General features: G+C 39.9%; 1 protein-coding gene, 1 long non-coding RNA gene and 1 pseudogene across 2 annotated transcripts; 1 reads left to right on the top strand and 2 right to left on the bottom strand.

Moving 5' to 3' along the window:
* Positions 1-51,991: 51,991 nt before the first annotated feature.
* LOC131515432 (striatin-4-like) lies at positions 51,992-54,531 on the bottom strand (annotated as a pseudogene).
* Positions 54,532-84,060: 29,529 nt separating this feature from the next.
* SH3BGRL2 (SH3 domain binding glutamate rich protein like 2) lies at positions 84,061-141,967 on the bottom strand. Its single transcript, XM_058734537.1, has 4 exons — positions 141,835-141,967; positions 106,808-106,993; positions 90,003-90,083; positions 84,061-87,048 (listed from the first exon to the last, which is right to left on the bottom strand). Exons 1-4 carry the CDS (start codon positions 141,877-141,879, stop codon positions 87,037-87,039), a joined length of 324 nt encoding a protein of 107 aa, XP_058590520.1. The 5' UTR covers positions 141,880-141,967; the 3' UTR covers positions 84,061-87,036.
* On the top strand, positions 114,156-132,886 carry LOC131514476 (uncharacterized). Its single transcript, XR_009263086.1, has 5 exons — positions 114,156-114,496; positions 120,127-120,196; positions 125,209-125,322; positions 129,996-130,284; positions 131,937-132,886. It is a non-coding gene; the product is annotated as an uncharacterized LOC131514476 (long non-coding RNA).
* Positions 141,968-144,179: the final 2,212 nt, after the last annotated feature.

Raw genomic sequence — 144,179 nt, 5'->3', positions numbered from 1 at the left:
AACACACCTCTACCTCTTTCTTCTTTCTCAGTGGCTTGTAAGGAAATGCTATCTTCTGGAATTCAAAACATTCCCTGAACCCAGTTTTTAAGGACACGGTTGTCCCCAGGCAATATTTTAAAATAAGGTAGGCTTTCTCCTCCTGTCTCTATTGCTCATTTATTTCCTTTGATCCAGTTCCCAAACCTGACTCTCTACCTGGGGACAGGGGTCTCTCTCTCTAACCAAGGCTACCCTCACCTCACTGATGCACGTAGGGAAGGAACCTACTAGCTCAGGGAGAAGCTTCTAGTTATTGCATGATACATACTGAACTCAGAGTCACAAAACTGGCTTTAGATCTTACTATGGGAGCAGAGAGAAGTCCCTTAAGTGCTCAATTCAGTGTTCTCAGGCCAGAGTAGTGCTAACCAAAGATTATTTTCTCTGGTCCACCTTTATGACATTGGTAAGTAGAAAAATGAGACACAGTGTATGAAAGCCCCTTATAAACTGAAAAGTATCATAAAAATATTAAAGATTAACACTGTGAGGAGGTATAAAATACACATATGCTACTAAAGTTTGCATATTCATTTAGAACATGTTTGTAACTTAAAACCAGTTTCTCAACCTCAGCCATACTGACATTTTAGGCTGGGGAATTATTCATCATGAAGGTTGTGCTGCACATTGTAGTGTGTTTAGCAACATCTCTGGCCTCTTCTCACTAGATGTCAGTAGCACCTCTCCCCCAACCTATCCCAAGTTGTGACAACAAAAATGTTTCCATCCATTACCAAATATCCCTTGGGGGATGGGGAGGAAAGGATGGCAAATCTTCCCAGGTTGACAATCACTACCGCAAAATTCAAGAGGCCTCCTTTGGAAAGGTAATTTATTTCCAGCAAATTATCCTGAAGTAATCAGAAATGTGCATAAACTGTTGGGGTTCTTCTTTCCCCTTCAGCATTATTTACAACATATAAAAACTGAAAATTGCCGTAATGTCCAACAGTAAAGAATTCGTTAAAAATACTTATGGCACAGCCATATGATGGAGTACTTTGGGAAATTACATGGCAAAGGCACATTCACTCTCAGAATGTTCAGCACTGATGGCCTACATTTCCAGCCTCCCTGACAGGTAGGTGGAGGCCAGGTGGCCAAGAAGGCCATGGATAACGGAGCAGGGGGAAGTGTGTGAGATCTAGGCCAAGGCAGTTAAAAGTCAGTCTTCCTCCTCCGTCTTTCTCTTCTCCTTTGACAGTAAACATGGAAGCCATGTGCTGAAGTGACAGGGCCACAGAAAAGAAGCATCCTGGGTCCCTGAGCCACTGGTTGGAGGACAACGGTCCTGGAGAGTCACCCAGCCTACAGCAGCATTTTCCTTTATCAAGAAAGAAAAGTTTGAGCCACTAAGATGCCAGAGTTCGTTTGTCAGTCTTGAATAAACTCTCTCCAAAAGTACAAACAAATATTTGTTTATAAAAGACTGGAAAGATAGAAAGCAAAATGTAAACAGTGGCTACATTTCAGTGGTGGACTTACCAGTGATATATTCATTCATTTCAACAAAGTTTACTAAAACCTGTGCAACAGCCCTGTGAGAGGTGCTGGAGTTCAGTGACAAACATGGAATTGTCTTTAGTTGAGCAAGCTCACAGTCCTGCCATGTGTTAGAAGGAAGTGCAGCTAAGACAGTCTTTGTACTAAGGGTGAAAAAATTAACTTAACTTAAATTAACTTAAATTAACTTAAATTAAATTAAATTAAATTAAATTAAATTAAATAAGGTTCTAAACAACTAAAGGAGAAAATTCTACATCCAAAACCTGAAGGGATAGAAATGACTGGACACAACTTTTGTGTACCTTGAACAGAGCATATTTTGTACAATTTTGTTGGTACAAACGGAGATTAAAAATACAGAGCTCCAGGGGCGCCTGGGTGGCGCAGTCGGTTAAGCGTCCGACTTCAGCCGGGTCACGATCTCGCGGTCCGTGAGTTTGAGCCCCGCGTCAGGCTCTGGGCTGATGGCTCGGAGCCTGGAGCCTGTTTCCGATTCTGTGTCTCCCTCTCTCTCTGCCCCTCCCCCGTTCATGCTCTGTCTCTCTCTGTCCCAAAAATAAATAAAAAATGTTGAAAAAAAAAAAAAATTTTAAAAAAGAAAAAAAAAAAAATACAGAGCTCCAGGATGTTCCGTCATGGTTGAACAAACCCAGTTGTGAACATGGTTTTGTTGAAGGAGATTTCATTAGATTGCATAAAAGTGCCACCCCTGTTTAGGACGAGATGTTTGTAATCTTTCTGCTCTATTTGCTACATGAACATTCATTATTTTAGATCAAAGAAAACAGAGGAAACCACTCACACTCCCCCAGTGTCTCTCTCATTAAATTTAATTATTTTCCCAGTTCAGTCCTCTTTGTTCACAATTGTGTCCAGTGAGAGAAACAGGTCTTAGGAAACCCAATTATGTCTGAGGCAGTTTCAGAATCAGATAAAAGGGTTGGGGGCTGGAGCTTAAGAAAGGCCTGGTAGGAAATAACTCACATTTCTAACGACTTGCCATATTAAGAATTCTCCTCCTTGGGATTAGTTCTGAAAGCACTTTCCCTTAAATATAGGCATTTTCCAGTTTTAATTTCTAAAACTGAAAGGAATGTATTTCATTCAAAAAGGAATGGAACAGTTTTCTGTATTGCTTTATAGCACATGAATTTAATTACAACATCAGGCAATAAAGGAATCAAAATGCATTCTGCAAACTATTTTGGTAATATTGTGCAGCTATGGGTGTCACTTGTTTTACTTAATGAACCTGTAACATACATATAAACGATTCCTTCAAACAGAGGGAATTGATTCCCAGTTCACTGGGGAATGAATATACTGGTTATTGTCAATGCATAAACCATGCCCAATTAAATGTTTCAGTAGAAATAATCTCGTCGAAATGAAGACTTGACACCACAGCTTAATGTAATTTCTTTTACTTCTCATTTGTTAATGGAAAATAAGAGCTTTGTGCTCCAAAGATACAAATGATGTGTTTTAAATTTCAAAGGAGTGTTAAAAAGTGAAAAATTACTGCTATCTCTCTTTCACAGACAAGAAAGTGTCAACATCACACAAAAATCTGAGGAGTCCGAGGAAGGATCTGGAGTATGGCAGTCCATGTCTCCAACTATGGCCTTCCATGGTTGTTAGCAACATGCGTCATGGTGCCATTCATCTATACCTGGAAAACAGTGACAACCTCCCTCCCCAAGGATGTGGGGTGGGGCAGCCACGGCTGTGAGGAAGGCTCTGGAAGAGGTTTGTGCAGAACCTTTCCCAGAGAAAGGAAGAATGATCTGGGTCTGATTCTTGGAGTTTCCTGCTATGTTCAGATGTCTGGGCAGGGCCTCAGGATAGTGGGGGCTGACAGGGAGGGGGGATTGTCTAGTGTGCTGAGAGCATGAGCAGGACTGAATCGCGAATGGTTGAGTCCCCCCGAAATTCATATGTTGAAACCTAATCCCCAATGCAATAGTGTTAGTAGAAGGGACTTTGGAAGGTGATTAGGTCATGAGGGTGAAGCTCTCATGAATGGGATTAGGAAAAGAGACCCCAGAGAGTTCCCCTGCTCTGTTCTACCAAGTGAGGACACAAGGTGAAGCTATTGTCTCTGAACTAACGAGCAAGTTCTGATCTGACACCAAATCTGCTAGCACCTTGATCTTGGACTTCACACGCTCCAGAACTTCAAGAAATACATGTGTGTTGTTTAAGTCACCCAGTCTATGGTATATTTGTTATGGAAGCCCAAATGGACTAAGACAGAGTCTAAATGTACAGTAGGACAGTTAGCAAGCAAAGTTGGTTTCATTACTTATTATAAGTATTGGCTCATTTTTGCTATAAAATACTATATCTTCACTGGAGAAAATGTAAATCATTTGAATTAAGCAGACTAAAGAAAAAATTCTAAAGTGTATTCCTATCATTTCAAAGAAATAATAACTGTCAAATGTTAGAGTCTGTCTTTCCAGATTTTTTTCCTGTGTATATATTTAACATTTTATAAAAAGTCTGCATTTTAAAGGTTATTTCCAATTTGATTTTTAAACTCAGTAATAGTTCAACAACTTCTTTCCATGTTACTATGCATGCATCTACATAACTTTTAACTGCTGCATGCTATTCTGTCATGTAGCTATAACATAACTTATTTAAACAGTTGTTCCCATTTTATTCTATTAAATGCTATTCAATAAAAAACGTTCTTGCATTCATATCTTTGTGCACTCATTTGATTATTTCCTTAAGATAAATCTGAGAATTAGAACTGATGTGCCAACAAAATGGCATATTTTTTTAATGCTTTTGATGCATACTGCTAAATTGTGTCCTGGGGTGAGCAGTCTCTAAAATGGACCCAGTAATCCTCACTTCTGTTTTTATGCCCTCAAATGTGTAAGCTTGATTGTGTGCTAGACTGATGTCCCCGATCAACAATCAGAGAGGACTGGAGACCTGTTTCCAGCAGGGAGTGAATTTTTCCCTGATTGAGCCTTGAAATCTGTGCCCCAACTCAACCCCTTAACTGTAGTCTTTGGAGAGATCCTGAGCTAGAAGACCCAATTAAGCTGCACCCAGATTCCTAACTCACAGAACTGGTGAGATAACAGATGTTTATTGCTTTAACCCATTAAATTTTGGGCAGCTAAAATATATCCCCCCACCACTCTAAAGATTATTCTAATTGGGAGTACACTAGTTTCCAGTAGAATTCCCCCAATGTGCATCCAAAATGTCTCCAGGCATCACTAAATGTCCCCTGTTAGGAAAATTATCCCCAGTTAAGAACCGTGGCTGTGTACACAAAGCAACTGGCTGAAGACATGTATATACAAAGCATATTCTAGGCATTCTTTTTTTTTAAGTTTATTTATTTATTTTGAGAGAGAGAGAGAGAGAGAGAGAGAGAGAATTCAAAGCAGGCTCCATGCTGTCAGCACAGAGCCCAACGTAGGGCTCCAACTCATGAACCATGAGATCATGACCTGAGCAGAAACCAAGAGTCAGACACTTAACTGACTGAGCCACCCAGGTGTCCCTCTAAGCATTCTTAAAAAAATAAATAAATAAAAATTTAAAAAGGAAGGAACAAAGGAAGGGAAGGGAGGGAGGAAGGAAAGAAGGAAGGAAGGGAAGAAGGAAGAAGGGAAGTAGGAAGAAAAAAAAGAAAGAAAGAAAGAAAGAAAGAGAAAGAGAAAGAGAGAAAGAAAGAAAGAAAGAAAGAAAGAAAGAAAGAAAGAAAGAAAGAAAGAAGAAAGGAAGGAAGGAAGGAAGGAAGGGAGGGACACCTGGGTAGCTAATTTGGTTAACCGTCTGACTTCAGCTTCAGCTCAGGTCATGATCTCACAGTTCATGAGTTCAAATTGGGCTCTGTGCTGACAGCTCAGAATCCTGGAGCCTGCTTTGGATTCTGTGTCTCCCTCTCTCTCTGCCCCTCCGCTGCTCACACTCTGTCTCTCAAAAATAAACAAACATTAAAAAAATTTTTTTAATAAAAGAAAGAAAGAAAGAAAGAGAGAGAGAGAGAGAGAAAAGGAAGGGAGGAAGGGGGGAAAGCAGAAAGGAAGGAAGAAAGAAAGACCAACCTAGGCCAATCTCTCAAGGCATTCATATTTCAAACAAGACACTGCAAAGGCATAAAAATACACAAAATGCTTGATATTATGGAATTGCATTTCACATTAGAAAGAAAACTAAGATCAGCTTTCAACTCTTCTTTATTCAAAAGAAAGATAAATCTTAAATTAATATCTTTCACATGAACCCAAGTTGGGAGACCAAGATCATTTCTAGATTCTATTGACTTTGTAAATTGGTAAAAAAATGCAGGACAAGAAGTGGGGGAGCAGGTGTCCAGTGGTAGTAATTCCACTAACAGTGACTTTGAGAAAATAATGTAAACATTTTGACCTGCTATGTCATCTGAAATATCATTAGTCTTCCAGGACCACCATTCATGGAAGCATTTTCAAGTGTATAAGGTACTATCCAAATGGTAGGACATGTGTAACTATAGTATACACTCAGGATTATTTTTTTAAGGCAATGACAGTTTTATTTACTTATTTTTATCTTTTTATTAGCTCGGCATATATATTTGGAAGGCTCTAATTTTATTCAAGAGCATACAGAAAAGCAAGGCACTTTTAAAAATGGTTATAGGAGTCAGAGAGAAAGGCTTGTGAGACAGAACAGCTTGGTGGGATGGGCTGTTGTGATTCTAGTGCACAATTGAATTGTGCCACCAATTGCATTTATTTTGACTCAGAACCGGTGGTCCACAGACACTGAGAGGCCTTTGGCAATACTTGGAGGAAAATAGAGTTGAATTTTCTGATGACTCTCTGATGAACAGGGCTGGCTTCATGGGTGTGCGACAGCCTGGCTCTGAAGGGCCCTTTGCTTGGTGTAATGCTCGGTGACCACCGTCTTGAAACTCACACTTTTGTAACAGGAGTCCTTGCGTTTTCATTTTGCACTGGGCCCTGCAAATGGTGTAGCCAGTCTGATGATGAAGGATGTTTTCTCAAGAATAGTTACAAACCAAAAGAATATCCTTCACTTCACTTGAAATTGTCCCTCACTCTGTTGCCCAGTGGTAAGCATTCCTATCTCTGAAGTTCTTACCTGAACACTGCTAGTAATAAATATAGGTACACCTTCTGGGCATTTGGCATGTATCAGGCACTAGGTACTTTCTCCCCATTATATATGTTCATATTTACAGCATCTCAATAAGAGTTCTATTATCATGTCCATTTTACAGATGTGGGAATAGTTAAGAAATGTGCCCAGGGTCACATGATCTATTACGTGGGGGAAGCCAGCATTCAATTGCCTGCCATCTGCTTCCATAGCCTCTGCTCCTGTCCATACTATGCTGTCTCCACTAACAGCTCTGCGGAGACCTAAATGTGTAAAATGCATATTTCAGACACCATGTTGTCTAGCATTTAAATATGGCAAGTGCAGGACAACTTCGTGGGCCAAAGATATTGGTCATTCTTGACTCCTTTTTTTCTCCTTCTCATACCTCACACTCAGTTTATCAACATCTATGAGTTCTAGGTTTTAAATTCCAGAGTTTGGTGTCTCACGGCCTTCCCCAGTATCCAGTACCTGGTCCAAGCCATTGCCATTCCTTTCCCGGATAACGTGTGTTTCTGTGGAATATCAGAGCACATTTAAAATGCGAATGACATCACATTGCCCCTATGTCCAGTGGGCTCCCATCTGCCGCAGAACATAATCCTTCCTGTGTGTGGCCTAAGTACTGTGGTTTCGTCTCCCACCACTGTCTTCCTTGCTTATTCTGCTCCAGCCTCACTGGACTCTAAGTTGTTCCTCAGAACCAAACAAAACTACCAAAACTTTCCTGACCCAGGTCTCCACATGGCACACTCCATTGCTTACTTCTCGCATGTCTCTGCGCAGATGTCCCCTCACCACAAAGGTCTTCTCTGACAACTTGTCTAGAATATAATCCTTCCCCTGTGACACTGTGTGTCCTTACCTTGCCCTATTTTTCTCCTTAGCACATACATTTATAAGTGAGCGAAAGATGTTCTCTGTGTGTTAGCCTCTACGTTGTCTACACAGTATCTTCACTGCAGGCTGAGTCCCATTAGCTCAAAAACCTGCATGAACCAAACTCAAATTTGTATATATCCAATTATTGAAAAAATAGCTCAGTCATGCAGATTTCCATTCATTTAGAGCATGCTTGCTTTGTATACCCCTTAAAACTGTACCTAAAATTTGTTGCTCATCGATAAGATGGGGACTGTAGTTAGAAGGTCCTTCAGAGCTCTCTGACCCAGAGACTTTTCGCCATGCTGCTGACCGATATCACCCAGCCACATAAACCCCCTTTCAAACTCCTGTTCCCTCCGCCCCGCCCACCTCCCAACCCCCACTCCATCCCTGGAGCTTCCTTTGCCCTCCTTTCCATCTGGGTACTACTCCCCTCACCACAAATCTCTGGATGGTCTCACACTGTGAGGAACCTCCTTCTCATGCAAACCCGTCTAAGTGCCACCCAATAGAGCTTGTTGTATGTTACTGCCTTGCTCACAGCCATCTTTTTCCTTGATCAGCCCCCAGATTCCTCTAATTCAACCCCTACAGCCTACTACCTTTATGTATTTTCTATCTTCTTTTAATAGAACATAAGTCTCAAAAAGCAGGACCTTTGTTTTGTTCAGTGATGTGTTCCCCCCACCCCATCTGCAACATGTCTCCACATTACTAGCAGTCATTTAATACATATTTGTTGAAGTAGCAAATGAATGCATGAGTCATCACTGTTCTGCATTTCCCTTCCACCCAGCCACATTCTTTTATACTCATGTATCATCAGCCTCCAAAGATCAACTTTTTTCACAAAATAGCAGAGGACGTGCCAGCATATTTAGTGGTGAAAGATAAGGGAATAGCAATAGGGAAACCATTCCCAGGTAAAGAAAACTAGACCCAGGCCTCCCTATACACAGTTCTGGATTGAGATTTCTCTACTCCACCTTGCCCCTCCCAGCAATACTTCCTTCGTTAGAGTCAGGAGTTGGCAAAAGAGAAATGGAAGTTGCTAGCTCACAAAGCCTCTGCTACACTTCTCTGTGACTTCAACACCCCCACACAGCCTCTCACCAAGATTGACATAAATATAGACAGGCATCATCCTTTTAGGAGAGAACAAAATAATCCACCTATTATAAGAGAAATGGATAGATTGGTGGTGAATTTAAGGTCCCTACCATTTGTGAGTATAATTTTATTTATTCTATAATATTTGTCGTCAGGCATTCATGCATTCCCAACTGCTTTAGGGAGCATGCTAAATTCTATTGTGCATTTGTTGGTAAAGCTTGAGAGAAATTTCCTGTACTATTCAATATAATCTGAAACTCCTTTCAGAAGAATGCAGTGGTAGTTGTGATTTGCTTCGGCATGCACCGTGTGTCAGCCCACATCAGGCCATTTTTAGAAATTCACTCCCAAGGGCACACTCTTTTGTTTTTTTTAAGTTTATTTATTTATTTTGAAAGAGAGAGAGAGAGAGCAGGGGAGGGTCAGAGAGAGAGGGAGAGAGAAAGAATCCCAAGTAGACTCTGTGCTGTCAGCTCAGAGCCCAATGTGGGGCTCGAACTCACAAACAGTGAGATCATGACCTGCGTGGAAACCAAGAGTCCCAGATGTTTAACTGACTAAACCACCCAGGTGCCCCCAAGGGCACACTCTTGACTTTGTCGTCACTTTGAACTATTCCACTAATGGCATCTCAAATTCTAACCCAGGTACCTATTGCATATCCACTGAATCCTCTCCCCTTTCCCACTCTGACAACTTCTACTAAGCTTCCTTTCCCTCTTGTCAAGACCTCCTGGTTCCTTCTGCCCTCCTTGTGTACTTGGAACACAGGATCACTCCCTATCATCAGTTCCTTGACTCACACATCAATTTCCTTCAATTTCTTCCCACATTACCCCTCTTCACCCCTGCACTATACTACCCTGCCCAACCATCTCATCGTTTCTCTCTTTTCTTACTGAAGCATCCCATATTCTCTAGAAGTGACAGTAACATGCCAGGCAGTTAACTGGCTGCTCTCTCTGCTGGACTGCTTGCCACCCATGCTCCAGCACCACCCCCAACCCGCACCCCATCCCAAGCAGCAATATGGCAAACTCCATCACCTCCTTCAGGTCTGTGAAAACAATGAGGACTTCCTGAACATCTGATTTTGAATTTTAAGTCATAACTCCCTCACCACCTCCCCAACATCTGATGTCCCTTACCTTGAACTATTATTTTCATAACACACATCACCTTTCCTTTCCACTTATTAATGAATTATGTTCACTCTTTATTTTTAGTACCCCTCCCCAACTAAGAATATTTCCCAAGGACAGAGAGTATTTTCTACTTTGTTCACTGATATATCCCCACCTCTTGAAACAGTATCACAATAGATGTTCAATAAGTAGTTCTTATGTATGTAAATGAGTGAACAAATTGGTTTCCAAGATCACATGGGCCCTTGTGCAAGACTCAGCCAACTGGCCTCTCCCTCTGCAGTTTTCCTTTTCTGCAAATGTGCCTCATTCTTACTATTCTCCTCCTCATTTTTGGACACGACATCTATGTCCATTTCATAATGAAAATATGGAGGGAAACTGGTCCCAGGTCTCCTCAATTCCCTTTCTTTTGCCCACCTAACTTCCTTATCTCTTTTCTCAGAAGGAGAGCTATGTGTCCTTCCTTCTTTCAAAGTTTGACCCTTCTATCCAGACTATCTTCTGCCCTCCAAATTTTTTAGGGAAGGGCTTGCTCAGTCAACGTTCTGACAAACTGGAGTTTGCACCCTGAAAAAACACCTTCCTTCTGTGAGAAGAACTAAAAAAAAGGGGGGGGGGGTTGGGGGAGGATTTCCTGTACTCTGGGGTTAGGAAGTAAAGCTCTAAATAAGAAGGGGGCAGCGCTATGGGGCTCGGAGTTTATGCGACTGAGATAGGCTCCCTGAACCCCGCTAGGATTGGGAAGTGCTCCTGGGGGCAAGTACAAGCCTGGAGGTTTCATAGTAGGATTGCTGAGAGCAGGCTGCTCAACCACAATGGCGCAAGTGTCAGAGAGAGACTCCCTGAATGCAGCGAGTCAGGAGAGCCTCCAGAGAAAGGAAGAAGCAGGACCCAGATCTTCAGACATCCTTTCTTCCTACGGTGGCAGCTGCACAAGAGTGGGGGCAGAGGTGGAACCTACCAGCAGCCTCCCAGGAGTGTGCTGCTCCTACCCACCCCGACCTCCGCCCCACCCCCCAAGGTCAGGGATAGCGTTGGCCGCCGGAGAATCAGTGCCACCTTGTGGCCACAACAGCAACAGCCACAGAGCCCAGGATGGCCCTGCAGACTGCTGGCTGCTCCTTTGTTCCCTTTGCTTCCTGCCACTGTACCCAGGCTTGGTAACCCCAAGTTTGAGTAACCCCTGGAGAGTTTAGTTTGATCACTGAAGGTGGAGGAGGAGAGGGGAGAACCTCGAAAGGAAGAAAGGCAGTAGCCAAATGGAGACTTCAGCCATTTTGAATATTGAAGGAGCAGTGACATTTTGTACCAGTCGCTCTGGTAACAAATGGAATAATTTATGGTTCCATCTTTCTCTCAATCTGCAGTTTCTCCTTTCCACCAATTCCTCCCATCTCGCCTACCAGGAACATAAGCCAATTCCCTCCACTCTAAAAAAAGAGGGAAAAAAGCAGACTCAGATGGCTACCACTTAAAACTGTCTGGTCTTCTTTTAAAAAAAAAAAAAAATATATATATATATATATATATATATATGGTAAAATATACATAACATAAAATTTACTATCTAACCATGTTTAAGTAGAGTTCCATGGCATTAAGTACGTTCACACTGTTGTGCAACCATCACCACCATCCAGCTCCAAAACTTTTTATCCTCCCAAACTGAAACTCAGTACCCGTTAGACACTAACTCCCCAGTCCTTCCTCCTCCCAGGCCCTGGCAACCTCCATTCTACATTCTGTCTCTATGAACTTGACTACTCTAGGTACCTCGTGTGAATGGAATCATGCAGTTTTTTCTTTTATGACTGGATTATTTCACTTAGCATATTGTCTTCAGGATTGATTCATGTGTAGCATGTTTTTAAATTTCATCCCTTTTTAAGGCTGAACAAAACCTCCGTTTTATGTAGATACCACATTTGATTATCCATTGCTGGACATTTGGACTGTTTCTACCTTTTGATTATTATGAAAAATGCTGCTATGAACATGGGTGTACAAATATCTGTTCAAGGCACCAAGGTCAATTCTTTAAGGTATATACTCAAAAATGGAAATCATAGAGTTAGAAACATGATAAATCTATGTTTAATTTTTTAGGGACCTGTCATACTCTTTTCTGCAGTGGCTGCGCTATTTAGCATTCCCACCAGGAGCTCACAAGGGCTTCCATTTGTCCACATCCATGTCAACACTTGATATTTTCTTTTCTTTTTTTTTTTTTCAATAATAGCCACCCTACAAGTATGAAGTGGTACTGCCCTCTTTTATACTTTAAAGCTGAAACTTCAAAATGCAATCTACATGAATTATCTACACCCCCTCCTTGCCATTCACTTACTGTAGTCTGGACTCTGCCCTTACTACTGTGCCCCATCCTCCTGTCCCTAAAACCATCTCGCACTTGGATAACATCAGTCTCTGGTTTCTTTTCAGTTCTCTCTTACCTGACCTCTACTGATTTGGCAGTTTTGATCACTCTCTCCATTAAAATTCTTCCCTTGGCTCCTGCAATACCTAATACAGTACCATTTTTCAGTTTATTCTTCACTCCCACCCCTGTAAACTTCTTTCTCTAGATTCCCTTACTCATTAGCTTTGGCTTCACTATCCAACTACCCTTCCAAACTAGAAACTGCCATCCATATTCAATTGCTCATCAAGACGACTGGCTTCTATCCACAAAATGCTTTTGAAATCAGAACGTTTCTCCCTATTTGCAAAGTAAGTGGGCTCATCCAAATTGCCTTGAGTCCATCTTGATTGCGCTCAAACCTCTCGAATCATCTCCACGTGTCCAATCTTATTTCACTGTGTTTATCTACCTGCTGCAAGAGGTATCTATATAGAAGAATCCCACAATTTCATTACTTAAAAATCCTTCTTCAATTCCTTCCTGGCAGAAGGTGGCAAGGCACCCACAGCTATTGACAATCTGGCTCTTTCTCACCTCATTTCTAGTTACTCCACTCCCTGCAGCCCACATCTCAGCTGTACCAACCTACCATGTTCCCCCCAGCTTGCCATGGTTACTGTGACTCTGCCCCTTTGCTCCTGTTCATCACTATGTCTAGAATATTTATCTTCCCTTCTCCATCTCATGAGCTCTTATTCACCAATATTGCCTAATCTTCGAAGGTTTCCTGGGGTGTCTGAGAGTTATTAAAAGTTTCCCCTGTGGTAGCCAAAATTATCCTTGATACAGAAATGGATTAATTAATTTAACAAGCTTATGAGTGATACTATATGTTAAGCATGTTCTAGGTCCTGCCATTAGGAGACAGGTGAAGCATTTGTCCTCAACTGGCTTGCACTATAATAGGGGTGGAGGGACAGCTAGAAAATAAACAAATAAACACAGAGTGCAACAGACGCTGGGAAGTGCTATGGAGGAAAAAGAAAAAGCAGGGTGCCAGTGTGGGAATGTTGCTATTTTATAGAGGGAGAGAGGCTCCCTGATAAGGCTGAAGGAGAAGCAGGAACAACGCACACAGATTCTGGGGCCAGAGTGTTCCAGGCAGAGGGAACAGCAAAAGCCAAGGTCTGTGTGGCACAAGGATGCTTGTCATGCTCATCAGGGCCAGGGTGGCTGGAGTAGAGCTTTTGAAGGTAGAAAGGTAAAGCTGAGGTCAAGGAAGGAAGTGATGCACAGAGAAGTGCCCAAGGTCACTTATAACAAAGAGCTGAAAGTCAACCTCAAGTTGGCCTGATTCCAAAGCTTATACGCTGCATGACATGGTGGCCATTTGGCCTTTGATCATTCAAATATTGAAACAACTATTGGATGCTAGCTGCATGGCAGGTTGTATTTTAAATGTTGAAGACACACTGATGAAAAAAATAGATAGTGCTTTCTTTCAAGAAGCCTAGCATAGGAAGGCAGATATACATACACATTCATGTGGCATAGTTTTAGTTACAAAGGCCACACTGTGTCCAGTGGACCCATAGAGGTAAATTCTACCTAGTATGTTCAGGAAATGTTTCCTGGAGGGGTCAGTACGTAGGCTGATCTTGAACAAGATTCAGGGAACTTCTTGAAATAGTTGTCACACTGTCAATGTGGTCATTCCTTGAGGCCTATGTATTCATTTCCAGGGCTGCCTTAACAGCATACCATAAACTGGGTGGCTTCCACCAATTGGTGATTTAAAATTTATCATCTTACAGTTCTGGAGGTTAGAAGTCTGAAATCAAGAAGAGCCAAGCTCAGTCTTCAGGCTCTCGGGGAGGTTCCTTTCTTGACTTCTGGTGGTTGCTGGCAATCCTCAGCATTCCTTGGCTTATAGGTGCATTATTTCAATATCTACCACGGTCTTCACTTGGCCTTCTGCCCTGTTTGTGTCTGTGTCTGTAGATCATTCTCTCTTTGTAAAGACACAAGCCTCTGGATTTAGGGCCCACCCTACTCCATTATGACTTCATATTAACTGATTATATCTGCAAAGATCCCCTATCTTCAAATAATATCACATTCACAGATTCCAGTAGTTAGGATTTTAATGTAGATTTTAGAGGGACAACACAATTCAACTGATAACAGCCTGTATGGTTTGGTGTTTTTTACAGTAACGAGTATGCATTACTTTTATAATCTTAAAACATATTTCCATTAAAAAGAACATGAGAGATCTTTTTTTAACCTATTGGATTAGTGAAGATTAAAAAGAATGTTAATACCAACTAATGATAAGCTAGGATAAAATAAGAACTCTCATACACTGAGGAGAGAATAAAGATTGCTTTGATCATTGTGAAGGACAGTGTGGAAACAAATTTAAAAATTTTTAATTTTAAATGAGCACATATCTGCCCTTCAACCAGAAATGTCACTTCTGAAAATTTAAATTAATTAAATAAACAAATGTTCAAGAGAATGTGTACAAGTCTATCTACTACAGTGGAGTTTTATGAAGCAAGTGAAAAATTGGAACCTACTTAAAATGGTTATTTTTTTAATTTTATTTTTTATTTTTTTTAAATTTACATCCAAATTAGTTATCATATAGTGAAACAATGATTTCAGGAGTAGATTCCTGAATGCCCCTTACCCATTTAGCCCATCCCCTCTCCCACAACCCCTCCAGTAACCCTCAGTTTGTTCTCCATACTTATGAGTCCCTTATGTTTTGTCCCCCTCCCTGTTTTTATATTATTTTTGTTTCCTTCCATTATGTTCATCTGTTTTGTCTCTTAACGTCCTCATATGAGTGAAGTCATATGATTTTTGTCTTTCTCTGACTAATTTCACTTAGCATAATACCCTCCAGTTCCATCCATGTAGTTGAAATGGCAAGATTTCATTCTTTTTGATTGCTGAGTGATACTCCATTGTATATATATACCACATCTTCTTTATTCATTCATCCATCGATGGACATTTGGGCTCTTTCCATACTTGGGCTATTGTTGATAGTGCTGCTATAAACATGGGGGTGCACTTGTCCCTTCGAAACAGCACACCTGTATCCCTTGGATAAATGCCTAGTAGTGCAATTGCTGGGTCGTATGGTAGTTCTATTTTTAGTTTTTTGAGAAACCTCCATACTGTTTTCCAGAGTGGCTGCACCAGCTTGCATTCCCACCAACAATGCAAAAGAGATCCTCTTTCTCTGCATCCTCGCCAACATCTGTTGTTGCCTGGGTTTTTAATGTTAGCCATTCTGACAAGTGTCAGGTGTATCTCGTGGTTTTGATTTGTATTTCCCTGATGATGAGTGATGTTGAGCATTTCTTCATGTGTCGGTTGGCCATCTGGATGTCTTCCTTGGAGAAGTGTCTATTCATGTCTTTTGCCCATTTCTTCACTGGATTATTTGTTTTTTGGGTTTTGAGTTTGATAAGTTCTTTATAGATTTTGGATACTAACCCTTGATCTGATATGTCATTTGCAAATATCTTCTCCCATTCTGTCGGTTGCCTTTTAGTTTTGCTGATTGTTTCCTTCGCTGTGCAGAAGCTTTTTATTTTGATGAGGTCCCAGTAGTTCATTTTTGCTTTTGTTTCCCTTGCCTCCAGAGACTGTTAAGAAGTTGCTGCAGTCAAGATCAAAGAGGTTTTTGCCTGCTTTCTCCTCGAGGATTTTGATGGCTTCCTGTCTTACAGTGAGGTCTTTCATCCATTTTGAGTTTATTTTTGTGTATGGTGTAAGAAAGTGGTCCAGGTTCATTCTTCTGCATGTCGCTGTCCAGTTTTCCCAGCACCACTTGCTGAAGAGACTGTCTTTATTCCATTGGATATTCTTTCCTGCTTTGTCAAAGATTAGTTGGCCATTCGTTTGTGGGTCCATTTTTGGGTTCTCTATTCTGTTCCATTGATCTAAGCGTCTGTTCTTGTGCCAGTACCATACTGTCTTGATGATTACAGCTTTGTAGTATAGCTTGAAGTCTGGGATTGTGATGCCTCCTGCTTTGGTTTTCTTTTTCAAGATTGGTTTGGCTATTCGGGGTCTTTTCTGGTTCCATACAAATTTTAGGATTATTTGTTCTAGCTCTGTGAAGAATGCTGGTGTGACTTTGAAGGGATTGCATTGAATATGTAGATTGCTTTGGGTAGTATCGACATTTTAACAATATTTGCTCCTCCTACACAGGAACATGGAATCTTTTTCGATTTTTTTGTGTCTTCTTCAATTTCTTTCATAAGCTTTCTATAGTTTTCAGTGTATAGATTTTTCACCTCTTTGGTTAGATTTATTCCTAGGTATTTTATGGTTTTTGGTGCAACTGAAAATGGGATCGATTCCTTGATTTCTCTTTCTGTCGCTTCATTGTTGGTGTATAGGAATGCAACCGATTTCTGTATGTTGATTTTATATCCTGCAACTTTGCTGAATTCATGAACCAATTCTAGCAGTTTTTTGGTGGAATCTTTTGGGTTTTCCATATAGAGTATCATGTCATCTGCGAAGAGTGAAAGTTTGACATCCTCCTGTCCGATTTGGATGCCTTGTATTTCTTTGTGTTGTCTGATTGCAGAGGCTAAGGCTTCCAATACTATGTTGAATAACAGTGGCAAGAATGGACATCCCTGTCTTGTTCCTGACCTTAGTGGGAAAGCTCTCAGTTTTTCCTCATTGAGGATGATATTAGCATTGGGTCGTTCATATATGGCTTTTATGATCTCGAGGTATATTCCTTCTATCCCTACTTTCTTGAGGGTTTTTATCAAGAAAGGATGCTGTATTCTGTCAAATGTTTTCTCTGCATCTATTGAGAGGATCATATGGTTCTTGTCCTTTCTTTTATTGATGTGATGAATCACATTAATTGTGTTGTGGATATTGAACCAGCCCTTCATCCCAGGTATAAATCCGACTTGGTTGTGGCAAATAATTTTTTTAATATATTGTTGGATCCAGTTGGCTAATATTTTGTTGAGGAATTTTGCATCCATGTTCATCAGGGAAATTGGTCTATAGTTCTCCTTTTTAGTGTGGTCTCTGTCTGGTTTTGGAATCAAGGTAATGCTGGCTTCATAGAAAGAGTTTGGAAGTTTGCCTTTCATTTTTATTTTTTGGAACAGTTTCAAGAGAATAGGTGTTAACTCTTCCTTAAATGTTTGGTAGAATTCTCCTGGAAAACCATCTGGCCCTGGACTCTTGTTTTTTGGCAGAATTTTGATTACTAATTTGATTTTCTTACTGGTTATGGGTCTGTTCAAATTTTCTATTTCTTCCTGTTTCAGTTTTGGTAGTGTATATGTTTCTAGGAATTTGTCCATTTCCTCCAGATTACCCATTTTATCAGCAGATAATTGCTTATAATATTCTCTTATTATTGTTTTTATTTCTGTTGTGTTGGTTGTGATCTCTCCTCTTTCATTCTTGATTTTATTTATTTGGGTCTTTTCCTTTTTCTTCTTGATCAAACTGGCTAGTGGTTTATCAATTTTGTTAATTCTTTCAAAGAACCAGCTTCTGGTTTCATTGATCTGTTCTACTGTTTTTGTTTGTTTGTTTTTTGTTATTTTTGGTTTCTATAGCATTAATTTCTGCTCTAATCTTTATTATTTCCTGCCTTCTGCTGGTTTTGGGTTTTATTTGCTGTTCTTTTTCCAGTTCCTTAAGGCGTAAGGTTAGGTTGTGTATCTGAGATCTTTCTTCCTTCTTTAGGAAGGCCTGGATTCCTATATACTTTCCTCTTATGACCGCCTTTGCTGTGTCCCAGAGGTGTTGGGTTGTGGTGTTATCATTTTCATTTGACTTCCATATACTTTTTAATTTTCTCTGTAACTGCCTGGTTAGCCCATTCATTCTTTAGTAGGATGGTCTTCAGTCTCCAAGTATTTGTTACCTTTCCAAATTTTTTCTTGTGGTTGATTTCGAGTTTCATAGTGTTGTGGTCTGAAAATATGCACGGTATGATCTTGATCTTTTTGTACTTACTTAGGGCTGATTTGTGTCCCAGTACATGGTCTATTCTGGAGAATGTTCCATGTGCACTGGAGAAGAATGTGTATTGGTCTGCTTTAGGATGAAATGTTCTGAATATATCTGTTAAGTCCATCTGGTCCAGTGTGTCCTTCAAAGCCATTGATTGTTTTGTTTCCTTGTTGATTTTTTGATTAGATGATCTGTCCATTGTTGTGAGAGTGGTGTTGAAGTCTCCTACTATTATGGTATTTCTATCGATGAGTTTATGTTTGTGATTAATTGATTGATATATTTGGATTCTCCCACATTTGGTGCATAAATGTTTACAATTGTTAGGTCTTGGTGGATAGACCCCTTGATTATGATATAATGTCCTAGATTGTCTGATGTAAGTATGGCTACTCTGGCTTTCTTCTGTTGACCATTAGCATGATAGATGGTTCTCCATCCCCTTATTTTCAATCTGAAGGTGTCTTTAGGTCTAAAGTGGGTCTCTTCTAAACAGCATATAGATGGATCTTGTTTTCCTATCCATTCTGTTACCCTATGTCTTTTGATTGGAGCATTGAGTCCATTGACGTTTGGAGTGAGTACTAAAAGATATGAATTTATTGCCATTATGATGCTTGTAGAGTTGGAGTTTCTGGTGGTGTTCTCCGGTCTTTTCTAATCTTTGTTGCTTTTGGTATTTATATATATATATATATATTTTTTTTTCCCATCTTTCTCCCCTCAGAAAGTCCCCCTTGAAATTTCTCAGCAGGGCTGGTTTAGTGGTCACAAACTCCTTTAATTTTTGTTTGTCTGGGAAACTTTTTTACTTCTCCTTCTATTTTGAATGACAGCCTTGCTGGATAGAGAATTCTTGGCTACATATTTTTCTTTTTTTTTTTTTAACATTTATTTATTTTTGAGACAGGGAGAGACAGAGCATAAACGGGGGAGGGTCAGAGAGAGGGAGACACAGAATCTGAAACAGGCTCCAGGCTCCGAGCTGTCAGCACAGAGCCCGATGCAGGGCTCAAACTCACGGACCATGAGATCATGACCTGAGCCAAAGTAGGACACCCAACTGACTGAGCCACTCAGGCACCCTGGCTGCATATTTTTCTGATTTAGCACACTTGAATGTATCCTTTCTGGTCTGCCAAGTTTCTGCAGATAGTTTCTGCAAACCTGATCTGTCTTCTCTTATAGGTTAGGGACTTTTTTCCCTTGCTGCTTTCATGATTCTCTCCTTGCCTGAGTATTTTGTGAATTTGACTATGATATGCCTTGTTGATGGTCGGTTTTTGTTGAATCTACTGGGGGTCCTCTGTGCTTCCTGGATTTTGATGTCTGTGTCTTTCCCCAGGTTAGGAAAGTTTTCCACTACGATTTGCTCACATAACCCTTCTACCCCTATTTCTGTCTCTTCCTCTTCTGGGACCCCTATGATTTTGATGTTGTTCCTTTTTAATGAGTCACTGATTTCTCTAATTCTTAAATCATACTCTTTTGCCTTAATCTTCCTCTTTTTTTATGCTTCATTATTCTCTATAAGTTTGTCCTCTATATTGCTGATTCTCTGTTCTGCCTCATCCATTCTTGCCGCTGCTGCAAGGATGGACGCCGCTGCATCCGTCCATGATTGCAGTTCAGTTATAGCATTTTTTATTTCATTCTGGCTATTTTTTTACTGCTTTTATCTCTGTAGAAAGGACTCCAACCTATTTTCGACTCCAGCTAGTATTCTTATTATCGTGATTCAAAATTGTGGTTCAGACATCTTGGTTGTATCTGTGTTGGTTAAATCCCTGGCTGTCCTTTCTTTGTGCTCTTCCTTTTGGGGTGAATTCCTTCATTTTGTCATTTTGAAGGGAAAAAAGGAATTAATTAGGTAGAAAAATTGAAATAAAAAATTAAAATTAAAACAATATTAAAATAAAAAATTAAAAACACAAATTGAATAGATGATGCTAGATCTTAGGTGTGTTTTCGTCTGGGTGTTGAAAGTGGTTTGACAGATTAGAGAAAAAATAGGGGGGGAGGAAGAAAAAAAAAGAAAGAAAATCGTTTGAGAATTTGAAAAATATGAATACACTGAAGTAGACTAAAGTGAGATGATGGGGGTAAAATAGAATTTGAAAAAATACACACAAAAGTAAAGAATATAGTAGAAAAAATTAAAGAAAAATATTTTTAATAAAGATTAGAAATAAATATGAATTTTTCTTTTTCTGTATTTAAGAAAAAAGAAAAGAAACAAAAAAGATTTAAAAAGATAAAAAAGAAAAAGAGAGAAAAAAGAAATCGTTTGAAAATTTGAAAAAGTGAATACACTGTAGTAGACTAAAATAAAATGATGGAAGTAAAATAGATTTTGAAAAAGTTTCCAAAAAGCAAAAAATATAGTAATAAAAATTAAATAAAAATATTTTTAATAGAAATTGAAAGTAAAAATGAAGTTTTTCTCTTTCTGCATTCAAGAAAAAGAAAAGAAACAAAACAGAGAAAAAAGGAAAAAGAAAGAAAAAAAGGAAATTGAAAATTTGAAAAGGTAAATACACTGAAGTAGACTAAAATAAAATGATGGAAGTAAAATAGAATTTGAAAAAATTACACAAAAGTAAAAAATATAGTAATAAAAATTAAAGAAAATATTTTTAAGAAAAATTGAAAATAAAAATGAATTTTTTCCCTTTCTGTATTCAAGAAAAAGAATTGTAAAAGAGAAAAAGAAAAAAGAAAGAAAGAAAATTGAATAGATGAACCTGCTAACAGATTGAAGTAGGGCTGAAATTGCTTCGTTTTCCCCTAGAAGTCAGTCTATGTAGTTCTTTATAGTCCATAAACTAAGCAGGTGGTGAGACTTGTGTTCTTGAAGAGCAAGGTTGGCCCAGCTGGGTGGGGCTCAGTGTAACGGCTCCGTTCTCCACTAGATGGCACCGCAAGCCTACTGGGGTGGATTGTTGCAGCGCTTGTAGGTGCGTATGCGCATGCGTGGGAACGGTAAAAAATGGTGCCACCTACCCAGTCTGTTCTCCCAGATCAGCAATCGCGCACCTATCCTCTGTCTTCACTCTCATTCACTCCCCGCTTTGTCACTCTCCGTGACCAGGCCCCAGGCAGTACCTCTCTCCTGAGTTTTGTCTTAGATGCGGCTGTTTTCTCTGGCCCCTTACTTCTGAAGGACTGCGGCTTTGACCATTCTGCCCCCTTGCGGGAGGGTCTCGCTGAGCAATGGCCGAATGCTGGCTGCACCCAGGAATGCCTGCTGGACCCTGCTACTGCCGGTGCCCCAAGACTGTGGCCAGGTGCCAGCCCGCCCCAGAAAAAGTTCGTGAGATAGTGTAGCAGCAGCGTTTCAGGGACCATGGAAAATCACAACACACATCTGGCACCAGGCTTCACCCTCAAGGACCTTGCCCCAGCACCAGCGAATGTGGCCGCCTTCCGGGGTCTGCTGGGACCAGGTGGCTTCAACAGTCTCTACCAAAGCCCCTCCAGCAGTGAAACCGCTTTTTCCCGTGTGGCCCGAGAACGTCCCGGACCCCAATCTGTTCCTGGGGATTCACCTTTCCCACCAGAGCACTGCCAGGTATGGAGCTGCGGAGTTGCAGCCTTTGCACTTAATGGAACTTAAACTCTCTCCTTTCTCCTTTCTCCCTTTTTAGTTTAGTCCCTGCAGCTGTTTCCAATTTTCCACTTTCTCTCCAGCTGCTTTTGGGGAGAGGTGCTTTTCCTGTATTCTCCCCTCCTCCCCAGATTCCATCCTCTCTCTGCCCACAAAAGCGGTTCCCTACCTTTTGCGGCTTCTTGCTCCTCAAGTTCAGTTGTCCGCGCCACGTACCTGCTGAATTCTGTGGTTCAGGTTGTGCAGATTGTTGTGTTAATCCTCCAGTTTTCTAGGTGTGTAGGATGGTTTAGTGTTGGTCTGGCTGTATTTCATGGATGCAAGACACACAACAACCTTCCATGCTGTTCTGCCATCTTGGCTCCTCCCCTACACCTTAAAATGGTTATTTTTTGAAACAGGTTATCAAACAGCATTTTGTTAAGAGAGGGAATACATGGCATGAGTGTGTTTACAGAGAAAATGGTATAGAAGGATATCGATTAGAATATAAATACTCACAGGTGTGCAGTAACTAGAGGTTAAAAGTGGGGTGAGAGGAGTGAGGGTCCAGATTACCTGATCCTTACCTGAAGTCATTCTGTGACTCACTTTCCCTGCCCCCTCCCATGCAGGTCCTGCTCCGGAAGGCTGGTCCCTGTCCCTCTCCCAGGGCAGTCTACTCACCTGCCATGGCTTTGCTGCAAAGCTAGGATGGGAGAATTTGCTCACCCGGTTCTAGGTTTGTTTCTGGGTGGTGGGTTTAGGTGATCTTTATTTCTTTATTACACTTCTCTGTACATTTTGAATTTTTTTGCAACAACTTTTTTTGCTATTTTTGTAATAGGAAAAGCATGATGGTCTTTGGAAAAAAGAGATGGGTAGGTGTTGACCAGGCAGATGGCTGGGGACAGGTGGGGGAGGGCACTCCGGGCAAAGGGATTGGCAGAAGCACAGATGGACTGGAGGAACAGGGAGAGTAGGTTGACATTTTAAGTAAAGTGCAATTTGATCCAGGAGATTAGAGTCTAGGGGATTACAGTGGGGAAAGAGGGATGGGGTAACCAGGTAGAGGTAAGACCTGGGAGGCTTTGTTTGCCATGCAGAGTCTCCCTTTTACCTAGGCCATAGGGAAGAAGGATTTTAAACAGGAGAGAGAACTGATCAGATATTGCTTTAGGAATAAGTCTCAGGTGTATGGGTTGGCACAAGGAGATAGGGAGGGAGAGGAATGTGAGAATGGGGGGAAGTGGGGAGGCTACTGTAGTGGACCAGGCTGTGAGCGGGCTGGAGGCAGGGAGAAGTAAATGCATAAAAGAGGTAGTAAGAGGGGAAATCAACAGAATCAGGCAAATGCTAGTCTGGTGAGGACGGGGGAGAGGAGGAGGTGGGGTTTGAGTGACTGAGTGGATGGTGTCAATCACTGAAGTAGAGAGTAGAGGAGGGGAGGGAGTAGATTAGGGGAGAAAGTCTCCAAGTTCACTTGGGATGTGTTGGGTTCTGGGTTCCTGGGAGCCATCCAAGAGAAGCAGTTAGGTAATCATCCATGCAGGTGGGGAGTTCATGAGGGAGCTCCAGGCTGAAGACACACAGGAGGCGTACAGGACATACAGGAGTGGCTGAGGCCATGGGAATTGACGGGTTGTCTGCGTGCAATGAGGAAAGACCTCAGGGCAAAATCCCAAAGTATCAGTTAGAGTTCTTCAGCTGTAAGGAATAGAAAACCCAATCTAATAAATGTAAGTAATAGAAAACAAAAGAGCTCATTGGACGCATGCTGAGTAGGTCATGGAACAAATAACTGAATAAGTAGCCCTCCAGGAGGACAAGAAAGAAGGGCATTTTTGGGTCCCAGGGTAGAATCTGAGGCCTGCTGGCTTTGTTAGGTCGGGCTGCTATACAGGAATATCAGAGACTGGTGGCTGAAATAAGAAACCTTTATTTCTCACAGTTCTGAAGGCTGAGAAGTCCAGGATCAGGGTTCTAGTGAGAGCTCTCTCCCTGCTTGCTCACACAGAGGAGAGAAAAAGAGGAAATAAGCGCTCTCCCTCTCTTGTATCAGGGAGATGTCTCTTCTTCTAAAAGTGCTCACCCACAGGGCAGCCTGGAACTCCCCTGCACAGGCTGAAACTGCCGTCCATATGCAGGGTTTCTTCTTGTTGCAGGGGAGCCTCAGCCCAGAGTTTAAGGCTTTTCAATGGACTGAATCAGGCCCATTCAGATGCTGTAGGATTATCTCTCTTCTTTAGAGTCAACTGATTGTAGCTTTAATCACATACAGAATACCTTCATTATAACACCTAGATGAGTGTTTGGTTGAATAACGGGCCGTAGCCTAACCAATTTACTGCATCAAAAAGATCATCACACGCATGCTCTAAATATTTAATATTTAATATTTAAAAATGTTTATTTTCGAGAGAAAGAGAGCATGAGCAGGGGAGGGGAAGGGAGAGAGGGAGAGACACAGAATCCAAAGCAGGCTGTGAGCTGTCAGCATAGAGCTCTGACACAGGCCTTGAACCCACGAACTGTGAGATCATGACCCGAGCTGAGGTCAGGTGCTCAGCCAACTGAGCCACCCAGGTGCCCCACGTGTTTTGAATATTTAACATACTCTAAATATTGTTCTAAATATTTTAGCTAGAAAGTTCTTTTGAAGTTCTATGGTGACCCCACTTTTGCAGATGAGAGAATTAAAACCGTGAAGGAATTAACAGCTTGCCTAAGATTTTGCACTAGTAAAAGGTGGAACTGAAGTTGGACCCAGGTAATCAGACTGTACAACCAACCAGGTGAACCCCTTGCCCTGTTCCCTCCTTGGAACAGAAGAGAATTTAAGGCCTTGAGAGCAGAGACCAGCTGTACTCTCACTGTTGTATGCTTAGCGCCTCGCCTGGAAAATAATAGGGACCTAACTGTTGGATTAACTAGTTAAGGTATAAGATTTAAAATAGCCTGTGTATACTCAAGAGAATGTCAATAAAATCTATTTAATGCGTTCCTCAAACTGCAAACTCCTAAGACCAATTTTCTTAATTTCTATTTAAGTGTTCTTTGGTTATCTAAAGAAATTAAGCGGTTATTTAGCTCAGAGCTGAAGATTTTAAGTAAAATACTTCAAGCGAGATTTTTTTCTAAATTGCTCCTTTAATTTTCTACAATGTGCTTTTATCCCTTTATGCATGATATGAAGCCAAACTCTATATTTAATTAAAATTCAACACCTTTATGAGAATACAGGAGGTATTTTCTTCATGACTTCTTTCTTTGGAAACTAAATAGAACATGTTTAAATTTACTTAGTAACAAAAATTAAATTTCTGTGTTCAATATTTAACTATTTTACTGACATTAGATCCAAACATAATTAAATTGCAAAACAGAATCTGTGTAGCCCATAAGATTTTTTTTTGATCAAGAAAAGTTAAAAAAAAAAAACTACAATATTTCAAAATTTTGGGTAATCCAAGTAGAAAAACACTTCACAAAAGAAGAAATGGAGCATGTAAATTATATTGTATTCGTGAGGCTTCTCGTAAAAATTAACAATAGCTGATGTTCTGTGATAATGTGAATCTGAAAGAAATGAAGCGGATTTGAGAGAATCCAAAACTTTAGCACTTTCAAACCAGAAAGGGACCTTAAGTCTATTTGGTCCTGTCTAGGGCATTTGGCACATAAGACATAGAGACCCAGGAAGGTAAATTAAGTACATTCCCCAGAGGCATGGAGCGAGAGCTATTTGAGGAGTATCAATGTATACCTTCCAGTCCTGCCCTGCGAGCCCTCTGGTCCACCTAGGATGGCTCCTTTGGGAGACAATGTTGTAGGCAGGAGTCCACAACTTCCCCACCAACCAGCCATTGGCTCTTAACTCATCTGTAGCTACTCTTTCCTCCCTCCTTCAGATTCCTGGGCCTACCCCAGCCTTACAGAGACTCCCACACCTCCTCACTGTAGGACTCAGCTTACCTGTTTATGTTTTAGCTCTGTTTTCTCCCTTGGCATTTAGGGTTCCTAGATGCTTTGGATGTGAATTCTCTGCTTCCTCCTCTGAACTTATGGACAGAATCAGACCTTATAGGGCATGGGGAATTAGAAGTTCAAACACAGTGCTGTAGCTCATATTTGAGATTAAACTCGGTGAGGAAATCTATTTGTGAGCTAATGCCCGAGGTAGTTTCCAAAGGGAATGGCTATATTTTCAGTGTCTTGTGCTTTATAGTTATCACAGAAACCCAGATTTAAATGGGCCTTTCAGTTTGTCTACACCTTGTGACACATGATTTATAGCATACAGGTTGAGGGGTCAGTTGGTAGTTGTTTGAACAAACCCAGTGTCCAGGAACATCAACCGATTCACCTTCAGAAAATTCTGGCTCTTAGCAACTTAACCTTGAGCTAAAAACCTGTCCCTCTGAGGGACAGATGATGTTGAATTTTACCTGAGGCCTGTGCCCCTAGAAATCAGTTCCCTTCTCCCCTTTGCAACAATTCTTAGGAATAACCTCTGCTTTCTAAGTCTGGATTTGCTTTTACTTGAGAGAGTGACTCTAATCACCTCAGCCTATCCCTACCTCTCAGTGGGGGTCATATGGCCTCCAAGGAGAGGAAGAGTAGTTCTTAGGGAGAGACAGCAAAAGAAGTCTTGTTCTTTTATGTATCAAGCACAGAAATACATAGAGTACATAAACACATGCATCGTGTATATGTGGTACAAAGATTTCATGGTGAGGGTGAAACAGTTAGTATAAAAATCTTTAAAAAGGCAGTTATGAGAAAAGGGGAGGTGGTTATGAAAAAAAGTTTGAAAAACACTGATCTTCTCTGACTCTTCCACATGAGAACCCTTCAAATGTTTTGGGACAGCTATCCTATTCTCATAGAGGGAGGCTGGGAAAGTGTATACTGGGTCAGTCTGCTTGGTCAGTTCCACTTTTATCCATACTGATTTCTCTCTATTGGCTTTGAGTGTTTCATTCTTTCAAGAACTTACATTTGTTGGAATCCTGCATTGCTTAATGATTAGTTCTATCAACAATAACTATATATGTCCTTTAAGTCTTGCATATTTGAAAACACAGACTGTGACATAGAAAATATCTAAAAAAGAAAGCAAGAAAGAATGTTTTTCAATGAAACTACTAAACGAACGTGGAACTCCACTCTCTTAAGTAAGGACTATGCATTTCTTGTTGCTGTTCTAATTTATAGGCTATGAACCAACCTTATATGTTGTATATGTGAAGGCTAACTCTTTTTTTTTTTTTTTTTTTTGGTCAAAATGGCACCCAAAGATTTGGAGACAAAGTCAGTGCCTTCTTGGTTCAGAATGTAAAATTTCTTTTCTTAAATATCTTGACTTCAAAGGTGATCAATTCCTATTCTATCCCAGCGCTGCTAGACTTGCTACCTACTGATCCAAATCATTTGAAGGTGGAAAAACAAGTCTCTTCTGTAGCCACTCAGTGAAGAATCCTCCATCTCCTCATCCTTGGCCACAGCATTTAATCTCCATCCGACACGATAATATGTGTTGGGATGCATTATTCTCTGAGAGAACAGACGCTGAGCTTTTCTCTATTCATAAACACCATCACACCACCACTGAATTATCTCTATTTTCTTGACTTCCTCTACATTCCCCGGGAAGGGACTTATTATTTGTTAATGTTTGGCACAATTCAATACATATGGTGCTTTTGATGATAAGAAACAGGACAGAGTTATAATTTACCTCAAGATGGAATGTAATTAAAATTACTACATCATTTTTTTACATGTCTAATCTATGCCATGTGGGGTTTTGAAACAGTCGATAATTCCAAGAAAATCTGAGATAGAAGTCTGAATTACTACAGCATTCATTTTCAGGGCTGCCAGAAATTATAATTTCAGGTCTTGGGTCCATGGGTGCAACACATTTATGAATAGAGAAACTTATTTAAGGTCCATCAGTCTACTTCCCAAAACATGATCCCGTATCTCTCTTTGGACTGGTCCTGTCTACATGTCACTGCAGAGAAAAGCAAACCTCTCTGCGTGCAAACCTCTGAGGAGAGAAATGCCTTCCAGGGATTCCTATGCTTTACCTCAAGGGGCGCTGAGGAGCCAGTCATCCAGGTAGCCTACCAAGAGGGAACCAGAAGACGTGGTTGAAGGCTGACGTACCTCACGTAAAATTTGCCAAGTAATTCTGCAAATAGCCAGAAATGTATGGCGCTCTTAAAGCAAAACCCTGACAACTTAATTTTTCCAGAATGAAGTGCTTTTCTCATGGTTTTTTTTTGTTTTTTTGTTTTTTTGGTTTTTTTTGCACAGAGCCCATGCACATGAAGGCTTAATACCTTTCTGGCATTTTAACAGACTTCCAAACATTTATCTATTTAAACGTCTATATCCTTTAAAGTAGCAAAAGAAAGAGTCACTAATTAGGTACGCTGAAGGAAAATTCAATTCATTACAAATTATCTAGTTGCTGTATGCGCCATTCCGGCTATGGAGAATCAATCCTTCTCAGGGAACTAATGAGCCCTGGCTTCTGCATTAAATTGGTGCCTGTCATTTAAAATTATACACGGATGTATACATACCTGCATGCAGAGTGAGTTATCTACATGCAAATAGCACATAGATCCAGTTTTTCTAAAAAGCAGTTCTTCGCTGCAGGCTTTAAAATTTGTCTTCTTGTACTTTTAAAAATATTTTATCAGAGCCTGAATTTAAAGCTATTTTTTCGATAGCTTAGTGACAGTAGCATGCAAATCCTTGAAGTGACGTGTGATGCAAAAATAACACGACTTTCACATAATTGAATCATATCTGTGTTTTTGATCCCAAGCTTACATCTACCTCCAAATAGCAAGAGAACGCCACCCCACCCCTCCACCGAAGAGTATTAACGTGTTCTATTCTTTTTCCATTTTCCTTCATCAGCGCTGACACACAGCTTCCATCACGACTATTAGGGCCACTGAGCACAGCCACATGACAGAATTTGTAGACTCCCAATGACTCAGACGAAAACAAAAGCATAAATTTAAAAAGTAGACTGCAATTTCTTTGGTCGGGACGGGAAGGCTGGGTCCCTTCATGGGAAAATTGGAACAATTCGGCACGCTGACGTTAAGATCAGAGTCCCCCAAATCGAGATTGAAACCTCTCAGAAATGGATGTTTTTGTTTATTTGTTTGTCGGTTGGTTTCCATTCCCCTCTGCTTAAAAATGCATACAACTCCCACTCCTCACCATATTTTTAAAACAATTTTAAAATGCCTATAAATGGGGGTGGGGGGGAAATGCTGGTCAGTGCTTCTTCCTCCAGGGAGGGAGCTAGCTAGCTATCATCTATCTATAGAGAGAGAAATCTGTGCAGTTGAATATCAATCATGTGCTTCCTTTATGGGCATTGCCACATGATTGGCCACATGATTGGATACAATGTGTATCCATCCAGATGTCCAGGCAAATATTTATTCCAATAATTTACAATATCTTTGAAATGTGAAAGCCTAAAAGTGAGAGTGAATAGAAATATTTAATGTAATACCTCTAAAGAGAAAGCCTGGGTGGGGGTAGGGGGTAGAAATTAGAACAAAAATGTATAGGGCAATTTTAGGAACAACCTGAATTCTCAAAGATCTATATTCAGCTGACTCAGACTTCACAGTCTTCACTGTTATCATTTAAAAATATCCTTTGAGGGGCGCCTGGGTGGCGCAGTCGGTTAAGCATCCGACTTCAGCCAGGTCACGATCTCGCGGTCTGTGAGTTCGAGCCCCGCGTCGGGCTCTGGGCTGATGGCTCGGAGCCTGGAGCCTGTTTCCGATTCTGTGTCTCCCTCTCTCTCTCTGCCCCTCCCCCGTTCATGCTCTGTCTCTCTCTGCCCCAAAAATAAATAAAAAACGTTGAAAAAAAATTAAAAAAAAAAATATCCTTTGATAGTGGAGTGACAGGTTGGTGTCAATATACTAAACACTTCTGAAATATTTGGGTCTGCATTACACAAAATTTTGTAGGAGTTAAGTTTACCTTTGGGGGCCCTGGTTTCTTCTTTTGGGGGCTTTTTCTCTGTAGGTCTATAATGTCTTCTGTTTTCAAGTTTATTTATTAATAAATCTTAGAAAAGGAGCTGATAAATTCCATCACAGTAAGGTGTAAACAACTGGAGATTTACCCCAACACTAAAAAAAAATAATAATAATAATAATTCTGATAGTGGAATTTTAACCAAAATCATAACAACCAGAATTTAAATTTAAAAATATTAAAGACTGACAGTTTTGCCCCAAAGTATAAGTAATGTACATGAATGAAATACCTTGGCTAAATTCTGTAATGATAAATGAATGTCATCTAAAATTCATATTAGCTAGGACTGGTCATTTAAAATTCATATCAAAATTCCATAGTGAGCCAAAGCCATTTTAGAAAATTATCTCTATCCTCAGTCAGATACATGTGGTAACATATAAACATATGTTTAGATTCATTACAGCAGTATTTGTAACAGCAAAAAAAAAAAAAAAAAAACCTGCTAACAACATAAATGTCCATCCATAGAAAAATGGTAAAATGATCAAAATATAAAGAAATACCATGCAGAGCACCTGGGTGGTTCAGTTGGTTAAATGTCCAACTTTGGCTCAGGTCATGATCTCACGGTTTGTGGGTTTGAGCCCTGTGTCAGGCTCTGTGCTGAAAGCTCAAAACCTGGAGCCTGCTTCAGATTCTGTGTCTCCCTCTCTCTCTCTCTTTTCCCCTCCCCCACTTGTGCACGTGCTCTCTCTCTCTCTCTCTCTCAAAAATAAATAAATATTAAAAAAAGAAAGAAATGCCATGAAACCATTTTTTTGTGATTTAAAAAATTGAGGTAAAATATATATAACATAAATTTCCCATTTTAATCATTCTTTTTTTTTTTTTTTTTTTTTTTTTTTTTTGATAGAGACAGAGAGACAGAGACAGAGCACAAGTCAGGGAGGGGCAGAGAGAGAGGGAGACACAGAACCCAAAGCAGTCCCCAGTTCTATCAGCATAGAACCCACCACAGGGCTCCAATCCACAAATTGCAAGATCATGACCTGAGCGGAAGTCAGATGCTTAACCAACTGAGCCACCCAGGCACTCCCTACTTTAATCATTCTTAAGTATATGGTCCAATGATATGCATACACTTAAAACTCAGGTTGATTTATATATGCTAAAATGATTAAAACTCTCCAAGATATATGGTTAAATGGGGGGGGGGGGGGGAAGTACAGTACAGAGCAGAATGTATAGAATGAATCTACTTTGCTTTAAAATCTTTTTTGAAATGTATTTAAAAATAAGTAATGGCACCTGGGTGGCTCAGTTAAATGTCTGACTCTTGATTTTGGCTCAGGTTATGATCTCACGGTTCATAGGATCAAGTCCCCATTAGACTCTGAGCAGTGTGGAGCTTGCTTGGGCTTCTCTCTCATTCTCCCTCTCTCTCTACCCCACCTGTGCTTGTGTGCTTTCTCTCTCAAAACAAATAAACATTAAAAAAATAAGTAATGTACAAAGAATAAATTTCACCCATGAACATATCCCTGAAACTGGTAATTCATAACATTGGTCATATTTCCTTCAATGTGTCTGTACGTAAAAAAATTCCAAATTCCCTTTGTCTTTCATCCTTTATCCCTTGAACCTTATTCATCTCTTGGGAATTACATGAATTTAGTGTGTATCTGATTAATTTATTTTTATACTTTTTCATGCATACATAGGTAACATGAATTCAGTATTATTATTTTTTGTGACCTTTTAAATTTGCCTAAATGTTATGACCTCTTCAACTTGCTTTCTTATTCCTCTATCACTCTGAAGATTGTTCTCTTCACTCAACATCACTTTTGAGTATGAATTCCCCCTGTTTCTCTTGTTGAAAGGGTACATGCCTATGCTTGTTTTTGCAAGATAGCTTCCTAGAGATACACATGAGACAAAGAAAGGAACACTGGGAATCAATGGAGGGAAGTAGGATTTTTACTTTTCATTTTATATCCTTTCAAAAGTGTTTGAAATTTTACTAAAGTTGTTATTTTGTAATGAATAAATAGTTTAGAGATGTAAAATTTATCCTGTTCATGTGGCAAGGGATACGAACATACCATGGCAGCTTGTGTGGGTTAAACGATTTTTCCCGTTTGACACACTATATTGCCCAGGTGAAATGGGACTGTACTGATGTCATGCATTATGATGAACTTTTATAAAAGTTACAGGTTTTAGGGGATAGGAGGCTGAGAGGTTACACAGAAGAAGTCGTGTAGCTCAGGGGCGCCTGGGTGGCGCAGTCGGTTAAGCGTCCGACTTCAGCCAGGTCACGATCTCGCGGTCCGTGAGTTCGAGCCCCGCGTCAGGCTCTGGGCCGATGGCTCGGAGCCTGGAGCCTGTGTCCGATTCTGTGTCTCCCTCTCTCTCTGCCCCTCCCCCGTTCATGCTCTGTCTCTCTCTGTCCCAAAAAAAAAAAAAAAAACGTTGAAAAAAAAATTAAAAAAAAAAAAAAAGAAGTCGTGTAGCTCAATGGGTTTAGGAAAAGTGAAGGAAATATGCCATCTGGAAAAGCACTGAATAGGAACAGAGAAGATGACCTTAAGGACCACCAACACAATGGAATGAGAAGTCAGAGGAAACACATTGGAATCGAAATAAAGAAATCAGATTTCAAGTCCTGGTTCTTTCACTAACAACCACATGTTTTAACAATTCACTCAAGACTCATTGTAATAATTTCCCTCCATAAAATGAGAACACACAGATTTCTCATTCATTCATTCATTCAGTAAACACTGATAGAACTTCTAGTAGGTGCCAGGCACTGCTAGAAATTTCACTACTAGAAATACAAAGGTAAACAAGATGGAATTCTTAGCCTCACAAAAAAGGCTGCCTGATATTTTAAGAGTCTAGCCACTGAAGGCTAGAAATAGGCAGAGTGACAACCTACAGAGGCTGTCAGTTCTGGGTATTTCCCTGGACAGACTCACAGGTGCTAAGTCAGAGACTAGATGACCTATAAGAGAATAGTTACCCCAATGGCCTTAGCGGGAGCCCTAATGCCAAAACAGAAAAGGTCCCCATTTTTCTTGGGACTTGGGGAACTTGACTTCAGCTGAGGATAAGTACGATGAGTCAGAAGAATCACAATCTGGACTATACAGGGCATCTGGAAGAAGAATATAACCATGAGTGAGTAGAAGAGGATATTGGCTTCTTTTAACTGGGATCAAGTTGAAAGAAGATGTGAAACTTACTCTACCTCTTAATGGTTTATACCTTGAACTTTTTTAAGTTTATCAACTTTAAAGTGGTTGACTACCTAAATGTCACAATGGATCATATGGGAGATCGTGGAACTTTTGGGGACAAAATCTCCCTTTTCATATGCCAATACGGTCACTGTAGCAATACCATCAGCCATGCTGAGGTTTCTGTGTGCTGGGGCTGAGGAGTATTCCAGGAGGTTGTCCTAAAGCTTCTCAGGGAGAGATCTATCCACCAGAAGTAAAGCCAAAGTTGTGGATGATCAGAAAAGCACTGACTGACCTAGAATAAGATTTTGAGGGATACCATATTAGGAAAGTAAATGAGTATCTCATAAAGTAAGGATAATAATACCTACTTCAAAGGATCACTGTGAAGAGGAATAAATGTTAAGACATGAAAATATGATGTAAACTATAAAGGACTTTACAAGCACGAGACAATCATCATTATTTTATTTGCAGATCTAGAAGATATAGATAATATATTTCCTAGAAATTGTGTCATTCCCTAAACTTATGAAAAGGTGCCAAAAGCTCAATTGGCCCAATCTATCTTTTAAGTCTTATCCTGTAGACAGTCACCTTGTCTCTTATTTGTGAGAGGAGTCTCATTCCTAAAGAGCGTATTTTGTGATCTAGTTTTACAGAGGTCTGGCCATTAGGGAAATATGATCCTTGACAGAATCCAGGAGGGGAACTCAGATGGGCATTTCAATTGAGAAATACATACACACCCACGCCTTAAAAGCCCTTATGGGATATAGCTTATGCCAAATGAGGAATGACAAACTCTGCCTTCCTTGGATCCTCCTCTATCATTCCTAATTGGAGCAAATACATTGTCATAAGTATCTAAAAAATAATTTTCAAAGTCTTCCAAACTAATAATGGGTGTGATAAAATTTGCCTAACATCTCTTTTAGAATAGCCTTACAATCTTTGCCACAAAAGATACGGTGCTCAACAGCTACACATTTAGAGAGAAATAAGCCCAAAGATAAAACACTTTTGAAATAGCATAGTTCTTTTTTTTTTCCCTGTAAACACGTACAAGAAAAACAACTTCTTAGCCCAATACAATCAATAGCCTCAAAAGATTTTCCAGTGTTCCAATGATGGAATACTTTATGCATACATAACTCAAATTTAACAATTTCTAGCCATTATTCAAATGAGAAACTTGAGTATGTTAACAATATAGGAGATGTTCACATGAAAAGAACTCATTTAGACTTTATAATTATCCAGTTCACAAGAAAATTATGGGGCACTCCTCTGGGAAATACAGAGCAGAACAAATAAGAAGAAAAAGAAACAGAATATAACAGAAATTTGGAAAACAAAAAGGGGAAATCATGTTATTTGAAGAAGGATGAATTGCCATGATTCATGCAATAGCTTTTGGCTACTTTTTGAGAGATTTTTGTGCCTGTTGGACCCATGCACATATCTTTGGAAATAGCTCCCGAACTAAATGGTTCTCCACTGGGATTCTTGAAACCTTAGGTGATGTGGGGATAAACTCAAAGCTTGAAAGTTAATGTCAAAGGGAGCAGAACAAATCTCTGAAAGAGAGTCATGGGCCATGTCCTAGAAACAAAAGACAGAACAGGAACCCAGTCAGGAAAACATTCTCTAGGTTCACACCAAGCAGTGGCAAAGGGACAGAATTGTGTCAGCACAACAGAATATAATTGTTATTAAATGGCCCAGTGAGGAATCTTATCCAAGTACAAAAAATTTTTTCCCAAAAACTTCTACTAATTCAGCTCTATTGACATCTGGCTTGCATATACTTTTCCCAGTAGGTAATAGACTCCCTCAAAGACATCTTAGACTGATTCCATAACTTGTCAAGCATTCTTGGTTATTAAGACAGGGTCATTTTCTTTGTTAAAAGTTAATCCTTCCCCACTTAAAATTTCAATCTTCTGTTCAATTTAAAAGTCTCTTTCCACCCCTCCCCCTTCTCACCCCCATTACCTAGCATAGACCAGCTTGAGGCTCCATAGGCTTAGATGGGAGGGCATGGGAAAGCTGTTCCATCCTTATGATGTTACATGAGCTAGTTGGTTTCCTTTTTTTGCTACAAGGGGCAGCCCTTTGTCCATGGTAGTGAGGTTGCTCTTCCTATTCTTTTGCTAATATAGTTGCATTATCTAGACTTATTCCAAACAACTTCCCTAGACACCATAACCCAACTCTGAGGCCTCAGTCACAGGCACACACCTGAAAGTATGGGGACAGTTCTGTCCTTTCTGCAGCAGGCATGCCACTACGGCAACTTTCTTTCTCCCATTTGGAAACATCAAACCATGTTGGTCAAGCCAACACGCAAACAGGAAACAACAAACCAGTTCTGCCTTTTTAAGTAAGACTACAGGACTTTAAAATGATTCTCTTGGTTGGAGAATCATTAGAGACCAATGCTGTTCCAAGAATAAAATCGTGGGAGGGGTCACCTCCAGTGCAGGAAATAAAGAATACATTAACTGTAAAGAATTTGAAAGCAATAATAAAACCAACTGTAAGTCAGTATGCTTTATATCATCACCTCACACTGGCAATTCTAAATAATATCAGTGATAAAATATTTCTCCTTGTAAATATCTCTTCTTTGTATAAATTCTAAACAATTACTGGTGTGTGTGTGTGTGTGTGTGTGCGTACATGCATGCTTCAAATTGATACATTTTTATTGCTTATCCTTTAATAAATATTTATTCTATATGGAAGTTAATTGGGAGAACTCTCCACTGGTCAGCTAGCTGCCAACACACAGGGATTTTGTAACGTGCATTCCTTTTGGGAATAAGGTTGTAATGGTTCAATTTAGAGACAACCACTATGGTACTCCACATTCCTACCTTTAACCAGTGACTCAAAGTTGAATAATGATAGCACAGAGACTGTAAAGGGAAGGAAATAGAATTGGAGGACTTCAACTCTGTTACTCCATGCTGCCACTTGGAGTTTTTGTTTGCTTAAAATGTAAAACAGTGAAACTGCAAAGTGTGAGGTGTGATGTAGCTGTTGGTATGTGCACATCTTAGTGGGTACATGCAATAATTTACTGAGTTTGAATACTATCTTTACAGAATTGAAATAAATTCCCCTTTTTAAATTGTTAAGTAAAGAATGAATCAAGAAAACAAAGCATTCAATCAGTTGTACCTTTCAGTAGAAGCAGATATGTAAAAACCACAATACTTAGGAATTAATTTTGCTAGCAGTCCCCATGTTTCACACACTGATCAAATGTGTAAAGTGGTCAGATACATCCATACTGAAGATGATAAAGTTTAAATAAAGGAATAATTCTTGGCCTTCTTTGCTATTTCTGGAACACTGTTGCTGAGCCCACAGAAGCGTTGCTGAAACAACTAAATGGTGACAGATGGGCATCATCATGGTCAATCTGTCATAGTCGATGATATGACAAAGCTGAAACTATGATACATACTCACAGTGATGTCAGGCACCAATCAAAGAAATTACTCCCGATCCTTATGTATGTCTTGTGTAAAGCACTCCTTGAAACTCTTCAGAGTTCACTTCTTTTGGAATGAGTGCTTTATGTGTGAATCTTTTGGAGCTTTGAAAAAAAAAAGTATTCATTCATTAAATTCTCACCTCACTGATGGAAAACAGAGCAGAATGTGTGTATAACAGTGAAAAGATATTCCAGATTAGATGGCATATTCATCATGGAGCTACACAATCAAAAGGAGTTTGAAAGTTCATTTCAATCCTCAAAGTACGATGTAATCCAAAAGAAAATGTGGACCCAAGAGGATTAGTTTAAAATATATTTGTGTTGCATGCCATTTTTCTTCCTTGAGTTATCTTTTTTCTGGTTGTGAAGTTTTAGATGAGATTAATCAGACTCCAAAATATTTGTAAGCAGCCAAAATCAGCCTTGAACAATGTACAGGGAAATAGCAGGCTTTAAAATTGTTGCTGGAAGGTCAGCACACAGAAATTCTGAAGAAGGCTGTGTTATGCCACATAACACTGAAAGGACCAAAGACCTACCCAAATGTTACCGAAGTGAAAACATCTGAGCTACAGAGATGCAGAAAGAAATCTTATCTGAATTTCCCTTATCTGACTAAAGCAGAGCTTTATGAGAATCATTTGTCACAGAGGCAACTCTCTTTTGGCACAGTTGCTTTTGGAATTGTCCTTTGGAATAGTCCAAAACATTGTGTAAACAGCCCTCATCAGAACCTTCCACTCTTTGAAGCTCTCAGTCCCCCTCCTCTTATTAAGCTGGTAGGTAAATCTTTATCCCTAGATGTCTCTGTAGAGCACAATACATTTTTGTCCTATTCATCTGTCTATTGCCAATTAATTTGCAAACCCCTGAGCATTCAGACCTAAGCTGGTAGAGAAAAAGGTTTTTCTCCCAATAACAAACACAAAAATATATGGATATTTACCTAGAAAAAAGTCAAATTTTAAAGAATATCAGGAGAAATAACAGAAGATGTTGATCTTACATTGCCAGGAGATATAAAGAGGCTGGGATTGAACCACTTCATTATTCTTTCCAAGACCCGGACATTTGCTGTAGAGCAAGGGATAAAATAATGTCCCTGATTTTTGCAGATGGAAAACTTCGTAAGTTTTTATGGAATATGATATAAATTCTTGTTGAATTTACCAGTAAAGACAAGTGAAATTTTTCTGATTGGAGACATTTAAAAGCTGCTAGAATAGATCCCAAAGAAACAATGACATGTTTATTTAGTATTGCAATTGCTGGAATTTATTGTGAAATGGGATTTTTATGAATCTCTACTGAACTTATCCTTATGCTTAAGACCTTTCACTGCTATTTGTATATGTATTGTTTCATGTGAAAAAAGCTTTTGAAATTAAAATCAACAAAAAAGTAGTTCTTCATCCAACCATGAGGGAAGATAGGTCAACAATCATGAATATGTGATCATGTGATCAATCATGAATAATTTCGACAAAATTAAGGTTTGAAAACAGAAACTGTAATGTTATTCTTTACTGTGCCAGATCAACATGAAGGAATAAATTTTTCCCTTTTTTTAAAAAATGCATTATTATAATTAAAAATATATTAACCCATTACTTTTCCCTTTTTTTGCAGTATTTTTGTTAATTTTTTTATTATTTTTTACTGGCATGATTATATTTACAAAAATCAATAAAGCGTCTTTCATTGTTTACATCTCCTTTCTGTTATTATTACTAATTCCAGTTTATGATGATTACTGAAATAATTTTGTGATAGCGAGGAGGGGGGCGTGAACTATTCATTCTGGGTGTCAAATACCCTAGGTGGGCCTCCAGGTACACCACTGCTTGAGCCCCCTCCTCCTCAGCCTCTCCTCCCAAACTTGCCTTCCACCCAGCCTCTCCCACTTCCCTCTGAGCCAACTCATCTCACCTCAATCCAGAGGCCAAGGTTGAAATGGAGATTTTGTATCAGTAAAGTCAATCAGTGAACCCTTAGATACACCTCTAATTATTCCTTGAACTAGAATGTGGAGGTACTTAATACCATTTGTTCTCAGAATTGGCCTTTGTCTTCAATTCTGAAAAAGAAAAAGGATTTTGATCACCCCCTCACAATGGGCACACATTTTAGAACCAGTTCTTGAATCACTTCTATTAAACATGATCATACCAGATTGGCATTGCTTACTGTGAATACAAAATGACTTTTCCTAATAACATTTTTTAAAGTTTTCAGCTTTAACTTTAAATATTCTACATCCCTTAAACTTGTAGCTTCAAAACAGACTAGTAGAGAAATTTAAAATATGTGATAATATAACTTTATTGCACAGGAGAAAAAAATAAGATGGGGATTAACTTCTACGCAGCTGCTGTAATACTGACGGGATTTGCCAGTAATGGGAAACTTTGTTTCCGTTTCCAGTTGGAAAATATAAAAACGGTTCTGATATGCACAGTGTTATTTTGCAAAGAAGACGTATACTTACTAAATTAGGTTTAAAAACTTGAGAGTACATGACATAAATCCTCTCTGAAATCGTTCAGAGTTGCTCTCAGGCAAGTCATGTTCCAATTTCTTCATCTGCTTCTGCTTCCCCAGGCTGGGAAGTACGAGAGTTTGAGGGTGAATGATTCTCTTTGTGGTTCCCTCCTGGGAAGAAGTCATCAATGCAAGACCGCAAATGAGCAGCCGAGGCTGTGTTTCTTGGTCGATGAGCCAGAAGGCTGGGCAAATGGAAGCCAGCTTTTGTTTTTCTTTCCCTCCTGATAAGGTTGGTAATTTAGGCACTTACGATCAGCGTGTTTGTGGTCTACTCTGTGCCAGCTAACCCCTTCAGGTGGAGCTCTTGCAGTAATATTGCAGAATGGGAAAGAGAAAGATGAGATAACGAAGCTTATGTGTCTTGCTTTGGAAGAGGATTTATACCTTGTTTTATGATTTCTTTATAACATTCACTGCAAGAAAATAGAAAAATTAACACTTTTGAATATCTGTCTTCTATTTAAAGAGAATGGTTCTAATTCATTGACACAGGGACAGGAAAATTAGTAAACTGAGTTCAATCATCATTAATTAACGATAAAGCTGATTAATGGCTTCCTGAGAAAAATCTTTAAAATTAAACATCTTTTATCTTCTAACAAGAGAGGCTATCTAGATTTGATTTTTTAAAAAGAATTCCAAAATGCTTAAAGATTGGTACTTCAAAGGAAAAAAGCTTGATTACAAAGGTGATTCTATAGGGCTTGATTTACATAATAAGGTCTTTTAATTTGAACTACACAAACAGCATTAGGCTATTTCCCTTTTATCGTTTTTTGAAATATCAATACTTCAGTGAAATCCACTGGGACCTGAAATAAATATTTTCACACTTAATTAAGATAGGCTACCAGTCCTACAGACCTCATGGGTGAAGTGCCTCAAAACCTTGTTTTAATGCCTTTGACCTGCCTTTCAAATCCAAGTTTGCCTCGTGTAAGGAAACAGTTGTGAAAAGAGATGTTCACTAGATATTGTGTTAATTTTATTAATAATCTTAATAATTTAATTAATGATTTTATTAATTTATAGTTAAGCCTGCAACTGGATTTTGCCTGCCCAAAGAGCTTTCGAATCCCATTCTTCTCCAAACAGACCCTAGTCCTTTGACCACAGAGCTGGGGTTAGCTATCCTCGTGCTTCTTCCTTCTTGGCTACAGTGATTGATCAAGGTGTGAGCCTATGGCCACAAAGGTCATCGTCTTTCCCTGCAGTTGATAAATAAACACTTAGAGGGGGGAAAAAGTTCTCTCATTCTCTGAGTTACTAAATTGGGACTGCCAAGGGACAGGTTTCCTGCCACAAGGAGATCGATAGGAGAGAGAAACCAAGAATGTAAGACCCGAGAGCAAGGCAAGAGAAAGAATCCTGGCTGCAATGATCTGTGGGTCTCATCTCTCAGCTCTGGTTTCTGAAGGCCAGCCTCTGGGTTTGTCATTCACCAAAGTAGCTCTTCCAGCTGAGCAATGAATCATCTCTTTCCTTTTCTACTTAAAAATCATTTGAGTTCCTGCAACTTGTTGCCAAAAAATCCAGACTAATATATGTGTCATTTTTACAGCACTTATTTTTGCCTCTTTTTTTTTAAATTTAGTTTTTAGTTTACATACAGGAAAACTCGCTTTTTTTCTTTTTTTGGATGTGCAGTTATATCGGTTACGTTAACTTTAGCAAATGCAGACAGTTGTGTAACAACTACCATAATAAGATACAGAATAGTTCCATCACATCCAAAAATGCTGACTTATTATATAGTCAATCCCTCTAACTGAGCCCAACCCCTGGGAATCAGTGATCTATGTTCTCCAACCCAATAATTTTGACTTTTCCAGAACTTTGTATAAATGGAACCATATTACATGTAACCTTTTGGGTCTATCTTCCTTCACTTAGCACATGGATTGGTAAGCATTTTCTGTAAGGGCCAGATAGTAAATATTTTTTGCTTTGTGGGCCATATGGTCTTTGTTGCAACTATTCAAATCTGCCATAGTAACACAGAGAGACAATACACAAATGAATAAATGTGGCTGAATTTGACCTAGAGACCAAATAGTTTGTTGACTCTTAACTTAGCATAATATATTTGAGGTTCATCCATCTTACTGACTGTATTAATCGTATTAATAGTATCAACAGTTATCCATTCAACTGAAAGATATGTATGTTGTTTCCAGTTGTTGGTGATTATAAATAAAACTATCAATGTTTGTGTACAGGTGTTTGTATGAACTTGTTTCATTTTCTTAGGTAAAATACTCAGCTGGGCTGAATGGCTCTTGCATGTGTAGTTTTATAAGAAATTGACAAACTATTTTACAGAGTGGCCATACCATTTTGCATGCCCACCACCAATATATGACAATTCCACTCTCTCCTTTTCTTTGCTAGTACTTGATAATGTTAGGGGTTCTTTTTGGTTTTGTTTTTTGCCACCTTAATAGAAGTACAATGGTATCTCTTTCAATTTGAATTCCCTAGAGAATAATGATGTTAAAGTATCTTTTCAGGTGCCTATCTATCCTTTGGTGAAGTGTCTACTTAAATCTTTTGCCAATTTTTTACTGGGTTATTTGTTTTCTTTTTGTCAAATTTTAAGATTTTTTTATATATTCTGGATACAAGTTATTTGTCATATGTGCACTTAATGAACATTTTCTATCAGTCTGTGGTTGTATTTTCAGTTTCTTAACATTGTCTTTCAGAGGGCAAAAGTTTTTTAAGTTTTGATGAGATCTGATTAAAGATTTTTTCTTTTGTAGCCGTGTTCTTGGGGGTGTATCTAAGATATCTTTCCCCGATTCAAGGTCACAAAGATTTTCTCCTATGATTTCTTCTAAAAGTTTCATAGTGTCATATTTTACATTAGGTTTATAATCTATTTGGGGTTACTTTTTGTATTATGTGTATAATGTCCTGGTTCTTTTTTTTTTTTTTTTTTTTTTTTTTGCATATGGCTGAATGACTATTCTTTCTTTGTTGAATTGCCTTTGCATCATTGCCAAAAATCAGTTGACTATATTTCAGTGGGTCTATACCTGGCATCTCGATTCTGTTCCATGGATCTACAGGTCTATCCTCTTGCCAATGTCATACTGTGTTGATTATTGAAGCTTTATAGGAACCTTGAAATCAGGTAGTATGCATCCTCCAACTTTGTTCTTCTTTGACAAAATTGTTTTGGCTTTTCTAGTTTCTTTGCCATTCTATATAAATTTTAGAAATTTTTTTCTATCTTAAAAAACTGTCAGAGTTTTGTTTAGGATTTTGTTAAATCTATATATCAGTTTAGAGAGATTTAACTTCTTTTTAAAAAAAATTCTTTTTTAATGTTTATTTATTTTTGAGAGACAGAGTGGGAGTGGGAGAGAGGCAGAGAGAGAGGGCACAGAATCCGAAGCAGGCTCCAGGCTCAGAGCTGACAGCACAGAGCCCAACATAGGGCTTGAATTCTCCAACCGCGAGATCATGACCTCAGCCAAAGTCAGACGCGTAACTGACTAAACCACCCAGGAGCCCCATTAACTTCTTAACAATACTGAGTCTTCCATGAACATGGCACCTCTCTCTATTTACTTAGGTCTACTCTAATTTTATTTATTAGTGTCTTATAGTTTTCAGCATAGAGAATCTGTGTATATTTTGTTCGATTTATACCTACTATTTTATTTTTTGGTAAAGGACAGTTTTCTGTAATTTCGATTTTCTATTGTTCATTACTAGTATATAGAAATACAATTGATTTTTCTATATTAACTTTGCATCCTATGACATTGTTAAACTTGCTTGTTCATTCTAAAATCTCTTTTGTAGATTCCTTGAAGTTTTCCACAAAACAATTGTTATCTTTGTATAGAGAGAGTTTTATTATTGCCTTTCCAATCTGTATGACTTTTATGTTTCTTGGTTTATTACACTGTTTAAAACTTACAGGATGATACTAAGAGTAAATATGGTGAGAAAAAGCATCCTTGCATTGTTCCTGATCTTAGGGAGGAAGCGTCCAGTCTCATGTCATTAAGTATAATGTTGCTGTAGGGTTTTTCGTAGATGCTCTTTACCACATTGAAGTTCCCCCTTACTCCCAGTTTTATGAGAATTTTTTTTATGAATCATTTGTTAATACAGTTAATTACATTGATTGATTTTCTGATGTTGAAACAGCTTTGTGTCATAATGAGTCATCCTTTTTATATATTGCTGGATCTTATTTGCTAATACTTTGTTGAAGATTTTTTACATCTTCGTTATGAGAGATATCATTCTGTAGTCTTATGTTCTTATAATGTCTTTGTCTGGTTTAGTATCAGGATAACACTGGCCTTGTAAAATGTGCTGGGAACTGTATCTTCTTCTGTTTTCTGGAAGCAAATTGTAGAATTGGTATAATTTCCTCTTTAAGATTTGGTAGAATTTTCCAGTGAAACAATTTGGACCTGGAATTTTCTTTGTTGGAAACTTTGCAAGACAAATCCAACTGTTCAAAAGATATGGTGCCATTCCAGCTATTTATTCTTCTTCAATAAGTTTGTGTAGCTTGTGTCTTTTGAGCCATTGGTCTGCTTCATCGAAATTATAGAATTTATGGGAATAAAGTTGTTGTCATAACTTTTATTATTTTGTTAATGTCTCCAGGGTCTGCAGTGATATATCCTTCTCTTATCTTTATACTCGCAATCTTTATAGTAGAGGCTTACCAATTTTATTCATTTTTTCTAAAAACCTAGCTTTTCACTGCATTGATGTTTTTTCTTTGTTTTATCTCTTTTCAATATCACAGATTTCTGCTCTTATTATCCCTTCCTTATATATGCTTTGCATTTGTTCTTTTTAGTTTTTTCAGGAGAAAGTATAGAGCATTGATTTGAAATTTCTCTTCTAATATAAGATTCAATGCTATAAATTTCTCTGTATGTGTTACTTTTGTTGCAGTCAAAAAGTTTGACATGGTATCTTTGCATTCAGTTCAAAATATTATCTAACTTCCTTTGAAATTTCTTTTTTGATCCATGTATTATTGAGAAGTGTTTTTTTTTCTTAATTTCCAAATATTTGGAGATTATCTGTGTCTTCTTATTAGTGATTTCTAGTTTAATTTCATTATGGTCAGAGTACATATTTAGTATGATTTCAATTATTTTCAGTTTGTTATTTTTATGTATTTACTTATTTTTGGCCAAAGATATGGTCTATCTTGGTGAAGGTTTCACATGCACTTGAGAATAAAGTGTATCCTATTGTTGACTATAAAAATATTTCACAAGGTATAGAATTCTGGTTTGATAGTTGCATTTTTTTTGGCATTTTTCAATGAAAAATCTATAGTTCATTTGGATTATTCAAATAGTCCAAATGAACTATAAATGTTTCTCTATAAATGTGTCATTTTCTTCTGGCTCCTTTCAAGATTATTTTTCTTCATCTTTGGTTTTTAGCAATTATGATTATGATGTGGTTAGGTGCAGTTTTCTGTGGTTTTATTTGGCTTGGAGTTCACTGACCTTAAATATGTAAATTTATGTCTTTCACCAGATTTGGGAAGTTTCCAGTCAATTTTTTTTCACATATATTTTCTGTACCCATCTCTTTTTCCTTTCCTTCTGTCACTCCATTGGCAATAAATTAGACCATTTGATATTGTCTCACACATTTCGTGAGGATTTGTTAAATGTTTTAAAATCTTTTGTTTTTTCTCTCAGTTCTGTCCTTTAATAATTTTTTTTACTTCAGATATTGTATTTTTCAGTTCTGAAATTTTCACCTTTTTTGAACTTTTTTTGTTTCTATTTATCTGCTGATAATTTACATTTTTCTATTTGAAAAATGCTCACCTTTACTTCACAGTACACAGTGGCTATAGTAGCTGTTTTTGACTTCTCTAATAATTCCCACCTTTTTATCTTTTTGGGGTTAGTGTCTGTTGATTATTATTTCCCTTAAGAATTATTCTGGTTTTCTTGGCTTTTTACATGTTGAATAATTTTCTAGGACATCTGTGTATCCTGGACATTTTGAATGTTATGAGACTCTATCTAGGTCATGTTAAAATCCTTTGGATAGTGTTGATTTTGTTTGTTTGTTTTAGCAGGTAAACAACCCAGATGGGACCTGATGGCAAGTTTTGTCTCAGTCTGTGGATAGTAGGCCCAATATTTGTTTTTCAAAGCCTATGTGCATGAACACTGAAGAGTCAGTCTGAGACTAGGGCAGCAATTATAGATCATAGTTTAGCTCTCAAATATTCTGCTAAGCTTCTCTGAGTCTGGTCTACATGTGCACAGCTTGTGGAGGCAGCCTGTGACCTGTACACACAGAGAATTAAGGAGTCTCCTCTCAGGGCCCAACTCTTGGTGTATTTCAGATATATATCTTAGCATGCTTTAGCTATTCATTGGACAACTCCTTTCTCCTATTATTTTTATCTGACTTGCATTTTTAATTTTTTCAACAAAAATTAGTAGATGCTGTCTATTGAATAACTATTTCAGAATTATCTTAATGCATTTGTATGGTAAATTTTCTTTCTTGTAACTCAGGCCTTATGAATTCATTTCTTTTTTGCATAGTATATCCTTTAATAATTCCCTAGTGAGGGTTTATGGGCTGTACATGTTCTTAGTTTGGGTCTGAAAATATCTTGACTTTTTATCTCAATGTTAATAATTTACCTAGGCTTAATAAAATTCTAGGTTGATACTTATTGCCTCTTTAGCACTTTAAGGATATTAGTATATTATTCTCTGTCACTCATTGCTGCCAGTGACAAAAAAGCTGTCAACTAGTTGCCATTCCTTGTTAATAATAGCTACCATTTTTTGCTGTGTGCCAGTGGGCTAAATACAAATATGAACTCACTTGTACTTCACGACAAATTTACGAAGAAAATATTATTAATATTTTGTGGTATATATAAGGAAACCAGAGCACCTAGAGTTGAAGTATCACTATCGGTGTCCACAGCCAATTAGTGATACAGCTGGAAGTGTGTATTTTTATCTTTATCATGCTCGGTACTCTGAGTGTGCTCTTGGGTCAGTAAATCATGTCTTTCAACTCTGGAAAATGCTTGACTCAAACCTCTTCAAATACTGATTTTCCACTCTTCTCTAATCCTTATCAAACCCCTGTGTTGGCAAAGGCACTAGTGTATGGTTGTATGGGTAACACACAGCACAAATCTAGCACCATTCACACCAGAGGCTTTGAGCTGTTTATTTTCAACTTACTTTCAGTCAATTCACCTAGAGAGATTTTTGTCAATTTTCAGTCAAAGAATTGATGTTTAAATACAGACATTTCTACCATATGTTTGTAAATTAGCTATTACTATCTGGTGCTCTAGGAAAGAAGATTGTTTCTGAACTAGTTGCCAAGTACTTAAGGTTTACCTCAGCTTTTAAAGGATAGTCATAATCATAATGTTAATGATAATACTTTTATGTGTCATGCTCCACTGTCTTAAAAATGATTTATATAACATTATTTAACCTAATTCTTACCACAGTTCCATAAGATGGTTTGGGAGTATAGTATCATTACCACATGGTAATGGACCCATGACTGGACCCATGACTAAAGTGTGAAGCAGAGGCACCACAGACAGACTTTCACATCTTGGCTCCTCCTCCCACTTCTCAAGTCACTTTTCTTATCTGCTCCAGGGACTATAATTTTTCAACATTCCTAAATACCTCAAGCCATTTCAGAGCTGACATTTCTCTTCTCTCTGGTTTCTACCTCCTCTGCCCATCTGTGGAGCCCTGGGGGAGACTACCCATGAGGCTACCCAGAGAACCTCATCTATGACTTCTTTCCAAATCTGTCCTCTTCTGTGCCTGCTTCTTTCCCACTGAACTGTGGACTCCTGAAAGGGTGGTGGGGGCTGGGGGTGTTGTTCTTATTTGTCTGTGAATTCACACTTCTTACCACAGGGCTTGGGCTGTACACAGTGAATGCCTAACATTTTGTGAATGAATGAATAAATTGAAACACAAAAAGCACTTTCAGATATAATATTTCTATGAAGATTTATAGTTTGAAAACACTTTTATATGTCAATGCTTAGCTTTTTACTTTCAAGCACTCTGAAAAATACCAAATGCTGCATTAACATGTATCAAATGAATAATGAACAAATTATTTAATGAGTGAGTTAGTGTATCATAATAATAAAATAATATAATACCCCCATATGTGTTTAATAATAACCACGCTCACTTTAAAATTTAATGCAGTCAGTTTCATGTGCAATTAACTCTTAACCTTTACTGACATTTAAATCTATAAACATTTGTGCAATGTAAAATGTTTTAAAATTTGTCAGGGAACCCAAATGAAAAGTATGAGCAAATATAAACTTGCCATGTTAGATATTGATTTCATCATTCCTGACCTGGGAAAATAAAATCAATATTTAATATAGCAGCTGATGACAAATGTGGGGGGGTTAAATGAGCTTCCTGTGTGCATTCGTTCAGATGATAAGTGAAACAAAAGGGATCCACCGTGAATTACGTGTGTGGCGAAGTTGATTAAACCTGCCTGTGCAGTCACAGTGTGACTGAAATATCACTGGATCTGTGATGAGTTGCTCCTGCGGATGCTGTGTGCCTTGCGGGAGAAACAGGCAGGCAGATCTTCCTCAGTTCAGTGATTTTACTGCATATATACAATTTCAGCCAAGTGCGACAGAAAATAGTTAGAATAAGGGTAGCACCAGAAAGACAGCCAAGCCCTAAATGATAGAATGGCTGTTCCAGAGAGCCCTGATGCAAGGAACAAGGCAGCCTGATAAGCGTTAAGAAAGGAGCAATGGGCGTCAGGCATTTTATTACACTGTCAAAGCCAGACTAAGAAGATCACGTCTCTGCTGATTTTGTAAGCATGCAAGGAAGGAAAACTACAAGCAAATATTCAAGAAGAGGAAAATGTAAAGGCACTCGTTCCACACCTGACCCACGTACATCATGCTAGATTAGAAGAGGAATCTAAGAGTAGTCGGGGGAGGCACTACTGCAGAGACAGAAAATTCCATCGTGTAGCTGTTTGTGCCGGTCTACTTCCCTTCTCCATTCAGCAGTTATTAATAAGGATCTTGCTGAGATATGTAAAGAATGCAAAGGGAATAGGTCACATCTGTGCTCAGGTAACCTTGTTCAGTTAAAAATGCCCTTTGCCACGATTATGTTGACTGTAGTTGGAGATTATGATGAAGAGCGTCTGGTTCTTGCACGAACACATTTCCCAACAGAATCAGAGAATTTTATATGACACTGGATTTCATTATTATTATGCTGTCATAAAACTATTTACTTTGGGAGGCATTTAGCATATTTTGGGCCATAGGAATGTTGTTTAAGAAATGATTTCTTCAAATGCCTGAGCATGAGTAGCTATTTCAGCAGAAGGTAAGAGTTAGGGGTGTTTTATTTATTTATACTGTGTGTTCAAATTCAGCAATTATTTCCTAAGGTAATCTGGTATTCTCCCAGGCTATTTTAGAAATCTTTTTTAGACATGTCCTTTAAAACTGAATTATACTTCTTCAGCAGGCAGATAAGTGACCAGGTGTCACTTATTTATAAAGCTTTTTCAGCTTTGATTCTATCATAAGCATGAAAAGAAACATGGGTCCAGAAGATCATAGGCTAAAATATCTACCAAAAGGAAATGGGGGGGCAGTTGCCTCTTGTGGGGCTCTGTATTTGTCAAAGGTTTTCAGAGCAACTAGCTGCAAGCAGGTTAATATAATCACTTCCCAAGTTGAACATGAGAACTGGGGGAGTTGTGGGGAGCATTAGCAAATGTAAGTATGATGCATTTTGGATAGCTTATGCTGTTTTAAATAATTCTCTGAAATGTTATTCTAAGCTTAATAATGACAAGCAGCCTCTGTCTTGACAATATTTGCTCAATTATTCGGCATTTGGAACAAATGCTCCATTTTACATTACATTTCACTTGTTTAATTCAATTCAATAAACATTTTAAAGCTTCTACTTAATACTCTTTTCAACTGAGAAAAGTGTATCCCAAGGGCCATGTGCTAGAAAGTCTAACTGGATAAAGCATAAACTGTGAGGTGGTTTCTGGAGTCTAAATTTTATGCGGGAGTCAATTTAAACATTTTTATATTAAAATTACCAATACTAAATGATAGATTTGAATGTAACATTCACATGAATTTTTAAGAGAAATCACAGCTTCAAAGAAATTCCATCTTAAAGGAGTCTGAAGACATATACTCTTCTGCTATAAGTGGTACCTAGGGGGAAAAATGTGAAAACATTCTAGGCAGGACAAGTTATTAGGCACGTAGCAGTGGGATGTACACAGAGTCTAACCCTAGTCCTTTTACTCGGGGCTTATCGTTAGGAAGCAGAAAATGTGTTCACAATGAACACAAACAGAAGATGTAGAAAGACATGAAGGGAAGATCAATTCTAACTAGTAAAAGTGCCGTGTGAGTGTTAATTCTTGGAAAGGGCCTAGAAATCCAAGTAGAATTCCAACAGGTGGGATGTGTGTGAGAAATTTTCAGGTGAAGGGATCAGCCTGTGCAAAGGCACAGAGGCATGAACTGGCATGGTGCATTTAAGAACAAGAAACCATGTCATGTGGCTGGAACATAGTTACAGGGAAGAAGGAAGAAGATGTATCAGAAGTTGTGCTTATGTATGGTTTTTTCCGTGTTATTTTAGATAAACCAATGTCCAGCCTTTAAAGGAATCTTCCTGTGAAGAATTAACTTTATGAAAGTGAAAATAATTTCCCCATTTATCTTCAAAAAAGATTGGATTTTAAATTCTTTTAGATTGGGGCATAACTATATATGATCACCTTTTATAATAGATTGGGTGAGCATTTTTCCCCTCATTTACTCACAGAAGGATTTTGCTGATTTTCACACACGTGTCTACCACTGGCTGGAAACAACTGGTAAAGATTGCCTCCATACTCCAAAAATAAGATAGAAAACCTTCTCTGAAAAAAGGCACTAAGACCAGTTTTATCCAAACAGTCTTGGTTCTCTGAGCCTCAGGGGAAGGCCAAGGTCTGTCTCAGATGTTGGGATGATCTGAGAGAGAAGCTTCTGCCCTGGGTGAGGCCTGCTGTATTCCTTTTACTAACACATCCCAGCAAAGTTCCTGAACTTGAGTCACCAGAAAACCAGTCATCGTGATGCCACCAATTATAGATAAGAATTCCCAGTATTCTCACAAACTTGGAATAAAGCAAATAATCTCATTGACTTAATACCAGCATTTCTTCCCCAGCAGTTGAAGGATTTCCATAGAGGTCTCTCCTTATTTCCACTTCCCCACACTCAGAAATGAATCCTTCCTTTCCTATGAATGCTATCTAGGAATTCTAAATTGTGAAAAATCTGGAATCATGACCACATTTAAAACTCTTCATTGACCTTGAGGACATTATGCTAAATGAAACAAGACAGTCACGAAAAGGCAGATATTCTATGATTCTACCTACATATATGGTAGTAAAATTCATATGGACAGAATGTAAAATGGTGAATGTTGAGGACTAGGGGTGGTAAAATGGGCAGTTATTGTTTAATAGGTATAGAGTTTCCATTGTGCAAGATGAGACAGTTCTGGAGATTGGTTGCACAACATTGTGAATATACTTAATACTGAACTGTACACTTAAAATTGTTAAGATAGTAAATTTTATGTTATGTGTATTCTACCACAATAGAAAACAAATCGAAATTATAAATCAAATGTATCCAATATATTAAAAGAAATACATCGTGATTCAAAAAAAAAAAAAAAAAAAAAAAAAAAAAAAAAAAAAAAACTCTTCATTGGAGTGAAAACAGCTGTGGAGATGGGAAATTATGTCAGTGTCAAGAAGAATATTAACACTGACCCACATTAAGGTCATACGATGACAGATAGAAAAATAAATCGGGGCCTTGTCAGAAGAATTTTGTGGTGTGTGAGACAGGTCAAGAGGGATGAGGTAGGAAGACTGAGCAGGCCAAAGGGCAATGCATAATGTGGAGATTCCTTGTTATGGTCACCACAGCTAAGGTCTGTGCACCAGCTTGCCAGGGTCAGGAACTGAATTTTGCCAGTGCTCCCAGAGTTCTCAGGATTGAGTGATACAAAAGATAAAAAGGCACAATGTGCCTTATGTATTAGGCACAATGTCAATTCATTAATCGTGGGCTTAATAGTCAGGTCATATATTTCTGCTACCCAGAGCACCCCTTCTCACACCAGGATCCCAGGAATGCATTAGAAGCCTGCACAGCAAGCTTGGAATTAGAACAAAGGAAGGGGCAGTCATAAAGGTAAATCATGAGAGTCTCACTGAAGTCCCACAAAAATGCCCTTTGCTGCAAAAACAGCAGCATAGGGGGCACCTGGGTGGCTCAGTAGGCTGAGCATCCAACTTCAGCCTAGGTCATGATCTTTCAGTTCCTGAGTTCACATGGGGCTCACTGCTGTCAGTGCACAGCCCACTTTGGATTCTCTGTCCCCCTCTCTCTGCCCCTCCCCCAGCTGCATTCTCTCAAAAATAAGTAAACATTAAAAAAAAAAAAAGAAGCAGCAGCATAGTGTTGAGTGTGTGGATTTGGGGGCAATCAGATCTGGGTTTCAGCTCAGCCTGGTCAACTTCTGGTGGTCTCTCTTACAGCTTCAGTTTCTTTATCTGTAAAATGTTATGTAGATAAGAGAAACAGCTAACTTTTTTTTTTCTTCAATGGGTTTATGGAGACAAATTTCACATCTAAGTCCAGGGCAGAGGTGATGGGGCTTATAAACCTGGAAGAGAGCCCAAGTATTTAGGGTGACAACAACATGGGTGAAGGTGGGTTACATTAAAATCCTGTTTATTTATACAGATTTATTCATACAGAGATATGGGGGACCCTTCTCCACCCTCCACGTCCTAGGAGGAGACAAGAGAAAGCCATCTCTCCCCATTGTTGGCCCCATGGGAGTTGCCCTTGGAGAAGTCCTGGGGGAGGTAGCGGTGAGCATCTCCCGTGAGGGCATCACCTGCTCCCTAGGCAGTTACTGGCCTAGAGGCATTGGGTAGTTTCTAGAAAGCAGTGTTGAAGGAACTTGAGGGGAGGGTTTTGGTCTGGGCAAGCTTCCTGGGTGGACCAGGCCTGGTACTCCCACTGAGTACAGTCCAGGGTCCAGCTGGCTTCATGGCATCTGGGGGGACCCAGAGCAGGGGTGCCTGGGGCTCCTCACAGCACAGCTCCCACCCAGGTCTGAGGAGATGGAAAAGAGGAGTTGGGGGTTAAAGAGAGAACCTGGCATCTTCTGGCATCTTGGAAAAGCTGACCCCCAAGGACCCCAGCCCCAATTGTGCTGTGCCCAAGAAGGCAGCTCAGATACCAGGACTGGCCACCAAGGGCCCAGAGAGGAAACTCCCAGAGGCCATTCTGGAGGGTGATATCCAAAGGAGGCCACTCCCCAGGATGCTTGGGGAAGGGTAGGCCATGGGGAATGGTCTCCTGGGGGAAGTACCACCAGGCTCTGAGGCAGGTGGGAAGAGGCTGGGCCTCTGGGCCTCCAGACTGAGGCTGGGAGTCATCTTAGTTCCACCTGCCCGGCCTGCTCCCCAGTCAGCATGGCAGTCAGGGCTGGGTCAGGTAGGCATTATACGAAGATCTTGGCCGGGGTGTCAGTGTCCACACTGGCAATGAAGGCCTTGTTGGGGTGGCTGGTGACAGACTGGATAGCCTCCTCATGCTTCTTGTGATAGGCCATGATCTCCTGCTCGCATGTTTTGTTGTCCAGGCTCCACAGCGATTGGTCATGACTTCCCAGCATCAGAAATATGCCATTAGGGTCCATGGCTAGTGATCATGTCCAAGTGGGAGACCATGGAGTGCACAGATTTCCCTGTCTGGTTGTCCAGAAAGCAGATGTCTCTGTTGTGGCAATGATGATGAGGGGTTGCTTTGAGTGACTCACCACCTGGTTGATCTGGGTTGGGCTGCTGCTTCTCCTCAACTCCAGTATGAGGAAGACACTACCAACCTCCAGGTCATAAAAGTGGTGTTTTGGGGTTCTACATCCTCTTAAAGACGTCTTTGCTGTCAGAGAGATCACAGCTGAGGTCATTGTCATTGGTGACGGTAAGATCCGCCAAGTCCCCCAAGCTACCTCCCTGCCCCTGATTCTATTCATGATGAAAACATCTTCATGTGGCTGGGGACTGGGGTGTGCCAAGAGGTGAACCAGTTCCTTTGGGGGACACCCCATCCACATCCCAAAGGTTGGCCAAAATTCCCTGGAGCTGGGCTCGTTGGTTTTCCAACTCATGGTGGGTCCCTCTCCAGTGCATTGTTAAGGGTCTGGAGAGAGCTCCCCATCCTCTCCTGAGCCCGGAAAATCGAACTCATGGACAGCATCCTGGGAGTCATACTTCCTCTTCATCCTCATCCTCATCAGGCTTTGGAGGGCAGCTTCACATGCTGCTTCTTGTGCTGCACACTGTCCAGCTGACGGTTGTCCTCATGGCTGTGGTCCTCCTCATGGTCCTCATGGCCATCCTCCTCCTCACAATTCTACAGAAAGGGAATCTGCTCCAGCACCCAGCCACCCCAGCGCTCTTTGCCATCTTTGCCTGTCACATTCCTCTTGGTCTATTCGTGCTTCTCTTTCACCATCAGTAACTTGCCACCACGGAGCCCTCCAGGGGCCAGCGTTGCCCTGCAGCCCCCTTCGCTGGACTCCGTGGCCCTGCTGAGCTCCAACAAGTGGCCCAGTAGGGACTGCGCTCGCCTGAACCGCATGTCCAGGATGATGTCTGTGTAGCGCACCTATTCCAAATACTGTCGGAGAAGCCGCTGACCGTCCTACTGCACCAGCGGGCTGTTCTCCCGTGTGACTGACTCCAAAGGGCCATTGGACACTTGTTCTGACAGTTCTGGTTTCTTCTCCCGTGGTTTAGGTCAGCACTGAACTTTATCATATTTGACCCTTTCCTGCTTCAGCGCACATTTAAGGTCTTGATCCACTGCACCGGGTCTGGACATTCCTTTGCCCTTTCCCTTCCTCCGGAGGAAGGTCACCTGAGTCTGCAAGGGGGCACTTTCCACGTGCGAGCTGGCCTTCTCCGCTCCAAGCGCGTGGACTCTTGCTGCATAAAGGGCGGGATCCAGCGCAAGCACAGGGGTCTCTGGCCACCGCGGTGGGCCTGGGCTGGCTCCACCTCCGCCTCCCTTACCAGCTGGGTCCCAGGACAGGGGCAGGAGGCCAGAGCCACCCCATCAGACCAGCCTGCGCCAGAGCCAAGCCAGTGGCAGGAGCTGGCAGCCGCCACAGTGGGACCAATCCCTGCTGTGTCACGGAGGCTTGGACCGCCCACACGCCTGCTGTCGGCATTAGCTAACTCTTAATGAACAGCCACATGGACCAGGCTGTGTGCCCAGTGCTCTACAGACCTCTCTCAACTGACAGTAGTCCTCCGAGGTGAGTGCTATTTTCATTACAATGCGGCAGATGAGGAAACGGAGGCACTGTTGCCCCTACAGAAACGGTGAAGGGTCATCTCCGCCCTGGTATCTTGTAGCCATCCAGTTTCAGGTGAAGGGTTTTACTTCTCCAGGTTTCTCTTGACTTGCAGAGAAGTGAGTAAACTGTTCTCTGGATCCATTGACCCTTGAGGGGCAGTGGGGTCTGGTTCTGTGACACAGAGCAAGGAGGATCAGTGGGGTATTCCAATTTAGCTTGGGGCTCCTTGTCTCCTAAACTATGTAAACTGAAACACATCACACTGTGAGATATAATTTATTCCTGCCCCACTCTCCAGATCTCCATCTGGCCCATGAATGTGATTCATATTCCTTGTATTTAAATATTGTTACCCTTATTATGTGCCAACTAATACTCCTGACTTCAATTTATTGAGTGCATTCACACCTTCCCTTCTCTGTGATGCATTCTTAAGCATTCTCTCATTGACTAGCAGTGAGGGGATCATGCCCAAATCATGGCCCCCTTCTCCTTTTCTTTCTCTCATGGCTATAGAAGAGGCTTCGATACAATTCTGTTTCATCCATTTTACCCTATTACAGAAATTCTTTATCTAGTGGCCAGAATATTAATATTTGCATAAAAACATGTTTTTCTTCTATGGACAGTATGGGAAAACACTCGTGAGTTCCTTTGTAATGTGCATCCCAACACAGATAAGAAGAAACCTGGCTAAGGTCTCTTCTTAAACATAATCACCGATCATTTTAAAATAAAGATTTTGTTATTATTCAGGTATGGCAAAACCAAAAGATCAGGGGAAAAGTGCCATAGAAAAAAGTTTGTATACTCACAGTTCCCAAGAGGAGGGGGCATACCATGCCATGGGGGGCCACGTAGGGAGGCACCGGATTTGGTCAGGAGGTGAAGGGGTCAAGGGGAAAATGTGGGGAATAGCCTTTGTTGTGATTTCCATGGAAAGGAAACAGGATAAATAGCTTTAGGGTTGACAAGTTTTAAAATTATCAGGCTCTAGGGGGTGCATAGAGGGGTGTTCCTGGTTGTCTGTTATTTGACTGTGGGGTGATTAAGGCAGAGGATAGTGGCCCCGAGTGTGAGAACCCAGTAAAAGATATGGTTGAGGCTGTGGGCACTAAATTGGCTGGTTTGCATGTGAAGTGTTTGCTCACAGGCAGGTTGTTTGCTATCTCTAGGAATTATCTCCCTCTGGGGTCAGCAAGGTCCCAAGATGTCAAACTATCAGAAAATAAACAGCATGGTTAATATGCCAACTGAGTGAGGTCAATCTGATACAGACATTAATACTCCTAGAGTATTAATTAGAGGAGTCCATTAATCCAACCCTTAATAAAGACCACAGAAGAAGTAACTGAGGGGAACCTGGGTGGTCCAGTTGGTTGAGCATCTGACTTCGGCTCAGATCATGATCTCGAAGTTTGTGAGTTCAAGCCCCACATGGGCTTGCTGCTGTCAGCCTGTCAGGGCAGAGCCCGCTTCAGATCATCTGTCTCCCTCTATCTGCCCCTCCCCCCCCGCCCTTACGCTCTTCCTGCCAAAAAAGAAGAGATGGTAATGATCATTAAAGGCATTGTTAAAAAAAAAAAAAAAAAGAAGTAATTGAGAATAACTTAATGAAGACCATATTAAATAAGAACTGTAAACAAATTACTCTAAATTAGCTTGGACATAGTTCTTCACTACAAACTATGAACACTATGTTCTGTGGTATTTATACTAATTTCCACTGTTATCTCACTGGGAATCCCTAGAACCCTTAGCAGCATGGCTAAAGGAAGCTTTTGGGTTTGGTCTTCTCTACTTCAGTCCTGATATCTCCTCATCTAAATTCTAAAAGAGATTATAGAATCTCTTTTAGGATTCCTTTCAATCTGTTGGAATGGCCATTCCATTATATTTCTTATAACTAATTTCAAGTTTTTTAATTCTCTTGATCTATAACCATTGGAAACTTAGATTTTAGGAAAACATGTGTTCTCCAATTGTACTTCTACACCTTTGTAGAAGGTAATCTACTAACTTTTTTTTAATTTCAAAAGGTTTTTTTTTTTGTGAAAAATCCCATTAACAATTTCCTACCTGAGAATCTTGCTGAAAGGCAGAGTGACAAAATCCCTCTGGTTTGTGTTCTAAGAATTTTTTTATCTAATACTTGGTCATGAAATAAATAACATTTTCTTCGATTAGCCTTCAAGTTTTACCTTTCATCTTTAGGATTAATCCCCTTGGAGTCTACCTTGTATGATCTGCTTCCCTATGATCCATGTAGACTCACTCCACCTGTGCTGAGCTGTGCTAATACGTGGAGGGTTTAGTGTGCTTTCACAGGGTGACAGGCTTTTGTTGGAACATTATTGTGTTCTCCCAAGTCAAACTCCATATTCCAATTCCATTTCTGCTATTTACCAAATGTCTGACATTCACCAAGTTAACTTAATCTCCGTAAGCCTGTTTATTCCTCCATAAAGTGAGTTCATAATAATACCTTATAAGGTTGTTGTGAGGATAAATGAAATAGTGCATATAATGCACTTACTACAACACCTGATACATCATAAATGGTCAATAATGGTTATAATTTCTATCACAGATATCCTAACTTGTCTCTTCCTGGAAGCCTCCTGCATTTTAAGTAACTTCTATAAATTATTGTTCTCATTCACTGTGTTGATTTACTAGTTTAACTCTCAATTGTAACTTTATTTCTATGTGTCACCACTAAGTACCAACTACTGGACCTAGAATGAAAAGGCCCTTATAGACTTTCCTAAGTTTTACCTATTTGGAAGTATTATAAATTCCTATACATCAGAATCTATAATGGACAGGGCTGCATTACAACCATGAGCCATTTCAATTCTTTTAAACAAAAAAATTAAAATTATATTTTATGACAGAATTGGTATGAAAACTATAATCCAAAAACAAATCAAACAAGTTATTATTATAATTCATCATTATTTTGTTCATGTTTTATTCTGATTTTAAAAGAAATTAAAGCTGAAACATTTTAGTTTTAAAACATTTTCATGAGCCCTAAAGGTGTTATGAACCCTAGTGTCTATTATGTGTAAAAGATGAGTCAGCCCTGATTTAACTGTGGACTCAGACCACAGTGAAAGTCAAGGAGTCCCAGTGATACTGTTTCCTCAAATGCAGCTAAAGATAGGGCTACAGCTGTTTTGTTAATAGGGTTGATAAAGCTATTACTAAAACCATTCTTGTAGTGAAATATTATAGAATGACAAAGTGTCATACCGCCTTGAGACCACCTGCTTAAAGACCCATTGTTCATAAATAAAAATTAAGACTCAGTGTCCAAGTGTTCAGTTTGGATCCAGAGTTGGAGCTAGAACCCAGTTCTCCTGATTACCAGGCAGTATTTTTTCTACCACACTATCCATTGCTCTTTAATGCTTTATTTGAGCTTGGTTTTTAATTTAAGTTCATGTTTCCTAGAACCTTTCCTATAAGAATTTTTGTGTTCTGGGTTTATAATACTTATGGTAGAGAGGAATACCATTTCCTACTGCTTGTGACCTTGTTTGAAACAGTTTGGTTAGAGCCATTTCTCACCTCTGTCCTGTCTCACAATCCCTCCAGGGCACATCTACTCCAGGGAGGTGAAATTTCTGGTGACAGCAGCCTTGGGAGAGGGCTCCTTCACCTCCCTGGGATAATCACCTCCCTGGGAACTAAAGTCTCAAAGTCCAGGGAGCAAAGTAGGGGAAAGGGGAACTAAGATTTGTCAGGTGCTTATTATAAGACAAGATCCTAACTGTGTATTGTATATCTACTCTATCTTTTAATGTGGAAAGTAGTTATCAATATCTTGTATCTTGAGCCCTACCAATTGCTAAGTGACTCAAACAACTAGGGAAGGCTAAATATAACTGGTCTCCTGAATATGCTGGCCCTCTTAGATTATGTCTTGTTTTGAGCCATACTTTTAGAGTGAATTCCAACACTAACTCAGTCTTTGGGGCTGTAGATCCAAGCTTCTTCAAGATCTACATGTATCTGAATATTATACTCTCTGGCAGAATGTTGCAAGTGACCTCATAACTATGAGTCCAGCTTTGCTATAATGCACAGGTTAATTATATCTTTGTGACCCTGCCAAAAGTGTGGCTTCATTGCCCAAGGGATTGTTTATCTCTGGTGATTAAATTAAGTATCCATCTACATTTCTGAGAAATGCTCCAGCACTATTTTGAGCCTTCCTAATCTAGCTAGATTAATCTTCTTTTGTACAAACCATCAGTATTTCCATAGGATAGTTTCCATATGGATCGTTCCCATGTTAACATATTAAAACAGTATTTAGGATGAAATATTTAGCCTAAATGGAGAGGCATTAAAAACAAAGACCAGCTGTTGTGTCTATGTACTTGGTAAAAAAAAAAAAAAAAAAAAGCAGCTGGAATCAATATAGCATTTGGACACATGGCTGAAGATGTGTTTTGTGTGAGGAATGTGCCCTTGAGGGAAATGAACCTTTGGATTTGTGTGCAACTGAAGTGGAAAATAGGGGAGAACCTTGAAAGCCAGGGACTATCTTCAGTGACATTACATGAGTGAAGAGCGAAAGCTTTAAACATTATTGATTATAAGACAGCTATGATAAAACATAGCATTTTAATTAAATCCTGCATGCTGGCAGTGAAGGCCCAGTCCCAACTATGTGCTAAATTTTAGGAACTGAGTATTAGTAGAACCTCTTAGGGTATCTAAGTGGCCTGCACATATTAGATCTGTGCTATCCAAGATGGTAGCACTAGCCATTCATGACTATTTAAATTTAAATTAATTTCAATAAAATACAGTTTCATATTCAGTTCCTGGTCTCACTGGCACATTTCAAGAGCACAGTAGTCACATGTGATTAGTTGCCACTATATTGAATAGTGCAGATATAGAACATTTCCATTGTTGCAGAAAGTTTCTTTAGACAACACTGTAGTACACATTCAATAAATACATGTTGAATGAATGAACGAATGAATGGACAAAATTTGAAAGGGGAGAAAATATACTGCTCTTGTAAAAAGTTGAACCAGTCCTCTTTAAAGAAGACATGATATGGGGCGCCTAGGTGCCTCAGTCGATTAAGCATCCAGCTTGGGCTCAGGTCATGATCTCACTGTTCATGAGTTCGAGCTCCACATCCAGCTCTCTTCTGTCAGCACTTTGGATCTTCTGTCTTCCCCTCTCCCTCCTCTTCTCCCTCCCCCCTCCCATATGCAGACTCTCTCTCTCTCTCAAAAATAAGTATTTTTTATAAAGCATAAGGCTTTAAGAAAAAAGACATAGTATTTATTTGGGGATAGTGGGAAGTGATAAAGGGATAGAGTGACCTTTTAAGAATTGCAATGTCCAATTCCATTGGCATAACTTAGATTTCTGTGACAGACTCCTCCTCTAAAACCTTCAGTAAAGTCTATTTTGTTCATGAAGACTTGTGTGGGTGGAGATTTTTGAGGAGCTCAGCAAAGGGGCTTTATTTCATAGGGAGGTCAGCATGGTATATAACAGAGACCAGACATAAGGAAGAAGGAACAAGAAGTAGAGGATATCGTATGTCCATCAAGAACAGACAGGACCCTTAGGGACAGATCTGAAATTCCATAGGCCAGGAAACCAGGCTCAAGTCAATTTTACCTCTAATTAAAGTAACCTGGCTGATGATGTCTAGGTTGCACTTTAAGATACTCTACCAATACTGTGTCAGGAGTTGGCAGGCCAACTCTAGCCTACCATCTGTATTTGTAAAGCCTACCAGCTAAGAATGGTTTGTACACTTTTCAGTGATTGTTAAAAAAAATCAAAAGAATAATACGAACACATGACACATGAAAATTGTATCTAATTCAAATTTCAGCATTCATGAAAAATTTTGTTAGAACACAGCCACCTCATTCATTTACGTATCGTCTATTGCTGATCTTGTGCTACAATGGCAGAGTTGAGTGTTTGCAACAGATACCAAATGGTCTGCAAAGCTAAAAATATTTATGCTCTGGCTTTTTATAGAAAAAGTTTGCCAATCCCTGTACTATATCATCAGTATAGTGAGAGAAGGGATCTACATATCAGATATTACAAAACATTCAGGCCAGGAATGGGTTTCACTGAAACATGGCTGCCTCATGGGGAACCATAACAAAAGAGGTTTTAGAAAATTAGGGATAATGAGAGGAGTAGAGAATTACTTAACAGGAAGAAAACCTACATCAAATATAAACCGCTACATTTTTATTGCTGATGATAGCAGGAAATTGGGCAGATAAAAAGAAAACTGTTTGACCTAAGGCAATCAGTCATCTAACCTTTCTGAGGATCAGTTCACCATCAGGCAAGTGTCCATCTGTGATACAGAATAGTCCAGCACCAGATGGTTCAACAAATGCCTATTTAGTGCCTCCTATAGGAAGGCCCTGTGCTAAAGTAAATGTGGAGTAAGGATGGGAACCCTAAATTTTGGCCCTTATTCTCCAAAAAATACATACTATCCTAGGGGAGATAAGGAAAGATATTGGATCATTGGTTATAAATGTGGCAAATGAGAAATTTTTGAAATAAGTTTTAGAACCATTCAGAAAGAGATGAGCTAAAATCATCAGAAGTCAAGAAAGACATCCTAAGAAGGAAGGAAGGAATTGGGTTGGAGCTTGAAGGCTGAGGGGGAGGGGAGGGAAGAAAGGGATTTCCAGATAGGGAAATGGACAAGCCATGGCTGGGCATTAGGTGGGAGAAAGATGACCTCTTTTGATTTCTCCAAAAGAGAAGAGATCAGCTAGGCTGAAGCAGGTGAATATGATGAGAAGCTGGAGATAAAGAGAGTAGGGAAAGGACAGGGATCTGGGAGGTTTTTGAAAGCCAGGATAAGGGGTTTCCCAGATTGACCATGAGAAACACAGTGTGTTTGTATAAAGAAAAGGGTAAGAAATTGGTATTTGTCAAAGCAACAGCACAGGAAAAAGTTATGTGAGCACAAAGAAATCAGACAAGTTGGATGACATTCCAGTAAGAAAGAGAAGAGCAGTAAGAAAAAGTGTACACCTTAGACCTTACAAGATAGGAAAGATATTATCCTAACAGACACATCATCTAGAGCTTCCAAGGACAAAATATAACAAGAGTCCAAGAATAAAGTTGGAAATTGTGCAACCAGCTCTGTGAATTTAGGCACATTATGGAGTAACCAACTGCTGGTCATACAGCTAATGGCTTTATTTGCACAAAGATCTGGTGAACTTCTTTGAAAAGATATTTGAAAAGGCAATAAGCATTGGCACAGACAACTGGCTCCTTAAAAAGTGCCCTAAACAACTGAGGAAACACAGATGTCCCTTGCTTTTCTGAACAAAGAATCAGAATAAAAAAAAGAAAGTCGTTCAAGAGGTGAGAGATTCAGAGAACATTTGCTAACGCTATAAAGCCTGAATGGGGGAAGAGAGACATTTTGAGTAGAGCCCTGAGTAATGTTATTATCTCCTGACACAGCCTTTCCAGAACTTCTCTCCAAATTCCTGGAGAGAAGGCAGTGGAAAAAGTGTAATGATCCATAGTGAATCAAATAAAATGTCTTAACTATTGGTGACACTGCTGAAAATACACCGCATAGTTACCATCTTTTTTTTTCTTTTTTAATGTTTATTTCTTTTTGAGAGAGAGAGAGAGAGAGAGACAGAGACAGAGACAGAGCATGAGTGGAGGAGGGGCAGAGAGTGAGGGGGAAACACAGAATCCGAAGCAGGCTCCAGGCTGTGAGCTGTCAGCACAGAGCCCTATGTGGGGCTCAAACTCACTAACTATGAGATCATGACCTGAGCTGAAGTTGGATGCTTAACCGACTGAGCCACCCAGGTGCCCCCATCTTTTTTTTTTTTCAAACTTCTTTCTTGACCATTTCAGTGTGGCAACAATGAGAGTGAACTAGTGGTCACAACAGTGACCTCTGCAGCTAATAGTGAGCATATCCCCCTTGATAATGCTGAGAAACAGTAAACAGAGCCACCGATCTTGGAGAATACCATCATAAGGGATGCTCAGTGCACATATGAAAGTCCATGACCCCTTGTCTGTGCTGATGATAAAAGGAACCAAAGGACTTCCATTGCAGAGACTGCACTAAAATGGCTACTGGCAGTTGCTACTATCTTTATATTGCCCGTAAATACCAAGATTTTTATAATTTTGATTGGTGACCAACCCTAAAAATCTTGACTCTTACAATAAAATAAAATTATTTTTAATAAACTGAACAATAATAATTTTGTTAGTTTTACAGGTAGCTGTAGCATTGTGTATGTTTTTTTACTAGGAGTCACTGATTCCCAGTGGTGATGCATTGAAGAAGACTTTTACTGCCACATCAGTGAGCCCTGATCTGAGCAGATTAGATGGGCTTGGAATGAGTAACTGAAAGGCAAGGTGTATCTAACCTGGAGGTTCTTGTCAACACTGAACATAAACATACTTATTGTTTGCATGAGAATAAACTGGAAAAAAATAAATAAGTAAAAACTATTGCATGATTAAGATGGCTTCTTGTTGGGGCGCCTGGGTGGCTCAGTCGGTTAAGCGTCCGACTTCAGCCAGGTCACGATCTCGCGGTCCGTGAGTTCGAGCCCCGCGTCAGGCTCTGGGCTGATGGCTCGGAGCCTGGAGCCTGTTTCCGATTCTGTGTCTCCCTCTCTCTCTGCCCCTCCCCCGTTCATGCTCTGTCTCTCTCTGTCCCAAAAATAAATAAAAAACGTTGAAAAAAAAAAAAAGATGGCTTCTTGTAGGTGTGAAATTGAACATACCTCATTACCAGATTGACCTTGCACACTTGAGAAAGGGTCTTGTTAAAAAACAAAAAGTTAACAAACACTTCAAACCACTATTTCTTGGTAAACAGAATTCATTGTTTCTATGTATAAGTGAATTTAGTGTGGACGGTGAGAAGACATAGACTACATGGTTTTATATTTACACATATCCAATATATTACGGATGTCCCAAACATCTAAATCTGTTGTTAGTTAAGTCGCAACTACATGAGTGACAAGAATAAACAGGAATTGATGGCACTGAAATTGAAACGTGTTCCTAGACTAACTTCTGTAGAATAGAGTGGTTGCACTACTAAATAAACTAAATTCTATAAAGAATAAGGATATAATTATCTAATTTCACATGACTTATTTCTGCCAAAAGTGAGGGAAGGTGGATGGATAAACTTAAAAATAAAATGTAACCATGCAACTGGTTTCTTGTAAAAACTCTTCCATTTTCCATAAAAAAAATAACTTCTGGATTAAATTTTTCCCACTACATTTTGATGTAATTCTTAGGCAATTAGAATTAGATTATAAAAACTCTAGGAAACTCTCCCAAAAATAAATAAAAAACAAAACTTCAAAAGAAACCACAAATTGCTAGCTCAGAAAAAATTATCTGTGCATCTTTCTGATGAAAATAAAACACATTTAAATATCCAGTTTATTTAAAAGGTTATTTTAAAATCATGAAGTTCAAGGCAGTTCCTGCAGTGAATACTAATAAGTGGTGAATAGTTTTTCTGGTGCTTAATCCAACTCCATAAATTCAACAATGGTGCAATGTCAAAATAAAGGAATATTTTACTTGTCTACTGGGAGCACCACTTCCTGAACCTTAATTAGAGGGTGATGCATAAAACATTTTTTGTTAACTAACCTAACATATTTGGAGTTGAGATACTGTCCAGGGAATATACATTCAAGTGAAAAGAACTTATTTTGGGTAATAATTATTTTTGATAATTAAATGCCTCTCCCTTCTCTGCTTAAAATTGAATTACTCTGAGACAAATGCTCTTTTAAAGCAGAAAATCAGGAAAATGAAGGTAAAGACAGTAAAGTCCACTGTTTGTGGGGTGAAGATATACTTGTAGGTGGAATTTTAACCTAAAACGTATTTAATGCTCACTTTGGCCAGGAAAAACTAAAAAAGAAAAAAGGAGCGCCATCTTTCCTTTCAAGTAACAAGTGTTTTGAACACATGTGGCACAATTGCCGAACACACTCTAGATCTGCATAGGACAATGTAGTGATCTGGCCAGCCAGTGTGATGGCCTTCTGCACAGCCTGGGAGACTCCCCTCCTACGGCTCTGGGAGAGCTGTGTCTGTAAGTCCAGAAGGCGCCATCTTTGAGCATCAATATGACAGTTATATACCCTAACATAAAGCTTTGTTCTTTTGGGGGAACAAGTTATTTTTATTTAGTTGAACTAATTGAGATTTTCTTCTACTGTTCAGGGGCTGAATCAAATATTATGGAGCCAAGAGCTCATACAAAATTAGGTTTGAAAGTAAACATTGCTTCGAGTAAGGGAAAATACCACATAAAATACAAATTTTTAAAAATTAATACCAACATTCCCAAATCCAAAAGAAAAGCATATTTCTTATCATTAAATGTGTAACACTTACCTGTAATACCTTTTCCTACATTTTTGGTTGTATGTTCTTTGATCACTTCTTTATATGAAAATTATTTTTTTAATTCAACTTTCTGTAGAAAAATTAGAAATAATTCACTCTTTATTCTGGCATCATTCTTTGAACTTTTAAAAAAATTATAGTTTAGAAAAGCTTTTTCTAACTATACAACCCATTGTTAACGGCCTATATATTTGTAGAAAATTTCTAGCAAATTTCTTCCATATATGTGCTGTGGGATTTCAGGGCATTTCAAATTTTTTTTATGCAGTGAGTGACAATCTTAAATATTATTTGAACTGATAACACTCAGTTATTTGGGTCATTTTGTCTGGAACCACCAGACTATGTCAGGACAGCCTGTATCAAAATTGCTAAGACTACATCTGATATGTCAGGATGAGTAAAATATGTAATTCATGTACAGATATCCTCACTAATCTGCTTAGGTTTGTGCTTTCGAACATAGGAATTCCATTACCTTTTATTTTGTATAATTCTCATCAAAACAATGGAAAAAAGTGTGTGCTGCTCTTATAACTATATGTGCTATTTGTTGCCTACATTCCTGACCAGAAAGAACTTTTTTGGCAAGGTATCAGTGAGAACTGAATCCTCTGTATGCCCTGTTACACAGTGATGATAGGAAACATTTTCCACAGACTAGCTTATGGCTCTGTATATCACAAACCTTGTTAATTTTTGATTCTGTGCCCATCTGATTCAATGGCATCTGCAGTAGGACATGTTTATAGCATGATTCCACCTCTGGTCCTGCATCATTGTGCTGTGATGCAGTGAATCAGCACAGTGGGAAGTAGGAGTGTTCTCAGGGCCCATCCCACACCAAGCCGGCTAGCAGTAACTTCCCCACACAAAGAAGTGACTGCCAACCACACAAATATTTCTCAAACTAAATGTATCCCCAATTCAGCTTCCCCTTAGCCATATTTTAGCCCCTCACCCATCTGATAAATTTGACACAAGAGAAAGAGTGACAGAGAGTATGTCAGAAGAGAAAGAGACAGCAGTCTTGGCCAGCCATATGGTTATTTTTATACAAATATATGATATGGTAGCACATTGCCATGGCCCCTACCCATCGCCTTGAAAGAGGGGTGTGCGAATGAAAGGCCCTGAAGCTTAACACTTGTGACTAAATTTGCCTCTGCAATTATTGGACGATCCAACCAGAGGCCTCTTGGTTCTCTAGAAAGAGACTTAATAGTCAGTCTCTCTTCAAGCCTGAGGTAGTGAAGTCGAGCCTAAATCTGAAGAGCTTTCTCCTAAGGTGTTCTAAGCTAACATCCACTCGTACTTCTATTCAGAGTTAGTGTGGGACCAACCCTGAAAGAGTAAACATCATTTTAGTAACTTGAAATTGAGAATGCCACCTGGGGGGAGGGCAGATAAAGTTAGAGCATTACTGTTCTTGACCAAACTAGAAAAAGTTGTTGCACTCTATGCATTTTCTGACCAGTTATTTTAGTGTCTCTAGCCTTTCACATGACAGAGAAATAAATAAACTTTCATGTTGTTTAAGCCACTGTAACTAGGGCTTCATCTAGTAGTTGCAGCTCAAACTATTCTTATAAGTACCACACACTAACTGATTGTGCCACTGGAGCTGTGCTAGCCCAGACTATTCTTTTTTTTTTTTAATTTTTTTTTCAATGTTTTTTATTTATTTTTGGGACAGAGAGACACAGAGCATGAACGGGGGAGGGGCAGAGAGAGAGGGAGACACAGAATTGGAAACAGGCTCCAGGCTCCGAGCTGTCAGCACAGAGCCCGACGCGGGGCTCGAACTCACAGACGCGAGATCGTGACCTGGCTGAAGTCGGCCACTTAACCGACTGCGCCACCCAGGCGCCCCAAGCCCAGACTATTCTTAACGGAGACAAGGTAGTATCAGGATTACCTAGAGAGATTTCCTGAGTTATTCCTTCCTCCGTTCTGCTGTCTTGCAGTGCAGGACAATTTGCTTAATAATTTCGTAATAAACAATTTATTATTTCCCGTGATTCTATGGGATGGATCGGCTCAGCTGGGAGGTTCTGTCCACACAGTGTCATTTGGGATTACAGGGGTGGCTGCATGAGCTGGGTACTCAGCTGGGGCTGGAACACCCAGGAACACCCAAGATGCCTTCACTAAGTGTCCCACATCTCAGCTGAGCGCTGGCTGGATCTCACCAGGTTTTCTGTCATTATTCAGTACTGTAGCCTAAGTTTCTTTTATATAGTATCTAGATCCCATCAGAGCAAAGCAGAAATTTCCAGGCCTCATAGAGCCTACGCCTGGAGCCAGTCCAGCCTTGTTCCCCCCACATTGTGCTGGGCACAGCAAGTCACTAGGCCAGCGCAGATGTAAAGGCAGCGGAAACAGATTCTACCTCTTGACAGGACAAGTGGTCTGGAGGTAGAGGGATAGAAAATGTGTTTGTAGCCATTTTTGTAGACAGTCTACATGCAAAGAGATGGATAGAGAAGTAAGATGACTCCTAAAAGGACAAAAGAGTAGGATGGAGTAGGAACTCAGGCGTTTTCTCTTTTGGCACATAGAACGCAATGCCTCTGTCAGGTTTCAGCCAGTCTGTCTATTCAGTCACTTCACCCATTTAATCACTTGACCCCATAGAAAACTGATACTGCTGGGAAGAGGGATGCTCCATGCTTTCTTAGACTGGGAACTCAGGATGGAGCAGCCTGTGGGAACCATGTTACAAGATCTAGCTTTCAGAGTACAAGTCCCCACACTAAAGTTTTTCAGCATATGCTGAGCTGAGCTGATTCACTGAAACAAACACATTACACACAAATACACGTACATGTGACAATCGGATTGTTAGTTTATTAATTTGAAATTGGAAATAGCTGCTAAGTATTACAGAATATTGTGTCTTCTGATCTGTACATTTTTTCCTAGAAGTTGGACAATGTCCTTGGAAAGCCAAATCATTTCTGGAGGTTGCATTCTGATTAGAATCAGAATGGAGGTGGGGCGCCTGGGTGGCTCAGTCGGTTAAGCGTCCGACTTCGGCTCAGGTCACAATCTCACAGTTCGTGAGTTTGAGCCCCGCGTCAGGCTCTGTGCTGACAGCTCAGAGCCTGGAGCCTGCTTCACATTCTGTGTCTCCCTCTCTCTCTGCCCCTTCCCTACTCATGCTGTGTCTCTCTCTGTCTCAAAAATAAATAAACATTAAAAAAAAATTAAAAAAAAAAAAAAGAATCAGAATGGAGGAGTTACATTATCTTAATATAGTGTCCTCTTCTATGAGGCTTGAAGGAAGTGCCTGCTAAGTGGGCAGTTAACTAGAATGCTGGTCCCCTGGCTAAATCAAATCTGTAATCTGTTTATGCACAACCTTTGAGCTAAGAATGAAAGTGTCAGAAAGAGGGGCGCCTGGGTGGCGCAGTCGGTTAAGCGTCCGACTTCAGCCAGGTCACGATCTCGCGGTCCGTGAGTTCGAGCCCCGCGTCAGGCTCTGGGCTGATGGCTCGGAGCCTGGAGCCTGTTTCCGATTCTGTGTCTCCCTCTCTATCTGCCCCTCCCCCGTTCATGCTCTGTCTCTCTCTGTCCCAAAAATAAATTAAAAACGTTGAAAAAAAAATTAAAAAAAAAAAAAAAAAAAAAAAAAAAAGTGTCAGAAAGAAAACAAAGAAATACACAACAGAGACCATATGTGACCAGCAAAGCTTAAGATATTTACTATCTGGCCTTTTACAGAAAAAGCATACTGAGCCTTGAGCTAGATAGTGAATTACTTGGCAGAAGGTATTCTCTATTTCTCCTAGAACAGTGTTTACAAAATGCACGTCACAGTCCAATATGGGGCTGTGAAACTAAGTTACTGGGTAGAAATCTGTATGTTGTGGGCTGAATTGTGTACTCTAAAATTCATTTGCTCAAGTCCTAACCCCCAGTACCTCACAATGTGATTGTATTTGGAGTCAGGACTTTTAAAGAGGTAATTAAGTTAGTATGAGACCAGTAGGGTTGGTCCCAACCCAATATGGTCAGGGTCCTTATAAGAGGAGATTTGGATACAGACACATACAGAGGAAAGACCGTGTGAAGACACAGGGAGAAGATAGTCATCTACAAGCCAGGAGAAAGGCCTCAGAGGAAATCAGCCCTGCTGATGCCTCCATCTGAGACTTTTAGCCTTCAGAGCTGTGAGAAAACAGATTTCTGCTGTTCTAGCCACCAAGTCTGTGATACTTTGTTATGGCAGCCCTGGCAAACTAATGCACAGGAATTTTAGAAATATGCAATAGACTGAATGGAAAGTGTCAGGGAGCACTGTATATTGAAAGAGTGAATATTGTTTAATATAGTTTTATTATAATTATATGGTGTGGGGGGTTGTGGGTTGATATGTATTTCTCAACGTAGCACATGGTCAAAAAGTTTGGGAGCTACTGCCTTAGAATATAGTTAGGTACTCAGTGTGTTTGCTAAGCAATAATTTGTATCATCCTACCAGGGTCCTATCTGGGACTCACTGATATTTCTGCTCTTTGTCTTTCTTTTTCTGTGAGGACTTGTCTCTTTCTTTTCTTCTGGTATCGTGTTGTGATCACTTAGGCAATGATTTTTCATGCTGTCACATCCCCTAAGTCTACCTTAAATCACTGCTCTTCACAAGGTCTTATTGCTTCTTGATTTGTGTGGCTTCTGATCATTTTCAGAACATCTCCAAATGGCTAATTTCACTCATTATTTGGGGTATATCAGACATCTGTTTTTTTCATCTGACCAGCATGGCTATTGACAAGTGGCAGTAGGCCCCCAACTTTTCTTTTGGGGAACCATCTCTCCATACTCCACGTAGTTCTGATGGGCTGTTCTATAGGGTGGATATGTGACCCAGACTGGCCAAGGTCTTCCCTGATATTTGACATATGGTTTTTAGTTGTAAGGATTATGGGGACCCAGAGTTGTTTCTCCTTCAGCAGGGAAGACACTCTGTGAAATGAAGCCAGACACAGACTCAAGCAGAGAGTTGGAGAGAAAGAGCCCTACCATCATGGCTGGAGTCCCAAGACCCAGCCATGCCTAACATGTTAACTTCAGTTCTTCAATCAGTATTCTGTTATCACTGCTTGACTTTAACAAGATGGGCTGGTCCTATTTGCTTCACATCCAGGTTATCCTTGGGCTATAGTTGGCTACAAGCACCCGTTACATGCGCTGATAATAAACACCAGGATACCCAACGAGGAGCACTGGTGTGACGATAAACGTAGGTTTAAGGAAAGATGATGGAATCTGGATTCAGTACTGAGTGAATTCAATTATGTACACTATGCAAGTGGAAAGGAGACATGTAAACTGGGGAAGATGACCGTAAACAAATAGTGTTAAATGAATGAAGACCATGTATGGGAGGTCCTCCTGCACAGCTAACAACTGGACCAAACCAACTGAAACGAACCGGCACATTAAAAATCTTTCAGATTTATGATGTTTTGGTTATAGGAGGAAATTGTAATAATTGAGTAAAAATAAAGACTCCTTTAATTACTCTCATTTTTAGATTTACTTCTAAAAAAAAAACCCACGAAAATTATGGAAACAAAAGTGTAGCTTCAAAATCAAGTTTTAATGAGCTATTCTAGAATAGAAGGTAAAATTAGATATAGTAGTCACCCATGTGTCTGTGAGGATCTGCCATTCACCTACGTACAAGTCTTCCTGTGGGCTTTGATTCCTGAATAGAACAGATCCCCAGAAACATATATTTTTTGACAACACTAAATAAATTACCATGATAAAAAACATCTCTGTAGCTCATGGACTTTGAAACATTAAGAAAGTACAATAACTTAATGAAACCCACCCCACTTCTAGTGCACTAAAAAATTACACCTAGAGTGAAATACAGAAGAGGAATAGGGGGCCTCACGTATGGAGAGCTTCCAGAATGTTGTATAGCACGTCCGGCCAGCTGAGAAGTTATTAGTGATGCAAGACAATAAACAGGCTTAACTCCATACACTTAATGAGAGAGCACAAAATTGCACACGCTTTCATTGACCACAGTTTAAAATAGTCACCCCTGTCTCCATCACTTATTTCCAACTTTCTTCTCTGTTTTCCTTCTGTAAAAATCTCCATAGAGCCTCTAACACCTCTGATCTCCATTTTCTCAATTTTATTTCTTCTTTTTGGGCTCCCTGTGCTTCAATTGGTTTTTATAAGATTTCTGCTGAAGTATTCTCCTTTACAAGTGGCTTGCCTGCTCCTGTAAGAGTCCTTAAAATCATACCTACTACTACAAGTCCACTTGCCCCAACTTATGATTTTTTTCTTTAGTAACTCATTCACTGGTCCTATACTCATTCACTGGTCCTATTCCATTTCTACTATCTCTCAATTTCAGCTATTTTTGCCCACATTTTTTTGGCATATAGATTACTTAAAGAGCTCACCCAAAACTTCCAGAATGTCAGAGCCAAAGGATGTGTTTTAGTGTTTGTTTGACCTTTCTTTGAGACTATTCTCCCTCTCAGCTTTCCATATAATGTTTTCCACTGTTGTTCCTATTTCTTCGGGTGGTCATTCATTTTCTGTTCTCCAGGACTTCCTGAGCCATCTCATCCCAGCCACTGTGCTGTCCAATGGTGAATTTAATCACCTGGGTGTCTCACCACCTCAAACCCAGTGTCCAAAAGCAGCCTCATTATTTCCCCTATTTCAGTTAATTGCATCCACCAACAAAACCAGAAAATGTGGGCGTTACCCTTCGCTTCCTCTCCTCAGCAGCTAATGAGGCCTCTCCATGGCCATGACCCTGGTTCTAGCCCTTATCAACCCTGAATTAACTTTCTAATTGGTCTCCGCCTCTACTCCCCAGATCACCCTTCCCCACAGCCCATCTCACTGCCAACTCTGTGATTTTAAAAATGCAAACAAGACACTTTGACATTCTTGCTTTAAATCTTTCAGTGCCTTCTAGTATCTACAGCAGTGCTTCTCCAACCGCAGTGTAGCTCTGAATCATGCAGGAGTTTGTTCAAATGGGATTTGGACTGGGGTTGGAGTGCGGCAGGCTCCATGTGTTGCTGCTGCTCCTTGGACCACACTTTGAGTAGCAAGAGTTCTACGTTCGAGTCCAAATCCCATAGCCCCTGATAGTCTGGTCCCTGTTTACCATCACAGCTATAATTCCTGACATTGCCAGGAAACACCCATGATGCTACAGTCAGTCACTCCAAACCTTCATTCCACCTTGATCCACTGACCCTCACAGTTTTCTAGCCACATTTCTCATTTCTTTTGTAGGCCAATGAAATAAGCACCAGCTGGGGATTAGTCAATATTCAAAAGATAAAAATCAAATAAAATTTCCATAATAGCAGGGAAATACATGTTTTACAAGCTCTTTAGTGTGAAATGGTTCAATAATATCACATTTGTTTCACATTTCTTAACAATTCACCTTTGGGTCTTTACCATGGTAATCTTTTTTTCTTAATGAAAATCTCACTAAAATTTTCATGAAGCCAGCTGTGAGAGAACAGAACTATATTAAGAGTGTTATGAAAAATATATTATACATCTTACTCTAGATATTGTCTTTTAATATTTTCATCAGATTATCAATTGCTTATCTTCATTCTAGCTTTATAGCTTTTTCTTTTATCATTAGTAGTGGCTAATAAAAAGGTAGATTAAAATACATTTGGCCATTTGATCAGGTTTGAACATAATTTCCTACACCACAGACACGGGGAAGTAATGTTTGTGTGAGAGAAGATCAACCTCCTCTTTCTTAGAGCCCAGAAAAAGTATTATCGTAGGAAGAAGAATCTCTCATAATGTGGTTGAGCCATTAGGTTCAGCCTCATCTCCTGCCACTTCCAGCAGCACTGACCGACATCTTATTAATCATGGAAACTGCTGAGCTATTTTGTTTCTGTACTTTTGCATATGCTATTTGCTTTGCTTAAAACTCCCTTTCTCACTCCCATAGCTAAGTCTCCCTTTCAGAATTAGGTCAAATGGCACCTGGATTAGGAAGCCTGAACTGATTACCTCAGCTGAGCTAGCTTCTCACTGAGTTACTTACAATAACCACTTGTTTGTCCTGCTGAAAACTCTGATTTATTTGTGCCACCCCCACCCCATTAGAGATGGGGTCCTTATATCTCCTGTACCTGGCTGGCACGTGTTCACCTAGAAGATGCTTGTGGTAGGCAGAATAATGCCCTCCTCCTCTCAAAGATGTCCACGTCCCAATCCCCTGAACCTGTGAATGTGTTGCTTTATATTGGCAAAAGGGAATTTGCAAATGAAATTAATGATCATGAAATGGAGAATTTGTTTTAGATTATTATGAGTGGGCCCAATGTAATCACATGGATCCTTTTAAGAAGGAAGAAGGGTCAGAATCAAGGGAGATGTCAGGTGAAAGCAGAGGCCAAGTGATGTAGCCCTGAGCTAAGGCATGCAGGCAGCTTCTAGAAGCTGGAAAAGGCAAGGAAATGGACTTTCTCTTAGAGCCAACAACAGAAAGGAATGCACTCCTACCAACACCTTGATTTTAGCCTATGATAACCCATTTTGGACTTCCGACCTCCTAAACCCCAAGGTACATTTGTCCTCTTTTAAGCCACTAAGTTTGGGTAATTTGCAGTAACAGCAGCAGTAGGAAACTAATACGGTGCTCCATTAATGTTCTTTTACAGAATGCATGAATTAAAAAGTGCCTCAGGGTCTTCTTTTCTGTTCTTGCACTCTTTCCATCTGCTCTTTCTCCCTGAGAAGGCTGCAGGTAATGGCCCCTAGGAACTAACCAAGTGTCCTTTTACACCCAGGACTTGTGCTGGCCCAGCTGGGTCAGGGGCTCCCTGCTATATCACTCCACCAAAACGCAAAGTCATGCTTAATTACTTTCTACCACCTATTGGTGCAAGATCCTGTGGTTGGTGCTATGCAAAAATCTTACTTTGTCTATAGCTTACTTACTTTTAAATTCCCTAGAACCCTTGGACAATGAATACTGCTATAAGGTAAATTCAAAAACAACACCTCTGGTTATCCGCTTCTGCCCTTCCCCAGGTCTCCCCATACTCCCTGCCTGCCCTAAAGGTGCAGGAATGCCTACCTCCTTTGAGATAGCATGTTTCCTGACCCACTTAGGTAACTTTCCCCTTCCCCAGGCCTTCATTTCCAATTTAACATATGTAAATATATGCTGAAAAAGGCTTTTTAAAAGGTAAATTTCCTTTTCACCATTATCCTCACAGGTCTTTTTTTTTTTTTTTTTTTTTTTTTTTTACAGCCAAGTTAGCATATAGTACAACAATGATTTCAGGAGCAGATTCCAGTGATTCATCCCCTATGTATAACACCCAGCTCACAGGTCTTTGTAAACCACTATGGTGACTACTCTCACTATGGTAAAATTCAAGTCTACTCTGTAACTTGTACTCAGCTGTCAGGCCTCTAGGTGTCGCCACCACCCAAGTCCTGCTGAAAGGTGCCTGGCCCTGTATATATACATACTAAGCATGTAGTAGTTTTTCAAGATGATCTAGGGGAAAAAAACCCACAAAACGTGTGCGTGTGTGTGTGTGTGTGTGTGTGTGTGTCTGTGTGTATGTATGTATATTTCATTCTACCTCTAGTTTTCTGTGCAGAATTCAAACTAAGAGAATAAATGATACATGTGGCTACTTTTTAATTTTATTCTTTTGCTCTATTTGCCACAGCAGCACTGGAACATGCTGGATTTTGTCTGAATCTCAGGATATTTATTAAAGGTGCACCCAGTTCCATAAACACACAAAGAAATTGTTTTTCTTGTACAACATTGTTTTAATGTTTTCCCTTCCTTTAAATTTGCATACAGTTTTGGAGACTCCTGTGACTTGATTTGACTTTCAAAGCGAGTGGAAGGCAGAAAGCACATGGAAGAGTGGATGTATTTAGCGTTCTGGAAATACTCTGAAAGTTCACTAGTCACTAATACTCGGTTCTTCCCCATTCTGAAATTTTGTAACTTGTAAATGTATGGTATTTTAAATTTGAAATAAGAATTCTGGGAAGGAGAATTTAGAAGGGTTCAGAAAGATTGAAACCCTGCCCTCCAGTACTGTTTCTTTCTTATTTTATAGTTTTTTCCCCCCCATATTGCCAGAATCCAGAAGATTTATCTGTCTTGACAGACTTTTACAGAAATTGTCCGTTCAGTTCTGTTTTCTTTTTTATTTATTTTTGAGAGAGACAGAATGTGAGCAGGGGAGAGGCAGAGAGAGGGGGAGACACAGAATCTGAAGCAGGCTCCAGGCTCTGAGCTGTCAGCACAGAGCCCCAATGTGGGGCTCGAACCCATGGACCGCGAGACCATTACATGAGCTGAAGTCAGACGGTTAACCGACTGAGCCACCCAGGGGCCCCCCACATTTCCTCCTTATGCCAGAATCACCTCCTCTGTTCATGTGCCCTTATTTGTGCCATGGGACTGCCACCACTTCTGCTATTCTATTTGTCGCTCTCTCCCTACAATTCTTGTTCCTGACTTTGTAATGATTGCAGCTTACTTTTGATGCCTGTTAGAGGTCACAGTTCATAGGCTAGGCCAAGACTTGAATCACTGGAAAGAACATTCTGTCTAAAGATACTTCTTGCCTCTTGTTTCTTTAGGCTAAGATTTAGTAGGACTAAAAATTGAGACAAATCTGCACTGAGATATATATGGATGGATGTGTATACATATAAAAAAAACCACACACACACACACACACACACACAAAGAAAAGGAGAGGTTTCCAAATCTTGCATTTAATATTTATATAGGCATTTTCTGAAAGCTTTGAATCTAACCGAAGCTACCGGTTAGGCAAAGAACTTTGACTATAATGAACGTTATTGTAAGACAAGAGAACATGCTGTTTTTATCATCCACCCACTTGCTCTCCCCAAGAAAAATACTGAACAGCAGTTAGCTCATTTCAAGGGCTATATCTAGTTACTGCTAAACTGGCAGACTTCTGCCAGGCTTCTAAAAGCAATTCGTATTGATTTCTGACTTTAGGGCTAAAATTAATAAGGAGCCCAGGAAGGCTAGGGTTTTTTCTTGAACAGAGAAACAACCCAAAGGTTATGTTAGTGACTGAATTTGCTGTGCTAGTTAGGGATTTAAAAAAAAAAAAAAAAGTATGTATATAAAAGAACATCAATCACATTGGAAAAATGTGTAGTTATAATAAAAGTGTGTTTTTGGTATGTTTTTATTGCAAGCCAGCAGTGACCCTTCCATTTGCCTATTAGAGAGATTAGAATGTTTTGTTAACTAATGCTTTTGTAAAATAATAGTCCCAAACCTCTCTGGCATATGTATTCATGAATGACAACATCGGGTTTGTGGGGTGAGTATAATTACTTCCTAGAACTAAGACCAATGTTACTAATGATTTACAGACATTTGTAAATTCTGTACCATACAACCCAATAATTAAAAGGGTTTAGAGTCTCTCCAGTGTGGCTCCTGATCGCTGCAGAAATTCTTTCTACAGGTGGGCTTGGTCATACAATGACATCAACACTGTAAGCTCCTAACATGACAGAGCCACACTGGAAGCTGCTTTTATTTTCCCAGCCAAGTCCAGAACGGTGTTGGTACTCTGAATACCTATTCATTATTCTTGATTTAGTATATATGTCTCGATGACACACAAATCCCTCAAATACTGATGAGAAAATCAACACAGAAAACAGGGGCCAGCCAACATTCCAGCAGCAAGACTGGAGATGCAGGTAAGGAACCAGCTGTCTTTTGAAGCCAATTACTTTCTCAGAAAAATTAATTTTTCTTTTACTTCTAGCTCACGTAAAAGTTAATAAAGGAAGGATATCTGGCAGGATCATCTATCTCTCCATCTACCCACCCGCTTAATCGCTAGCCACCATGAAATGAGTCTGGGAATGTACATAACCATTGGATTTAATTGGACCCGGCATGTACTATTTCCTAATAACCTTCTGCCTTGTCTCCCATTAGAAGTGAGATCTTTTAGGGTGAGTGAATAGGTCAGACCTTACAGAAAAGTTTTTCAATTTTCTGTTTGCCACAGGAGTAAATTAAAAGCAAAAAGAGAAAGAGCCAATAGCTAGCTATGTGCTTTAGGGGAGTACTGGGTTCTGGGTATTTATTGTTGAGGAATTAAAGAGAAATTCTACTTCGAGGCTAAGACCAATGTTCTAAACACAGATTGGTGCATATCCTCCGATAACTGGTTACATGAAGAGTCCTTTCTAGGACGTTTAAGCACATATTTCAGCTTCATGCTTTTTTCTTTAAATAATATTTCATTTTCAGCAGCTTTATAAAACTGAGAGCCACAAAGTAAGGATGACTAGAAGTCATGGTTACATCCTGAGATCTGCATCTTCCTCTAACATTTATATTTGTGACATGACAGCAGCTTACTTAACAACTGAGTTGCCAACTTCCCACAATGAAGTTTTGGATACTTGACAGCAAGCCATCAGTATTGCTTGTAATGCAAATTTTCATTTAAACTGCCTAAACTCCACAAAACACTGATAATCCTTTTGCTCTTACTGAACATGGCTAATTCCAGATGGGAAGGCATTACGAGAATTCTTCTATGATACGTGCCAGGTATCAGCTTATCATGCCTTACCTCCAAATTCACCCTCCACCACATGCTAATAGTGGACAGAATTCCTTTAAGCAGGTGTCGCTCACGAGTGGGACGTGAAGCTTTCTCAGTTGGAGGGTGAGGGAGGGACACCACAGGAGGAAGGCGGCTCTCCTGTGTGGTTGCTGCATAGTGGGTCACTGGTGTGGGTCCGATAGTGCTGCCTTAACTCAAGGCATGTGGCCCCAGAGCACATGGTCCCACATCGACCCTGAGCTCTGGCCTGGCAATAACCTCCCTGCAGCCCCCTGACATGGACACGCTCCAGGTCTTCTGTCTGCATTGGCATCTCCACTCTCTCTGCAAACACACATGCCTCGCCATAACTCGAGGTAGCTTCCTGTTGCGTGGTGACTGTAGACTTGGGGAAACCAGTGAACCTCTGTGCCCTCTAGTGAGCTGCAAATATAACTTCTCCAAGGTGCTCTGAGGCCCAGCTTCTCTTCCGAGTTTGTCCTTCCTTGGGTATTCTCCCTAAGCCACAGGGTATGATATGCTTTCCTTGTATCTGATAGTCACTCCTTTATCACTGTTTGGTGTTTCTTTATATTTAACTTCCTGTTTAAATAACCATGTGGTGTTTATCTCCTGGTTGGTAACGGACTGATAAAACACATTTTACTTAGCAACTGGTAACTGTCAGCAGAAAGGACACAAAGAATAGAAGTTACCAGTGATACAATAAGAAAACTAGACTTTTCAGTTCATGGCTATGTTTTTAATTACCAAATAGACTAAACACATACTAAAATAGACTAAAACACATACTAATAAGCCATGTATTTTATTTGACTGTAAGGACAGGTTTTATATAACAAATTTATTTATACAAGTTAAAAAGGACATACACTAATTCCTCTCTCTCTTTTTTATAATTCCTCTGTCTTAATAAACCTGACCCAAATCAAATGGTATACAGTAAAAAACACTGGGGCGTCTGGATGGCTCAGTGGGTTAAGCATCCGACTTCAGCTCAGGTCACGATCTCACAGTTTGTGAGTTCCAGCCCAGCATCAGACTCTGCTTGTCAGTGCAGAGCCTGCTTTGGATCCTCTGTCTCCTCTCTCTGCCCCTCCCCCACTCATGCTCTTTTTTCTCTCTCAAAAATAAACATTAAAAAAATAAATATAAATAAAAATAAAAATAAATAAAAACACCAAGAAAAGCAACTTCTGAGATACTAAACAGTGAACATTTACAAAGAGTTACAAAGAATACCACACTTTCATCATCATGCAAACGTAAACACTGAGTCTCATCAAACTCACACACTGGTCTTAATACAGGATTAGAGACAACGGATCTGGTTTTTATAACATCGTATTTGGGCTTAACTGGTGGCTGGTAGTTATATCAGTGAGATACCCTCACTGAAACAGGAAAGTGCTATTCTCTCCTTTCTCAGATGTTTACCAGGCGAAAGATACAAGCTGACGTACCAATTAAAACAACAACAACAACAAAAAAATGACTTCCTAGCACACAGAGTTCTTGGGCTTTGGCTGGACAGCTTATTTGGTGACTCTTAGTTCAACACAAATCATGCAAAGGATACTCTTCCAATCAGCAAAAAATTAGAATGTAAATTAGAACTATACTGAAAATATTACCCAATGAAAGGTTATTTGCAATGAGAATGCAATAAACAGTTTTCAGCAATGGTGAAAACATTGGGGAAAAACAGACCTTCACCAACATTTGAAATCTATTTTCTGCTAAAATTACCCATTTTCAGGAAGACAGCCAATTCTTTAGGTAGATACCACTTCCACCCAAATTCTGCTATCACAACTTGTCATTTTGCCTGCATATCCATCTAATTCCAGTAGTACCTCTGTCCACCCTCCCTGTAGATGTTTACGTTTTGGGGTTCTAGAGGACTGAGTCCTTATGGAATCGCCTCAGAGGTACCCTGGTCCCTAAATGAGTTAATGATAGGGAACAAGTTTCCAGTTGTCCTTCAGCAACCACCCACAAGTCTGGATGCTGTAGTCATTTCACCTGCCAAATATGTAACTGTTAAAATTCTGTTTGCCCAGTCACCTCATGACGAGGCTGGGAAATCTGTCAATATTCAGTTTATCATTTATGATTGCCATAGTGTAATAATAAACGCTTACTAGGTGTGTAGCATAGTACAGTGAGGGAAGCTGCAGCTGGAGTCCCTCCTGGGGAGTAAAAATATTGCTGTCGTCATCACTTCTGCTACCCATACCAGTTGGCCATATCTGTGGCCAGGAGCAGATTGTTTAAGAGTGGTTTACCACTAAAGATAGGCAGGGAGAGAAAAAACGGTAAGTCTGGTCTAGGATAACAGAATCAATGCCAAATTACTGGTCTTTTTGCCCCAGCTGTTGATCTCAGAGTCATCTTTGAATCTAGTTATAGGCCGTCCCACAGCCCAGAATCTGTATTTCAACCTAGTGATGTGATCAGTACATGGAATGAAATGGACTGATAATGGAGAAAAATACTATCCCAATTTAACAGACTTGGGATAATAACATCAATAAGCTAAATCAAATTAACATGAAAAATGTTCATCTGTAATGCATCTCAGACAAATTATGGAGTTATTCCATCCATCCTCAAAGGATAAATCCTACATAGGTATGGTAGTTCAGGAGAATGACAAATAATGAGCCCCAAGGCAACACACAAAGCAGCTACATGAAACACAGTTGGCATCTCTTGACTTGCAAATCTTAACAACCGTCACCATCAATTATTTCAATAACAAATAATACAGGTTTTCTCCAAAAATTATCTTGCTAAGAGTAGAAACAAGAAAATGGTTTCAAACCCTGGGCAAAGAAAGGCAGATCTTTTTCCTTAATACTCCCATTCTGTTTTAACCTTTGGCAATGAGCCCAGAAAGAAACTTTCAAAAAGCAGATTATCCATATATTCTTATGAGCTCAAATGAGTTTTACAGATACAGACAGTTAACATTTTAGGTAAACTAGGATAAAATCCTACTGATATTCATCACTGTTTTGCAGATTATAGATGCATCTGTATGGTTCATTAAATTCCCTCTTAAGAAAAAACACACACACACACACAAACCACCATGCCTTCGTTCACATATGTGAACCAATTCAATATGAGACACCAACTTCGTAAGACAATAAACGAACAAGAGGTTGGATACACAGAGAGATGCCCCCATATTACAACACACACAGATTACTCCTCTTCACTACGAAAGTGCTTTAAGCTAGAAGGGCAAAAAAGCAAAATGAGAAAAACATTTCTCTTGGCAGAAGGATTAGAAAATTCTATTCCAAAAGATGTTCACATTTTCTTTCGTTTTACAAACGAAGGAAGGAGATATTTTGCCAAAACCCCAAAAACCTTTTAAAGATTTTGTAAATTCTATTGTAAATTCAGGTAAAGAGGCTGGTACAGAACAGTACTGTCCAATAGAACTATGACGCAAGCCATACGTGTAATTGAACATTTTATAGTGGCCACCTTAAGAAAAAGGTGAAATTAATTTTAATATTTAATTTAACCCCAAATATCCAAAATATTATCATTTAAAAATGTAATCAATCTAAAACTATGATAGTTTACATTCTTTTTTTCATACTAAGTCTTCTAGTATGCCCGGGTCCTTAGTCTATTAAAAATGCTATCTACTGGTCAGCAGAAGCCTCAGAAGACAAGACTGCATCGTAATTTCTTGTTCTTAATACCCACCAGTTTATACACACAAAAACAAGATATACAGACAACACACTGGGTTATATTCACAGGATACAGATCTATCTCATTCAGCTTAAGGATTATTTAATTATGAGTACAGGTTTGAAAACAATCTCCTGTGACTTAAATAAACCTTTCTAATGTCCTTTTAAGTATAACATCATTTGGGCCTAGTGTTAAGTCTCTATATGTTGGTATACCAAGGAACTGTGCATATATAAATATGCAGTCTATATAAAGATTTCCTTTTGATAAAATCTTGTAGCAGAAAATCAAATATGACATTAATTTCCTACCAAATAACTAGAATTGATGAGCCTTAAAATAGCTTCAGAGAAAGAACCCTCCTAGAGCATAATAGTGGTTTCCAAGGTATGTCTTCTCTTGGCTAATATGTTGACAAGCTGAAAATTAGCACACAATCAGAACACACAATATATACATTTAGCTTTATTTTTTCCAAATAGAATAAAATTTCACATGCTTTTCATACTTCTGTAAATAGCTTCAGAAGATTTTTCTACTCTAAATATAGTTTACTTTAATAGTTAAGTGTTAACTGATAAAAGGTTAAGTATAAAGAACTTTTAAAAACAATTAAAAACAACACAATAGGAAAAAGGGTAAGAGACATGAAGAAGAATTTCCAAATTCCTACTTAGGAATTCCCATAATAAAACATGTTCAGCTTATTAGTAATCAAATATGTGCAAAATGAAACCACAATGAGATACCATTTTACACTTTTCGGCTTGTCAAAAATTTGATTCTGATGATCCCAAACACTGGCAATAATCATGAATACTGAAAATTCTAGGATACCAGTGAAAGTGTAAGTTGGTACCATGACCTTGGCAAACAATTTGGCCTTATCTATTAGAGTTGATAATGTGCTTTATTGTACGACACAGCAATTCTACTCAAGGTAATACATTCACTCTTGGGTATGTGCACCAGAAGTCATAAAAAAAGAATGCTCCACTGCCTTTTTCTTTTTCAAAGAAAGATGTAGTTCAATATCCAGCAACAGGAGAAGGGAAAAATTTTGATATAGTCATACAATGAAGTAATACATAGCAGTGAAAATAAACAGGATACTTGTTACAAAATGATAATGCCCAATTGCAATGAACATACAAATGACAGAAGAATACAGTTTAATGCCATTTATTATTTAAAGGTATATACATGTAGGTAAAATGATAAAGGACAGAAAGGCTATGATCAACAGAGCTCGGGACAGGGGACCCACTCTCAAAACAGGGATGGGATAGGGACAGAGAAGAGCACACAGTGCCTCAAAGGAGAGGCAATGAGCTGGTGGCAGGCACACATGGGTTTTTTTTATTACTCTTTATGTTTGTGTTGTGTGTGTGTGTGTGTGTGTGTGTGTGTGTGTGTGTGTATTCCATTGCAGGAAACAATTTTTAAACCGGAAAGCATTCTAACAAACAAAAAAATTGCACGTAATGTTTCAGAAGACAAACTGTCATCTGGAGCGCCATAAACTGACCTTGACTCTATCATTCACCACTTGTAGTAACTGCTGCTCTTGCTTCTCTGTTTCTCTCCTCCTTCAGGATGGAGACAGATAGTGCCACCCAGACAGTGCCCATTACATTCCAGGGGCTCAGCAAATGCTGATTGAAAGAATGACCAAACTAACCTGACCTGCATTTCTAGAAAGACCAGGGAAACTGAAATGTGGGCTACAAGTGGGCAGTGATTACTTGGTTTATTTGTTTTCACAATTTAGCACATTTCCTGCAAACTGACAGCCTGTTCTCTTTTATCTTCTCCTTCACCCTCCTTCTGTCTTGGTGTTTAAGGTTTGAAATAGCTCAGAGATGAGATCAGCCTCAGACTCTGCCTTCAGAATGCTTTCTTCTGCTTTCAGAGAGGGCTGTATCAGAGGGGGCCGTGCTATTTAAGGGTTGCAGCAACACTGTACTTGGTTTTTTGCACCCAATTAAGGGAACAAATCCACCAATCCAGCTTCAGTGTATTCAGGAAACCACAGTCATCTGTTGGAACCAACCAAGGGAGCAAGAGATTTAATGCCGTCCTGGGTCACTGTCAGAGATGATTCTGTGATCACCTCCCAACACAAACACACAGAGGACCACAAACATGAATGTCTCCTCAAATGGTCAGATGATCCATCTGCATTTTCCCAAGTAACCCACAGCATTCAGGTATGAGATTCACAAATGGGGGTAGAAATATAGCATCCCAACTAAACAGGAAGTCTTCAACCAAATACAGAACTAAAATTAGAAAAAGTATAAGAAATGGTAGGGAAGGGGTGCCTGGGTGGCTCAGTCAGTGGAGCGTCCAACTTTGGCTCAGGTCATGAACTCATGGTTCATGAGTTCAAGCTCTGCATCCCATCAGGCTCTGTGCTGACAGCTCAGAGCCTGGAGCCTGCTTCTGTGTCTCCCTCTCTCTCTGCCCTTCCCCCACTCGCACTCTCTCTCTCTCTCTCAAAAAATGAATAAACATTAAAAAAATGGTAGGGAATAAACACTCCATTTTCAGAATACATGTTTCCTGGAATTTATTCCTTTTTAATGCTGAATATAAAATCTGAGATTTCACCAATGCCTTTACAGACAAACACATACACATTGAAATCTAAAAACAATAATTATGCAGATCAAAGTAGGCCCTGACACTTAAGAAAAGCTGTTAAATGAAAAGCATTTCTAGAAAAAGCAAAATGCTATGTAGCAAAATCAAATTAAAATAAAAAAACAGAAAGAGGCTTTGGTACCTTTAAATAACAGAGGACAAAAATAAGTTTAGTTCATTATTAAATTCATGTAATATAAAAACATCTAGTGTTTGAAGGAATCTATAAAACAGAAACAAATCTAAAATGTATCAGAGCCTGAGAGAAAAAAATCTTCCTTTTATCCTCTTTGATTTTAATAGAACACCAGAATTTGGAAGAATTTATTTTCCCAACTAAATTTTCTTTTGGTCTGCATATACCTAGCAGGATGGCACTCTGTATTTGATCTAATTTTAAAATGGCATTTTATTTTTAGCAGCACATTTCCTTTGTCCCAATAAGCCTACTACAGGAAATAAAAATTCTGTCTTGAAATGCCTGTGATACTACATCTATGTCTACAATATTCCCACCTAGTTCTTTCCTAGGTTTTCAAGACTGTGAATATTCAAATCTAAAGGCAGTTAAAGAAGGGAACAAGAATCATTACATGTTTGGAATTTAGCTGGTAAAACAGTACAAGTAAAGAAACAATATTCTCTGAATACAATGTGGTCCCAGAGGGCAATACGTCATTACTCTGCAGAGCCCGAGTATTGCGGTAAATGCCATACCGTGTGCTTTTACCTCACTCATTACAAGTACAATACCAGCCAGGACTGGTCTCTCCTAGTTCTGTGCGGATTAAAAAAAAAAAAAAGGCGGGGTGAGCGTTAGATGATGTGTAACTGGTAGCAATTTAGCACTACTATCCATCCATCTAGTCCGTTCGGGAGAGCCATTCTGGTCCTACTGTGACCACAGTAATTCAAAAGTTTCAAGATGAACAAACGTGAGTAGCTGTCTTAGTCTAGCAAATATCATGTTGATCCCACAACCCCAGAATTTCCCTCAGTCTTACCAAGTTGGTTCTTAGCACTCACTGGGAAGAGAAGACTAATGTAAGTTAGCTCACTGTAGCATTAAACTTTGAAAATTGTTGATATCTGAAAATGAAAGTCTAGGTCTTATCAGAAGACTCATTTACTCAAACAGAGTATCCAGTTGAAAAAAAAAGTTTCCTGGATAGTCCCTGGGATTTAGCAAACGGAATATGACCTGGAACTTGTTTAATAATGCCAACTAAACAGTAATACCCATAATTTCACAACAGCTTTCCTTGGAGAGAAAATCGTGGATCATGTATTTGTTCTAGTCAAGTAGAAATCTGTGGCATGCTTTTCTTCTGGTTGTAGTCCTGGGCTGCAAATCTCAGGCTGGGATTTCAGCTTTAGCATTCAACAAGTCCTTTAGAGTAGTCCACATTTAGTTAGTTGGAGGATGAAGCAACACATGTGACAGGGCTTTCTTCTATTCTTTCAATTTCTTACATCCTGCTCAGAATCTGACCAACAAGTCCTGCATTGGGATGCTTAGAACAGCAGGATATTTTAGGCAGCCCTCTTGGAATTTATCCTATTTAAGACTGCTTATGTTTGACAATTAAAAACTCTAAAGACTGTAAGCAGGGATAAGGATGGAGAAAAGCAGCCTCTGCCCTAACGGAGTAGACATGTTCAGCATCCACTCCAAAGGGAGTAGAGATTTTACATGCCACGTACAATTCAGAGCTACTCTCTGACAGCCTCTTTCTCATATACACTGAAAGCCCACTGGAAGCCATATATGGAATGAGAACATGTATCTACATTACTCTGAAAAATCTGGGACCGTACATTGGTCAGATATGTGAGCAAAGCTAGAGGTTCAATGAAAAGCAACACAGGAAAAAAATTGTACCACAATATTAGTATCTTTTAGTAAACCTCATCAAGGGTTCACAAAATATATCCAACCAAGATCTTCCTTTTCTCAAAAAAATATAATCCATTCACAAAATAGAATAAGCAGCTATTAGTTAGGGAAGCTGCATTTAAAAATATGCTATTTATGCATAAATAAGTTGCTAGAGCTGAAAATCCCTTCAGATAGGAGTCAGGTAATTTCCCTATAAATTTACTATCTAATTAATTTGTACACCTTCTAAAATATACCTTTTAAGCTGTCTTATATATTTAAATGAAATTTTTCTCTTGCAAGAGATAAAGAAGCCTATCTTTTACAAAATAGCAACTATTTTTATCCCTGTAACTTGGTCCCGATCACACATTGTTGCAGCAGTGATTTTTGGAAACATTTGTAGGAATTTGGAGGATTTATGGAAATAAGAGTGTCCATCACCAAAGGCGGCCAGAACATCTAACTTTTTCTATAGGTGCTATTACAAAGCACCAGAATCGTGACATTCGTGATTTTGCAGCAAATTTTTCAGCTCTTTGTCAACCAGCAAATCTTTCTTTCTGATCAAAAGATTTCTAATAGCCTGGCAAACTAATTTCGAGGATACAATCCAGGCAGCTTAAAGAGAGGCCAGTCTGAGCAATACTGGCATCAAATACAGCCCGGGGCAGATCCAACATTTTCTCTCCAGTGGTCCCACCCACTTATTTTTCAGTCATTAAGGAAGCACACCTGTAACAGGTAAAATCTAGTACCTCCAGGTGAATGAGGCAGCTGCAGGCAATTCTGAAAATAACAAAAAACCCACCACAGTCCTGATTTGGTTTTAAGCAATCATGCAATCCCCCATTATACCCATGTCTTCCTAAAACACCTCTCCATGGCAAGCAAAGTTACTGATGATGCATGTGGCTTTAGTCACAGTGATGCATTAGGTAAGCAGGTGTGTGCTGAGTACCAGGGGGTGCTCCAAAATGCATCTCCGTCATCTTCCACTTGTCTTCTCTAAGATTCTGTCTATTTATTAAAAAAAGAAAGAAAAAAGTCAGTTATTGCATTGGGTTGACAAGAAAATTCACCCTGGCAATGACATTTTAAATGTCAGGAATGGCGATGTTGGAAATCATAATAATCACCCCCATGTGATTGAGGAATGCAAATCCTAGGATTCAGGATCAGCACAGATTTATGATATCCCACCGACCTCCCACATATAAAAGTGGTAAGAAGCCACATGTTTCCAGAGACTGCCGAGACTGCTCTCAGAGGCACTGTTCCACTCGTACCCAGGTGAGTGGGGCGTGCATGGGTCCTCCACTCAGGGGGCCTGCAGAGGGTGACCATAGCTGAAGAACAGCACCAGCATGGCCAAAATATGCTGCCACCCCAACTCCCCAAGTGCCACCTCTGGCCCTCCCCCCGTGACAGCTCCATGTTTCAACCATAACACAGACACCAGGCATAAGGTGGCTTCCGAGACCTGCTCTAGGGAGCTGGGGCTGCTCAGTGCCCAGGATTTAGTAGTTATGACATATTTTGAGGATCACCCCTGAACAGCAGGGATCCCAAAGCAGAAACTTCTCCAGGCCCTGCCTTGAGTCTATTTAAACAACAAACCTGATGGTGTTCTACCTGAAAATTATTGGTGAAATGGCCTCCTTTTCTCCTAGGTACCATCTTAAGAAGTTGTGAACGTTCTTTTCCTATCATCTCTCTTCTCTGTCACTGTGTAAAAGCAATCACAGATGCTAATGGTGTTTTTATACGTTCCTTGGCAGGCTTTCTAGCCCTATTGTTTATGTACATATACTGCAGAGAGGGTAGGGAAGGAAAGGAGAAAAGAGGGCTTCCACCTTTTAGTACATTCTACCTGTGAATGCTCTGTATAGGCCTTTGAGTGTGGATTGTGGACTGAGTGTGTACTACTATCAAGGAAAAAAAAAGGGGGGGGGGCGCCTGGGTGGCTTAAGTGTCAGACTTAGGCTCACATCATGATTTTGCAGCTCATGAGTTCGAGCCCCACATCGGGCTCTGTGCCGACAGCGCAGAGCCTGGAGCCTGCTTCGGATTCTGTGTCTCCCTCTCTCTCTGACCCTCCCTCATTCATGCTCTGTCTCTCTCTGTCTCAAAAATAAATAAACATAAAAAAAAATTTTTTTAAGTGAGTAGGAAGGGGGAAAAGGTTGAATTACTCTTGAAGATATTTTTCTTTCTCCCCTCTGCAGATAAAGTGTGAGTTGCTATTAACCATTAAGGCCCTGAACGATTCACAAGACAGGGTGGTACAAACGACGCACCATGGACTTGTACTCTACTTCCATGTGCTCCTGCTCATAGGACTGATTCGGGGGCCTGAATAGGTGGGCTGAATGGGTGGAGTTGCCCAGGGCCTTTGGAATGGTCTACTGAAATCAAGTAAATGTCAACGGCATCAAGACCAAGTTTAATACTATGACCACAAGTCATGTGAAAACGCATGTTTTATAGATCATGGGCTTGCTGAGAAATTCATGAGAGAACAAATATTTTTAAAGAGTAAAAAAGTCAGCCCTCAAGTCTCCAAGGAATTTACATCTTCAGGAAAAATGAGAACAAAGATGGCAAGCACACAGTATTTTTTTTAAAGGTTTTTGCATAGATAATAATGTCCACTAGATTTATGTGTCCATTAGATTACTCCCACCCCAGTTTTTTCCAGTTCTTTGAAGATAAATCTGGATTGTTTAATATCTTTGGATGAGATATGTTATAAAAATACTACAATTTTCCTAACAAGTATTCCAATGTTCCATCTTTATAAAAATAGTTTTAAGAACCTTTAAATATTACATGTGTGGGTTTTGCCACTGTTTAAAACATATGCATGGAAACCACCCACAACCATCTGTGGACTTACTAATGTAAAAACAAAGCAAGATTTCACATTGGCTCTGAACTGCAGGTGCTGGTGTATAATTTATATTATTCATGGTCTCTACTTTCCTTCCATAGGTGTTCTAGAAAGGGTACAAATCCTGGGTAGCCTCAAAAGACCTATTACTTACAGACATCAAAGTACCCAGTAATGTACTCTCATTTCAATTCAGTGTTAAAAATAGACATTTTAGAATTCAGTCTCACTTGAAATACAGTCAAAACCTCAACTGCTTTGTATATAAAGATTGCAAGGAAAAACACACACAAAAAGTTAACATGCTGATCTCTGGGTGACAGAATAATGGGTGATTTTTATTTTCTACTCTAGACTTGTATATTTTCCTAATCTTTCTAAATGAACCTAGGCTACTTTCATGATCAGAAAAAAACCCAATATTTTTTAAAGGGGGGAATAATCAAAATATTATCTTATTTCATAAAGAAATGCTATTTCTTATTTTGAAAGTGAATCTCTGTGCTTCACAAAGTTGTAATAATACATATAAATAACTTCTGGTCTAAACATTAGAAAAGCTTGAGCCTTTTATGTTCCATAAAAGACACATGGCATAATAAAGTAGTTTTAAAAAACATGTTGATTAGTTTAGGAACTGTAGCGTTTTTTTTTTTTTTAAGTTGACCATTTGTTATTACAGACCATCTCCTTTCCAGTGTAAATGAGTTAAATGTGCAGAAAACCTTAAAAATATGGCTTTGATTCTGTTGTTTCAAAAAATGTAAATCTGCACTTTGAAACAGAAAGCACTTACTCCCTTAAATTCTTCTTGGAAAAAAGGGGTATAGATTATAAATAAAATAAATTATAAACAAAAATAAACTCTAATGTACAACAACAGTTGAAAATTGGAGGAAAAAAACAAAAAACCTGGGCTGCTTCGTGCGTGTTTACACTGGGCAGTCCCTAATGTGCATTTGAGAAAGTGAAACCTACAACTTTAGGAGACTACACGTGCATTCCCCTAACACCTTCAGTCTCAACCCCCAAGGACAATTCAAGAGAGATGAATTTTAAAACAAAAGAAGATTTTACCTACCTTTGATGCCAATCGTGATTTCAGGCCTAAGAACGAATAGACTGTGTTGCTTTCCTTTGATTCAAAAAAACTGTCATAATCCTAGAAAAAAGAGGAAGAGACAACAAACAAAAGCAAATAATTATTGGTATGTGGTGCTTTTGAAAAATTCTTTATGGAAACAAAAAAAATGTACCATTGCTTCATCCAGGCCAGGGAAGAGCTACATAAATCTACTGGATTTGCTCTGCTTGAGCATAAAACTTTCTCTGAGTATGATGATGAGGTAAGCATGTTGTTAATGCAAGGCCTGTGATAGGACTGAAATGTAAAACACCGACAACACAAGGGAAACCGGAACATGTTCCCTTTCTCTCATGTGCCAAACTAACATTTGTGTAAAATCACTCTAAGATTTTACTCTAGTGCATCAATAGGAAAGGCTGACTCCCAATTCCATTCTTGATATTTTGTTATCTAGGGCTTTAAAAAAAAATCACTGGGTAAACACAAAGCCATAAAGGTCTCCATGTGTCAATGCAAGTGCTTCTATTCTGCTTTTGAAGTCTGCCACATTCTTTCAGACTATGTCTTCAGAGAGAATAAAAAGATCAAACAAAAACTAAAGGAAAGCAGATTCTCTATAACATTTATCTTTGCCTCAGACCTGGAATCCTTTTTCTCTTTCTACTTTCACAAGAGAAGCCATCAAGAAATTCTGACCAATATGTTCATCAATTGTTTCTTTTCAAAAGTTTGCATATGTGTTATTGTATGGTTTCTGAGTTAGTGTAAAGCAGTCTTAAAATCTGTAAAAGTCCCTTTGATAACTTGACCCTAAGGATAAATATTGCAAGCAGACAATGATCAGAATCATTTTTAGCCATCTGCTGTATAACAGGTGCCTTACAATCAATACTTCATTTAATCCCACCACAGACCACCAGGTTGGAGGCTGGCTCAAAGCAAAGAAATATTGTACCCAAGTTTGATAGGCAATCTGTGAAAAAGCTGAGATTTGGGGCCAATTCTCCCTGACACTGAAATCGATGCTTTTTGTCTTCTGTGATGCTTCTTGGCCAAGAGGAAGCCAGCTATGGGGCACCCTGTATACCAGAGTCATTAAGCCCTAATGAATCCACTGCTGAGCCAAGCCAATGGCATCACAAGTACTCCTGAAATCTGTCTAGCAATCTAAATGAGAGACCATGACTTACAGAATAAAGATTTGCTTCTTGCAAAGGATGCCTCAGTGGTGAACAATCTTTTTTAATTATTTCACTCTGTATAGAAGCTCTCTTGTTCAAATGCTTTAGCAGGTTGAGTCTCATGTGGTTTTGAAGGTAGCTTCATTTTCATTCATGATCATCTCAACCTCGGGCCTTACACTCGATGTTCCTTCTGAAGATCTTCAGGTGGTAGCTCCCTCTGCCATTTAGGATCTGGCCCAATACAGTTCACATCTAAAGACAGGCCTTCCTTGACATGCTAAGAAGGAGCAATCCATCTGAAGAGGGAGGCTCAGCAAAAGCCTACTTCAAAAATGGCATTTTAAGTTGAAATCTGAAGGATGCGTAGAGGTGACCAAGTAAAGCACTGGAACAGGGGATTCAGGACAGAGAACAGCACTGATGAAGAGCAAAGCTGGCAGGTCTGACAGGAATAAGCACAGGTCAGACTATGTAAAACCAAGAAAAAGATTTTGAATTTTATCTTAAGTATAAAAGGAAATCACGTGTGGGTTCCAAGTAAGGGAGCAGAATGATCTAGTTTCCTTTAAGAAAATAGAGAATTTAGGGGCGCATGGGTGGCTCAGTCGGTTGAGCATCTCACTTCAGCTCAGGTCATGATCTCACGGTTTGTGAGTTCAAGCCCCGCGTTGGGGTCTGTGCTGACAGCTCAGAGGCTGAAGCCTGCTTCAGATTCTGTGTCTCCCTCTGTCTTTGCCCCTCCCATGCTCATGCTCTGTCTCTCTCTGTCTCTCAATAATAAATAAACATTAGAAAGAAAGAAAGAAAGAAAGAAAGAAAGAAAGAAAGAAAGAAAGAAAGAAAGAAAGAAAGAAAGAAAGAAAGAAAGAAAGAAATTAGAAATTTGGGGTGCCTGGGTGGCTCAGTCGGTTAAGCATCCAACTTTGGCTCAGGTCATGATCTCACAGTTCATGAGTTTGAGCCCCACATTGGGCTCTGTGCTGACAGCTCAGAGCCTGGAGCCTGCTTTGGATTCTGTGTCTCCCTCTCTCTTTGCCCCTCCCCTCCTCTCACCCTGTCTCTCTCTCTCAAAAATAAATAAATATTAAAAAAAAAAAATTAAGAAAATAGCGATTTTAACTGTGTGGAGAATGGCTCAGACAGGCCAGCAAGAAGGAAAATGGGGAAAAGTCAGAAGAGTACTGTGGTAAATCCAGGTAAGATGGTGGCAGCCTGAACCAGACCAATGATGGTGAAGAGAGAGAGAGAGAAATGCAGGCAGACTGGAGACATATTCTATATTCTGGAGGAAGAATTTTTCGTCCATGTGCTGCTGAAGCGAGCAGAAGGAGGAAGAATTGATCATACTCGACTCTGGAATTGGGGGACAGAGCTAGGGAGAATTAAGACTTGGAGCAGCTCTGAGTTTTGTTACTTGATGGGAAAGACCAGAGAAAAACCAGATGTAAGAGTAAGATTGAAGTGGAGTTTCAAAATGTTAAGTTTGAGAAACTATATGAGACAGACAATCAAGTAAAGAAGACACCAACGGGGCAGTTGGAGGTTATGAGAGTTTCTAGTGGCTCTAGGATATTACAGATTTCATAGAATTTTACAGAAAATTTTACAATTTTTTGTAAGAAAAACCATGTCACAATTAATACAGGTCTAGCAGAACTTCTGCAAAATCCTATGAACCAAAAATGTTACAAACATTCTTTGCAACAATGGCATTTTCGAACAGTTGAGTACCATTTCACTGATTGGGGTTCAAGAAATTATCCTGTTTGGTGCATGCTTTCTCTGCCTTTAACATCACTATGGCAAGCAGGTTTCTTACCTGAATATTGAATTGGATCCTCCCAACAGTTTACAAATTGTCATTAAGGTAATTAACTCCTTCCAAAGACACAAATATAAGATTTGGTAATTAACTTTAAAAGCAGAAAAACTGAGGGGTGCCTGGGTAGCTCAGTCAGTTAAGCATCTATTTGTCTCAGCTCAGGTCATGATCTCTTGGTTTGTGAGTTCAAGCCCCATATTGGGCTCCATGCTGACAGTGTGGAGCCTGCCTGGGATTCCCTCTCTCTCCCTGCCCCTCTCTCTGCCCCTCCCCTGCTCACTCTGTCTCTCTCTCAAAAATAAATAAACTTAAAATTTTTTTAAAAAAATAAAAGCAAAATAATTGAAAGGAAGTAATTTTTCTTTATTTAAAAAAAACTTTTTTAACGTTTATTTATTATTAAGAGACAGAGCCAGAGCATGAGCAGGGGAGGAGCAGAGAGAGAAGGAGACACAGAATCTGAAGCATAGAGCCCAACCCGGGGCTTGAACCCACAAACTGTGAGATCATGACCTGAGCTGAAGACGGATGCTTAACCGACTGAGCCACCCAGGCTCCCCGAAAGGAAGTAATTCTTAGAGTGAATGTTGGGACAGTGCCTGACACACACCAGGTTAAGCAGATGAATGAGTTGTGTTTGCTGATTAATGACTGATGTTACATGTTTTAGGTAATCTCATATGAGTAACATAATTTGAGTAAACCCTATTTCTACTCTATTATGGGTTTTTAAAAATTATGTAAATTTGTTTTCTGATATTTAAAAGTCTGATGAATCTCAAAGTGTAAAAGGTTTAATAAATTATTTTTTGTCACATTTAGGCAGAGTAGGTGATGGATAATTTAAAATCTAGTATTTTTTAATTGTTAATACCTCCTTTCAGAGACAATACATTAAACAGTATGACTGAAATAATTTAAGAGTAAAATAGTATTAGAAATTTTAAAATCATGTCCTATTAAAGCTGTAAGTTCTTATGCCCTTAGGCATTCCCCAATATAAGAGAAAGATCCACTTTCTTATCAAATTCATTTCACTTATCAGGCTTCTATTTTTAAAAATATATTAAGACTCTGTACTGCAAAGTTAAAAGCATTGTATTTTAAAAACCCAATATAAAGTTTCTAAATAGGCTTGCTGAAGTCCTTATAGTTAAAGATGCTTTCTCTGAAGTGTTTGTAAATACACATCTGCAAATTACACAATCAACCTTCTATAACTATAAAATATAAAGATCAGTTAAAATCATCTTTGGAAAAGGGTACAAACATACAAAGCATATTTAAGATAAAATCGCCCAGTTTTAGAAGCTGGAACATTTTTATCACACATAAGACAAAAGATGAAAAACTCACTTTGTTTTTAGTGCTAACTGCCTATGAAAAGAGAAATTTCTGGACTATATAGGTATGTTATCAACATAACTGAGCACTGGTACTAACAGACCATCTATCTAAATGCTGCAATTTTAAGAAAAATACGGCAAGCTAAACAGCTGTTAAGAAGTGGGAGGTGGGGGGAGTTTCTGTTACCTATACTTCTGTTTGCATTCCAGGAAAAACCAATGTTAAGAGAATTTATGAGCTCATGATAAAATTTACAACAGGTAAAATGCACAATGGTCTCATTCTTCCACAGAGCTTACTTAAGTACATTACCCCGTACACCATGATTAGACTATTATGGACTAGACAAGCATTTGAGACAAAGACCTTAAAGTTCTTTGCCCTTTTAGTGTTCCCTAAGAGAACAGTGAGGAAACCCACAGCGGCCACGCTGTAAAGCTGTACTGCTTCCCACGCTTAGTCAATGACAAGTGACAGACTCATATTATTTCCACATGCCAAGGGCATATCCAAACAGGAGGCTGTGGGGAATAAAAACAATACAAGGCCTACAAGGAAACGGCAGCAATCAGTTCTAAATGAGCAAAAGCAAATCTGGTTTACCCAAAAGAAGAAAAGAAATTTTTAATTTTTTTTAAGACTACAAGAATTACTGCTGCTGCTGCTAAAAATGGGCAGAGGCTCATTCTTCCTAAAATTTGTTTCAAGCCTGAGGGGAGCCTCTGAGCAGAATATCTTGATTTAGTGGGTAAGGACTATTAATGCTATGTTCTATTTTATAAAATCTTGACATAGAAGGGAAAAATAGTTGACAGTTGCAATCCTGGTACAGTATGTAAGATGTATTGTCTGAAACAGCTTCATTCAGCAATTTCTGTGCCAAACACCAAATATGGGTAAGCCCAAAGCAGAGGATTTTAAATTTCTTTTTTTTTTTTTTTAATGTTTATTTATTTTTGAGAGAGACAGAGACAGAATGTGAGTAGGTTAGGGGCAGAGAGACAGGGAGACGCAGAAGCAGGCTCCAGGCTCTGAGCTGTCAGCACAGAGCCCAACACGGGGCTTGAACTCACGAGCTGTGAGATCATGACCTGAGCCAAAGTCAGACACTCAACTGACTGAGCCACCCAGGCGCCCCAAGGATTTTAAATTTCTAATTCATGTTTAACATTTCTTTTACTTCCTTTTTAATTTTTTTTTTAACGTTTATTTATTTTTGAGAGAGACAGAGTGCAAGCAGGGAAGGTACAGAAAAAGAGGGAGACACAGAATCCAAAGCAGGCTCCAGGCTCTAAGCTGTCAGCACAGAGCCTGACAAGGGGCTCAAACCCACGAACTGAGAGATCACGGCCTGAGCAGAAGTCAGACGCCCAACTGACTGAGCCACCAGGTGCCCCCGATGTTTAACATTTCTGACCATACTAGTACAAGACAGCAGGGCAAGAGGAAACATCTACCCAGGCACCAACTGAAACTGGATGGGAAAAAAACTTTGTACTAAACATTGGAAAAGGAACCAGCAATAACATTTAAAAAAATACCCAGAGGAGTTAAGTGAAAAGGCTAAAATTAATGAAGAGAATCTCTTGGCTATTGACATTTATGTCATTCTCCTTTAAGCCACAGGGATTTGGTAAAGTAGATACATACCCTCCTCTATGCTCACACAACTAAACAGCTCAATAGAGATACTAATATCTTTAAAACAAAATAAATATTAAGTATGTTTATATATTTTATAATAGTTATTACGGTCACAGAGGAGAATATGGCTGCTATAATCTTTGCATGGGGGAAAAATGAAGAAGCTGTAAGAATGCAAATTTCTCTTCATCTTTCAAGGAAACAAATGCAGTCTAATTTTTACATCAAGGAATATAGGTACAATGTGTATTCACACAGAGTGGTGGTAACTCAGAGAACTACAAAGAAGAACCTCACAAGAGAGGCTATATCTCATGGGAATCAGGGGAGGGCGCACATAAAGAAAGGGCAGAGGAAAAGTGTCTTTGCACTTTTGACCCTCTTTACTGTTGTAACACTGAGAATATTAACATGCCCTTGGTGTCTTAATAGTTTTGTTTTCTTTTCATTAAGTCTAACTGCATACACTCCGAAAGAGAAACATTTTAACAGAGAGAAAACCGCCCATGTGGACACTATTTAAGATTTCCTATTAAACATGCAACTGGGGCAGCCTCAACCTGTCTGGATGAAGGTCTTCAATATTCACAGCACAAGCCATCGTTTTCATGAAAGACGTGTCCCAGGGATTCATCACTGTAGAATACTGCGGCAAACATCTCAGTGAGGTGAAAATGGGAGATTAAACATTTATAGACAGAAGAATAAAAACTACAGCTATATAAAAGAGATAAAACCGCAAAGAATATCTAATTAAATTGTTATGCTTCTGGGCATACAGCTGATCAGCAAGTGATAAAGAGGAATTTATATCACCCCTTTCCCCACCACCCAACCTTCTTCCTTTCCTAGTATCTGTGAGGATGTCATATAAGATTATTTACAGTAAAACATTTGAAGATTCTCCTTGATTAGATAAGTTATCTTTTAGAAAGAAGGCTTTGAATAGAGATCTTCAAATTCAGATTAAGTTTCTTTTTTTTTTTTTTTACTGTTTATTTTTGAGAGAGAGAGACAGAGAGAGAGAGAGAGAGAGAGAGAGAGAGAGAAATAGCAGGGGAGGGGCAGAGAAAGAGGGGAACAGAGGATCAGAAGCAGGCTCTGCACTGACAGCACAGAGCCCCACATGGGGCTCAAACTCACGAACTGTGAGTGTAACTGACTGAGCCACCCAGGCACCTCTCAGATTAAGTTCCTAAGAAAATTCTACCTGTGAGATAGGTGAGTTTCTAATTGAGGTGATTTTCCAAATAGATTTCATTGTAAAATTTAGAAGAAGGTTCAATAAGCTTCCCTTTGAGACATTTGCCTTTGACTTTTATTAATAAAATGGGAATGCAAATGCTCAAAACTGACAAGGCGGGGCTGAACAGAACAGGTTAGCTACCTGCTCCGCTGAAAACATCTGTGCAGCCATTCACCCATTCACATGACTAATTCTGGTAAGTATGTTCTGGGTTCCTAACACTATGCAAATACTAAAATACACATGCCTGCTGAGGTGAGCACAAGGAAGCTTGGAGACTGGCTGAGGGGAAAGACATAAAAAAAAAATTTATGACATAAAGGTCATAATAGGAATGAGGCACAGGTTTGCTGGACCTGGGGGAGGAGCAGTGATAACCAGAGCCCTAGTTAATTAGAGAAAGCTCAATAAGAAGGCCCATTTGAATTGAGTTCTGAGAGAGAAATAGGGCAGAATTAGATAGGAAATAAAAGTCACAGGATTTAGTAACCAAGTGGGTATTGAGGCAAAGAAAAGTGAGTTTGGAGTAACTTTCAGGGCCTTCCTTTAAATATCATGTAGATGATGTAGTCATTAAGCCTACATAAATAACATTCACATTTTAAATGTTTATTTTTGAGAGAGAAAGAGAGAGACAGAGAGAGTGTGGGGAAGAGACAGAGAGAGAGAGACAGAGGATCTGAAGCGGGCTCTGTGCTAACAGCAGACAGCCCAATGGGGGCTTGAACTCACAAACTGCAAGATCATGAGCTGAGCCAAAGTTGGACGTTTAACTGACTGAGCCACCCAGGCACCCCAAAACATCCATATTTTAGAAACAGAGCACAATCTCCTGTGAATAACAATGAAAATTTTAAACTTTAGCTTCTTTTTTTCTTTTATTTTTTTCTTTTCCTTATTAACTCCAAGCAGAGTTCTAGTAACACAAGTCACTGCCTGTCAGGCTTCCACATAGGCCAAAATTCTCACTATGTTCCACTCCATATATCCATCCTGCCAGATAATATACTTGATTTTCACAGAGGAGACTTGGAAAATAGCTAATCATCCTGTGTTTCTCAAATGTGACCACTAAAGAACCCCAGGAGGTGGAGGAAGTATGAAGGGACCATCTAGAACAGGGGTAAACTATGGAGGGGCTTCTGTGCTGAGTGTGGTTTGACATTTTTAAATGGTTAGAAAATAAAACAAAGACAACCAAACCAAAAAAGAAGATGCAGCATAGAACCGGTGGCCTGAAAAGCCTAATGTATTTACCAGGGGGCCAATCCCTGATCTAGAATATTGGAGAATATATTTTGAGGCAGCTTCTATGAAAGCGAAATTCTTTGAAGTCTTGTTCCATCTTAAAATTCATGGAAACCCAGCATCCTGCCCCATAATATATCAGTGTTTCTTCTGCTATTAAAAAGTATGCTTTTGGGAAGTGCCCGGGTGGCTCAGTAGGTTAAACATCTGACTCTTGATTTCCGCTCAGGTCAATCTCATAGTTTGTGAGTTCGAGCCACTGACAGTGTAGAGCCTGCTTGGGATTCTCTCTCTCCCTCTCTCTCTCTGCACCTCCCCTGCTCATGCTCGCTCACACACACTCTCTCTCTCTCGCAAAATAAATAAACACTCTTTAAAAAATATGCTTTGGCAAAGTACTCAAAATCTCCAAGCGAAATGCTGCTCTGGGCAGATAGGCAATCTTTATTCTAGAACCTTGGGCACCCCTAAGAAACTTAACTTTGCTTTTACTATCAATACATATAATAATCATCTCGTTTTGACTTTTACTAGTTTTCATTTCACCAAGTGACTTTTTCTTTACTTTGAACCCAGCTTCTGGGTTCAACAATAACCCTTCACATCTTGATAATAGTATACCCCCAAATATTTTTGCTGTTTGACTGATGACTCTAAGGGAAGAGAGAAAAGTGTAAGGAAAGGAAAAAGAGTAGAATAGCTTAAATGAGAATGTACTTTATAAAATAACATTCTTCAGAACAGCTTGCCAGTTGCAAACAATTATTTCAAGTGACTGGAAACAACTAAATAGTCCACAGTGAGGGAATGATTAAGTTAATTATAATTATCCAACACAGAATAATATGTAACCTCTAAATATATGCTTACAAAGACAGGGAAACTATTTTTTTTAGAGAACAAAGCAGGGCACAAAATGGTATATATAGTATGATCAAAAATAGGATTTTTAAAATTTTAATCAATTTGTAAGAAAAGAGAAGTTGCATTGACCAAATGTTTGCAGTTGTATTCAAAAGGCAGTATTCATTGTCCCCCCTTCCTTATTCTCATTTTCCCAATTTCTCTATTTCTATACTCATTTTAGTGCTAAGAAAAAAAGAAAAAACAACAATAACGTTGGATAACCAACTCAATATGAAAATCTCTTTAAATATCTCTTTCCAACAAACTTCTTAGGAGACTTTTGCTGAAAGTCATTTCTTATATTTATGTGTGGAGATATGTGTGTGTGTGTGTGTGTGTGTGTGTGTGTGTGTATGTGTTCAAATTCAATATATTCAGATATAGACATATATGTGTGTGTTCAAATTCAATATATTCAAATTCAAATATATTATTTAAAAATATATAATCATATGTATGAATCCGGGATTTGAAAACTGACAATTAAGGGACTTGGTTCTGTATGCTTCAAAAAGATGTCCAAACACACTTAAAATATATTATCCCAAGACAATCTTCTCAGAAGTCTTACATAACATTGCATTTGGAAACAATACAACTACATACATTTAGGTGCTCTGTGGTTCTTTTAAGCTTCCACCAATGGTAAGAAGCCACTAACACATCTCCTTGTCTCCTTTCACGGGAAAGAAAAAGATGCCACAAGGAACCACTGCTGGTCATTTAGCCTTTCTGAAACTCCTTAAGAGTAATCTAACCCATCTCTAGTCTACTTGCAGGCTCCAATTAATCAAGGTAATATGAGGAAAGGCAGTCAGAGTTGGCCCGCAAATCATTACTTAACCAAACTAGTCAACAGCTTTAATGTAAACGTTATTTGATTAGCAGTAGACCCAATGCTTAGGTACAAATTTAACATATTACAAGTATCATCTAAAAGTACCAAAAGAGTAATTCAATAGTTTTAAAATATAAACAATCTTATAAGTTGCCCCATGGAAAATGATCAAAATGGTTATTTTTCTATAAAAATATTCTTCCATTGGGGTTCCTGGGTGGCTCAATCAGTTAAGCATCCAACTCTGGATTTCGGCGCAGGTCAGGATGTCACATTTCGTGCTGTAACACGGAGACTGCTTGGTATTCTGTCTCCTCTCTCTGCCCCTCCACTGTGAGTGCATATGCATTTTCACATGCTCTCTCAAAATAAATAAACATTTAAAAAAAAAAAACCCTCAGCAACAAAAAATCAAATAGCCTGATTAAAAAATGGGCAAAGAACTTGAATAGATATTTCTTCAAAAATGATATACAAGTGGGCAATAAGTGTATGAAATGCTCAACATCACTAATCATCAGAGAAATGCAAACCAAAATCACAATGAGGTATCACCTCACACCTATTAAGATGGGTACTCTCAAAACATGATGAAACAAACAAAATAACAAGTATTGGTGGGGATATAGAGAAGTCAGAATCCTTGTGCACTGCTGACGGGACTGTAAAATGGCACAACCACTAGGGAAAACAGTATGATGGTTCTTCAAAAAATTAAAAGTAGAACTACCATATGATGCATATATATACACACGTATATATTGTGTATGTGTACACACATGTATACTGGGATATAGATTGTGTATATCTACACACATATACATTGGGATTGTTGCATTTTATATACACACACACACACACACACACACACACACACACACACACACCTGAAAGCAGAATGTCAAGGAGTTATTTCCAAACCTATGTTCAAAGCAGTACTACTCACAATAGCCAGGAGACAGAAGCAACCCAATTCATCAACAAATGAATGGACAAAAAAATATGGAATATACACACAATGAAAGACTTAAAAAGAATTGAAATCTTCTCACATGCTTCAATGCTATGGGAGAAATGTTTGTATCTTCCCCCCAAATTCACATGTTGAAATCTTCATGCCCAAAGGCCTTTAGGAGGTGATCAGGTCATGAGGCTGGAGCCTTCAAGGATAGGAGTAATGCCCTATAAAAGAGCTCCCTTGTCCCCTTTCACCATGGAAGGAAGTTGGCAGGAAGCTGGCAGTCTACAATCCAGAAGAGTGTCTTTGCCAGAACCCAACCCTTCTGTCACCCTGATCTTAGACTTGCAGCTTCCAGAACCATGAGAAATACATTTCTTATTTGCAAGATACCCAATCTGTATATAGCAGCCTTAATGGACTAAGACATACAACATGGATGAACCTTGAAAACATTATGCTAAGTGAAGTGACTAGTCACAAAAGGACAAACATTGCATGATTTCATTTCTTTTTTATTATAAAAAAATTTTTTTTTAATGTTTATTTTTGAGAAAGAGACAAAGCATGAGTGGAGGATGGTCAGAGAGAGAGGGAGACACAGAATCCAAAGCAGGCTCCAGTCTCTGAGCTGTCAGCACAGAGCCCAACGCGGGGCTTGAGGTCATGAATCTTGAGATCATGACCTGAGCCAAAGTCGGATGCTTAACCTACTGAGCCATCCTGGCACCCCTGTATGATTTCACTTCTGTGAGGTATCTAATGTAGTCAAATTCACAGATAGAAAGCAGAATGATTGTTATCAAGATCTGGGGGGGAGGGGACACACAGGAGTTATTTAATGGGTATAAAGTTTCAGTTCTGCAAGATGAAAAAGTTCTGGATATCTGTTTTACAACAATGAATATATTTAACACTACTAAACTGTACACTTAAAAGTAAGACACTAAGTATTACAATATATGTTTTTCCACAATAAATGTTATTAATAAAAAATAAAATAAAAATATATTTTAAAAATCCAAAACTTTTTTTTTTTTTTTTTCTGAATAGGAAGGAAGAAAAGAAATGAACGGGTAGTAAACATTTTCCTTCCGTGCAGATGTGTGTATTTCATTTCTGGTGCACTCCACACAGGCAAGTTCCACAGAGAGAGAACAAAGTTTAAACCCTAGACATGAGGACCTGAGCTTTCCAAAATCCAAATCAGATACTAAAGCCCATCAGAAAAGTCTAGGTGCTAGGATGTTTACCTTTAGGTTACCCATTTCCAGAGAAGACTCTTGCTCATGGTATGGCTACTCCCAGAAAATAGCAAGAACAACCAGTCTGTGCAATTTGGATTCCTGACCACAAACAACCGAAATGGACATTAGCAACTTAACAGGAAAAGAATTTATGGCAGTACAGTGGGAAGTTCTAAACCCACATTAAAGCTGGAGAACCAGTTTATAAGAAGAATTTCTATGTCTGGGTAGCCAAGAACACACCCAGGCCACACCCCAGGGTTGGCCCCATTAGCACACCAGCCATGGCTATTCCTGACCCTAAGACTCCTGTCCAACTGATCCTGTGTTTCTACATTATACCCTCAATGTTCAAATTCTGGGGTGGGAAGAACTGACTGGGCATGCCCACGAGCTTCCATTCAGTGGGGAATTCTTACAACAGACGGATATTCAAATACTAAAGGGCAGAGAAAAGGAAATTACCTACACCGATTACCAAGTAGCTTAGCAAATGTTTATGTCTCACATGCCTAGCTCACCCAGTTTAAAATACTACAAAGTAGTAAGTTTCCAGCCAATTCCAGGAAATAGGAGAATCTTCATGCTCATTGGATCCTGTCACTTGCAATGCGGCAGGTTTCCACGAGTTATCCAACCAGATCAGACCACTCATAAACTATCACTGGGTAAAGCAAGGTGCACAGGGGCAGGTAGGATGAATGTGACCATGGTTAGTTATTCTCTAATGCTTTTGCTTTTGTCAAAGTCGAATTTACTTGACCGTGATAAGAGCAGACACTGTCTTCAAAACTCCTGCTAGAAGAGACTATAAAGACAGAGCGTGGATTGGCGTTGCTGTCACTGTCACCATAGGACTAACAGTGCTCAAGCAGAGAAGATGCCATTTATCCAGCACAGTTTAATCAATGTGTAAGCCTCTAGTCGGCTCCCAGACAGTCTATCTGAAAAAATTTCCATAGACTCTGTAGAGCAAAGATACACAGAGATTTAGAAAGTCGTAGAGAAGTGAAGGCAAGGATAAGCAATTAACTTTACTTCACACTACAGTCTTTTATTCATTCATACATTCCTCTATCCAAAGGGCTCTCAAGACTTCTACTTTCACAATGATAGAGCAAAGATGTCTTTTCCTTTATCTTGAAAAATCAACAAGAGTTTTTTTTTAAAAACCAGAAACACAATTTTTAAAAAATAAAACAGGAGACATCTTATAGCTCTGAACCACAACATACGCAGGAAGTGGGGAGAGAGACAGTGAGGGGCATCAGAGAGCAGAAGATGGGTCAAACCTCAGTGTTTGCAAAGCAGCATCAACAAGACACAAGCTGCAGGGCCCCAAAGACATCAGGAGCTGGAGGCATCAGCTACTGTGAGGGTGGGGTGAGTGGGCAAAGACAAGAAAACAGGGAGATGGTTTGAAAGTCTACATAAGCAGCAGTTAGATTCCAGGGTGCCTCACTCTCCCCCAAAGGAGCTAGAAGGTCCAACCTTAATAAACATGGCTTCTGGAAGCAACAAACTTAGAAACGCCAGAATGGAAGACAGTGGGGTTTCAACAGGGATATGAAGAGAAACTGTGCATGGCAGAGAGGGAGAGCCTCCAGTGTCTCACCTACAGGTCCAGAACTCCAGTAGCCAGGCTGATATCCCCAAAACAAGAGACTGAAGGGCCATTCTCTGGAAAAGCTAATCTATCATCTGAGAAAAGACCCACAGATTTTATTATCAGTATCTGCAATGAGAATGCTAACAGGCTACCCAGTCATCCCTACAGGGAAGTGGGGGAAGGGAGAAACAAGCCCACATGGGTATATAAGGACACCTGCAGCTTCTAACTAGCTTTCTAGTGCCTCACCTCTTAAATAAACAAAAGACCAAGATCACCAGAGATCTGAGGAAAGCCTACCACACTTGAGAGAAAAGACCAAAATAAAGTGAAAACAAGGGAATTAGTAGGACAGGGACAGTACTGGTAAGAAAAGACTGCAAAGAAATCATATTTAATATCTCACTGAGCTAAGATCTGGTATTCATCTCATAAAGGCGCATTATTAAAAAGAGAAAACCAGAATGTAAGGAAGGGAAAAAAAAAAAAAAGATGACATAAAAATTCAATGAAAAAATTCAGAGGTAAGCTAAAGAAATCTCCCAGAAGTAGAAACAAAGAGGACAATAAAAAATATATATATATTAGAAATTCGCTGTAAGAAGTCCACTATTTAAATTAGTGTGTATTCCAGATAACGAGAACAAGGAGAAAAAGCAGGGGAAATTTTTTCAAAAAAATGCTACAAAAACATTTAATAATCATGTAGTTCTTGGAGAAGGACCTACTGAGCACTCAGCGCTGTGAATGAAAAATAGATAATAAAACAGCTATTTATTTCACCGTAAGCACCTCAGCACATATGATAGGATACACATATGATAAGAGATTAAAAATCTGCATAGAAGAAACTGGCAAAAACATACAAATGATCAAGAAAAATGTCACCAGACTTCTCAACTGCAGCACTAGAAACCAGATGATAATGATGCAAAACCACCAAAATTCTTTCCAACCTAAAATTCTGTAATGAGCCAAATTACCACTCACCTACAAGACCACAATAAAGGAATTCTCACACCCGCGAAGACTGAGGAAAATAAAGCTGTGAGATTTTTGTTTTAAGCCTTCTAGCCCTATTTGACTCACAGTTTTGCGTTGTTTTGAACTGTACAGTTCACACACATTCTCAACTATGCCTCATTTTGGTTTGCAGGTACAAGAGTACATTTTCTAGGCCTTGTAATCATGAATGGGATACACCCTCAGTTACCACATACTTCCCCTAATAAAATATGAGATCACAATACTAAAAAATTCCATAAAAATAGTAACCTTTATTCTTATATAATGTACTTAAAAAGTATTTTATAGCCACAAATATCATGTGAAGTAAAAGAGATATTATCATCCTTTGCTTCAAGATGAGAAAACTGAGGGACTCCTGGGTGGCTCAGTCAGTTGAGCATCCAACTCTTAATTTTGGCTCAGGTCATGATCTTACGATTCGTGGGATCGAGCCCCACGTCAGCCTCTGCGCTGACAGCATGGATTCTCTCTCTCACTCTTTCTCTGCCCCCTCACCTACTCAATCTCTCTCTCTCAAATTAAAATTTCAAAAAAAAAAAAAAAAAAAAGATGAGAAAATTGATTCTTTAAGAGAAAAATGACTTTTCAAAGGTGTCAAAGCCAACATAAAGCACTAGAACTCAAATCTAAGTCTAGTGCCATGTTTGGGATTCTCCTCTGACATGAATGTAGGAACTCTGTGCACAATCTTTATCTCCTCTCTTATGTCCATGGGAATGGTTTCATCTCAAGGTATGATAAGCACTATTGTCCCTTTTCTCCACTCTTATACAACCCAGCTATTTATTTCACCGTAAGCACCTCAGCATTGTTGGCCCTTCCCCTTCTCCAGGCCATCCTTAAAGAACTGGAGTACAGGTCCCAAAGTAAATACTTATGTATATACTGAGAGTATAACAAAAACCAAACCTTAACTACTCATTAGAAAGAAATTTCTCATTTTTTTTTCTTAACCCAGTGAGAAGGAAAAGAGATAATCAGACAAAAGTGACTTCATCTTCTCATATGCTACATACAGGAAAAAGGCACCTAATAATGTATTTTTGATGTTCATAATGATCCATCTGGCTCATTATCATAAAAAAAAAGAAACTCTGGTTTATAATCAGCTATTAACAGTTTTTTATACCATACAGGGATAAAGATTCAAGGATAATTACCCCGTCTACTCTGCTCCCAAAATGTATTAATCAAGTAATATGCTTCAAGGGGCGCCTGTGTGGCTCAGTCAGTTAAGCGTGCGACTCTTGATTTTGGCTCAAGTCATGATCTCACGGTTCATGAGTTCGAGCCCTGCATATGGCTCTGCATTGACAGTGCAAAGCCTGCTTGGGATCCTCTCTCTCCCTCTCTTTGCCCCTTCCCTGCCACTCTGTCTCTCTCTTTCAAAAATAAACCTAAAAAATCTACATGTTTAAAATTTAGAGCACAATAAACACACACACACACACACACACACACACACACACACACACACACACCCCTTCCCTTCTCACCACTTTACCACTTTCCCCAAACAGACAGGAACACTAAGACATGCATGTATTCACATTCACACACAGTCTGCAACCTTGGACTCATATACCCTTCTATTAGACTGTGGGCCTGAATGACCCAGGGTTAAGAAAGCACAATCCTCACTGAGAAAACCTAACTTCACTCTGGTTAACTGTGTTTTCAATCAAGCAAAGAAATAGTGTGGTAACAATCCAGCTACTTACTCCACAGTATCGGTCACCATTAAATATCTGAGGTGGCAGAGGATTGCCCTGAGCAGGCTTCTTTTCTGGGGGGATGTTTTTGTACATCCATTGTCTTTGTTCTTCTGACATTGTGATATCCACCTCCTCAAACTCTATCTTGTTGGCTTCCAGAAATCTAACCACATCCTGCTGTTTCTTCTTTATCTAAAGAGAGAAGACAGACAAATGAGAAATGCTTATCTGAAACAATATGCAGATATTTCCAAATTGAACTAGACTTGATTTCTCATGGTCAGAGGTCACTAATGCAAAACCAAGAGGCAATTTTCGCAGGCACCAGGCACCGTCCACTCACTGGGTATCCAGCAGAAGTCTAGACAAGTCCTGACACGATGATTTCTTCACCTAGACTCCCCAGAACACTGGGGCACAGCCCTGATCACCTGGAAGGATCAGATTATGCATGAGGTGAGGGACTTCGTTCTCAGAGGGACATAACCACTGCCCCTCCCAGTTACAGAAACTGACATTTACAGTCATGAAAACTCCCTCTGCAGAAACCATTTGAAAACCAGGGAGAGCCCATATGAGATGTCGACATTTCACTGATTCCCGGGAGCAGCAACATTTCTATTCCCCTCAGCAGTCTCTTTCAGATATTCCACAGCGGTAGCCACTGTCATGAAAGCATCCTTTCATCAATTCAAAAGAGAAAAATGTTCTCCACTTCTAAGGTGAGAGTAAACAACAAGCATCAGCTGACTTTGAACTCTGTATTCCTTAACTCTCTTTGTTCCTCTCACCTTCATGTTTCCTTCTTCAGTCACTAGGGGTCAGGTGTGCTCCTGAAGAGCTGCAAACACATCTGTAGGTTTTCAAAATCTTATCGGTTTTATTTCAGGGTACATATTAAATAATTCAGATGGGGCAACAATATTCAATATCTTAAACACAGCATGTAAAACAGGAGACCACACGCCTGCTTTTTCTAAATGATTCTAGGAAATGTACACAGAGACTTAACACAACCTAAGTGGTGAAGTAAATTTTATAAGGGCCAAAGAAAAGAATCATTTTGAGAGGGCAAGCCGCCAAAAAGACCTCTCATCTAGAAAATAAAATGCTTGAAGAACAAACTTTCACATACTGATTGCCTCCACCAATTTCCTCCAACTTCCTCTCAAAAGCCTCAATGACATGTGCTTCTGAGATGGAAATTTGTTGTAGGTCATGAGCAAAGACATTCTGATCACTGGGTTGAAGTCTATGAATGAGTAACAAGATTGTACAGTTAGCATGGACAGAAATACAAAGCTAGCAAAATAGAGTATCTTTACCCTTGATGATATGAGAAAACAAGAGACCTAGTGTATGGTTATAAATCAAAATGGATACATTATCTTGTTTCTTGAACGAAGCTATTTCTCATTTCTGAAAAAGTTAACTTTTTCCCCTTGATACACAATTTTCAGAAATGTAGTTATGTTATTTTGAAACTTTGGCTTGCAAAAAAAGTATTATCCATACTACTTAGTTTCCCCTTACAACCCTACAAGGCAGATAAACAAGGTTGATAAGAGGTCAAAACTGGTCACCTATTTTGATGGAGGTCTTAGTACGTATTCTTGTCAAGATAATCATGTCATTCTCCTATTTAAAATCCTTCTTTAATGAGTCCCCATTGCCCTTGGAAGAATACATACATTTCTTAGCATAGCACAATGTCCTTCATGATCCACCTCCTTTGATTATAAGAGCAAATGTATTTGCATTTTTAAAAGTCTAGAAATTGTAAAACAAGCAAACTGTCAACATTTAATTAGAGGAAAGGGTCAAAAATTAATTAGAGGAAAGGGTTTGGATTTAATGTCCGTAGGTAGAGTTTTACATATCCCACATATTTCAAATGTTCATGAGTGATCAAAAGTGAACCCAACACAGTCAAACCTTAGTTTTCCATATGATGTATGTACACATAATATCCACCCCACCTCCACGTCTACCTCGAAAGGTGAATACCCTAAAACTCACATACTCTTAATACTAGGCTATATCAAAGACACACAGTTTCTCTACATCCCAGCCTCCGAGCCCTACAAGCACGCGCGCACACACACACACACACACACACACACACACACACACAGCATTTATTGCTTAACTATAATCCCCTACTGCTCAATGGTCATTCCTTTCATAGGATCACACTCGATAAAAAGAGCTGGGTCTTGCCCCTTTCATTCAAGAATGTACCCTGTGTACTGTCCTGTCATTACAAATTTTTCAAGGGCACTTAAGTGGCTCAGTCAGTTAAGCCTCCAACTCTTGATTTCAGCTCATGTCATGATCTCACGGTTCCTGGGATTGAGCCCCTGAGCACACTCTCTCTCCCTCTTTCTACCCCTCCCCAGCTCACATACACACACACACTCTGTCAAAATGAACATTGTTTTTTTTTCAAAAGCATGAATTTTTATATCTGCCTAGCAACCTATCATGTAGATGTTTTCAGTCAACTACTATTCAATTATTGGTATTTAGCATATTTGTAACTTTCAGCACCAGAAATATCATGTAGTGAACATCTTTACTTAAAAATCTTTGACACTATCTCCCAATACTATTTTAGGACAAAACCCTATGAATGAAACTCAGATCAAAGGGCAGAGACATTTTTCAGGCTCCTGGTGGACCCATGCTAACCTGCTTTTCAACAAGTCCTTGTCAATATATTCCCATTAGCAATGTATGAAAGTGTCCATGTCTCAACACCCCTCCCTCCTTACAGCCAATATCTGAAAGATGTATCACAGAATATTAAAATCCAAACAATGGGAGGTGATGGATGTGTTAATTAAACTAACTGTGGTAATCATTTCACAATATATACAAATATCGAATCATTATGTTAATAACTTATACTTATAGAGTATTATATGTCAATTATATCTCCAAAAAATTCAGGTGGCGGAAAACAAATTGGTTGCTGTTAAAAAAAAAATTCAAGGGGCTCCTGTGCGGCTCAGCCAGTGGAGCGTCATCATGCTCTTGATTTCAGCTCAAGGCAGGATCGCAGGGTCACGGGATTGAGCCCCATGTCGGGCTCTGCACTGCACATGGAGCCTCCTTAGGATTCTGTCTCTCTCTGTCTGTCTCTCTCTCTCTTTCTGCCCCTCCCTGACTCATACATGGGCTCCTGCACTTTCTCTGTCTCTAAAGTAAAAAAAAAAAAAAAAAAAAAAAAAAAAAAAAAAAAGCATCATTACACACTAACACTGCTCAAGAAGCAAAGGACAGTTACTAACAAAGGTGAGAATTGACAGCAGCATATGGTGTAAAATGTAAATAATTATATCTCTGTTTTAAAAGAGGAAAGCAGGGGAGGCACCACCAGGTTTGGGCTTCAAAGATATCACTTTAATACTATGCAACTTAAAAGAAAAAAGGAGGAGTTCTGTACATACTCTTAACACTGCTATGAAAAGATCTCCAAGAAAGATTAGTAAGTGAAAACACAAGGAACAGAACTGTACATAGACTAGGAACATTTTTTAAAAATAGAGAAAATAAAAGAACACATTTGTACTTACGTTAAAATAAGCTCTGGAAGGTTATATAAAAAACCAACAGAAATAGTTGTCTGGGAGCTAGGAAAGTAGGGACTGGGGGGGGACGGAGAAAAAATGGGAGCAAAAGTCTTAGCTCTCTACGTGTGTAAACTGTAAACTTTTTTGCACAGTGTGAATATGTTAGTATTCAAGATTAAATACAAGAAAATTATGTAGAGAAAGAGAGCTTCACATAGAAGGGAACAGGAGTATGTAGCCATAGAGATGTAGTATTTTATATAAATTGGGTTCTCCAACAGGACATGGAAGCCCCACAACTCAGAGCACATTGTTACTCGTGGGCCTTCATGTTTATTCACACTTCTAAGAAAGGCCAGATGATGAAAAATCATTTTTTTGTTTAAAAAAAGAGCTAAGGCCACAGAAACTAACCAATACTACAGCAAATCACTCAAATAAACAAAGGACAAAATTTAACCCAGGGAAGGAAGTTTTCAAGTGGATATCTGTGGCATTAGCATGAGGAAGGAAGAAGAGTTATGAGCAGATACCACGAGCTATTTTGAGATCTGCGGAGGTGAACGTGGCCTGGAACTGTGGGAGCCCAGGCATCCGTGGCAGGGGGACAGGCCACCTCAGGTGGCAGGGACTTGGGTGAAGAGATGGGACTGCTGGGTGGGACCCCAGGTAATAGGCTTCCCATGTGGCAACAGGAAGCTGCCAGGGATGCTGCAATGTGCTGGCATAAACCCAGAGTTCAAGTAGCAATAACATATACCATCATTTCCTTGACTCCAAGGGCTTTTCCTCCCCACATTTCAAGTATCCTGAAACAAAATGTACCTTAAATCAATATCAAAAGCCATCTGAGGAGCAAATGGGAAAGAAGTTAATTGTGGGGCAACAGTAGCTGCCTTCACCCATGTCAATTTAGCTATGAGTGCAAAGTACCTATAACTCAGGGGGTGTTTGTTGTTGTTTCTTTCTTTTTCTTTTTTTTTTTTTTTTTAACACACTTAGAAACCATGGAAGATAATGCTAGGTTTTTACCCAGTAGCCAATTTCCCTTTCTTTTTTTTTTTTTAACGTTTTTATTTCTTTTTTGAGAGACAGAGACAGAGCACGAGTGTGGGAGGGGCAAAGAAAGAGGGAGACACAGAATCTGAAGCAGGCTCCAGGCCCTGAGCTGTCAGCACAGAGCCCAACACGGGGCTCGAACCCACAAACTGTGAGATCGTGAGCTGAGCAGAAGTAGGCGCTTAACCAATCTCCCAGGTGCCCCAATCTCCCTTTCGTTCTTAATAATAGAAGGCTGGTATTGTTTAGGAAAGCAATGTGCTCTGCTACAAAAACTTGTTTTACCCAGACTCCTCTGCAGCCAGGGGTCATGACACAGAATGAGACAGAAGGCAGATGTTCTCGGGAAGGCTCTACTTGATGAATAAAATCACAAAGCCCAATTTGTCCTCTCTCCTCTTGCAGAAATGCAGAAGTAGTGCCTGGAGGTGCAGAAACCATTGTGCAAGTGTGAAAACAAACGCCATATGCTAAGGATGGTCAAGCAGAAAGACAGGAGCTTGGGTCCTTGATATTTTATAGCTGCCACACCAGTCTTGCGCAGCCCACTCTAAACCTTTCTGTATTAGACAAATAAACATTTAATTGCTTAAGCCACTCGATCAAAGTTTTTCTATAGCCTGCACTCAAACACAATGCTACCTGAAGAAATTCTTAACTGCTACTTAAAATGTCTTCAGAAATACTATAGTATGATGGATTGAAAATAAAAGCTATTACTGCCTAGCAGAGCCTAGAAATAAATGCTGTAAGACATAAATTTAAGGGAGGGGCGCCTGGGTGGCGCAGTCGGTTAAGCGGCCGACTTCAGCCAGGTCACGATCTCGCGTCTGTGAGTTCGAGCCCCGCGTCGGGCTCTGTGCTGACAGCTCGGAGCCTGGAGCCTGTTTCCAATTCTGTGTCTCCCTCTCTCTCTGCCCCTCCCCCGTTCATGCTCTGTGTCTCTCTGTCCCAAAAATAAATAAAAAAAAAAAAAAAACATTGAAAAAAAAAAATTTAAAAAAAAAAAAAGACATAAATTTAAGGGAAATGAATATTTGTCACTGAATAAACATGAATTTTCATTATTTTCTTCATAAAACAACCACAGGAAAAAAAAAAAAGAAAAAAGAAAAGAAGTCGTTGGACCCAAAACAGGAAGATATCTACAAAAGCATTAGAGTTAGATTTTATTATGTTATTCACACACACACACCATTACACATCATCCAAAGCAACTAAAAGGAACAAGTGCTTCAAAATCTCATAGGCTAGATCATGGGAAGGCAAACTATGGCCCACGGGCTAAATCTAGCTCACAACAGGTTTTGTATGGACCATGGCCCCAAATGAGATACTTTTAAATGTGGCTGAAAAGAAAATAAAAATAATAGTATCACATGACATGTAAAAAACACATTAAATGCAAATTTCAGTGTCCATAGATAAAGCTGTATCGGAAGATAGCCACACCCACTCATTTCCATACTAACTGTGGCTGCTTTGGCCCTGACAAAGGCAGGGTTGAGTGCTGCAACAGAGGCCTCATGGTTCCCAAAGCCTAAAGAAAAAGTCTGTCCTTTACAAAGTGTGCCAACCCTGGGCTAGACCACAGATCTCCATTTCCGGCTCAAAGTTCAATTCCTTAGTGAGGCCTTCCCTGACAACCAGATTTTACATTTTTACCAGTGGCACTCCGTACACACACACCCCCTCTCCAACTCCCTACTTCCCTTCAAGGCTTCATTTTTCACCACAGCACTTAGTATCTGATATACTAGTGGTGTTTTCAGTGTTTTCTTTCTTTTCAGTATTTCTTTCTCTACCTACCCTAATAGAATATAAATTCCATAGGGTGAGGGACGTTGTCTGCTGTTTTGTTCATTGCTGTACCTCCAGGGCCTAGGATGGTGTCTAGCATATAGCAAACACTCACCAAACAGTTGTTAACGAATACACAGGAACTTCACACATGGAAGGGCTGGCGTGACAGGAAGGCCTCATCCTGACTCAGCAATGTTGGTTCTCTCATCGTTCACCTTACGTATCACCTCCTTGGAGAGTCCTCTCCAACCACCTTAGCTGAAGTTTTATTGTCTAAATCTACTACAATTTTATTTATTTATCTGTGTACTTGATTTTATGCTCATCTCTCTCCCCACAATGTCACTTCTGTAAGCAAGAGACTGACAACGCAAGAGGTGTTCAGTAAATATTAACTGAATGGATGATTAAAGAATTATCACCCCAGCCCTGACATCAAAGATTTCCAGGTGATGTTCAAGAGATCAAACTGAGTTGGTAATTTAATTTAGGAACAAATGTAACTGAAGTTTAGCCAAAAAGGAATGTGGATCAAATGCCAGTATTTCTCAATTAATGCTAAAGCTGTATGATTTTAAAAAGCAGTGTCTCTAGGACGCTACATGTAACTGTAAATTGCCTAAATAATTCAGAACAATCTGTAGACCCTGAATGTGAAAAAAGCTTTCCTTTAACATTGACAATGATATTGAAGAAGAAAGTTGTATGTGACTATGCGTTTAAATAAATGCTGTTGTCAGTTCATTTCAAAAATTGCAAGTGCATAATGTAGTGTTTTGTTTGGCCCAAATGTTTTAATTAAACTGCTGATATATTTGCAAATTGACGGCAATTGCGAACTAAGCAAATAGGTCAGTATTTCCCTGACTCTGCTTCCAGCTGCCACGATAGGATTCTATCACCCCCACCCACTTCCCCCAGTATCTCCAGCAGCTCTGAAGCAAGCTTCGAGGCAGCCATCTTGGTCCAGCTGCTTCAATAAATGGTCTGAATGTGTTCCCCTCAAAATTTATATGTTGAAACCTAACCTCCAAGGTGATAGCATTACAAGGTGGGGGCTATGGAAGGTGATTAGTTTACTAGGACAGGACCCTCATGAATGGGGTTAGTGTCCTTATAAAAGAGACCCGAGAACATCCCTGCCACTTTCTGCCATTGAGGACACAGCAAGGAATCCGCAGTCTGCAACCAGAAGAGGGCTTTCACCAGAACCCAACTGTGCTGGCAGCCTGATCTTGGACTTCCAGCCTTCAGAACTGTAAGAAATAAATTTATGTTGCTTGTAAGCTACCCAGTCAATTTTGTTACAGCAGCCTAAACAAAGACAATGAACCTTTACCCTTTCAACTCCAAATCCTGGGCCTGCTAAAGACCCCAAAGCCTGCACCCACGCCTTGGTAACCTACCCCCACAGGCGCCTGGGTGATAAACTGTCTGGGCTGGTGCTGCTGAATTGGCTGACCTGGCATGAACACTCAGTGACCCGTGAAAATCTTAGTGAAGATGTTTGTAGCTCTTTCAATGGCAACCTCCTGGCTCCAGGAATCCCTAGGGACTGGATCTGCGGCCAGGCTAAATAAATTACATTGTACTTCAGTTAGATTTACCCCTACTCTGTGGCACTTTTAAGTAAACTTGCACTCCTTCACTCTCTCTTCTTGTCGGATTAGTTCTTTCCCAGACGGCTGACAATTTATGTAATTAAGTAGCCCTTCCAGAAGAATCCTTCCATATGCTTCTAGGCATGCCTGGTCATGTTTGAATTCTGGGGTATACACAGCTGTTGCTGCACCTTGGGACCTTGAGAGTCACTAGCAAATAACGAGAAATAATCAATTTGAATAAGATAGTTGTTTTTTTAATTGAGATTTAATGTGCACAATTGTGGGAATTCAAGTTTAAAGACAACTAATTGTGGGAAATCAAGTTTAAAGACAACTGAAGTACAGGCGGATGACAGCATGGAAAACTGGGGGCGAGAGGGGAGTGTGTATTTTTGAGTTAGACTGGGTTTTAATCCTGGCCCTAGTTGTTGGGTAGCCTTGGAGAAATTACAAAGCTTCTCTCAGCATTAGTTGCCAAATCTGTGAAATGGACCCAGTATCTTTTTGCATAGGTTCATTGGGAGGATCAGATACAAAAAGAGCTAAGCAATCCCAGGCACTTGCTCAATTGTTCCATTCATTCAAACACACGAGCTTTTCTTTCGTGGCCCTAGATGGGGCCCTCTGCCAAAAACATGAAATGACTTCTGGGTACTTTCAAAGGTTTTAGGTATTCAATGTAACAGTTCTTTATTTCACTTACTTTCACACTTCAAATACACATTTTTCTTTTTTCTGACTTACAGCAGATGTAGGACTCATTAGGACCTTTTATGTATCTCACATGGAACAAGTCGAAGGCAGAGGAAGAAAACCAAAAAGTAAAAATTTTCTTAGAACAACACAAATTACAATGGAGAGACTGGACTAAGGGGAAGTAGAGGGAGGGCTCTAAGACAACCCCTTTCCACTACGGAGGGAGAAAAGGACTGATGACCTTTCCCTTGTAAGAAGACCCTTGCTACTTCTAGCAATTAAGCAGAGTATCTCAAAGATACATAATTTCATGACAAATTCTTTAACAGTTCACTGTTGGACTCACTAGGCATTCTATTGTCATAAAGAGGATGCAAATGGCAGAAAGTATTATGGCAGACACTGGACCAGTTACCCCTTTTCTGTGAAGGCCAAGGTTCCAGAGGCAGACACAGAATCTGAAACAGGCTCCAAGCTCTGAGCTGTCAGCACAGAGCCCCACACGGGGCTCGAACTCATGGACCGCGAGATCATGACCTGAGCCGAAGCTGGACGCTCAATCGACTGAGCCAACCAGGTGCCCCCCAGCCACTCTTGTAGCTGGGCACCTCTGTGACCCAGATCTAGCCCCTGAGGTGTGAGCCAAAGTCTGCTGGGTAAAGCTTCTGGTCAAGGCTTTGCTCTCCTGCTCAAGCATATGGATTCAGGTGTTAGGCCCTTTGTCCCTGCCCTTCCACCTCCTTTCTGCTTGGAACCTCAGTGTGAGGGCTAGAGACGTGCAGGCAGCTTTTCTGCCATGAGCCAGTAAGCATCAGGAAAAGGCCAAGAGAATGCTAGAAACACAAGCCCTGAACAAATCAGCCTCCAGAATTACAAAGAGAGAAAACTTCCGTTCTTTTGAGATCTCATTGGCCATGTTCTCCCTTACCTGCAGGTGAACACATTCCTAACGAGAATGCTCACCGCTAAGGTTTCATTGTTGGGGAGTAGGGCAGGGTGTAGAATAAACCCCAATAAGCCACCTGCTAACCGTCAACATTCTAACACTGTTTAACTAAACAGGAAGTTACACATAAAGTACTGTGTGTCTGGTGTCTATTGCAGTTTATCTTACTAGAAAGCAAATACCAGGTTACCAAGCCAAAGATAGCAGTGCGAGAGGCTGTCTAGCAAGAGATTGAAACCGGAGTTTTAAGGAATCAGAGTGTCAGAAAGAGATGGATTATGCAACACAGGACAATTTTTGAAACAACCAGTATTATATGTTGTATTTTAAAGCAATAAAATTTTAATGATGGAAAAACTTGTGCTTTTTCACCTATGTACCATTAGCACAATCCATGCTACTCAACAGGCACTCAGTATGTTTATATTAAACACAGAAACATTACTGAGTTTGAATAAATACCTTTAACATATTTGCTTTTGAATCAGTCAACATTTTCCGTGCTGTTTTCTTAACCAATTTGCATTAGTTTCTTTTTCCTGTTTTTGTAAGTCATCTTTGCAATATAAGTATTTTTTTATTTAAAAAAAAAAAAAAACCCACCATAATCTCATCATCCTGAAGTAATTATTTCTTATAGTACCTTCCAAGGACACAACATTTAGAAATATACTTCATAGGGGCGCCTGGGAGGCTCAGTAGGTTGAGCATCCAACTTCGGCTCAGGTCATGATCTCACAGCTCGTAAGTTCGAGCTCCATGTGGGGCCCTGTGCTGACAGCTCAGAGCCTGGAGCCTGCTTCGGATTCTGTGTCTCCCTCTCTCTCTGCCCCTCCTCCACTCATGCTCTCTTTCTCTCTCAAAACTAAACATTTAAAAAAAAAGAAATATACTTTATATAGTTGCCATAATAACATACACATTTGGGGTAGGATGTTTCAGTTTTATTACAAATATTTTGTTTTTATAATCTCCATAGTTATCTTATTGCGTGCATACATTCTATTAAGTACTTTAATGTTTAGAACATTATCCTACCATTGGAAATTTAAGTGTGTTCCAAGGATTTTTTTTTTTTAATTGAAGAAGAAAACTTGGGGCACCTGGGTGGCTCTGTCGGTTACACATCTGACTCTTAGTTTCAGATCAGGTCACAATCTCATGGTTCATGGGTTCAAGCCCTGCATCAGCACAGAGCCTGCTGGGGATCCTCTCTCCCTCTCTCTTTCTGCCCCTCCCCTGTTTGTGCTCTCTCTCTCTCTCAAAATAAATAAATAAACTTAAAAAAATTAACAACTTTTGCATGACCGATGAATGGAATCAGAAAAATGATTACCGCTGTTCTTTAATTATAATGGTGCTCGTCCTCCATCTGCATCTATGTATTTTTGGGTAGTTACCTTTTCAACAATGACAACTGTTACAGCAGACCTGCAAATTGTAGTATTGATTGTTAGCTCACATTGTTCTCACTAAGAAAAACTGTTTCTGATGGGAGAAAAATAATTTTTTATCATTAAAAAATAAAATTAATAATATTGTTTGAACTGTGCCCATGACATTTATTGCTATTTTGTGGACATTTTATGATTTACATCTTTTATTGGCATAGGAGCATATACACAGCATTTATTTAAAATACACACATATGGGGATATGTACTCAAAGAATTTTTAAATTTTTTTTAATGTTTACTTTTGAGAGGGAGAGAGCAAGAGCGAGCGAGCACAAGTGGGGGAGGGACAGAGAAACACACAGATTCCGAAGCAGGCTCCAGGCTCTGAGCTGTCAGCACACAGCCCAACGTGGGTCTTGAACTCACGAACCGTAAGATCGTGACCTGAGCCAAAGTCAGACACTCAACTGACTGAGCCACGTAGGTGCTCCTCAAAGAATTTTTAAATTATTATTGGGGTATGTGATCAAAAAACCATTGGCGGGGGAGGCGCCTGGGTGGCTCAGTCGGTTAAGCGTCTGACTCTTGAAAGTTACCAGACTGATAAAGAAATTGTAAAAATCCAACCTGAGCTTCACTGTAAATATGGCAGCACACTATACTGCTAATATATTTTCTATGGGTTAACATAAATAAGACATGGTGCTAAATCTAGACTTAGAAAAGACAGGAATATAAGCATATACAATTGAATCAGGCGAGGGAGAGAAATCTTAACATCTGGGCAATATCCTTTATAATCTGTTTTTTCTTCATACCAGTCCTTTTGCCCTTGAAGACATCACATACTTCCATGACTTCAAATCTCACCTGTAAGACTTAGAAATATATATCTAAACTATATCTAAAACTTGCATTTCAAAATTGGCATCTTTCACAAGGGTCAATCCCCCAGTTCCAGAGCCTTTCTGGAAATGTATGCTTAAATGTCCCACCATCACCTCAAACTTGATGGCTAAAACAGAACAAAAACAATGTTGTCACAAAGTCAACCCACAAATCCACCCTTTTCCCTGAACTTTCCTGTTTCTATCAACAAAATACCACTTTGTTGATGACCCATCCTGACAGGAGAACTGCCTATACAAGTCCACAACTTAACGTCATTACAAAAATAACCTACCTAAATGAAAACCACACACTCTGTTATTAAACGACATGAAGGGAGCCTCTCTTGTGCTCAGTTGGGTAGCACTAAAAATGGGACAGTGTAAAGAATAAAGAAGGTGGGTGGTAAGTACGGCCAAAGCAAGCTTGGCTCTGAGGTCTGTGAGGGGCCCTGGTCCATCTGGGACTTTGCTTATGATGCTTAGAACACTGTGATAAAGATGCCAAGGGCAGTGGCCTGATCCTCATTTGGGCCACTTAGCTCTGAGTCATGAGCTAGTCCTGGACAGACAGAAATGGATGGATCGGTATCACCTTGGACAAGTTCCTTATTCTATCAAAGCCTTAGTTTCCTCATCTGTGAAATGCAGATCATAATTCAGCTCAGAGGATAGTGATGAAAATTAAATGGCATAATGCTCACAGAGTTGTACACGGCCCACTGAAAGAACCCAGTACATGTTTTAGTTATTATTATAACTTTTATTCTAGGGCCACAAACCTCATTCTCTATTCTGTTCTTTAGCAAATACATTCTGCTAGTCAACTGGGGATACCTGGACCCAGTACAACTCCACAGCCACCTGGCTTCTCTTTCTCCATTCGTTCCTTGATTCACTTGTGTTCATTCCGCAGGGATATTTTGAAGGTCTAGGAGGTGTCAGGCCTGTACCAGGCCTGCCTCTGCCTTACTTCAGCTCATTTGCAAGTGAGCTGTGAGTTTCAGGAAGTCAATATCCAGACTATATCCAGACTATAAAACTTGATTCAAATGGACGATCCACTCTTTAGGATTGTACATTTTAGTAAGAACGGGTTTCCCTTTAAATATGAACATGCTTTCTCACCCGTAGAACATGCTCTTTGAGGGTTTATTTTCCACACAGGTTCATGCTCATGCACATGCTCCCATCCTTGCCTGGGCAGCAGGCTACAGCGGACTGAGAGGGATGAGCACAGAGGAGACCCTTGCACAGGGGCTTGTGGTGAGCAGAACAGAGTTCCACAAATAGATGCTATTCATTGTTGTTTGCTCACAAGAGTAACCTTTTTGATTTTCCCACCTCTGCTGCATACAGGAACTGAGAGGAGGAATGGGAAAGTTAAAATGACAAAGTGGAACAGGGAGAACAGGAGATTTCAGCCAAGGTAAGAATTGACAGATGTCCCCACACTATACTCTCAGACTTAAAGGCAGTACCGGTGTATTTGTTTTTAAACTGGTGGTCAATGTCAATTTAAACACCTTTTTATTGTGAGTCATAGTTGTCTCTCTTTTGGAATCACAGATTAAGATCAAGAAGTTTATGTGTAATTAAATCCAATCACTTCATTTAGTTCCCTAACTGAAACTTAGGAAGGGTGTCAGAGTGTATGGTCTACTGTCCTTGAGTTGAAATAATTCAGAACAGATGAGAGAGAGGTTGCCACTGCCCTGCCACTGGCAGAACAATTGTTTCCACAAACTTGGCTCTAACCACCATTAACGAAAATGTCACCCGTATGTATTTCCTGATTGGGAACAAATATTTTCAGAATAGCTTAGTCAACTCCTTTCACATTCCGGATCATGGGCTGGTGAGACATTATTTGCTTCTAATTCTTGGCATAATTTTAAAAGATAGCTGAGTAGGACAATACTAGGACTGAATGAAAATTTAAAAGATAAGTCTGTAAAATCTGCCACCTTAAGCTTAGTCGTTTCATTTTTCAAAACCATGCTTACATGTTTAATCCCACACGATGACTTGTTCATGTTAAGAAACTAAACCAGTATCTTTCCCAGCCCCCCTCCCTCTCCATGACTGCTCCATCAGGAGCTCCAACAGCCAGACCTTCCTCCAGTTTCCTAATAACCATGAAGTCATCACCTCCCTTCTTTCCTTCAGCTGCCAAGTCCTTCAAATTCTCCTCCTCCTCCTATCTTTCCTATTTCTCCCCATTTCTAAAGGGCCTATTCTGCTGCTGGCCAGCCAGTAAAATTCTGGGAGTCTCCCAGAAATTTACTGTCCTACCCACTCCTACCCTTCTAAAGACAGACAAGAGTGTTCTTCTCAAGCACATATCACTATCTTTTCAGAACTTTAGAATTCCTCATTGGCTCTTGATAAACACTGTAGAAAGACAGCTACACAGCGTCACACTCTTAGATTTCCAGGCCTCTCACCTTCAGAATCCTGGAATCTTGAAGTATACTGGATCACACGTGACGCCTTCCAGCCAGAGAACCTCAGCTCACACCCTAGACCCTTTGAGAACTGAATACAGCCTGTAATCTCTTCTCTTACCATCTCTTTTCCCTAAATTATGCAAGTTTACCTTGTTTGGCAAGACTTCTACACACATCTGAGCCCAAACACCTTGCTTACATCTTTATTTTCTACCTTCTCAGACATTTTATACTTTTTGTAGAGCTACACACATATTAACACATATTGATGTCACTTACGGTATTAGCTGTGTGTAGCACGTCTCCCAAGAGAATTATCCACATGGCATATACTCAAATATCATCTGATATGTTGTCTCTGGGGCTTGTGGGAAAGAACAGATTCTAAGGGGAGGACTGGGTGCTTAAGATTTACTCACATTTCAGAAAACCAGAAAATTCAGAAGATCTTAGTGACGGTACCACTACCCACTTACCTGCCCAACACAGAAACCTGGACTTCATCTTTGATTCTCCCTGATGATGCAATTAATCAAGTCATGGCCTTTCTTCTTTCAAATTTTTTCTTGAACCCATCCACGCTTCTCCATTTTCACTCCTACTAGCTCATACCAAGTCATCGTCTCTCATCTACAGCTTCCTGTGTCTTCTCGTAGCCAGATTTCCTTAGCCAAACCGCTTTTCGCAAAGAAGCCAGTATTTTTATTAAAGCATAAACCTAATGGTTTCATATCTCTGTTTAAAAACTCTCAGTAACTTCCCATTAACCTTGAGATGAAAGGAAACTTCCATGCCCAGGCCCACAAGGCCCACCTCTCTGGCCTCATGCCCCTCCTCCCTCCCCCTGCAGCAATGGGACCCATAGGTACATCTAGATCACCTGGAGCACTTGTCAAAACAGATTGTGGGGGGTCCTGGGTGGATCAGTCGGTTAAGTATCCGACTTCTGCTCAGTCATGTTCTCGCGGTTTGTGGGTTTGAGCCCTACACTGGGCTCTGTGTGTGACAGTTCAAAGCCTGGAGCCTGCTTCGGATTCTGCATCTCCCTCTCTTTCTCTACCCCTCCCTGTCTCATGCTGTCTTTCTTGGTCTGTCAAAAATAAATACACATTAAAAAATTAGAAAAAAAAAACTTGTATTACTTAGCAAGGTGAGGCCATAATAAAACATTATCAAATGGAATAAAAGATGTGGTTGGTTTGATTTTATTGTTTTTACATTCTCTATCAAGATTACATGTTTAGTTCCTTAAAGAAAAAAGTCAGTCAAGTATAAAATATGAATTCAGAATGCCACTATTTTATAACTATCTATGAAAATTACACACAATTGCTCATACACGTGCCTCCTACTAATTACAGGATACTACATAGAAGAGCTAGTCTAGCAAAATTTGCTATAATAGTCAAAATCCTCTGTAGTAAGGAGGAAATCCTGCTGAGGACAGTATTTTCCACAGGCAAGAATCACCGGCCTTCAGCCAAAAGCCATGCCGTTATTGATGGCCGGAGATACTACTCCATACACACTGTGTTGTTTTTTTTAATGTTTTTATTTATTTTTGAGAGAGAGAGAGAGAGCGTGCATACACAAGTAGGGGAGGGGCAGAGAAAGAGGGAGACACAGAATCAGAAGCAGGCTCCAGGCTCTGAGCTGTCAGCACAGAGCCTAATGTGGGGCTCGAACTCATGAACCACGAGATCATGACCTGAAGTCAGACGCTTAACCGACCGAGCCACCCAGGTGCCCCCACACTGTGTTTTTGAATATGTTATTCTTGTTTCCACATCAGTTAATCCTCAATTGTGTAGAAAGTGATCCTAAGAGATGATCGAGAAACTACTGCCACTTAGGTTTGAAAAGCAATTTGGGGGACACCCAATCGTTTTCACAATTACATTTTATAAGGCATCATATAATTAGTCCACATTTCCTTTGTAGGCACAAACTCATACCTCTATGAGAAAGTCTGGATGCTCTTACTTACATTCTGTGCACCTGTCCTATGTTGGGTTGACCATGTCATCAGCTCAATCCTCCCTCTTTGGGCTACCGAGGAAAGCTATGTGCCATTTCTGCTAAAAACTCCAACCATCTAGCTTCAGCCACACATTTGATTCAGTTTCAGTCCCACACAACTGCCACTGGGAGCTCTTACAGCTTTCTCAAATCTCCACAGGCATGCACCTTTCCCACAGATGACCCTAAGTCCTGCATCAGGTAAGATGAAGTCTTAAAGAGTACTTCCAAATTGTGGTGTTTCCACCTCAAATTTCTCTGTGTCTTCAGCCATATAATTCTCCATTCCATCTTGACTCAAGAGAGTAAGTGGCGAAATTAACAAAGGAGAATGAGAGAGAAAGAGAATCTTGGGGGGTGGGGGAGAAACAGAGAGGGAGCGCGCCATCCACAGAGAGCCAGAAAAAAGAAAAACCAAAGTCTCCTTAAAAGGTAAAAGAGTCTTTGTTTACTCACAGATGTTTATGAGACCTTGTGGAGACCTTGCAATGTGCTAGGCTGCCCTAGGAACTAAAGGAATATAGGTGACAAAACCAGGTCTCTAATTTGCTGCAGTGCATAGTCTAATGGGGGGGGGGGGGGGGAGGGGCGTGGTGGAGGAAGATAGGGCTTGTTAATAACTAACTTTCATACGAAACTGGCAGTCATGGAGGGGTGCCTAAAGAGCCAGGGCAGTACTATGTGGGAAATGTAGGGGGCAAGGCCATGAAGCTCAGGGATACGTATGCACAGAACAAAAGCCCAGTATCAGAAATCTAAAAAGGAGGAATATACGGGGCGCCTGGGTGGCTCAGTCGGTTCAGCGATCAACTTCAGCTCAGGTCATGATCTCACAGTTCGTGAGTTGGAGCCCTGCGTCTGGCTCTGTGCTGACAGCTCAGAGCCTGGAGCCTGTGTCAGACTCTCTGTCTCCCTCTCTCTCTGCCCCTCCCCCACTTGTTCACGCGCGCGTGTTCTCTCTCAGATAAACATTAAAAAACAAATTTAAAAAGACTTATAAAATAAATAATAAACAATAAAAAGAAGGACTATAAATTAAATGGCTCCTAGGATGATAGGGGGAAGGAGCCTCCAGGTGGGTATTCTATGGGAAGGTAGAGAGAAAGGAAATGGAAGGCAAAAGATGGGGGCAACAAGGGGACAGAGGTAGGAGCAAATAAGCTACTTTCTCCTGGAATTAGAGACTGTGGTTTTCTGGATAATTGAAAGCTCATCCCTTCAAACACAAATTTATTTTGACTTTATTTTAAACTATTTTTAGTTTAGAAATCTTTCTAAAAGGCACCACATGGGTTCCTGCATTGTTTAGCAGAATACATCAAAGCAAAACATGCCAAATCTGATTTAATCTGTTCTGGATGAAGAATCATCATTATAATCCATTTTTCGTACTTTGATGTGGTGCACTGACATTCTCAGGGCCCACTTATGTGTAAAAGTCTGTTATTTTACTCTATACCAACTAGAGCCTGCAACTGTGCTTCTGGAATTCTCCAGTTCTGCCTCCAGGAGGCAGCTGTCACTTCTCAGAGGTTCCCTTGGTGACTCCTCAATAGAGCTGAGAACACTGCTGTGGCCTCTGTCACTCAGTTGTCTGAGGTGAGGCTCTGAAGGGCAGACCCCCGGGCCCACAGCCCAGCCCCAGCCCCAGAGTATGTGGAAGAGGCCCCTCTGCTTCCTGCCAGGGCTCCAGCTTCATTCCACATGGGGGTTCTAGAATTCTGATACGTGCATAAGGGAAGTAATACTATAATAAAATTATCTCTAATAACATCGATTCTTCATGCCACATATTTAAGAAGCAGTGAAATACAGGTATCCCCAGTTTTTGAAAGTTCACACTATGCCACTTCACTTCTATGAAAGACCTACATTAGTACCTCTTTTCACTAACTGAAAGGAATCCAAAGACGATTTTCACCTTTATGAAAAAGGCAAACGGCGAAAACAGCATTCAGCAGTTGTTTTGCAGGAAGCCTTTACAGAAGCAGAAGGCACCCCAGCAGCGAGACCAGCACCCCCAAGCTCCTTCCCCGAAACTACATACACTCAGCAGCTCAGCATCAGGCTGCCACAGCTTTGAACCGTGAGCATCTGTGCTTTAATCTCTATTTATTTTGTGCATCTGTTAGCAAGATGTGTCGTAAGGTATCAAAAAAGCCTAAGAGAGGTTACTTTTTAGGGTTTGGGAACACTCAAAGTTTTTTCACATAACTTAATGGCAATTAATTAATTGCTTCTTCGCTGTATGCTATTTCAGCTTATGAAGTTTCATAGGAATGCTCTACTTTGGGAGAGCGGGGGAAACCTATAAATCCTGTCCCTCACGGCCTTTTGTTTTCCAAAGCAGACTTCCAAGTACATGTTTCATACCAATCCCACTCCCACATGGTCCTGAACTCTTGATAAGCTTGATATTTGATGCAGAAGCTACAGAAACAATATTTCTTTTTCATTCATTCAATAAATGCTACATGCCAAGTTTTCTAATAGGAAACCATTGAGGTATAAAAAGATGAATAGAACAGCCCTGACCTCCAAGAACTTAGAACTTGTAGTTCAAAGAACCTGGGTACAAGATAATTCTAACCAAGGGTGGGAACGTGTTGAGGCCCCAGGACAGCAGTTCCACAGGCTGCACCGTGGAGGGCTGCTTCTACAGCCAAACTGGAGGGAGGAGAAAGGGAGGCCAGGGGAAGACTTCACCGGGAAATGGGAGGGCTTCAAAGAAAGGAGGGGGATCTGGTCACAATGCAGGGTGAGCACAGGCAGAGCAAATGTTATGAAAAAAGGCACAGAAGGCAGAAGGTAAAAAAGCCTAGTGTATTTATATAGTAGTCAAAGGAACAGAGAGAGAAAATGCTGCAAAGGTAGGTGAGAATCACATCACAGAGGGCCCAAAACGCCAGGCCAAAAAGCTAAGCCTTGAAGCTGTAAGCTGAAAGGAGCCAAGAAGATTTTTAGAAGCTCTCTGCACCTAACACACAGACTTAATCTTGTTAAAAGGATGAAGCCTATTTCTCCCCTTTAATGGAAAAGGAATTCAAAGAGTGAATTATTAATCATCTCACCCCTGTTAATTATTTCTTAAAACCAAGCTTGCTAATAAAACAGTTCTGTGGAATTAAGTACAGCGCTTCCGTTTGTCTTGATCTCACACTATAGGAAATACATACAGGTGGAAAAGGAGTCGTCTAGTCTAAAACAAAGGGCAGCATAGATAGACAAATCAAAGTCACTCTTTTGACAAAATGAACAGAGAGGGTAACATCTATTCCAGTTCACGAGCTTATACAAAATATTTTAGGGGAAAAAAACTTAATTTTCCACTTTATTTATTTAAGTGAAATTTTATTTTAGTGAATAAAAATAAATGAATTTTATTTCTTTTTATTTAAGTGAAATTTTCTAGAATCTTAAAAACAGCCACCTTCCCAACTCAAAAGAGGATGCAATTTTTCTGTCTAGCACTGATATGACTTTCTTTGTCCTCATCCAAATAAATATACCTGCCCTTGAGACTTGCCTACAAGATAGATAATTTCAGCATTATATTCCATATGACTCTGTGTTGCCTCTGTTTTCCATGTTCATCTTATCTCCCCAGTCAGATTAGTTGTTATCTGGGATGGGAAAGGACCATGCCATATACTCATTCTGCATCCTGAATATGATCAAACACTGTGCAATATAAGGTACTCATAAATATATGGGAACTGATTAACCAAATTAATTTCTAAAATATATACCCTTAAAGGCTCAATTCCGTATTATTCATATTGGTTCATATGTGGAATACAAGAAAAAAATTAAAAATTCAAAGCTAGAAGAGCTCTTCAACAGAAGGATCTAAACCAGTTCTTAATAAGTATCAACATTAGTTATTAGAGAGATGCAAATCAAAACCACACTGAGATAACACCACACACCCACTAAAATGGTTATAATAAAAAATGCAGACAATAACAAGTGTCGGTGAGGATGCAGAGAAACTGGAACCCTCATACATTGCTAGCAGGAATACAAGATGATAGCCATTTGGGAAAACAGCTTTGCAATTCCTCACAAAGTTAAACATAGAGTTACCATATGAACCACCAATTCTTCTCCTAGGTATATGTCCAACAGAATTAAAAACATGATTACACAAATGTTCACAGCAGCATTATTCATAATAGGCCAAAGGTGGAAACAACCCAAATGTCCATCAACTGATGAATGAATGAACAAAATGTGGTATATTCAGACAATGGAATATTATTCAGCCATAAAAGGAAATGAAGTATTGATACATAATATGACATACATGGACTTTGAAAACATTAAGTGAAAGAAGCTAGGCATAAAAGGCAACATATTGTGAGACTCCATTTATATGAAATGTCCATAATAAGAAAATCCACAGAGACAGAAAGGAGATTAGCAGCTGCCAGGGGCTGGGGGAAGGAAGGAAAGGAGTGACTGCTAATGGTCATGGGTTTCTTTCTGGGGTGAGGAAAGGTTCTGGAATTAGACAGCGGTGATAACATAGGAAATATACTAAAACCCACTGAAACATAGAATTGAAAAGGGTGAATTTTATGGTATGTGAATTATATCTCAATTAAAAACAACAATAACAGCCTGATGAGAAACCTGAAGCCCAGAGAAGCTAAGTTTCTTGTCTAAAAACACAAAGCTGATTAAATGGCATCGGGGGGGGGGGGGGGGGGGCAGGTAAAAAAGGAGAAAAAAAAAAAAAAAAGAAGCCTGGCTGGCTCAGTTGGTAGAGCATGTGATTCTTGACCTCAGGGTTGTGAGTTCAAGCTCCATGCTGGACACAGAGCTTACAAAAACAAAAAAACAAAAAACAAAAACAAAAACACACACAACTATATAAAACAAAAACAAACAAACAAACATGTCATCACCAGAACCAGATTCAGTCTCCCAACTCCCAGTGCAGTATTCTAGGTCCATGTTGCACTGTTCTAGAAATATTAGGACAAGCAGTGGAGACTTGAACAAGTAATTTAATGGCTCAGACCACATCAGAAGAGAAAGATGAATGAAATGACCTCTTCAGTTCCTTCTAGTTTTAAAGCAATGTGAGTCTTCTCTTTGTAAACATTTCCTCTCTGCTACTATAGATTAGAGCAGAGGTTCTCAACCAGGTATTATTTTGCCCCCAGGAGATATTTGGGAATACATGGAAACATTTTTCATTGTCACAACTGCAGACAGAGGATACTCCTAGCACCCAGCGGGTAGAGACCAGGCATGCTGTTCTGTGTCTGCAAGGCACAGGATGACCCCACAATAAAGAATTACCTAGACCTAAATGTCAACAGGGACACTGGTGATAAAACCTGGCATAGGGTGTGATCAACTTCATTTTTAAGCTATTCCAGGAAGTTCTGTCCTAGAGTTTAATGACTTCAAGCAGCAGTTCTGAGGTTAGAATGACTGAGAGGTCATCACCAAGTACAGACAGGAAACAGACACTTTTTACTTCCTGGAATAATTAGGTTCCATAGAGTCAAACATTCAAATGCCACAGTAGTCAGGTAGTCAACATAAAGGAATAAAGTCAACAAGCACCAAATAACCATTTAGGACTATTATTTCCTTTTTTCCACAAAAGAAAAAAAAAAAGCAAAAACAAAAACCTTTCACTGACTTCCATTCTTCATGAAACAAATAACCCTCTCAATATAATCTTGTGGTTTCCCACTTTTGATAAACATACATGCCAAAAAATACTTCCTACTATAGGCGAAAGAACAGCACAAGCTCAATAACAAATGGCTCAGAGTTGGGAAGACAGGGAGAATGGTAGGGGGTGTGGAGAACCCCAAGGGCACATCATGATGAAGGGGCAACTTTGATAGATCCATGCCATGATGGAGTGAGGCAATGGGTGAAGAAATCTTCAGATGTCTCAAGAAGAGTAGGAATTCTAGATTGTGTATGTGGAAGAATGACAGTATTTAAAATCTTTGGCTCAAAACCACTCTAAAATACTGTGTTAACTCAAAAAAGAAGGGGTTCTAGCCTCTGCAACTAGAGACCTCTAGCCTACACTAACCCTAATAAACAATGTCAGTTTCAGGTCTTCCTACAGATGTGTTCCATCTAACTCAGGACCTATTGTCTAACTATAACAATAATCTTTTTCCTCAATTAAATCTTAATAGCTTATTCAGAGTTGAAGACTCACAAAAGACCAGAGAATTACTATAGACTTAAATGTAAATGAAATCCATAATATTATTAACGGCTGCCTCGTCATTAAGCTCCAACAACTTTACAAGTGGGGATACTGAGATCCAGAGAAGTTAAAAGACCTGCTAAGCCACCTTGCCACTTAGGAGCCATTATTTGAACCCAGGTCTTTCTACTTCTAAAATCCACATTCTTACCACTTATCATCTTGCTTGTATCACACAAATTTCTTCTACCAACTATGCTTATGAGGTTCCCTCAGTAAACTGCATGTACAGAATCTGATCTTAGAAAGAGGGATGGCTGACAATAAGCAAAGCACAAAGATTAGAATTATTAAACTGGGCAGATGAGGTGTATGAATGTACTCCCACTCCCGTGGGCCCCTCCTGCCTTCCCATGCATGGTGACTGCATCCCCACAGGCCCTCCTTCCCTCCCCTATAACCACCAACAGCCCTGCCTTTGGCCTCCTGCTTTCTACCCACTCTTTGCCTTGATCTCCGACCGTAGGCTGCAATATACTGATAAACTCTTTCCACCCAATTATTTACAGGGAAGAAAACAAGGAATGATCAGCCCATCGAGAAAATGTCTCCCAAGAACCGAGAATCCCAAGCAGAAAGAATGAGAGCACACACTTGCACCACCACCATTTGTTCCAGTAGACCTCATGTTGCCCAAAACGTCCCAAGAGATTAAATATCTCTGCCCTCGACCCCATCCCGGCCAACCTTTCCTTCTCCCACATCAGCCCATTACCTTCCCACTCATCCTGCTCCCTCCAGCTCAACACATCAAGTCAGCTCAACTCAATCACACAAAGCAAGAGAACTGCATTTGAGGTAAATCATGCAGTTGGTTTCAGGACATTCAGTGAAATATTCAACTGTGTCTTCGGAGCACTGTCTGTTCCAATTTCTCTTTAACCTCTGACTCCTTCCTCTGGAACATGACCACTAGGAAAATGGATGGCACAAATCCAGTGTCTGGACTTTCTGGATTCTATGACAAGGCAAGTTATTTGAAATTTCTGAGATTCAGTTTCCTATTCTACTAGAGAGAGTGAAGGGGGCGAGGGGATGAATATGAATGGCTACCATACCAAGTTACTTTGAGGAATACAAATTAACAAACATAAAGCCTTGAGGACTTCCTGCACATGGTGTGAATGGTAGTTGTTGTTCTTGTTACTATTAAAATTATTATGGGGGTGCCTGGGTGGCTCAGTTGGTTGAGCATCCGACTTCGGCTCAGGTCATGATCTCACGGCTTGTGAGTTCGAGCTCCGTGTTGAGCTCTGTGCTGAACAGCTCAGACCCTGGAGCCTGCTTCGGATTCTGGTGTTTCCCTCTCTCTCTACCCCTCCCCCACTCATACTCTGTCTCTCTCTCTCTCAATAATAAATAAACATTCAAAAAAAATTTTAATTATGAAATATTAGCTTTCCATTCCAACCATATTCCTTGTATCTTTTTTTTTTAATATTTATTTATTTTTGAGAGAGACAGAGACAGAGCTTGAGCGGGGGAGGGGCAGAGAGAGAGGGAGACACAGAATCCGAAGCAGGCTCCAGGCTCCGAGCTGTCTGCACAGAGCCCGATGTGGGGCTTGAACCCATGGACAGTGAGATCATGACCTGAGCCGAAGTCGGACGCCCAACTGACTGAGCCACCCAGGTGCCCCTATATTCCTTATAGCTTTTATCAGTCTCTGCAGAAGCAAAGCCATTGCTTTCACGTGCCGAGGACACTATGGCTACATTTACCTGCTCAACAGCTGAGTGGGTACCCCTGGAACTGCTCCTTAGCAGTCCTGCCCTTTCCCCTTTCTTTAGCTTGAGCTTACGCACTGTTATCCTAGCCTGTTTCTGGGTGTCCAAGGCACAGGTTCTCAGTGGCCTCCAAGCAAGGGCTTTTCTTGTGGGTAATGTGGGATAAAAGTACTGGACAAAAACTCTTATGACAGGGAGGGGTTCAAATCTGGATTCACTGAACCAAAGGATCCTAGGCATGTTAATCGCCCTCAATATTCTCAGCTGAAAAATGGGTACAGTAAACACAGTTTGTAGGGCCATTATAAGGATTAAATAACCTGTAAGAAAAATCCTACCACATTCTGGGCACAGGTAAACACTAACTTGTTCACCTGACCTTCCAGTGCTCCAAGGCTCAGCAAGTGGACAGGCATATCTGAGGGTCCACCTATCCAGTGTCTTTCTCCCTTTCTGTCTCCACCAACTTTTCTCACAACCGCCCCCCCCACCACCTCTTTTACCACCACCTACCTGCCCATCTGCCACAGAGGGAAGCTCCCCACAAACATTTCACTAGCATCAAGATTCAGTGTTCAGTTTCACAGTCATGATAATCACTGTCTTCACTTACTTTTATTAAACAGAGAGATCCTGGCCCTTGGGGTGAGATGTTTGCAGAGAATATTATCTATCCATCAATTCAACTTGGTGTCTCATATTTCTTTTCCCTTTTACTCACAGACTCAAAACATTCTCCATTCAGTTATGCATGGAAGAGCCGAACATAGCACTGGCAAATACGTGGCATAAGCCCTGGTCCTCCCTCCTCTGGTGCCAGATCAGACATCAAAAATCACACTGTTTTCCAGCTGATCCCAGACAAAGCTCCAAAACCCCTCTCCCAGCTCTCCAGGCAGCCACCATCCATCAGTCAAAGCTGTCAGTTGAGATAAGATCTACTTGCTAAGTATAGGAAGACTTAAGTCAAACCAGGACTCTATATTCACGTATTAGGTACAGCAAAGAATAGTGACCAACTGCACAGTAGTAAGCACTCTGTAGGCAATGAATAAATATGTTCTAGTGACTTATGCACAACCTGCCATGCACCTATAAAATGTTCAAAAATTACAGAAGAACTCTAATAGGGTGATTTGTTTGGGGAATGACCTCAAATTATAACTCTTTTATATTTAAATTTACTAAAAACTCTAAAATTATGGAAATACAAACTGGTGGAGCCACTCTGGAAAACAGTATGGAGGTTCCTCAAAAAATTAAAAATAGAACTGCCCTACTACCCAGCAATTGCACTACTGGGGTACAGGAGTGCTGTTTCAAAGGGGCAGGCACATGCACCCCAATGTTTATAGCAGTGCTATTGACAATAGCCAAAGTACGTAAAGAGCCCAAATGTCTACTGACTAATGAATGGATAAAAAAGATGTGACATATATCAATGGAATATTACCAACGATTAAAAAGAATGAAATCTTGCCATTTGCAACAACGTGGATGGAATTGGAATGTATTATGCTACGTGAAATAAGCCAGTCAGAGAAAGACAAACATGATTTCACTCAAATGTGGAATTTAAGATACAAAACACATGAACATAAAGGAAGGGAAGAAAAATAATATAAAAACAGGGAGGGAGACAAACCATAAGAAACTCTTACTAAAGACAGAGAACAAATTGAGGGTTGTTGGTGGGATGTTGGGTAGGGGGATGGGCTAAATAGGCAAGGGGCATTAAGGAGGACACTTGTTGGGATGAGCACTGGGTGTTATATGTAAGTGATGAATCATTAAATTCTATTCCTGAAATCATTATTATACTATATGTTAACTAACTTGGATGTAAATTAAAAATAATAAAAAAATAAGAATCAAAAATAAGTAAATACTCTAAAATTATAGCAGCATGCGTCCTTGGCTTAGTAGGTACTATGTACTATATGTAATTTTTTGATGATTAAAGTTCCAAGGTTATAATTTAAAAATTTTTTTATTTTATTATATTAATTAAAATTTTTTTTTATTAAGCCCCTGCCTTACCCATGAAACTATACCGACTCCCAATGATTGCTAATCCTTGGATGGGGCAGAAGGAGGTGCTTGGCTTGAATATTAGCTAACTAACTCCAGAATTAAATAAATCAGCAAATATTCAATCCAAATAGTTACTTTGACTAGTAAGTAGTTTATTTATCATAAAAGGTCAGCACAACCCAAAACTTCTGTCAGCTGGGGACCCAGGCTGATGGAGTGGCCAATTCCCATTCAAGGAACTATCATAATGAATATAATTAGGAAAGAAGAGAACTAGTAAGCTTCAAATCACATAGGAATGCCATGAATGAAGACCATACTCCCACTCCTTGTGTAACTCCAAAAAGAAAACAAACTCAAAAAAAGCTCAAAAGCTATATTGGTTGTGTTGCTTTAGGGGTTTTTTTTGTTTTGTTTTGCTTTGTTTTGTTTTTTTATATAGGATTGGTCTGCTGACTTTAACTGTATTTGCATTTACCAAACACCATTGAACTGACCTGTCAAGCAAGTCACTTAATTGGGTGTCTCTTCTTCTCAGCCCTCCACTCCCAAAGCCACTAGGTCCAAGATGACAAAAAGCCAATTCCAGATCTGAGTCATCGCTGGTAGGATATGGAAGCACGTCCTGAAGTACCTAAAACCCTCTGCCCTCAGTCCCAGCCAACATTCCATTTCCGGCTTCAGGAGTGCTGAAGCAATGCTGGCAGAGAGCCACAAGGGTCCCACAACAAGAGACACACCCTGATGTACACCGCGCCCTGCCCTTCTAGTTTCAGGGGTCAGTTCCAGGAAACCCCCTTTGGGGTTGTTCCAGGCACTGACCCAGCCCAAAAGAGTTCAGTACCTTTCAGGAATGAATAAGCTGTCAACGGTAACAAAGGGAACCAGACCCAGTTCTAGTTTCCAGGGGCTGCACCAGCCTAAAAGGACCTGGGCTTGTTGGTAGGGGGACCCCTATCTGGCAGCAAGCATCTAGCAGAGCTTCGAGTCCTACAGCAAAGCAGTCAGGAGCCCAGAAGGTGCTTCTCCTAGGTCGATTGTTTAGAGTCTGGAAAAATTAATCAAACATGAAAGAAAGAACAACACTAACTTTTAGTTGCCATAGTTCCTGAGCAATTAGTCCGTGCTGGCAGATAAAACTCAGATAAGCCTATTTTTGAAAGAGGACAGAAGGGAAGCTGCACTGGCTCAGACCACACAGCTGGGTTACAGCCGCTCGAAGGCTCCCAGTCCCCAAGCGCCACCTCTCGCAGCCGCCCTAGCCACCTCCATGCCAGGCAACGGTCTGTACTGGTCATTGCTGGTCTAAACAATCACTCAACAGAAAGGTTCCATGACATGTTTTTAAACTACCACTAAAAAGAGGACCCAAAGAAGACAACTGTATATGATTAGATGCGGAAAATCTCCCTCAAATATTAATAAGCGTTTGCCAGTTCACAGGGAAAAAAGTTGTTTTCACTAAATTTCTCATTCAGAAAGCTAGGTCCTTTTTCTTTGTAGCAGTGTAACAAAGCTAATCACAGAAAAATAATGTACCTAGGAATGTAATTTAAATGAGAATAACACGTTTCTAACTCACTCTGCAGCAAGGTAGCAGCCACTAAAGCAGCTCCTACTGAAAATTTGGGTCTCCTTTTAAGTTTAGAGTTTGGAGGGTGACTTTTTAAAAAAATGGACATTCAGCAATTAAAGCAATAATTTATTGGTCCCATTTTTTAAATCTGCATTTCAAAACAAAGTATTTTAAACTTTCATATATAATGATCCATAAGTCATGCTAATTTCTATTTTGGGAAAAATGAAACATTCACTAAGAATCTAGACCTTTTCTATTCTGTCACCCATTTCTAACTGTACTGGGGGGGAAACATGATTCATTTCAACATTTTTATAAATTAAACATGAAAAACATCTAAAGAAGAAATATTTCTTAATTTGGTATCTCACACTGCTTCTTATGGAACTGGCTTTTCCCCCCCACTACAGTTGTTTTCCTTTCCTGTTTTTTTTTTTTATTTTTTAATTATTTATTTATTTTTGAGAGAAAGAGAGAGAGCACGAGCAGGGGAGGGGTAGAGAAAGAGGGAGACACAGTCTGAAGCAGGATCCAGGCTCTGGGCTGTTGGCACAGAGCCAGACATGGGGCTCGAACCCACAGACCAAGAGATCATGACCTGAGCCGAAGTCAGATGCTTAACTGACTGAGGCACACAGGTGCCCCTTTCCTTTTCTGTTTTTGACCAAAAAACTGAAAAACACACAAAAGACAAGACTCAAATGTTCTTAAATTCCCACAATATGGAAACCACCTTAAATTTCATATTATAAATATTTGTCAAAATTTCATTTCCTCAAATAAATAGAAATGTTTTCTGAAAGTATTCCAATACAAATGGATAAAAAGCCCCTAATTTCATAAGAATCCATGCCCTTGATTATATTTCTATTTCCAAGTTTAAAATATTGTAGAATGGGAAAATATCAAATTTGAGAAAGAGTAAAATGTACTAGAAAACCTGAGGTCAGGTCTTCATCTGGGATATTGATAAACCTCCCTTTCTAGCAAGAGACCTTACACATGACTACAATTCCATATCCAGCTGCTAACATGAAGATTCAAGAAATCTGCCTTCAGTCTTTCCAATTAAAGGGAGAAAATTCCATTAATTAGTCTATTTCAACACTCATATTCCACGCTGTTATGGGTTGAATTGTGTTCCCTGAAAAATGTTGAAATCCTAACCACCGGTGCCTGTGAATGTAACTTTATTTGGAAACAGGACCTTTGCAGATGATCAATAAAGATGAAGTCATTAGGGCAGGCTCTAGTCAATATGAACGTGTCCTTATAAAAAGGAGGAAGTTGTACATCATGACAGACACACACACACACACACACACACACACACACACACACACACACACACGGAGACCATGTGAAGGCAGATACCAAAAAGATACATCTACAAGCCAAAGAATGTCAGAGATTGTCAGCAAACCATGAGAAGTTAGGAGAGAGGCATGGGGCAGGTTCCCTCACAGCCCTAACAAGGAGGCACCCCTGCCCATACCCTGATCTAGCTTCCAGAACTGGGAGACAAATTTCTGTTGTTTAAATCCTTGATTTTGATACTTTGTTAATGGCAGCCCTTAGGAAATTAACACACTTGCCTTCCCAGCCTGACCTTCCCTTAAATCACATCCTTGTCCTTGCTCCCCCAACTCATTCCTGCTTCTCCTGGTCATTTCTCATATGCTCCCATCTCCCTAACCTCACTCCACACCCTCACTCACCAATGCTCTTTGGCACTGTTTTCTCATCAAGGATACCCCTGGCATTTTGCATGGGCAGTTCTTATGGGGGACTATCCAGCCCACTGTAGGATGTCAGGCATCCCTGGTACTCTCATTGCCCCAGGGTGCCACCGTGCCCACACGGGAGAACTGCTCTAGAAACTTCAGAACCACCTGCCAGGTGGAGTTCAACTCAGGATCCCACCATCTACTGTGTATGATCTCATCAGGGCATTTAACTTCAGCTTCTTCATCTGTAAAATGAGAATAAATAACTACCTTGCCCTGTGACTCTGAGGATTCAATGAGTTAAAGAGGCTAATGAGCCCAGGCTTACCCTCACTAGCTTCTTCTGGCTTAGAATCACTTAGGAATTACTGCCCAGTCTTAGGCTGTTCTACATGGTCATATCCTGACTTTAACTGCTTGGAACTCCTTTGCGGGGCCTCCTCACAGTAAAGCTTCACTGAATACATTTAGTGCTTCACTGCTTACTGCATGCTTAAAAGTTGTTAAGTCATACAAACCAAAGGGTATGCCTTCTACAGCTGCAAAGATCAAAACAACTCTGAGCATAGTTTCTATGTGTTCCCCACCGCCACTCTCAATCCTACTCAAAAATATAATGGCAGCCCTGGGCAAAGCGCTGTATTTTCCAACTTTGTTTCCAATTTCTTTATATCTTTTGCTTCCAACTTTGTTTCCAATTTCTTTATATCTTTTGCTCCCAGTGATGGTCCCTCTCCAACATCCATGCATATACTGTTCATTTCACCCAGCTTCTCAGAAACACTGCCCAAGCCCGCATTAATCTCCTTGTATAAATGGTTTGCATCCCAAGGCTCTGAGGCTGAAAAGTGAGCATAGACTTGTGCCCTAAGGCAGAGTTTAAGTCTGTTCTTCTGACTTCACATACACCTAGCACCTAATAGCACCTTACAAGAGCCTGGTACTTGGTAGGTTTTCAATGATTATTTGATGAATTCAAGGGTCAATGGATGCATCAATGAATGCATTGCTGAATGAACACTAGAATGAATACATTCAGGAGTCAGGAGACCTAGTTTCCGTTTAACCCTTGGATCTGTGTTGAGTGACACAAATGACTTCAGGATAAGCCACTGAATTTCCAAGCCCAAATTTCCTTCTCTGTGATTTTAGGTGGTTGGACTTCACTAGAAAATTCCTTTAGGTTTTCTTCCAGCTCTAACAACTGAGCCCAGAAACTTTAACGAAGAGTGAAAGATTTTATTTCTTTTTTAGAGACATTTTACTCAAGACAAGCAGAGGGGTAAAGATTTTTTTTAAATCACATACCAGGGGCGCCCGGGTGGCTCAGTCGGTTAAGCGGCCGACTTCAGCTCAGGTCATGATCTCGCAGCCCGTGAGTTCCAGCCCCGCATCGGGCTCTGTGCTGACAGCTCAGAGCCTGGAGCCTGTTTCAGATTTTGTGTCTCCCTCTCTCTGACCCTCCCCCATTCATGCTCTGTCTCTCTCTGTCTCAAAAATGAATACATGTTAAAAAAAAAAAATTAAAAATCACATACCAGAGGTCCCTCCTTGCCAGAGAGCCCCTTGTTACCTGGGGACAAAAGACGTGGGACAACACGCAGGCTGCAGATACTGAAGACGTCTCTGAGATGCCGAGCACTACAGAGTTTGTTATCAAGGGCTTCCTGCAGGAACTTAAAGTCTACCCTGTCCTCCAAAGAAGTCCACAGGGACATCTGCTGTCTGCCTTCTTCTATCAAAAGCTCCTCCCTTTCCAGCCTGAACAAGGTGGACCCTGCACTCTCTCCCTGGCTCCAAATCTAACTTAATTCCTCTCCCTGCCATCTGCCTAAGGCTCCCACATGCATATTTTATGATTTCTGGCACATTTCCTCCTTATCTGACATCCTGCAATGTATCCCTCAGCCCCTATATTATTTCTATCTCTGATAATGTGTTCTGAAAGAGGCAAGTGTCCTTGGTCTGTACTTTATTACTGGTGGTTTTAGCTATCCTATCTTATCTCCCCACCCAGTCCCCACCTAAATTCCTTGAGGACAAAGACTACATCCTCTATTCTCTTCCAATTGCCCACAAGACCAAGGACAGAGAGAGGCAAGGAGCAGACCCTTAGAAAATACTTGTTGAATGAATAAAATGATGAATGAATGAGTGAATGAAATAATTGACTGATGCCAGTATTTTTAAATTAAAAAGCCATATCAATGTATTTCCTGAATAAAGTTACCATGACTTCCCCCACCCCCACCTTTTGGGTACACAACCAGAATAAATTAAATTTTAAAATGGCACTTTTAGAATATACTGTTTTCTTAGGACTAATTAAATGCCCTTCACAACAATATGAATGACAGCAATGTTATCACCTGCATATGAAATCTGATTTTTAGGTATTCATGGCATAATAATGTGGCATCCCTTTTATTTCCTAGAAAAAGCATGTTTTACCTGATGCTGGGGAGGATAAAAGGGCAACCGCCCCTTGGTGTTAATTATTACAAATACCACTGTTATGTGTTGACGCTGGAGAATTCAGAGAAGTCAGAACAAGATGAGGATATTTTCTAAATAGATTGTTTAAATCTATTACTGTTTGGGGCAGAGAACCTTTTTGGAAATAACAGGAACCCACTTAGCAAAGTCAACTTCTAGTTACATTCCTTCCTTGTGGTCTAATAAACTTCAGCTGGAACTAAACTGACTTGGAAGTCAAATTATTTGTTCTCCCATGCACTTGCTAGTCACAGTTGGTCACCAAATAAACAGGGCCAATGGTCAACATAACACTGCTGGAAGGAAAACATTACTGCTATGCCATCAAAGCTTAATATAGCTTAATGCCATAAGCCCTATTAGCCTCCCAGGCCAATAGTTAACCTAAACAATTTCATTATCTCTTAGAAATCATTATTCTTGCATAGAAGCATAAACTTATCATCACCAAAAGTATAAATATTACATAATTACAAAAAAGCTGTATTAATATAAGAGATGATATTATAATTGGGAATTACTCAATGACTAAGGATCGTCTGAGACCTAAAAAAGTTAGGTCCATTGAGATAGAGAATTACTGTTTATGGGCTGTATATATAACAGATTATGTCTTCTAGCTCAAATCAAATCATGTCAGAACACATACTACTAGGCGGGGCAGTGAGGGGACCTGAGACATCACAGTAGAACACCAAAGGAAAAGAATAAACTCACTTTGGGGTGGGGGAGAGGGGAAAATGGGTGACAGGCATTGAGGAGGGCAGTTGTTGAGATGAGCACTGGGTGTTGTACATCAGCGATGAACCACGGGAATCTACCCCAAAAACAGAGCATGCTTTACACACTGTTAGCCAATTTGACAATACGTTACATTAAAAATTTAAAAAAGGAAAACAAAAAGAATAAACTCACTTTGAGGCATTTAAAGTGCATTTAAAATAAAAGACACTGTTCCAAGGGTTTATTCACATTTACCCAACTGATGAAGTCAAAGCAGTTTAAAGCTAGAATGTAATTCTGAGCAATTCATCACCATCCTTCATTCTAACTCAGGAAGAGATGAGCACCTTATCCAAGCTTACACCACAAGCCAGATTCTGCATTAAAACTTAGGTTTCTTAAATCTAGCTTCACGGACAAAACACATAACAGTAAATATAAAATTAAAAAAGGGCATAGCAGGCAGGCAATAAATGTTAATGGATTTGAGGAAACAGAGATGCAAAATTCCAGAGCTATCTTGTATATTACCTGCTGATAGGCTAAGCCAAGTAAGTGCCTGAAGTTTTGACTTTGACTTGTCCAAACTAACATAGGCTTCTTAATACTACAGATCAGCATTTCCATAATCAAAAAATGCTACTGGAACAATTACTGAGCATGCTAGTTGGTGGTGAAACCAAAAAGTCTATAGCATTCTTATGAAGAAGTGCATTTGAAAAACAAAATCTATGCACAAAACAATATGGGTTTCCAAACACATGAAGTGTAGTTCAGTAGAGAAATCTGTAAAAGACAGGAATGACTAAGCAACCACAAATAACTAGAAATACCCAAACTATCAGGAGTATGGGGACCACCACATGCCTGCATGTAAAGATTAAGTTGGAGTTTCCCATCTATTCCTAATGAAAAGGGGTCTTTTTTTGGTACTACAGTGTTGCTTTCTTTTTAAATAAAAAGTCTCCGTCGTTTATAAGGATTTACAAACAATATTTTATTCCGTCCTCCATCCCACCTGCTTCAGAAACAAATTTTGGGACAATCTGGTTGTTGCTGGGCAGACAACTGACCAAATTTTAAGCAACCAATATTGCAGTTTTGATGTTTTTGATTATATATCTCACCAAGGAACCTCTTAACAGCATAACTCTTACTAAGGAAACCAAGTTTTAATAATCATGTAAAACATCCTGCTACATGTCTTATTACCCAGTGAGCTCTATCAAGTATACTACTGCATTTTTTCTTTACAGTCTGACATCTAGCTATTTTTCTCTTCTTCCCAAAAACTTCTTCCTAAAAAAATTAAAAAGCCAAAATATCGACCAAACACAACTTAAAATAATTAGAGAAACCACACTTTATACATCCTCAAGATGAAACTGACCACTGCACTACAAGGGGAAAGAAACCAAGCACACACATTTACATAAAGAAAATATTCATAGCATCCTAAGGAAAAAAAAAAAAAGACAACAAGTAAGAAAACCCTGGCACGACAGGACAAACCTAGTTTACAGTTCTCTTTGCGCAGGTTTAAACTAATGAACTGGGTGGAAAGGAAGGGAGGGTGAAGAGCAATTACTACTTAAACTTGTTTCATTCAGGAGCTAGGTTAGCAAACCAAGCAGCCTACATAAAAGCTGGTTATATAAAATTTAACCAGGCCGAAGGTCCCACATCGGGAAGAACTAACACGAAGGGAAGCGGGACCCCCGAAGCTCTCAGAGTACCCCTTCCCCAAATTCCCAAATCACACGTCTGGAGCTGGGGGTTTCCCCGCAGACTCCATTTTCCCCGCGGCGCTGTCTCCCTCTCAGGCCGAGTTGAGTGGGCCTGTGGGCGAGCTGGGGTCCCCCACCCACCTTTGCTCCCCGCCCTTTTCATTGTTGTGCAAGTGTGATGGATCACCTGCCCGGCGCGGGCTCCCGCGTTCGGACGCGCAGCGCACCGAGACGCGCAGGGGCGTGCGCCGCGCACCTCCCGCAGGACCCGCGCTCTGCGCCCAAGAGCCCCCCAGACCCGACCCCCGCCCTCTGCCAGTCCCCACGGTGCTCACCGCCACGAAACCCGAGGAGGAGGCAATGAACACGCGGATCACCATCCTCTCGCACGCGCGGACGGACCGTCTGCCCCCGCGGGTTCGGGGCTGGCGGGGACGCGGAGGCAAAACCCGGCTAAGAGCCGCCGCCGCCGCCGCTGGGCAGATCCCTCCGGTCGGGGAAGATCACGGGGACCTGACTCCCTCCCGCCGGTCCGCAGATAAAAGCCCAGAGCCTCCCGGCCGCTGGCCGAGGGAGGAGGGGGGAGGGAAGGAGGAGGAGGGAACAGGCTGTGGGGCGTGATGGGAGTTGTAGTTTCGGTCTCTCCCTAGAGTGCCTGGTGGGCTGAGCGCCTTGCAGCCCCTCCTTACTGCGTGACAATAGCGTACACGCGCAGGTGGCTGCAGAGGACCCCGAGGCTGGGGCGAGGCTGTGACGAGGCTGTGACGAGGGGTGGTGAGGATTCTGGCGAAACGGGGAAAGAGAAAACTAGGCAAAAGGGCTTGGTTCAGAGTCCAAGCTTGGGTTCTGTGTTGTGGTTTAGTGATTTGGAGCATCCCCACGCAGAACCGCCCGACAGACTGGTTCGAGCCGCGGAGACCCACGGTCTTAGGGCGGCTAGCGCGCTGGGCAAGCCCAGACGACCTGCGGCGGCGGGTGGAGCGGGCTGGGCTTTCAGGAGGTGGCCGCGGTGGGGGCGGTGGGGTGGGGCTGGGCGCTCCTCCGTTTTCCCCGAGGCTCTGGAGATTGCGGAAAGGTGATTCTTTTAGCTAAATGAGACGTTTTCTTTTTCTGTAGGCACTGCAAATTAGAAGCCTGATGAGAGCACAACTGATATTTTATTTTTCTTAGCAAAACTGTAATTGTAGTAGAAAAATGAATACCAAGCGAAATTGGAGTCCTTCTATCAACATTGGGAATCAGGACCCCACCCTCCCCACCCCCTACTCTGCACAATGGCTTCGCCTCTTTCCACCTAATATTTACAATTGAGCCAAATCTGTGCCTTTTTCAGACCCGCTGCACATTCCAACGCAGTCTCCCAGGAGGATGGTGTTAAATAAAAAGCTTTTATGTAGTTTGCTAATAGTTTAGGAATAGTTATTTAACAAGTGTTTTCTGTTTCAGAAAAGCGCAAGCCTTGCAACCGTTTCGTGGATGTGAACCAGTTTTCCCTGCAGTTACTGTATTTACTTTATTCCTTTCAGCAGGGGATTTTAGCACAGTTCTGGGAACAATGTTAATTAATAGTTCTAGAAAGAAAGAAATTAGATGATGAGATCTCTGGCTCTTTGGTAAATTTCTTGCACGAGTACTAATCATTTTGGAAGCATTTGCGTTTTAGAGCAGTTTTCCATATTTCAAGTTTATAACCTTTCCTATTCTCTTACGTTTTTTCTGTAGTATTTTTTTTTAATATTTATTTATTTTTGAGAGAGAGAGTGCAAGCGAAGGAGGTTCGGAGAGAGAGAGACAGAATCTGAAGCAGGCTCCAGGCTCTGAGCTATCAGCACAGAGCCCAACACGGGGCTGGAACTCAGGGACCACAAGATCATGACCTGAGCTGAAATCTGAGCTTAAAGCTCTGAGCCACCCAGGTGCCCCTACAGTATTCCTTTTTAATTTAGTACATTAACAGATGATACAATCCTAATGGGACTTTATTTCTTCTTAGTATATAATAACATTCAATGTAAGTTTTGCTGTAATTAATATCTCTCTGCATATGTACTTTAATTTAGCTACCATAAATTTGGAAATGGATACTTTTAAATTTTTAAATAATTTCCTTAAAAGTAGATACTATGTTTCCTGTATAACTGCCACTCTTGAAAGTCAACATTTTATTTAGTTTGGAGTTATTCAGCTTTGAAGGTATAGTTAAACTCAACCAATAGGAACTCAGAGGCAATTCTCTGAAAGGTACCAAAGTGGATAAAAAGTTAAATAAATAAGTCATTTCCCCAGCAGAGCACCTATTGTCTGCAAAACAGAAAGGTACAGAAATAGCAGCAGAACAAGACCAATAGATTGTTGTGTGGATTTAAAGGAAAGGGTGGCTTTTTAGAAGAGACTTTGAAGATGAGTAGAAGAATATCTACTGGCAGATAGGGGGAATGCAGGGTGAGAATATGCAGAATTTATGAGATCGACAAGGAGTTGGTTGTACTTCAGAAAGGGATAGGAGAGGTCTAGTAGGGATAATGTTGAAAATGTAGGTTTGAATGAATGCAACAGAAGGCTCTCACTGGGTTGTCTTCCCAGCTCCTTGCTCTTTTCTGAAACCTGTCCCTCAGCTCTGACCTAAGACATTGTAGGGGTGGCTCCCAAAGCCCTGTTCATACAGCAAGACCCAGACCAC

The sequence above is a fragment of the Neofelis nebulosa genome, chromosome 6, assembly GCF_028018385.1.
Source record: "Neofelis nebulosa isolate mNeoNeb1 chromosome 6, mNeoNeb1.pri, whole genome shotgun sequence".
Lineage (NCBI taxonomy): Eukaryota > Metazoa > Chordata > Mammalia > Carnivora > Felidae > Neofelis > Neofelis nebulosa.
Note: the sequence above shows the minus strand (reverse complement) of the source record. Positions and strands in the feature narration are given on the sequence as shown.

What these genes read in the sequence shown, in the direction of transcription:
- SH3BGRL2 (XM_058734537.1), bottom strand. Translation starts at nt 141,879, where the DNA reads ATGGTGATCCGCGTGTTCATTGCCTCCTCCTCGGGTTTCGTGGCG. An exon ending in CCTCCTCGGGTTTCGTGGCG is followed by an intron (nt 106,994 to 141,834) that starts GTGAGCACCGTG and finishes TTCTCTCTTTAG; the next exon opens with ATAAAGAAGAAACAGCAGGA. An exon ending in ATGGTGACCGATACTGTGGA is followed by an intron (nt 90,084 to 106,807) that starts GTAAGTAGCTGG and finishes TCTTTTTTCTAG; the next exon opens with GATTATGACAGTTTTTTTGA.